The sequence below is a fragment of the Lutra lutra genome, chromosome 1 (genome assembly GCF_902655055.1).
Source record: "Lutra lutra chromosome 1, mLutLut1.2, whole genome shotgun sequence".
Lineage (NCBI taxonomy): Eukaryota > Metazoa > Chordata > Mammalia > Carnivora > Mustelidae > Lutra > Lutra lutra.
In genome coordinates this window covers 119,462,183-119,592,732 of record NC_062278.1, presented here as the reverse complement: position 1 = coordinate 119,592,732, position 130,550 = coordinate 119,462,183, and the positions used below count along the sequence as shown (strand labels likewise).

The window sequence follows — 130,550 nt, the reverse complement described above, 5'->3', positions numbered from 1 at the left end:
AAGGAAATGGCAACAGTTACCAATGGTATGACCTAGTGGAGTGAGTGCAGCTATTAAATCATGCTTATGAAAATCATAATGGAAATAAAATGACATTAAACACTGCTCATGACATTAAGAGAAGTGAAAAATCAGGGTACAAAATTGTGTATATGATTTTTTAAGACCCTGAAAATAAAAACACACTGGTAGAAAATATATCCAAATATTTACAATTGGTTATGTTTGAACAATCGAAATATGAATTTCCCCCACTTTCCAAATACAATTAAGAACATATTACAACAAAATCAAAACACTAAAATACAAGGCCTAAAACTGAATAGACTCAGTTGCCAAAATGCCAAATTATCTTTATTTTGTTGAGATATTGAACAATATAAAAAAGTTTATATTTCTTCATGGTCATATTTTTACCCAACTTTTCAAAGATTCAATAGTAGAAACAGCCGAATGCCGCTACAACACAGAATAAACTGTCCTAAAAAGCAAACAAAACAAAACACACAAATCCAGAACGTTAGTACTAATGAAGGGCTAAGGGGCAGCAAAGGCAATTGAAATGAACATCATCTCAGATCTTTGCCAGTTTTCAATCACAAAGGTTTTTCCTTCAATATACAAAGGGTTTCCAGAATATAGCTATAAAGTTGCTTGCTTCAGGGTAACTACAAAATTGCTTGCTCAAAGGGTAGGATGGGTAAAGAATTAGACTTTCTGAAGGTAGAAGTAAAATGCAAACTAATGAACCTCATGTAATTCATTTCCATAAAATGAGTAGTCCCATTTTTCCTAATTTATCACAGAAATAACAATATGAAATGTTTTGAGTTTCTTGGGAGTAAATGCATAATGATATTATATCATAGATAAAAATAACAGCATCTTGGGGTGGCTCAGTCAGTTAAGCACGGACTCTTGATTTTGGACTCCTGATTTTTGACTCGGGTCATCATCCCAAGACAATGATCAAGCCCCACCTTGGGCTCTGTGCTCAGGAGGGAGTCTGCTCAAGATTCTCTCTCTTCCTCTCCTTCTGCTCCTCCTCCTACGCGTTCTCATTCTCTCTCAAATAAATAAATCTTTAAAAAACGTAAGAGCACCTTGTCATAAATTCTGGGTCAGGGCAAATGGCATCTGGGTGTTTGTTCTTAATTGATAAAATCCATTTATCTTTTAACTCAATCACAATTAAACTTGTTAAAACACTTTTTAAATTATTATTAGAGGAGTTCCACCTACCTCAGTGACTCCTGAGACCAGCAACTCTCACCTCCAGCCTGGTACTACTGGGAGAAAACAATCTAAACTTAAGTACCTGATTACTAACCAAAGCAAAATTCTTTGGTTAAGCCCAGGTCCCTGTATCCTTGGGTGGGAGAACCATGAGCTGTGTTCTACAATCGTGCTATCTGTGGTGAGAAACCCGTTGTTTTTTTTTTTTTTTTAATTGTCCAGGCCTTATGGACCGATACTTTTGTAAAATACAATAAAAATTAGTAAATGGGAAAATGAAATGAAAAAAGAAACATACAAAATATAGCCTAAACTTTTTACTATTAAATTTATCAATATAAAATTACTTTGTCCAATTCCTGTAAGAGTTTTTAAACTCTTACACTCTATGTACTTCTCTTATGAAGGATCTGTGACCACACAGCGTAAGGACTGGCAATGGTCTATGGATTCCACTTTGGCTGTTCTACAGCACCTCCCAGAGTTCACCATGCCTGTCTTGTTCAAAATTTTATCCCTCGCACCCCCAGGGGAGGCTGGCACCTAATGGGAGCTCAGATTATTTGCTGAATGATTGAATTGTGTTGTATAAGGATTCAGTAACTCCAAAAAGCAGGAAAAACCATCACCTTAGCTTGACCCTTCCCCTAGAGAGCTGATAAATGGGATTTACACAGTACTTCCTATTATTCAGCCCTTGTTCCCTAAGGGAGTTGAACTTAAAATGAAACTTTGGTAGGACCATAGAATTTTAGAGCTAAAAGGTATCTTAAGATGACATCAACACAAACAACTTCCAAACCTGGCAGTAAGCATAATCATGTGGGTAACTTTTTTAAAAATTCAGATTCACTGATTTGACACCAGACTTATTTGATCAGAATCTACTTGAGTAGGGTCTTGGCATCTGTACTTTAAACAAGTCCCCCAAATTATTTTTAGGCAACCACAGCTGTTCTTTGGGAAAATCTAATACAGCTTCCTAATGTTACTTGATACAATCAGAGAAAAGTCCAATGACACCTGAAGTCATTCAATTAGAAAGTTACCGAGCTGGAAATGGAACCCCTCTCCTAATTCACTCAACCAAGTTTCTGTTCTATTCTACTATACTTTAACTCTGAGTCTACTAATTCACAACCTAGGGATCATTTCTGGAAGCAAGTATAACAACATATGATTAAAATATATAAAACATTCAGCCAATAATGTACCAGTGTTTATTTTTTTTTGTACCAGTGTTTAAATGAAATCTCTTTTTTAAAATTTCTCTTTTGCTTAGTTTTGAAAATAGCTTTAAGATAAAATAATTAATTTTATTACTGAATGAAAATCACCTTTGCTCATGAATCCCTGCCACCCCAATTTCTTTCTTTCTTTTTTTTTTTTTTTAAAGATTTGAGAGAGAGAGAGAAAGAGAGAGCACGAGTTGGTGGCAAAGGCAGAGGGAGAGGGAGAAGCAGACTCCCTGATGAGCAGGGAGCCTAATGCACGATTTGATCCCAGGACCCTGAGACGATGACCTGAGCCAAAGGCAGACGCTTAACCAAGTGAGCCACCCAAACACACCCCTGCCAACCCAATTTCTTTATAGTTAGCCAAGTACCACATGTCTGTTAGCACTAAATAAATGATATTCTCAAAATCAAACTTGTAAAGAGTTATATCATTTGTACACCTACAAGTCTCCCTTTGGGCAACACATTAGATTTCTTCTGCTTTAGTAACACAGTAAAGGAACAGTAAAGTCATTTCATCCAGGAGTCAAAGACAGACATCTAAAACTAAAGTGTCCTCATATCTTAATAATATTAATTTGACTTGGAATGTCCACATGTCCTTGGAAAGGAAAAAGAGGCTTTCAAATAGACTTACATTCATGAAAACATCGTAAGTGTAGTTGTCAGTGTCGGCATCCCAGAAACAGCGAGCAGCCATGCTGAAAAGTCAAAGAATGAAGAATTATAAATAATATAACAAGGATCTGAACTATATCTATTTGCCATGAGCAAAAGTTTTCTTGGATACATTTTTTAATTTATTTTTTTTTAAGATTTTATTTATTTATTTGACAGAGAGAAAGATCACAAGTAGGCAGAGAGCCAGGTAGAGAGAGAAGGGGAAGCAGGCTTTCTGGAACCTGATGCGGGGCTTGATCCCAAGACCCTGGGATCATGACCTGAGCCGAAGGCAGAGGCTTAACCCACTGAGCCACCCAGGTGCCCCACATTTTTTAATTTAAATTCAATTAGCCAACATATAATACATCATTAGTTTTTGATGCAGTGTTCAATGATTTATTAGTCGCATATAACACTCATCAGATCATGTGCCCTCCTTAATGCCCATCACCCAGTTACCCTTTCTCCCCCACCCCCCTCCCTTCCACAACCCTCAGTTTGTTTGTTTTTTAAGATTTTTATTTATTTTATTTATCATTATTGTTTTTTAATTTTATTTATTTGACAGACAGATCACAAGTAGGCAGAGAGGCAGAGGGGGAAGCAGGCTCCCTGCTGAGCAGAGAGCTCGATGCGGGGCTCTATCCCAGGACTCTGGGATCATGACCTGAGCCGAAGGCAGAGGCTTTAACCCACTGAGCCACCCGGGTGCCCCAAGATTTTTATTTATTTTAGAGACAGAGAGCACAAACTGGGAGGATAGAGAGAAGCAGGCTCTCCGCTGTGCTAAGAGCCTGATGTGGGGCTCGAACCCAGGATCCTGGGATCATGACCTGAGCCAAAGCCAGATGTTCAACCAACTGAGCCACCCAAGGGCCCCAACCCTCAGTTTGTTTCTCGGAGTCAAAAGTTTCTCATGGTTTGTCTCCCTCTCTGATTTCTTCTCTTTCAGTTTTCCCTCCCTTCCCCCACAGTCTTCTGTGCTATATCTTTGATACATTCTTATAGATGAGTGCTTCCAAACCTTTTCACAGGTTGCCACATAGAAAATCCTATTTGTACAGCAGAATATACTGGATAAACTAGAAGGGACTGAAATCATAGATGTAACTGGAGGCGACAGCCCAGGGACTCTTAACAACCCCAGACTCTGACCAGCTGCCTGACAGCCTAAGTGGTCAATACCTTGAGTCTTTGGTATTTTGGGTGGGAAGTTATTATAGATTACTTCAGCCAAGATATTTTTGTGTAAATTTTAGAGGAAATACTACCTAAGACTTATGACTGAAATCTTGCACAATAATATAAAAAAGTAGGTCTGGAAAAGACCTAATAGATTATTTTGTCCACTGTGATCATTTTGTAGAGTGCCAGAAAAGAAAGGGACAAACTCTGACCTAGAACTCAATCTAACTAGTTCTGAACCCAGTATTCTCTCTATAGAATTGCTACACTGCCTCCGAATTCTCAAATTAACCATTATCTCCCCAAATCTTGAGAAAGACAGAATGTTAGGCAAAATAAAAGTCAGTTAAAAAATGGAAACAATTTGGGGTGCCTGGGTGGCTCAGTGGGTTGAGTCTCTGCCTTCAGCTCAGGTCATGATCTCAGGGTCCTGGGTTCGGGCCCTGCATCAGGCTCTCTGTTCAGCGGCAAGCCTGCTTCCCCCCCCACCCCACCCCCGCCTACTTGTGATCTCTCTCTGTCAAATAAATAAATAAAATCTTTTTAAAAAAATGGAAACAATTTTATGGGGTGCCTGCCTGGCTCAGTTGGTGGAGTATATGACTCTTCATCTTGGGGTTGTGGGTTCAAGACCCATGTTGGGTACAGAGATTACTTAAAAATAAAAATTTTAAAATAAATAAATAAATAATGGAAATAACTGAAATGCACAGTAGTAAGTAGTAGAGGATATCATGGTATTTTATGGCAATGAAATTCTATGTAGCCATTAAAGAGATATTTTATCAAAACACAAAAACATTTACAAAATTTACAAAAAATGAAAATATGTTCACAATACAATGTTAAGTGAAAAAATTACAAATGCTTTTATATTTTTAATACATGTATGTATGTATGAGTCATCATTAAAATTTATTGAGCACTTAACTTTGTACCAGCCACTGGTCTAAGTGCTTTACATGTATTGACTCACTTAATCCTATGAAGTAGGTACTATTTTTTAAAAAGATTTCATTTATTTATTTTAGAGGGAGAGAGCAGGGAGAGGACCAGAAAGAGAGGGACAAGCAGACTCAGAGCTGAGTGCAGAGCACTACACAAGGGGTTGGACCCCAGGACCCTGAGATCACGACCTGAGCTGAAATCGAGAGTCAGCCACTTAACTGACTGAGCCACCCAGGAGCTCCTGCTATATTATTAAACCCATTTAATAAATATGGAAACTGATTTATCAGACAAAGTAAGTAAACTTGCCAAGGTCAAACAAATAGTGACAAAGCTGTCCTTGAACCTAAGCAGTTCAGCTTCAGGTTATAGAGAAAGAAACACATATATCATAATGATATTGTTTTTTGGTGTTTTTTTTTTTTTTAACTAGGCTTCATGACCATCATGAAGCCCAACATGGGGCTTGAACTCACAACCCTGTGATCAAGATGTAAACTATCAAGAGTTGGATATGCCTAACTGACTGAGCGACCCAGGTACCCCCAGTTCATTTTGGGAAGTGTTTTTTTTTTTAGTAGAAAGTTTTGCATAGACGAACTCTCCAATCCGAATATTTCACACTTTCTTAAGTCAAAAAAGTTCCACCTATTTCTAAACTGCAAATAAAATTAACCTTAATCTATCACCATAAGGATTTATTTAGCAACTACTATATGTCCAAAAAGAATAAAACCTGTCTCAATCCTCAATCCCTCAATTTAATTAGGTGAAAAAATTAACACATAAAAAGAATAAGTTAATGTATAGTTGATGCTAATTTATAGGTTCTCAGGATTCAAAAGAATTGTAAAGCCTGTCTAGTCCAAGTCCAGTCACATAACATTTGAACTAAATTTGTAGAAGTACTACAAAAGTTAGAGAATTTAGACAGAAGGAAAAAAAAAAACAGAAAACAATTCATGAAGGAAGTGGTAGTTAAGCTGAATGGCACCAAGTGAAGGCAGGAATATAAAAATTTACTTGACAAATATTTGTTGAGAGTCTGTTATATATGAAGGAAGTGCTAGGTGCAAATGATACAAAGATGCATAAAACACAATCTTGCCTTCAAAGTACAGTCTATATTTACACCCTTTGCCAATAAAAAGAACCAGGGCTCCTCAGGGAAATGATCAATTCTAAGTGTAGGGCTAGAAATGTGTAAGATAAACCTGAGACTTCTGGGTCACACCCAAAGTTTTGCATAGACGAACTCTCTTGTCTTCGACCCAAAGACGAACTTTGGGTCACACTCAAAGCCTGGGCTATACAGAAAGAAAAAAATGCTATATTTAAGTATATATATTTGTGTCAAAAAGACTCAGAGGTATGATGGAACACTGTGTAACAGGCCAGTGTTCCCACCAAGATTAATTAGCAAGGCTGGATAAAATGAATCAAAATGCAGCTGGAGTAAGACTAGGGGAGACAAAATTCCAGAAAGAGGTGAACTGCAAGGAGGTAAACTGATATCTTGCATCGGAATTCTCCCTGAGGCAATTGCCAAATCCAGGCACAGAATTAGAAGCTAAAAATCCAGGCTTTGCCCCTCTAGAACACCAGTTACTCAGGGAAAAAGAAACCAGCAAGACTTGCAGGGCTATGGAGATAAAATTGGACACTTGAAGGACCAAAAGGAGAAAGTGGAACTGAGCCTGTCACATGGTAGGTTTTCCCCTTAAGACATGTGCTGAATTCTGAAACTGAAAGCCAAGTGTGGCAGGCAAAATTATGCCCCTCTCAGCAAACATATCTATGTCCTAATCCCCAAAACCTGTGAATATGTTACCTTATATGGCAAAAAATAAAATAAAAAGAATTTTACAGATATATGATTAAGGATTCTGAGATAGGAAGAGTACCCTGGATTATCCAGGTGGGTTCAATGTCATCACAAGGGTCCTTATAAAAGAAAGGTGGTGAGAGAGTCAGAGAAATATTTGAAGATGCTATGCTGCTGGCTTTGAGGATGGAGGAAGGGTTTATAAACTAAAGAATGCAGGCAATCTCTAGAAGCTGGAGGAGGCAAAGGAGTGGATTCTCCTCTATAACCTCCAGAAGGAATGCAGTCCTTCTAATACCTTGATCTTAGCTGAGTGAAACGCATTTTGGATTTATGATCTCCAGAAATGTAAAATAATATTTTTATGCCACTGTGTTTGTGATAAACTTTTTAAGTTTATTTACTTACTTATTTATTTATTGGCATCTGTACACCCAGTGTGAGGCTCAAACTCAAACTGTGAGATCAAGAGTCGCACTCTCTTCCAACTGAACCAGCTAGATGCCCGTGATAACTTTTTGCAGCAGCAATAGGAAACCAATACACTAAGGAAAAAACGTTGAACTAAAGAGTAGTTTCATACTGAGGAGACAAATACAAAAGTCAGTACCTGATGGGGGTGGGGTCTCAATGAACATTTCAGGTTCTTAGTTGAAAGATCTGGAGGGCTACACTCAAGAAAGAAGGGTGAACTGAAGGTAGCGAGAGTCTCAAGTCAAAATTGCCACCTAATCTCAACTCTGCTTAGCCCCTGACTGGATTAAGGTAAGCGGTCCATAGTCTACCTGAATGGAAAAGGAAAGAGTAAACTCTTTCTGGAAGAAAATAATATTATCTGGAGGTTCTATAATTTTTTCACACAATGTCCAAAATTTAAACCAGGCATGCTGAGAGACAGAGTCACATAAAGGATTACCAAGGGAAAAAAAAAAGTCAGTGGAAACAGAATCACACATGATCCAGATAGGAGAATAACCAGACAATGACTTTAAAATAACTGCTATGGGGATGCCTGGGTGGCTCAGTTGGTTAAGCAGCTGCCTTCAGCTCAGGTCATGATCCCAGCGTCCTGGGATCGAGTCCCACATCGGGCTCCTTGCTCGTCAAGCCTGCTTCTCCCTCTGCCTCTGCCTGCCATTCTGTCTGCTTGTGCTTGCTCTCTCTCCCTCTCTCTCTCTGACAAATAAATAAATAAAATCTTAAAAAATAAAATAAAATAAAATAAAATAACTGCTATGACCAAAATGTAAAAAGGGAGGAGAGAGGAAAGATAAAGAACATAGATAAAAAATAATTTCACTGGCCTCACTGACTGCTCCTAGCGGGTCCAGGAGGTGAGGCAGCATGTGTGGTGCTAAGGTTGGTCAGAGCTGTGACCAGAGCATTTGTGAAATGCACAAAAGTGCAAAGACTGTAGAAGAGGAACATGAGGACACTCTGGATTAATCGAATTACAGCTGCCTCCCAGGAACACGGTTCAAAGTACCCAGTATTCACTGTCAATTTAATGATGTGCCAGGTGGAGCTCAACAGTAAAGTACTTGTGGGTCTAGACATCTGTGAACCAAAGACTCTTAAATCTGTGGCTGCTTTGACCAAAAGGAGATGACAGGTAGGATTTGCTGCTGCCTTGGGCCATAGGACGGAGCTGGAAAGCATATTCTCCAGAGTGGTGCAGTACCACCGAGGTACACTGCCTGCCCTTTCCAGTTGAGTGTCTTAAGGAAAGATTTTTTTCCCCCTGATGATCACAATAACTAAAATAGCGGCCAAAAACTACTTGTGAACAATATGTAAGTTTGGTCAGCAATTATCTTAATTTACATTTTAGTAACAGACATGAAAGAAAGGCCCCTTCTTCCTTCATTGGGACAGATTCAGAAATCTCTTACACAAATTCTTCAAATAAAGCTCATGTCTGTGTGTCTGGGTGCCTCAGTTGATTTCACTAATGAATTAGAATCTATAAAAAAGAATCAAATGGGTATTCTAGACCTGAAAAACACAATAACTGATATTAAGAATTCAGTCAGTGGACTGAATAACAGATTAGACACAACAGAAAAAAGAATTAGTCAACTAAAAGGTCAATAGAAAAATATCCAAAAGGAAGCACAGAGAGAAAAAACAAAAACCTAGAGAAGAGCATAAGAGACCTGTGGAATAGGGGCACCTGGGTGGCTCAGTGGTTAAGCCTCTGCCTTCGGCTCAGGTCATGATCTCGGGGTCTTGGGATCGAGCCCCGCATCGGGCTCTCTGTTTGGCAGGGAGCCTGCTTCCCCCTCTCTCTCTCTGCCTGCCTTTCTGACTACTTGTGATCTCTGTAAAATAAATAAAAATCTTTAAAAAAATTTATAAAAAAAAAAAGAGACCTGTGGAATATAGTAAAAAGAACATCTCAATCCAAGTATAGGTAATTGGAGTCCAAAAAGAACAACAGAGCAGAAGCAGTATTTAGAAAATTAATAGCCACACCTAGTGCCCAGATGTTAGTTTCTAATGCCATTCTCCAAGAAAATGAACCAGAGCTCCTTGAGAAAATGGCTAATTATAGGGCTGGCATTGGGAATGAATATGATGAAGCATCTTATAGTGCCAGTAAGTAAGGAAGTGCTCAAAAAACCCCACAATAGGGGCACCTAGGTGGCTTAGTTGGTTAAGTGCCTGACTCTTGATTTCGGCTCAGGTCATGATCTAGGGATTGTGAGATCAAGCTCTGCGTCATTCAGTGTAGAGTCTGCTTAAGGATTCTCTCTTTCTCCCTTTCCCTCGATCCACCCACCCACTCACACTCTCTTGCTCTCTTTGTCTCTCAAATAAATAAATCTTAAAAAAAAAAAACACCACAATAGTAGGGTATACCGAAGGGACACAAGAGGCAACTGAAAGAGTTGCCAATGGCAAAAGTTGGGACATTGAGCAATAAAATAAATAAGGTAGCACTAGATTATAATCTAAAGTACAAAACTCCTGTAAATAATAAATAAATAAATAATAAGAAAGATACAATTAGCAAATGCTAGACTGTAGGAAATTCTACAGGACAACCCCATTTCTTCAACAATTAAATGGCAAGGTAAAAAAGAGAGAAAGAGAAAGAAAGTAATAGATTAAAAGAAATTTAAGAGACGTATTGTTTAAAAGCAGTGGGTGGCCTTTATCTGGATCCTGCTCTGAACACACTGTAAAAAAGAATATAAACACATAATTATGTGCACACAAATACACACACATACACAGCTGATCTTTGAACAACTTGGGTTTGAACTGTACAGATCCACTTATGTGCAGATGTTTTTTCAATAAATAGAGTACTATAAATATATTTTCTCTTCCTTTTGATTTTTTAAATAACAGTAACATTTTCTTTTCACTAGCTTATTTTGTTGCAAGTGTATAATATCTTTATAAAATATGTGTTAATTGACTGTTTATGTTATCAGTAAGGTTTCCAGTCAACAGTGGGCTATTAATAGCTAATAGTTTTGGGGAGTCAAAGCTATATGCAGATATAAAAAGTTATTTTTGACTGTGCAGGGGTTGACAAGCCTAACCCTCGTACTGTGCACAAGAGTAAACTGTATTGTATAATATTAAGGATCGACAATATTTTAGATGTGATGATATATTATTATGTTAAAAAGGGATATTGTATATTAGAGATATTGTATACTGTTGTGTTTACAAATGAAATGGTACAATGACTGGAATTTGCTTCAAAATAATCTGGTGGGACAGGGAGAGTAGGTACAGGTATAAATAAAACAACATCCAGACGTGCTGACAAACTCTGAAGCTAAGTAATAGAAAAAAGGGAGTTCCTTAGTCCCTGTACGGAATTTTAGATGATAAAATTTTTAAAAAGGAGGAGAGTGACCTTGAATGCTACGCTTTAGAGTTTGGCCTTATCACGTTTTACAAAGTGAATCATAACCAGTTTAAGGAGTTTATATTTGACAGGGTTTAAAATAAACTCTGAAAAGTTTATGGCAAGAAAATGAGGCGTGCTTCTGAAAGACCGGTCTAGTATACAAAATGAATTGTAGAGGAAAGAGACCAGAGTCTGGCAATGCTGATAAAGGGCTGCTAAGGAAGCCTGGCCTCCAGATTACAGTGCATGTGGGGGGAGAGAGTAACGGCTCAACATGACAAAAGAGGATTTCAAGGTTTTAAGCCAGAGTTAATAAAAGCTTTGCAATACTGTGAAAGGCAGAGAAATTAAAATGGCAGGCTGACCGAAGGAGAAGAAGGGAGAAGAAATTTGCAACTGTATTTGAACATGTTGAATCTGAGCTGATAGAGTAGTGAGGTATTTCTTTATATCACTGAGGTGAGAAAATATCTGGAAGCCTTCTGAGCAAATGGCAGGGGGCACCATAGTGAGGATTACTGTGCCAGAAGTCAGAAGGCCAGGCTCTATTAGTTTATCTGACACCAGCCAGATACATAATTTGGAGTAAATCATACTGATCCTCGTAAGTGTCATCTGTAAATTAAGGGGAGTAGACACTAGAAAATATCCATAGTCCCTTCCAAATCTAACATTCTATAGTAAAAATTTTCAGGGATATTATCTACAAGGTATTTTAAAAATTCATTCAACAAATACTTTAATACTTTGTTATAAAATATACTCAGTACTGGGGTGCCTGGGTGGTTCAGTGGGTTAAAGCCTCTGCCTTCGGCTTGGGCCATGATCCCAGGGTCCTGGAATCGAGCCCCGCATCGGGCTCTCTGCTCAGCGGGGAGCCTGCTTCCTCCTCTCTCTCTGCCTGCCTCTCTGCCTGCTTGTGGTCTCTGTCTGTCGAGTGAATAAATAAACTCTTTTAAAAATAATAATAATAAAAATTTAAAAATAAAATAAAATATACTCAGTACTGTTTGCAAAGGAAAACAGGAGCTTAACACTCGGGCATAGGGAAAGACAAGAAATACACATTTTGAACTCACCAGTACATGAATGACAGTTTGAGGTCATGAGAATGAATGAGCTAATTGAAAAAGCAGTGGGAAGAGCAGAAGAACAAGAACTGAGCCTTAAAGAAAGCTCAGAGCTGGCGATGTAAGGGAGAAAGAGGAACCAGGAAAGGAAAGAGAAAAACGGAAGAGAAATAAGTTAGATAAGTGACATGAGGGCCAAAATAAACTGGAATGAATATTAAGAAATAGAAGGCCAGGAGGCCCCTGAGTGGCTCAGTTGGTTGAGCATCTGCTCTTGACTCAGGTCATGATTCCAGGGTTCTGGGACCAAGCCCCATATAAAGTCGGCTTCTCCCTCTGCCTCTCTTCCCACTCATCCTTGCGAGCACTCTCTCTCTCTCTGAAATAGGTAAATAAAATCTTTTTTAAAAAATTATTTAAGGGCGCCTGGGTGGCTCAGTGGGTTAAGCCGCTGACTTCGGCTCAGGTCATGATCTCAGGGTCCTGGGATCGAGTCCCGCATCGGGCTCTCTGCTCAGCAGGGAGCCTGCTTCCCTCTCTCTCTCTCTCTGCCTGCCTCTCTGTCTACTTGTGATCTCTCTCTGTCAAATAAATAAATAAAATCTTTAAAAAAAAATTATTTAAAAAAAGAAATAGGGGCGCCTGGGTGGCTCAGTGGGTTGAGGCCTCTGCCTTCGGCTCAGGTCGTGATCCCAGAGTCCTGGGATCGAGCCCCGCATCGGGCTCTCGCTCCCTGCTTCCTCCTCTCTCTCTGCCTGCTTTTCTGTGATCTCCGTCTGTCAAATAAATAAATAAAATCTTAAAAAAAAAATAAAGAAAGAAATAGAAGCCCAGGCCAAGAACAAGAGCTAAGAAAGGACTACTAGATATGCTAATAAGGAGGTCTCATACAATTTTAAAGAAATTAATTTGGAATGATAGGAACAAAAACCAGACAAGAAGGAATTTAAGGAAAAAAAAAAAAAGAAGGAACTGAGGAAGAAACATATGCATAGTGCCATACTGGACTTAGGAGGACATATACATGAACCCTAAAAGACCTACTGGCCTACAGATACTAGGAAAAGTGAGAAGTGAGTTACCTTGCAGAGCTCACCCACACTGTCAACCACACTGTTCTGTACCAGGATCTTTTTGGTTCACAGCTGCATTTTGTTATACTGTCCTTTCCTCTCACTCTTACACAGATACAATCTTACTGAATTGTCAGGATGAATACCTAAGAAGAAACACTTAAGAGTAAAAACAAGGGAAAACCAACTACTCACAATACTCCTTCACCTCTTTGTTCTCCAATCACTACTTGTACCACCATTTTGTATCGGTCAAATCCCATTTCTAGAAAAAAATAAGAGAGTTATCTATAAGTAAAAGTGGTAAAGTTATTTAATGAAGGTAAATTGGCCTAGAAAGGAATACAAGTATTCAGTTCACAAGCACTGGCTGAGTAGGATGGTAAGCTTGGGAGTCAGAAAGACGTGAGGACAAATCTTACTTTGGTAAGTCAGTCAGCCAGCTTGCCAGGTGTGTAACCTCAGACAAGCTGTTCACCTTTTTGGCGTAAGTCTTTCTCATCGGTTCAATAGGAATATTATTACCTACCTCCTGGGGGATGTTGCGAAGTGAGATAAGATATAATACATTGATCTTAAAAATAAGACTGTCAGGGGGCGCCTGGGTGGCTCAGTGGGTTAAGCCTCTGCCTTCGGCTCAGGTCATGATCCCAGGGTTCTGGGATCGAGCCCCGCATCGGGCTCCCTGCTCGGTGGGGAGCCTGCTTCCTCCTCTCTCTCTCTGCCTGCCTCTCTGCCTACTGTGATCTCTCTCTGTCTGTCAAATAAATAAATAAAATCTTTAAAAAAAAAAAAAAGAAAGAAAAAAGAAAAATAAGACTGTCAGTTCTTTAACCAGCAAAAAAATGGGTTTATTCAAGAAGGGCAGAGAATTGTAATTCAGGACAGGAAAGCTATAGTAAAACCACAGGCAAGTACAGAGAACAAAAAAGAAGCTGTTCTTTTAAAGAGGAAAGGAGGACGTTGGGAGGACTGTTATAAACAAAAAGTCCACTGAAGTAAACCAGGAGTTGGAAATGTAGTGGCTTTTCATTGCCGGAATCCTTGATAGTCTCTCATCAGCAGGGCTGTTGCTGGGCAAGGAGAAAATCTCTTCCTCCTGCTGGGATAGTAAAAGTATAGGCTCTTCCGGGCCGGTTGATAAGATGTGGAACGGTATTAGAGCTCCCCCTTCTGGCCTCCCAACTCCACTTTAGTGAATATTAATTTCTACCTTTTTCTTTACTAATTTTCAGAAATAATAAATAACAGCATCTAGAACAGTACTGATACACACTAGTTTCTCAATAGATTTCAGCTTCCTTCCTTTCTCTCCTACTCTAAGTCATGTAGTGTTAAGTCGACAAAACACAGAGATAAATAAGACAACATTCTTGGGACACCTGAGTGGCTCAGTTGGTTGAGCATCTGCCTCTGCTCAGGTCACAATCCTGGGCTCCTGGGATCAAGCCACACATCAGGTTCCTTGCTCGGCAGGGAGCCTGCTTCTCCCTCTGCCTGCTGCTCCCCCTGCTTATGCACACTCTCTCTCTCTCTTTCTGACAAATAAACAATATCTTAAGGGGAAAAAAGAGACTCTTCTTGCCTTAAAGAACATAGAGTAGTTGGGAAGGCAAACATGAAGAATAAAATGAAAAAGCAATATATTAATAATTCCAAGAGAGGCATGTGTAAGATACACAGGAACACAGAGCTGGAAGCTCCTTCCCTTGTCTAGATAGTGGGGAAGCGGTGACCAGAAGAGATGTCTTGGAGGATGTGATAAATGAAAGAAGTCTTGAAAGAAAAGTAGGAATTTACCAGACAATGTCTCCATTCTATGGAGAGGGAACAGCATGTGCAAAGGCATAGAGTATGGAGCATTTAGAAAACCATAAGCTGTTCAGTAAGGTAGAAAAGAAAACAACATACGATTCTGGAGTATAATTGTATAGCCCATCACAACTCTGCTGCTTCCCCAGAAAATATACTGTTAAAGCAGCAAAATCCTGAAAATTCTCACTAACACCAAATCTGAAGAGAAGAAAACTGAATGGGCATCTTTATCTTCCCCCTTTTCTAACCAAGGAACAGTGAAAACAGTTGAAGGGGGGGAAAGGGAAAGGAAATGGACAAAGTTGAAACATAGCCAACTCTGTTTGATCAAAGTAAAGGCTCCAGGACTACATAGTAAATTAGACAAATAATATGAAGACTACAGTTCCCCTTCCAGGTGAGACACTACCCTTAATTCAGGATACTTAACAAAATCTCAGGAGACAGAGCCCAAAACAATGCACACAGCTCCACAGAGCTTCCTCTTTTCTCTACCCATTTCTCTTCCTCCTTTTCTGATACCCAAGGAGCTAGAATATTAATACCTAGCCCTTCAATTGTAGTTCTGAGGGAAAAAATAAAATAATTTCAGATATGGTGGATGAGTACCAATCACCCACACTGTGTTGAGACAATTATGAAAAGAGCAAATGAAAAGACCTGAAAATCACACATCAGAGTAAAACAGAAAGAAGCTGACCGGCAATATGCAATAATGCAGCAAGAAAAAGAAAAGAATAACAAGAAACAAACAAAATACTGTTTAAAAGACAAAAATAAAAACAAAACAAAACAAAACCTCAACCTAGGAAATAATATAAACCAAGGAACAAAGAGAAATTCTTCACAACTGATTCACAGTATAGAACAACATAAGCTCATAAATTCAACAAAATAAGAACTCAATCAGATTATAAACAACAGAAAGATGAAGATCGCAGCCATAAGACAAAGTGAATACTCATACAGTATCAGTACAGACCTAATAAATTTAAAAAATTATAAGGGACAGAACAGACACAAATGAAAATTGAATTACTGGCTTAAGATAATTACAAGTAAACACTACAGGAAAGGGAAGAAAGTATGGCACAGAAAAGCTAATAGATATGGAAGATAAAGATGATTCAACATATCAGTATTTGTTGTCCTGTGACCTAACGAATGGAACAGGAAATGTTTTCAGGGATACAAGAAAATTTTCCTGATATGAAAAAAAATCCACAGATTAAAAGATATAAAATGCTCACTATCAAGCAATATTCTAAACAAGCTATTGAGCATCAAGGTTAAGGATGGGATTCTTTAGGCAGAGGACATCAAGTGGCCTTAGATTTCTCTACAGTAACATTCAATGCCAGAAGACAATGAAACAAAATCTACAAGATTCTCAAGAAAATAAGTTATTACCTCAAAATACTATATACATCCAAAATATATTCTGATTTAAAGGCAAAAGGCAGACATCCTCAAACATTAAAGAACACAGAGAATGTAGCATTTCTCAGCCCTTTCTGAAAAAACTTACAACAAAATCTCATCGGATAAGAAACTGAACCAAAATGGCATGATAAAAGGACTAAATAGTGAGCAATCATTCCATTTAAATATAAAATGAATACAAAAAAAAAATACACATATATGTGTATGTATACAGAATGAATGCTATATCACTATGCAAAATAGGTCCAAAGTATCTCATTGTTATTAAGGTATTTATCTGTATATAAACACGGAAAAGATGTCTGATATGATGTTCACCTAATATTAATGGTTATCATTAAATATTGATATTTAAATACTGATATTTAATGTGGTGACATTTGGGATGATTTTCTAATTTTATTTATTTTTCTACACTGTTTAAATTTATTTATAATGGACATGTATCTTTTTCACAGTAACAACAAATTGTCATTAAAAAGTAAAAATAGGGGGACGCCTGGGTGGCTCAGTTGGTTGAGCAGCTGCCTTCGGCTCGGGTCATGATCCCAGCATCCTGGATCGAGTCCCACATCGGGCTCCTTGCTCGTCAGGGAGCCTGCTTCTCCCTCTGCCTGTGCTCGCTCTCTCTCCCTCTCTTTCTCTGACAGATAAATAAATAAAATCTTTAAAAAAAAAAAAAAGTAAAAATAGGGGCACCTGGTGGTTCAGTTAGTTAAGTGCCTGCCTTCCGCTCAGGTCATGATCTCAGGGTCCTAAGATCAAGCCCCGAGTCAGGCTCACTGCTCAGTGGGGAGTCTGCTTTTCCCTCTCCCTCTGCGCCTCTCCCCACTCATCCTCTTTCTCTCAAATAAATAAAAAATCTTTTTTAAAAAGTGAAAATAAGGGCGCCTGGGTGGCTCAGTGGGTTAAGCCGCTGCCTTCGGCTCAGGTCATGATCTCAGGGTCCTGGGATCGAGTCCCACATCGGGCTCTCTGCTCAGCAAGAAGCCTGCTTTCCTCTCTCTCTCTCTCTGCCTGCCTCTCTGTCTACTTGTGATCTCTCTCTGTCAAATAAATAAATAAAGTCTTAAAAAAAAAAAAAGCTTTAAAAAAAAAAGTGAAAATTAAAATGTTGATATACAAACAGTGGTTAATTCTGGGTGAAATACATAGAATTGTTATTTTCTTCTTTGTACTCATATATTTTTTAGTTTCTAAAAATTAAAGCAAATTAAGAAAAAGAAAAAAGTACATCAAAATATTAAATAGTAACTATCTTTGGGTAATGGAATTTTATATAATTTTAAAAATTTAAATATGTACTTTTCTAAATGGTCTAGGTTAGTACAATGAAAATGTATTACTGTGACATGGACATTTTCTTCCCTCCAAAAAAATGTTCTAGTTTTAAAAAGGTAGAGAGAAAGGACTTTTCAGATGGTATAATATTATGAACAAAAGAGGGGCACCCGGGTGGTACAGTCAGTTAAGCATCTGACTCTTAGTTTCAGTTCAGGTCATGATTTCATGTTCATGAGATCGAGCCCCACCTCCAGCTCCACACTCAGCACTGAGTCAGCTTCAAGACTCTCTCCCTCTCCCTCTGCCCTGACCTCCTCCCCAGCACATGCACACACACACACTCTCTCTGTGTCTCTCAAATAAATAAATAAATCTTTTAAAAAGAGAGAGAAAAAGACAAAGAGAATGGGGAGAAAAAGCATGAGGTATGTTCTATAGATAGAGAGCTTAGCAAGAGTGGAGAGCTGAGTCTGGTGACTAGTTAAGGATTCAGGTGGAGAGATGGGCTGAGGTCAGACAGTGAGGGTATGAATGACAGGCTAAGGAACTGATATGTTGGTGAGAAAAACAACCAAGAATGATGGGAGAAAGGAGTCCTTGTAAATCCTGATCTTTCTCATACTGGAATGTCTCAGATACTGCATGCATACAATGTTTTATTTCATATCTTTAACTTCTCCACTATCTGGAAAGACCTACAAGAGTAAAAGTTACCAAATAATTGAGAGGACTAGACATTGAAGAAAAATTGTGTTTAAAAGAATCCACAGCTTATGCCCATTGTTTAAAGATAGGGAAGGAGACAAACGAGTAAAATTGAATGTCTATTTCCAAGTATCACCACAATTACCTTTTAATTTGTCTTTAATGGTTTCTGATAAACGTTTTGTGAGCTGCGGTATTTCTTCTGGGGAGTACTCAGCATTTGCTAGCTCCTCCTTAAGAACAGCATGGATACATTCTTTAACCACAGAAGGTCTGAACCTAAACGAAACAGTGTAAAACATCTAATTGGTAACTCCAAAATTTCAATTTACTTTCACAGCTCAACTGCCCACAGCTTTTTGTCACTACAACAATTTAATTCCTCTTTTTCATACTTTTTATTATCAAAGTGACATACACAACTTAAGAAAACAAGTCATATTCTTGATGTATATCTACAGACTGGACCTTTCCCCTGAACTTCAGACCACATATTCCAACACATATTCCATCTGGATGTCTAATGGACAACTCAAAAGTTCATACATCCAACAGTGAGCTTCTGACCATCTCCTCTCTTCAAAATTGTATCGGTCCATGGAACTTCCATCCTTCCAGTTGCTCAGGCCAAGAACCTTGAAGTCAGGCTTCTTGACTTTCTCTCTCATAGACCACATCCTGGTTCATAAGCAAATTTTATCAGTTTTACCTTCAGAATAATCTAAAATTCAATCACTCTCTCCACCGCACTGCCACCAGTTTGCTCCAAGCTACCTCCTGCCTGGGTTTACACCAGCTTCACACAAGTCTCTGTCTCTGCCTTTGCCCCCATATCCTGTGGAACATAGCAACTAGACTGGTCCTGTTAAAATATATGTTGGATAATGGCACTTCTCTGTTCAAAATATCCCAAATGTTTGGGGTGTCTGGGTGGCTCTGTCAGTTAAGCATCTGCCTTTAGCTCAGGTCATGATCTCAGGGTCCTGGGATCAAGCCCCCTGCTCAGCAGGGAATCTGCTTCTCCCTCTCCCTCTGCCCCTTCCCCCTGCTCATGCTTGTTGTCTCTCTCTCTCTCTCTTAAGTAAATAAAATCTTTAAAAAAAAAAATCCCAAATGCTTCTCACCTCACTCAGAGTAAAAGCAACATCCTAACTGTCACTTGCGCAGCCCCATATGACCTACCCTATCAAACTCTCTGATTTCATTTTCTACTACATTCCTGCCAGTTCTCTCCACTCTGGTCACACTGGTCTTCCCTATGTTCTTTGACCACACCAGGCATGACCACCTTAGCGCTTTTGCACCTGCTGTTAACCTCTGCCTGAAGTTCAAATCTCATTCTATAGGCATTGCTACCTCCCTCACTTCTTTCAAGTCTTTATTCAAAAGTCACTTTCCCTAGCCACCTTCTCTAAAACTTCAAATTGCCCTCCTACCACATCACTTTATATCTCACCTCCTGGTACTCATTACTATCTCTATGGGAGATATATACTACATGTATATATACATGTGTGTGTGTATACTATATAGTTATATATATACACTATATACTATATAGTTCACTTATGTATTTATCTTGTTTGTTGTCCTTCTACCCAGCTAGAACACAAGCTCTATGAGGGCAGGGATTTCTCACTGCTTTGTTCACTGTCATCTTTCCACTTCTTAGAAGAGCACCCAGCACATAGTAGACAATAAATACTTTTGGAAGGAATGGATTATTGAATAAATGAAGACAGAGGAAAAAAACCTCCCCTAATTTCACCACCCTGAAATATGTTCACATTTTAGTTGTATTTATCATATATTAAAACACTAGTTTTATTTTCTGGGCTATATATTCTATTAGCTGATTTGTCTATTATGTGCCAAGTGACCAGAATGTTTTAGGTTTTGAGCTTATAATGCAGTATAATATTTGGTAGCCCTAGTGGTCCCTTATTACTTTTTGGGGTGGGGTTCCTTTTTTTAATTTAAATTCTGAAGCAACCCTTATCACTTTTTAACAGTATTTTCTTTGCTCTCTTGCCTGGTTATTCTCACAGATGAACTTTAGAATCATCGACAGATTTCCAGGATTTGATCTGTTCTAAAAAGGGTTTTCCTATTACAAATATACTATATTTGGCTCCTCACCTTAAGCCTTTCTCATTTTCAGTGAAATGTCAAAAGTTTTCTTCAAACAAATCACAAATAATCTTAGAGGATTATTCCTACATAATATATGTTAATTTTGTTCTGCTTTTGTTCTGTTTTGCAACAGAAATGCAGGCAAATGGTGTTCTGTGCATTTAGAAACTTTTACCAAGATAACCGAACATACCTTTTTTGATGTCCACTCCACCCACCAGAAAACTGCATGAAATGTATCACATTATAACCAAAGTTCCTGGCTTCCAGTATTTGCCAAGCATTTGATTCAGCAATCTGGTTCCAAGCAACAGAGGGGCTTTTTCTTTTAATTATTTAATTTTTTTTTAAATCTTGTGAAAATGAAGTGAGTGATGGACCTTATAGCCCTAGCGGACTGTCCTCTGCACTAGACTGTGTAATTTTGGGACGGCATCTCGGTGGTGGGCCAAGAACATCCGGATGATACCCAGGTAAGACTTTGAATGCATACAGGTCCCACTCCCTGCAGAGGAATAAGCGTATTCTGGCACCCATAGCACACCTTAACCCTGGAAAATGGCTGAATGGAATTCGATGCAAGGCGTTTCTTTCCTGCTTATCTATTCCACCCCTCCTTTCCTCTGCCCACATCCCGGGTCTCCTATAGCCAACCATTCCCACTGCGCTAGCCTTAGGTGCTCCCGACGCCCTAACGCTGCAACTGTAGGTCTGGTCCACAGCTGCCCAGAGCACCTGGAGACTCAAGAAAGATAGCATCCCACCCTCTCGGCTAGCCCCTTCCTCTCTAGTCCCAGCCCGCCTCCTCCCCGGCTCGCCCCTAGGTTTCCAGACCACCCCACACTCCTTCCTCCCCTGCTGGACTCGATCCCAATACCTTCCTCTGTACCAAACCCACTCCGCCCCTCCCCAGTCCCTCCTCCGCCACCTCCATCCCCCTCCCCAGCCACCTCCTTCTCCCGTCCCGCCCTGCGTCCCCAGCCCGCCCCACCTCCAGCCCCGCTCCTCCTTCTCCAGTCCCGCCCCGCCCACACCGCGGATCCCCGTGCGCTTTCCCCACGCGCAGGCTGCCAGGCGGCCTCTGTCAACCTGACCCAGCAGCTCGTAGGACACCCCCAACCACAGCTCCTCCGTTACCCGCCTTTGCTGGAAAATGGGCCGCAGAATATAGGTATTCTCGGACTCCCCTGCGTTCTTCTCAGTCTCAGGCAACCCGTCGGCTGTGCCCGTAGTGAAGGACACAGGGGTGGACGAAGTCATGGCTAGGGTTTCTTGGCTTAGTGTATCGCGAAGAAGGCCTGGCGGATTGCGGTAGGGAGCTGGGAAACCGTCGTCAGGGCAACGGGGCCTCCATGAGCCCTGATGTGACGCGCCTGCGCGCTCCCAGCAGAGCGGCCCTCCACCACGCCTGCGCACTGGCTGCTGGGTGGAGAGCACCTAAGGCTAGGGAGAGCACTTAAGGCTGAAGCAGCCCTATGGGGAGTTGAAAGCGCTTTAATCCGCGTCAGGTTTTATTAACCGCGCAGCAATTTCAAGACATTGACGCGGAATCTCTGGCCCATAGAGGTCCAAGCATATGAGGCTATTAAGCGGCAGGGCCCTAACTCTAAAGGGTCTTCGCGCTGTAGCCTGTGGGCAAGTGCTGTCTTCATTTCTTTAGGCATGACTTTTGAACGGATATGTATATATTTTTAAAAGATTTTATTTATTTCTTTGACAGAGAGAGAGTGAGAGAGGGAACACAAACAGGGGGAGCAGGAAAGGGAGAAGCAGGCTTCCGGCTGATCAGGGAGCTCCACGCGGGATTGATCCCAGGACCCTAGGATCATGTCCTGAGCCGAAGGCAGATGCCCAACAACTGAGGCACCCAGATTTTTAACCGATCGAAAAAAATCAAGATTATTTCATGACACGTGAAACCTACACGTGAAATTAAAATTTCAGTATCCCCGAAGTTCTTTTGTAGCAAAACTATGCTCACTTGCCTGTTGTGTGGCCACTTTTGCGCTGTTACTGGTAGACTTCAGCAACTGCAACAGAAACCATATGGCCCTTAAGGTCTAAACTTTTATCCTACCCTTTACATTAAAATATTAGCAGTGCCCTGCCCTAGTCCAGAACTGCCAAGCACAGTTCCCCCAGCCTCACCTACACCCTTGGATCCAGAGCAAAATTCAGAAATGTGTAGATTTCACGTGTATTCCTCACTTATGAGCACCAGTGTCTGGTCCTGTTTTAGAAAACCATATTATCCTGGCCTCTGTCAGCTTCAAAAACTAGGGAAAGGAGTGGCTGGGTGGCCAAGTCAGTTAAGCCTGTGCCTTCAGTTCAGGTCATGATTCCAGGGTTATGGGATGGAGTCCCATACCAGGCTCCCTGCGCAGCAGGGAAGTCTGCTTCTCCTTCTCCCTCTTCCCCCGACTCCCCTCTCCTGCACTCTCTCTCCCTATCTTGCTCACTCACACACAGACTCTCTCAAATAAAAAAAATGGGATCTTAAAAAAAAAAAGAAAGAAAAGAAATTCCCCCAATATCTATCCAGGTTTCCTACTGGTTGGGTTAACAAATTGCAAAACTTCCTCCTCTAAGATGGAAAGGGAGTAGTTTCTATAAACATATACCTGTGCAAATTCCAGTAAAGACTCACTAATTTTACGGTTCCAGGTTTTGGCTTACAACATGTTTTCTTGGTGGTTTAGCCTATATTGGTCTTCCTGAGTCCCATAAACTCATAGGAACTTCACCTTCCCAGTCTGCCCTTCACAGTGTCCCCAGAATGGCTTTCCTTTGTGACTGCTCTGCTTGAAATCTTTCAATGGTTCCTTATGACCATCTCCCCAGCATTTACTGCAAATAAAACCTTTCATGATCTGGCTGGGTTGCTGAACCCTCCTCCTGGCTCTGGCCAGCAGAATGGGGTCTTTGCAAGGGCCATGGGGCTAAGTGTGCACCCACATCAGCTCAGTGCTGCTTCAGCCATGCCCTCTTTACCTTCCCCTTGGTTCAGCAGCACCAGCCCCATCTTTGGCTGCGATCATGTATCCACAAACTAGCCTGGCACAGAAATCCAATGTCTCCTAGGGGAAGATAGCATTTTACTCCTTGCTGTTTCACCAGCCTTAAGAAATCATACTCATAATATGCAGATTTTCTCTCCCCTTTCATGGTTTCTTCAGTTAGATTTCTCTCATTCTATCTACTACAGTCCAACTAAAACCACAGAAGATCAGATGTGTAATTTAATTCAGTAAAAATTTTATTATTCCATCCGTGCTAGGGGCTAGCAATACAAAAGTGAATAAAACCCAGGCCTTGCCCTAAAGAGTGAACAGATTTCTCTGGGGAGCAATGGGCTAAATAGAGTGCCAGCTGCTATAACAGAAAGCTGAAGGACAACCTATTCCCAAGATGGGCTTACTTTTCTTTTTTTAAAGATTGTATTTATTTGAGAGAAAGAGAACAAGAGAGAGCACGATGGGGGGACAGTCAGAGGGAGTGGGACTCATCCTGGGACTGGATCCTGGGACTTCAGGATCATAACCTGAGCCGAAAGCAGTTGCTAAACCAACTGAGCCACCCAGGCGCCCCAAGGGCATATTTTTCTCCAGCAGGAAATAAGCAAGGCAACGTCCTCCTCATTCCATGATGACATTCCAGAAGGCATATACAAGGTAACGGACAGACGACTTTTTTTCTTAACAAAATGTTAACAGTGTCCTGATGAACAGATTAACGTAAGCCCCTCTGCCCTAAACCTGGTTGGAAGCCAAGCCAAGACCTCAATGTGGCTTTCATTTGAAGAGAAAAAAAACCAGGGTGAAAGCCCCTTCTGACTGTGAGGTAGTCCTGGGATGAAGGCAAAAGGAAGGGGATGCAGGTGTCCTCTGGAATCCCACAGAGGGCAGTGAACAGGCAGGTGTGGAGGACTATGGAGCCCATAGTGGAATGAACACAGAACTCCCTCTGCATTCCCCTCCCCATCCCTGGTTTCCTCTCCTTTCCCCTTCCCTCCTCCCCCCGTAACAGAGGAATTCCTGTATTCTGGAGGCATCTGGTGCTTCAGCTCCTCCCTGACCTGGGGACCATGGAGGGGATACAACAGCAACTGGGCCCACGCTTTCCCTTCCTGGCTTTGTCTCCTCTGTGGCTCCAGAGCCCATGGTTCCCTAACTCATTCCCTGGACCTGTCTACTACCTCTTCTCTTGCCAGTGCCCATCTCCCTATTTCTTCCCAGGTTGCCTGCTTCATCCTGTTCCCTGCCCATCAGAATTTCCCAGCGGATCTCCTTCACCCCACTCCTGACTCTACTCACCATTCAGCACTAGCTCCTGACCAAGATCTTGAAGTGCAACAAAGAGAGGTGCTCTGTTCTCCACGTCCCATATGAGAAACCACTGTGGCACCACAGTTCTCCATCCCATGTGTCCCCTCCATGCCTCGGAGTGTGCTGTTTTCTCTGCTGGGGAATCCCTTCCTCCCCTCTTCGCTGGGCGGTTTCAAGAACAAGCTCAGACGCAAGGGGTGCCTTCCTTGATCTCTCACAGACCCTCTTCTTGGAGTTTTGCTCTTCCTTTGAACTCTCTCTGTGTCCTGTTGACCTCTAACATGGCCCTTACCATAGGATATTTAAATTGTTTATAGATGTGTTTGTTCCTCTACCCTGATCATGAGCTCTTCAAGGACAAGGCAGGGTCCTAGGTCAAGGACTATGCCTCAGTCATCTTTAGATCCACTGGGCACACAACAGTATACAGTGGAAACTCCAGTGTACAGCACTTACTGAACCGCACCGAACACTGAAGAAGAAAATATTGGTGAATTAATCAGCTCAGGCTGCCATAACAAAATAGTACTGACTGAATGGGCTGAGACCACATGCATTTATTTTTCTAATAAATCAGACTTGAAGTCCCAACATGAAGATACCAATAAGGCTGGCTTCTATTGAGGGCCCTCTCCTTGGCTTGCAGGTGGCCACCTTCTGGCTAGTCCTCACAGGGCCTCTTTTCCTGTGCTTGTGTGTAAAGAGAGATCTGGTATCTCATCCTCTTCTTGTAAGGATTAGGGTCCTACCTTTATGACCTCGTTTAACCTTAGTTACCTTCTTAAAGGTTCTATCTACAAATATAGTCACATTGGGGCTTAGGGCTTCCACCTATGAGATTTGAGGACACACAATTCCATTCATAACAACTGGTGAACTTGAATTTAAAAGATAAGAGCTCAGGTGCTGACTTTACCTGAACCCAGGTGAGTGCTTTTAGGCAGCAAGTCCCTTATGCTCTAGGAGCCTCAACTTCCATATCTGTGACATGTGGCCAGTTTTATGGAGTTGTTAAGAGGCTGAAATGAGACCACAGCTGGAGGACATTTGATGAACTGTAAGTTCCTGCACAATAATAATGACCTAATTATTCCTTCTACTGATATATCATCTTGCAGTTTACAATGTGATTTAAAATGCATATATCACTCAACATGCGTGCAAGGAATCATTGCCGTTATTATCACTACAGGAATACCTAAAAGGAAAGTTTGTTTATAATCCATTCTGCAGAAGAGATTCAAGGTCTGTTCTGAGGAAAACTCTCATGCGTGAAAGGACATTCCCTATCACTTGTCACAGAGGCTGCAGAAAAGACCCAGGAAGCTGTTGAAAAAATGAATGACCACCAAGAGAATCTGGAGGAGGCTGATGCATAGAAGCATGGAGAAGAAGGACACGTGCCAAATGACAGCTTTAGAAGGCTCCAGGCACACAGAGTTCCAGAGGGAGTCGTCATACAAATAATTCCTATCCAAAAAAAAAAAAAAAAGGAGACCAGGGGTTGAGGAATAAGTAAGAAAAGCCAAGTAAGCAACTCAATAGAAACCTGGCCCCTCTTCCCCCCGGCCACGGTCCTAGGCATAGATTTCTGAGGGTGACATTTGCTGTGTTGGCAAAATGCTGAGCATCAGAGATGGGAGATGCTAGAATGTGTGGCTACGAGGAGTTTGTAGTCCATCTGTGTGTCTCTCTGAAAAGATTGAAAACCCAAGTCTCCGTCCACTTACCTGTTATGCAAGTCTTGGAATGGGTAACCATATTTCCAATCTTGTGTCTGATTGAAGGATGAGGCATCAAACATGCAAAATGGACCATCTTTCAGGGCTACTCCAGAAGTGATAAAGCAAATCAAGGCTCCAAGAATAGCCAGGCTACCGGACAGCAAAGCAGTGAACATCTGTAGATGGAGGGAAGAAGCCATGAGGTGAGATGGGGTCATGACCAGGTGATAGGGTGATCTGGACAAACCTAACTTCTCCAGCACTTAGGCTTTCCCTGTCATATCATGTGGGGATAATGCTTCCCCTGGCAGCTCCTTTAAAGGACACCCAAGGCAGGGCGGCTGATGAGGGGTCTGTGGGCAGAGCCACGAAGTGGTGGGAAAGAAAGCACTGAGAAGGCGGGAAGCAGTGGCACTTGGACCTGAGTCTCCCTGACCCAGGGAAGCTCCCTCCAGAGCTTCTCAACAGGTTGGCTTCAAAAACTTTTACACTCAGGGACCACTGGGTGGCTCAGTTGGTTACTGACTCTTGATTTCAGCTCAGGTAATGGTCTCAGTGTCGTGAGATGGAGCCCCATGTCAGGCTCCACACTGGGCATGGAGTCTGCTTAATATTCTCCCTCTCCCTCCACCCTTACCCCCACCAACGCATGCTCTCTTTCTCTCTCTCTCTCAAATAAATAAACTTTAAAAAAAAATTTTACATAGCCTCTGGGTAGAAGGGTTGGATGGTCATTGCATGCCCATTTCTTTTTTACTATTTAAAAAAATATTTTTTAAGATTTTATTTATTTGAGAGAGCACAAGCAGGGAGAGCACCAGGCACAGGGGGAGGGAGAAGTAGGCTCCTCGCTGAGCAAGAAGCAGGATTCGGGAGTCGATCCCAGGAACCTGGGATCATGACCTGAGCAGAAGGCAGACGCTTAACTGACTGAGCCACCCAGGTGCCCTGCATGCCTATTTCTGACTCTTTTAAGGGAAAGCTGTATTCTTAACAGTTCCCAGCAACTAATGCCGATTCCACTCTTTCTTAAATCAAGCATGAAGGAAACAAGGGAAGAAAGAGGGAAGGAGGTAGGAAAGAAGGGAGGGAGGGTGACAGGGACAGAGAGGAACTTCAGTCAGCTTGGAACAGACCCCTGTTCTCTCATTGCACTTAGTCTGTGCACTTCCCTCCCCGAAGATAACAATGAGTTCACTTCCTAGGCAGGAGTCTAGCTTGGTTTTAAATTGGCTTCTTTCTCAGACTACTAGGTTGTTTTCTCCCTTCAAAAGAATGCGTATTTTAAAAATTTAAATAAAACATATGCACAGTTTTTATATAGAATCATGGAGGCCTCTTCCCACAATGTCAAGCTGGTTTAGAGCTTGGGAGGGCCAACGAAATGCTCAAGATGGGGTCCTGGCCCCGGCAGCATCACATCACCTGAAAACTTGCTAGAAATGTACAACTTCCCACTTCACCCCACCTTCTGAACCAGAAAAGTTGGGCTGGAGCACCTGGGCGGCTCAATCAGTTAAGCATCCAACTCTCACTTTCAGCTCAGGTCATCATCTCAGGGCTGTGAGATCCAGCCCTGCATGAGGCTCTGCACTGGGTGTGGAGCCTGCTTGGGAGTCTCTCTCTCCCTGTCTTTCTGCTACTTCCCCACCTCTATAAATAAATAAATAAATAAATAAATAAATAAATAAATAAAGTCAACTCTCCTGTCTCTCCAACCTTCTCCTTTCCTCAGACAATATAGCTTTAAAAAGAAAGAAAGAGATAGAGAGAGAGGGAAGGAAGGGAGGGAGGAAGGGAGGAAAGAAGGAAGGAAGGAAAATAAATAAATCTGGGGGGTGGGGCGAACAATCTGTTTTAACAAACCCTACAGGGATTCTGATACACACACAAGTCTGAGAACCACTCATTCACTGAGGGGAAAACCAGAGGAGACTGAGAGAAGATACTGAATGAAGTGCATGGGTATTTGTATTTAATTCTTTAATATATAATTCTGAATCAGTGGGGTTCCCAATATGTGGGATGCAGATACCAAAGTAGGCGGTAGAGTTACTGTAAGGAGGCCACAAATTCATATGTCTGAGACTGAATAAGTAACATATCTTATACTTACATGTACTGAAATTTTTCAAGTATATATAAATGTTGCTGTAACTGATAAGTGCAAATTTACTCTGGGCCCAAGTTTAATTTTCTGTAAAATGGAGGGCTTAGGCTAGAATCTAGTCATTAGATGATTTCTGGAAACCTTCTAATTCTTTTTTTTTTTTTTAAAGATTTTATTTATTTATTTGACAGAGAGAGATCACAAGTAGACAGAGAGGCAGGCAGAGAGAGAGAGAGGGAAGCAGGCTCCCTGCCGAGCAGAGAGCCCGATGCGGGCCTCGATCCCAGGACCCTGAGATCATGACCTGAGCCGAAGGCAGCGGCTTAACCCACTGAGCCACCCAGGCGCCCAGGAAACCTTCTAATTCTAAGAAAAATTAAACAAAATAACCAGGAAATTTCCTTCCTTCCTTCCTTCCTTCCCTCCTTCCTTCCCTCCTTCCTTCCTTCCTTCCTTCCTTCCTTCCTTCCTTCCTTCCTTCCTTTCTTTCTTTTCTATCTTTCTCCTTTTTTTCTTTCTTCTTTCTCTCTCTCTCTCTCTTTTTGTCTTTCTAGTAGACTCCACACCCAACATGGGGCTTGAACTCACGACCCAGAGATTGAGTGCATGCTCTACCCACTGAGCCAGCCAGGTGCCCCAGGAAATTTTTTATCAGTGACACATGACTATAGCACACTTAATTCATGTCCATTTTGTTCAATAGGCTAAAAATCATAGTTAATAGACATGTTTGGCTCAATAAACACTCCCTTAACTTGAGACTGTTCATGCCCATTTTATAGATGAAGATCCGAGGCTCAGAAAGATTAAGGAACTTGCAAATGGCTTAGGTTTACTAAGGAGTACAGTCAGGACCTGACTTCAAGCCCCAAACTGAAGTTGCCTCTTTACTACTCTGCCTGTAGAGTAATGGAGTGTGGGAACATTCTAAGTATTAGAAGAGTAGAACCTGGTGCTTACACTTCGGCAGGGCCCACTCTTACTGAAGCAGCCATAACTCCAGCCCATGAAGGAGATGAGGGTAGCTGCAGTGAGTACCTAGGAGAGGAGAAAAGAATGGTAAGAAGAGATTGGGTTGATTACTATTGAAATAGATCATTTGGGCACCTCACATGGTTTTGATAATCCTATCTTTCCCAGGGGGTTTGGCTTTGACTGTCAGGACCCAGTTGGATTACTAGCCTGATCTGACTCTCTGGATGGCAATATTTATACCCAGCCTTCTAGTCCCAAGCCAAAGTTCAGCAACAAGTCTTCCTAGAGTCTCCTATTCCTTGGAATTGCTATAGACCCAAGACAAGCTTGCTAGATCAAGCATTTTTTTTTTAAGATTTTATCTTTAAGGGGCACCTGGGAGGCTCAGTTGGTTAAGCAGCTACCTTGGGCTCAGGTCATGATTCCAGGGTCCTGGGATTGAGTCCCACATCAGGCTCCCTGTTCAGCAGGGAATCTGCTTCTCCCTCTCCCTCTGCCTACTGCTCTGCTTACTTGTGCTCTCTCTCTATCTCTGTCAAATAAATAGATAAGATCTTTTTTAAAAGATTTTATCTTTAAGTAATCTCTATGCCCAATGTGGGGTTCAAACTCACAACCCTGAGATCAAGAGTCACATGCTCTACCCACTGAGTCAGGCAGGCACCCTCAAGACCAAGCATTCTTGCAAACAAAACAAAACAAAACAAAACAAAACAAAACAAAACAAAACACTGCTGTCCTGCCACCTCCCTGCTCCACCCTGAGGGGTATTTGGGGAGTTCACACCCAAGAAACTCCAAACACTTACCATGAGTCCTCCTCCCCAGAGCCCAGAGCCCAGCATGGCATGCCTGCCAATAAGGCCCCTCAACAGGTAGGTCACATCCCAGTTAGGGAAGAGGAGCACCAAGTTGGCTCCAGCAGCAAACAGGGCAGTAGTCCCGAGGCTCAGCCCCAGGATGCGGGAGCAGGTCCGTGAGCATGCCATCGCATGAGGAGAGGACAGCATCCTGGAACCAATGGATGGAGAATCATGGTAGCTCTGTTGCTGGAAGCATCAGGAAGGGGAACACAGATAGCAAGGGTAGGGTAGGGGGAACAGACCACAGATACTGTCACCTCCCTGGGTCAGATCAAGAAAAGCCAAAGAACTTGCTTAAAAATTTTGCCTTTTATAAACAGTCTCCAATGGATAGAATTCAATTGCCCCATTTTCTGCCAACCCCCATTCATCCCATCATATTTTGCTTGTACCTCTATACAGCCAGTGATTATTTCTATCTGGGACAGGAAAAAATGTTTAAAGGTGTCATCCTCTCTCTTTAAAAGATGTCATTTTTGGGGGCACCTGGGTGGCTCAGTGGGTTAAAGCCTCTGCCTTCAGCTCAGGTCAAGATCTCAGGGTTCTGGGATTGAGTCCCACATCGGGCTCTCTGCTCTGCAGGGAGCCTGCTTCCTCCTCTCTCTCTCTGCTTGCCTCTCTGTCCACTTGTGATCTCTCTCTGTCAAATAAATAAAATCTTTAAAAAAAATGTCATTTTTGAGATGTCCACTGTCACCACTTCCATTCAACAGTATAGGAAATCCTATCCAGTGCAATAAGAAAATAAAAAGGGGCACCTGGGTGGCTCTGTGGGTTAAGCCTCTGCCTTCGGCTCAGGTCATGATATCAGGGTCCTGGGATCGGGCCCCACATCAGGCTCTCTGCTCGGCAGGGAGCCTGCTTCCCCCTCTCCGCCTGACTCTCTGCCTACTTGTGATCTCTCTCCCTCTCAAATAAATAAAGCCTTTAAAAAAAATAAGAAAAAAAAAGAAAAAAAGAAAAAAGAAAGAAACAAAAGCCATACAAAGAGGAAAGAAAGAAGTAAGGTAACATGATTATGTATGTAGAAAATCCAAAGGAATATATCAAAAAGTTACTAGAAGTAGTAAGTGAGTTTAGCAAGTTACAGAATAAAAAATCTATATACAAAGATTCTATTGTATTTCTATTTTATAAGCAATGATAAATTGCAAAATTAAAAAAAAAACACAATATTTAGGGCCACCGGGGTGCTAGTTGGTTAAGCATCTGCCTTTGGCTTTGGTCATGATCCTGGAGTCCTGGGATTGGGCCCAGCATTGAGCTCCCTGCTCAGTGGGGAGTCTGCTTCTCCCTCTGCCCCCACCCCTCTTGTGCTCTCTTTCTCTTGCTCTCAAATAAATGAATTAAATCTTTAAAAAATAAAAATTAGAAAACAATGAATAGCATAAGAATAGAAAATACTCATGGATAGGGACATCTGGGTGGCTCAATTGTGAAGCATCTGCCTTCAGCTCAGGTCATGATCCCAGGGTCCTGGGATCAAGCCCCTCATCGGGGTCCCTGCTCAGTGGGGAGCCTGCTCCTCCCTCTCCAGCTCCCACATGCTTGTATTCCCTCTCTTGCTCTCTCTCTCTGTCATAAATAAATAAAATCTTTAAAAAAATTTATGGGTAAATTTAACAAAATATGTGCAAAACTTGTACAGTAAAAATAACAAAATATTGTTGAGAAGAATTAAAGACCTAAATAAATGGAGAGATATACCACATTCATGGATCAAAAGATTTACTATCATTAACATGTCAGTTCTCTCTAAATTGTTGTGTGGGTTCAATACAATCTCAGTCAAAATCCTAGCAGTGTTTTGTTGTAGAAATTAACAAACTGGATCTAAATTTATATGGAAATGCAAAAGTCCTAGATTAGCCAAAATACTTTGGAAAAAGAACAAAGTTGGAAGATTTACACCATGTGATTTCAAGAAAATTATAAAATTACAGTAAAGTTATAAAAAGTAAAGTGCTAGCATATAAAAACATACAGACCACTAGAACAGCCTAGAGAATTCAGAAATAGACATACACATATGAGCAAATGATTTTTGAAAAAAATATTTTTTTTTTTTATTTATTTATTTGTCATAGAGAGAGAAGCGAGAGTGAGCACAGGCAGACAGAGTGGCAGGCAGAGGCAGAGGGAGAAGCAGGCTCGCTGCCAAGCAAGGAGCCCGATGTGGGACTCGATCCCAGGACGCTGGGATCATGACCTGAACCGAAGGTAGCTGCTTAACCAACTGAGCCACCCAGGCGTCCCAATTTTTGAAAAAAATATTATTTCGATGAGAAAAGGATAGTCTCAAACAGTGCCAGAACAATCTATATGCAAAACAAAAAAATACATACCGTGACTATTACTGCAAACCATATTCAATAATTAGTTAGAAATGAACCATAGGTCTAAACCTACTAAATTTCTAGAAGAAAGCAAAGGAAAAATCATTGAGATCTTTTAATTATTTTAAGATTTTATTTTTAAGTAATCCCTACATCTAACATGGGGCTCAAGCCCACAACCCTGAGATCAAGAGTCAGATGTTCCACAGACTGAGCTAACCAGGTGCCCCTGGGATCTTGAGTTAGGTTATTTATTAGATAAAAGACAAAAGGTACAACCCATAAAAAGATAAACTATTTCAAAATTAATTTGCTCTCAAAAGACACCATGGCTCAGTCAGTTAAGCGTCCAACTCTTGATTTTGGCTCAGGTCACCATCTCAGGGTTGCAGGATCAAGCCCTACATCTGGCTCCAAGCGGGGCATGGAGCCTGCTTAAGATTCTCTCTCTGTCTCCCTCTCAAAAACAAACAAAACAAAACAAAAGAACACCATGAAGGAAACCACAGACTGAGAAAATACAACATAAATTTTGCAAATAGGTATGTGAATGTGAATGCATACACATCTGATAACAGACTTGTAACTGGACTATGTGAAGAACTCTTAAAACTCTTTTAGACAAAGAGCTTTATTTTAAAAATGGGGAAAGAGGGCGCCTGGGTGGCTCAGTTGGTTAGGCGACTGCCTTCAGCTCAGGTCATGATCCTGGAGTCCCGGGATCGAGTCCCACATCGGGCTCCCAGCTCCACGGGGAGTCTGCTTCTCCCTCTGACCTTCTCCTCGCTCATGCTCTCTCTCACTGTCTCTCTCTTCTCTCAAATAAATAAATAAAATGTTTTAAAAAAATGGGGAAAGAGATTTAAACAGATACCTCATTGCATCTCACAAAAGATATATGAATGATAACTAAGAATATGAAAAGATCGGTACCTGGGTGGCTCAGTGGGTTAAAACCTCTGCCTTCGGCTCAGGTCATGATCCCAGGGTCCTGGGGACAAGTCCTGAGTCAGGCTCTCTGCTCAGCAGGGAGCCTCCTTTCTCCTCTCTCTCTGCCTGCCTCCCTGCCTACTTGTAATTTCTCTCTGTGTGTGAAATAAATAAAATCTTTAAAAAAAAATGATAAGATGCTCAACATCATTAACATAAGGAACCGCAGATTAAAACTAAAATAAGATCCTACTACACATCCACCAGAATTGTTTCAATTCAAAAGTTGGCCTCTAATGAGCGTTGGTGAAGATGTGCTGTAACCCAAACGCTCACAGGTAGCTAGTGAGAATACAAATGGTACAAGCCATCTTTGTAAATTAGCTTAGCAGTTTCTTATGAAGTTAAACATTTACTTACCAAATGATCAGGTATTTCCACTTCTAAATATTTATCCAAAAGAAATGAAAGCACATGTCCACACAAAGATTAGGACTTGAATGCCCATAGCAGCTTTATTCGTAATAACTACAAATAAGAAATATGGAAACAATCTAAGTGTCCACCAGAAGATAAACGGATAAACAAAATATGGCATATACACACAATGGAATATTATTCAGCCATAAAAAGGAAAGAAGTTCTGAAACACGCCACAACATGCATGAACCCTGAGAGCATATGCTGAATAATATAAGTCAGACACTGAAGGACAAATACTGTGTGATTTCACTTCTGTGAAATATCCAGAGTAGGTGCCTTCACAGAGACAGAAAGTAGATTAGTAGCCGCCAGGGTCCATGGATAGGGATATGGGGAGTTACTGTTTAATGGTTACAGAGTTTCTGTTTGGGATGATGAAAGAATTTTGGGAATAGATAGTGGTGATGGTTACACAGCATTTTGAGTGCGTTTAATGCTACTACATTGGACACTTTAAAATGGTTAAAATGGGCGCCTGGGTGGCTCAGTGGGTTGGGCCGCTGCCTTCGGCTCAGGTCATGATCTCAGGGTCCTGGGATCGAGTCCCGCATCGGGCTCTCTGCTCGGCAGGGAGCCTGCTTCCCTCTCTCTCTCTGCCTGTCTCTCTGTCTACTTGTGATCTCTGTCAAATAAATAAATAAAATCTTTAAAAAAAATAAATAAAAATAAAATGGTTAAAATAACGAATTTGATGATGTACACATTTTACCATGACAGAAAAATGAATTTAAAAAATAAGAAATAACTCAAACGTTCATCAATAAGTGAATAGATAAATTGTGGTCTATTCATGCGAATGAGTACCTCCAGGGGGCGCTCAAACAGACTAAGCTACTGGTTAGACGAAACCACATGCATGAATCTGAAAAGCCTATGCTAAGTAAGCTACGGAAGCCAGAGAAAAACCACTACAGAAACAATCATACAGACTACTCACTGTACATTCTGTTTGTGTAAAGTTCTAGAAAAGGCAAGACTAGTGACAGGAAGCAGATCAGTGGCTGCCAGGGGCAGGGAATGGGAGAGGGGATTCATATAAGGGCATTAGGAAACTTGCGGAGGTGATGGAAATGTGTTGTGTATCTAGATTCTGGTAGTGAATACACTACTGTGTGACAAAGCTCACCAAGCTGGGCTCTGAAAGTTGGTCAGTTGTGTTTCAATTATATATCGATGAAATGGGTTGAAAAATGAAATGTCTCCTTTAGGTGAGTTGTAAAATGGCTCTGCCACACCTTTATCTATAGCCATTTCTCCTTTTTACATTTTTACTGATATATGAACTTCTTGTCGTTTTACTTTTCTTTTTCTTTTTAAAAAAAATTATTGCGGCGCCTGGGTGGCTCAGTGGGTTAAAGCCTCTGCCCTTGGCTCAGGTCATGATCTCAGGGTCCTGGAATCGAGCCCCACCACATCAGGCTCTCTGCTCAGCAGGGAGCCTGCTTCCCCCATTTCCCACCCCTCCGCCCCGCCTGCCTCTGCCTACTTGTGATCTCTCTCTCTCTGTCAAATAAATTTAAAAATATATATTTATTTATCTATTTATTTGTTTTCTTGTCGTTTTTCTAAATGTGAATTACAATAGGACTGGTGATACTTCGGTAGACTTGTGTCAATGCGGATCTGAAAAAAATCAGTGCCTTGACATCCCTGAGAAGTTGACTGTCGCTGCTTTTCAAGTCAGGTAAGTCTGTCTGACCTAAGACTCTTGACACTCCCCTCCCAACACATTACTTCATCCATAATCAGAAAATATGTGTGAACCAGACCCCCCATCTCTCTTTTACACATACATGTGTAATACAATATTTCAGAGTTTAAAGAATTAAACACAGTGTATATATTTGTACTTAGAAGCTGTATGGGAAAATTAACTCCCACGTAAATGCAACCAGCTTACAAAATAGGTCATTACCGCTAATATTACTGAAGCCCTACATGTGCCTATCAATCCTACTATTTTCCTGGATTCTTTCTGAAAATGACTATCCTTCATTTTTATTTTTATCATACCTCTTTAAAAACAGTTTTACAACTTAAGAACTCAATTAAAAAAATATTTTATTTATTTATTTGACAGACAGAGATCACAAGCAGGCAGAGAGGCAGGAGGGGTGGGGGGAGCGGGCTCCCCGCCCACCAGAGAGCCCAAAGCGGGGCTCGATCCCAAGACCCCAAGACCATGACCAGAGCCAAAGGCAGAGGCTTTAACCCACTGAGCCACCCAAGCGCCCCAAGAACTCAGTTTTTAGAAACCAAAATTTGATTAGTCTAGTGTCCATTTGTCTCGTTGTAAAGAGACTGGTGCCAGACACAGCATTGACGGGGCATTTGGGGTGGTGGCGCGCTCCCACACCCTGTCCCATCCCCATCCTCCACAGCCTTTGGTGATCTTTGCTTCCTCCACGCTCACCTCCTGCAACTCCTCCCAACGGAGAACTTCCTGCTGCAGTTGCTAATATTTTACTGTGGAGAGGTCCTTCACTGGGTGCCCTCTCCATAGGTTATTTGCTCTCTAAGCCATTTTTCTCACAGTGAATAAAAGAACTTGCCCCCGATGAAAGTAAGTTCAGGCCTCCAGGACAGGGGGGCATGCACTGGGGGAGTAGGGGAAGGAAATGAATTAATAGTGACCCTTACCCCAGGGATACAAGGAGGCTAGAGGGAATGGTGGGGACCAGGAATCAGGAGGGATGCTGTGTTTCTCCCCAGAGTCCTCTCCCAGCTGGCCCACTACAGGAGGCCTCTTTTCCTGAAGTATTGGCTGCTTGGTCCTGGTTCTCTGGCCTTCAGGGGGATGAATAGGTCCTGCTGTCATGAGACAGAGCACCTGTAGGAAAACAATCCTCCCCACAGTCTGCCCACTAACCTTTGCGATATAAGTGCATGTCTGGGCAGCCTCCCTTCCCAGACTGTCCCATCATCGAGTGCAGGGCTCTCGATGTGTCTCTGTGTTGGAGCAAATCAACCAATCAAGAATGTTAGCAAGTAAACGACTTTAACCTTTTTATCAGTCCCAAATGACTGATATTTTCTCAGGGGCCCAAGTAAGGACCTGTGCGCAGTTGGGCTTTCAAAGAAGGGCTGTAGACAGGCTGGGGGAGTTTTGTTCAGGAGTGCCTTTGGCCACCTTCAAGTCATCCCACCTCTGAGCAAGGCCTATCTAGAAGTAGATAATCAGGGTGCCTGGGTGGCTCAGTGGGTTAAGCCGCTGCCTTCGGCTCAGGTCATGATCTCAGAGTCCTGGGATCGAGCCCTGCATCGGGCTCTCTGCTCGGCAGGGAGCCTGCTTCCTCCTCTCTCTCTGCCTGCCTCTCTGCCTGCTTGTGATCTCTGTCAAATAAATAAAAAATAAAATAAAAATAAAATCTTTAGAAGTAGATAATCAAAACAAACCCCCCCACACTCCAACAATCTCTTCTATGGAAATTTTTCCATCAGGAAAGAGTTTTATAAGGGAAACTAAAAAATATAATCACACAGAGGGAAAATTAAGAAGTTGAGCATGGGGGTGCCTGGGTGGCTCAGTTGGTTAAACGCCTGTCTTCGGCTCATGTCATGATCCCAGGGTCCTGGGATCGAGCCCCATATGGGGCTCCCTGCTCAGTGGGGAGCTTCCCGCTTGTGTTCCCTCTCTCACTGTGCCTCTCTGTCATGAATAAATAAAATCTTTAAAAGAAGAAGAAAGAGGAGGAGGAAGAGGGGAAGAAGTTGTTGAGCATGGCCTTTGGGATGAGTGGAACTCAGAGAATCCTGACTGTTCCCTGATCTCCTGCTAAAGCACTTTGCCACGTGCTGCTCCCACTGATTCAAACTGGTTTGCATTTCACTTCCTCTCCTGCCTTTGTTCCGCAAGAAATCACAACATTCTGAGAAACGCTTCCACAAATGTAGCCAGGAGATAGCCTAGAGGTTGGCTAATTTGATCTCTGAAGTGATAAGTAGGTTAGTAAGGTAAAACCTTAAGATTGGGCTTCAGGGGAGGCCCTGTTCTGACCGGAGATCCTGGCTGGGTGCCCAAGTCCTCGGCCAGATGACTAGGCAACAATAGGAGTGATCAGCTAAGTCATGTGGAGGAAGAGACTGCAAATTCTTTGTGCGTCCCTCTATACCTCACCCATCACCTAGACAGCCTTTTCTTTCTTCCCTTCGTCAGTCAATATCAATTACGTATAAGTGTCGGCTTTCTGCCAGTCCCCATGCCAGGAGCTGGAGACAACATTGGTGAATCAGAGACAGTGTCTTTTCTTGAGGAGCTGAAAGCCTAATGGGGCCACTGACAAGGCACCCAAGCGCTGAGCAGTGGTGTCCCACTGAAGGGGTCACGGAAGCATACCAATCCAGCGGAAGACTTGCTGACCAAGCTCAAACTTTACTGACAACAAGGCATAAATTACACAGGCAAAGCTGGGGAGGGAAAGTATTCTAAGCAAGTGAAGAAGCCCAAAGGTGACCAACAGAGGCAAAGCGAAGGTACAGAATTTGCCTAAAGCCACGCAACTGGTTGGAGGCAGAGACTGGCCTCATATGAGTTGGAAGTCGGCACTCTCAGCTGTTAGGCCCTGCTGTGCCCTTGGCCCTCTGCTCACTGGCCCTCTGGTCTCTGCTTACCTGCATCCAAGGGCAGGACTCAGGATGGGGGAGGAGGAAGCTGGAGAAGGGCCCAGTCTTCGGAGTAGGCCTGTGTTCCTGCGGCCCCACCGGGACTCCCGCAGGGCCAGTTTCAGGAACTCTCCAAGAGGGCAGGGAGACTCGGGGTATATGTAGAGGGCAGCTGGGGGAGTGAGCATGTGAGGCTGTGTGCGCCCCCACACCACTGCCCACAGGCCTCCACTGAGGGAGTTTTTCTCTTCTTGGAGAGCCCTCTCCTGATGACCCAACCTTTGCTCATTTTCATGTGACCCTAAGGAAGGAACCAGGAGACATGGCCTCGTGAGCTAAAATGTCTCAGTGAGTCAGACAAGCACCCGTGAGAAATACCTTATCTGCCCTTCTTTCCTGAAGCAGCAACACTTTTTCACACACAAGCGGCCCTTATCTGTTCTGCGCATTGCAGAATTGGGGCTCTCTGGAAAACCAGCCCTGAGCAGACCAGCCACCATTTTTTCCTTATCGCCCTTCGTACTTTGCTCTTAGCTGACTGGGTGTATGGCCTGGTTTCCTCTGCTAGCCTTCTAACTTTTTTGTTCAAGGCCCAGGCCACCATCATCTTGTGCCAGTCACACCAGAGTGCTGAGCATTTTGTGGTGTCCTCTGTATGGGAGATCTCTGACCCCCTTCTAACAAGTTCTTATTTAAGATCCAGTTCAATCATCCATGGGGAAGTCTTCCCTGATTTCTTCACTCACAGTTAAGCACTACTTACTCTAGATTCTCACTGCACTTTATTAGTATTTTTTCTAAATGTAGGTATTATGGGGCGCCTGGGTGGCTCAGTCGTTAAGCATCTGCCTTCAGCTCCAGTCATGATCCCAGGGTCCTGGGATAGAGCACCTTGTCGGCTCCCTGCCCAGCGGGAAACCTGCTTTTCCCTCTCCCACTCCCCCTGCTTGTGTTTCCTCTTTCGCTTGTCTCTCTCTGTCAGATTAATAAATAAAAATCTTTTTAAAAAATTAAATACATAAATGAATGAATGAATGTAGGTATTATATACATTCAGTAAAATACATAAATCTTAATTATTATTATTTTATTTTATTTTTAAATTTTTAAAGATTATTTATTTATTTATTTGACAGACAGAGATCACAAGTAGGCAGAAAGGCAGAGAGAGAGGGGGAAGCAGGCTCCCTGCCGCACAGAGAGCCCGATACGGGGCTCGATCCCAGGAGCCTGGGATCACGACCTGAGCCGAAGGCAGAGGCTTTAACCCACTGAGCCACCCAGGCGCCCCTTAATTATTTTTTAGAGATCTTTTTTATTTTTAAGTAATCTCTACACCCAATGAGGGTGTTCAAGCTTACAACCCTGATATCAAGAGTCACATGCTCCACCAACTGAACCACACAAATCTTAACTATAAAACCTAGTGATGGGGCGCTTGGGTGGCTCAGTCAGTTAATCATCTGCCTCCGCCTCAGGTCATGATCTCAGGGTCCTGGGATCGAGCCTGGCATTGGGTTCCCTGTTCTTTTGGAGTCTGCTTCTCCTTCTTCCTACTGCTCCTTCTGCTGTGCTCTCTCTCTCTCTCAAGTGTGCTCTGTCTCAAATAAAAAAAAAAAAGCTAGGGGCGCCTGGGTGGCTCAGTGGGTTAAGCCTCTGCCTTCGGCCCAGATCCTGATCTCAGGGTCCTGGGATGGAGCCCCGCATGGGGCTCTTTACTCAGCAGGGAGCCTGCTTCCCCACCCGCCGCCTGCCTCTCTGCCTACTTGTGATCTCTGTCAAATAAATAAATAAAATCTTTTTTAAAAAAGTTAAAAAAAAAAAACTAATGAATTTGTATATGTGCACCCAAGGTAACCGTCATTGTAGATCAAGATACAGGACATCTCCAAATCCCCAGAAGTTTCCCTCGTCATGATCCCTATTTCCAAGTGTATCTATTTTGGCTTTTATCATTAACTAGCTTTTGGCTATCTTCGAATTTCATATAAATGGAATCATATAGTATATAAAATTTTGTAGCTTTCTTCACTCAAGATTATATCTGTAAAATTCATCTATCATACAATTCATTCTGGTTTATTATTTCATTATATGACTATATTACAATTTATTCTACTGTTGATGGACATTTAGATTATTTTCATTTTTTGCCTATTATATATAATGCCCCTGCAAATGTTCTCATACATGTCTTTTGGAAAATATACGCACTAATTTTTCTAGGGAATATACCTAGGAGTGGGATTGCTGAGTCATAGGGTAGGTGGATATTTAATTCCAGTAAGTGATTTTGTCAGTAACCCAAAGTGGTCCTACCAATTTCCACTCCCAGGAGCAGTGTATGAGAGTTCTAGTTGCTTTCCATTTCTACTAACATTCTTAATTTTTGATAATCCAGTGGTTTAGTAGTATCTCATTGTGGTTTTTATTTTCTTTCTTTCTTTTGTTTTTTTTAAAGATTTTATTTATTTATTTGACAGAGATCAAAAGTAGACAGAGAGGTAGGCAGAGAGAGAGAGAGAGAGAGAGAAGGATGCAGGCTCCCTGCTGAGCAGAAAGCCCGATGTGGGGCTCGATCCAGGACCCTGGGATCATGACCTGAGCCGAAGGCAGAGGCTTTAACCCACTGAGCTACCCGGATGCCCCTGTTTTCATTTTCTTAACGAGTAAGCACTTTACCTGGCTATTTGGAGAACCTTTTTTGAGAAGTGCCTGCTCAAATCATTTGCCCTGTTTTGATTGGTTCTTTGTCCTTTTCTTACTGGTTTGTGGGAGTTCTTTATAATTTCAGACATGAGACTTTCATCAGATATATGTATTTTGAATGTTTTCTCCTATCTATGGTTTGGTTTTCCACTTTCTTTTTTTTTTTTAATTTAATTTTTTTTTATAAACATATAATGTATTTTTATCCCCAGGGGTACAGGTCTGTGAATCGCCAGGTTTACACACTTAACAGCACTCACCATAGCACATACCCTCCCCAGTGTCCATAACCCCACCCCCCTCTCCCAAACCCCCTCCCCCCAGCAACCCTCAGTTTGTTTTGTGAGATTAAGAGTCACTTATGGTTTGTCTCCCTCCCAATCCCATCTTGTTTCATTTATTCTTCTCCTACCCCCTTAACCCCCCCATGATGCATCTCTACTTCCTCATATCAGGGAGATCATATGATAGTTGTCTTTCTCCGATTGACTTATTTCGCTAAGCATGATACCCTCTAGTTCCATCCACATCGTCGCAAATGGCAAGATTTCATTTCTTTTGATGGCTGCATAGTATTTCATTGTGTATATATACCATGTCTTCTTTATCCATTCATCTGTTGATGGACATCTAGGTTCTTTCCATAGTTTGGCTATTGTAGACATTGCTGCTATAAACATTCGGGTGCACATGCCCCTTCGGATCACTACGTTTGTATCTTTAGGGTAAATACCCAGTAGTGCAATTGCTGGGTCATAGGGTAGTTCTATTTTCAACATTTTGAGGAACCTCCATGCTGTTTTCCAGAGTGGTTGCACCAGCTTGCATTCCCACCAACAGTGTAGGAGGGTTCCCCTTTCTCTCCATTCTCGCCAGCATCTGTCATTTCCTGACTTGTTAATTTTAGCCATTCTGACTGGTGTGAGGTGATATCTCATTGTGGTTTTGATTTGTATTTCCCTGATGCTGAGTGATGTGGAGCACTTTTTCATGTGTCTGTTGGCCTTCTGGATGTCTTCTTTGCAGAAATGTCTGTTCATGTCTTCTGCCCATTTCTTGATTGGATTATTTGTTCTTTGGGGGTTGAGTTTGCTAAGTTCTTTATAGATTTTGGACACTAGCCCTTTATCTGATATGTCGTTTGCAAATATCTTCTCCCATTCTGTCAGTTGTCTTTTGGTTTTGTTAACTGTTTCCTTTGCTGTGCAAAAGCTTTTGATCTTGATGAAATCCCAATAGTTCATTTTTGCCCTTGCTTCCCTTGCCTTTGGCGATGTTCCTAGGAAGAAGTTGCTGCGGCTGAGGTCGAAGAGGTTGCTGCCTGTGTTCTCCTCAAGGATTTTGATGGATTCCTTTCTCACATTGAGATCCTTCATCCATTTTGAGTCTATTTTTGTGTGTGGTGTAAAGAAATGGTCCAATTTCATTTTTCTGCATGTGGCTGTCCAATTTTCCCAACACCATTTATTGAAGAGGCTGTCTTTTTTCCATTGGACATTCTTTCCTGCTTTGTTGAACATTAGTTGACCATAGAGTTGAGGGTCTATTTCTGGGCTCTCTATTCTGTTCCTTTGATCTATGTGTCTGTTTTTGTGCCCGTACCATGCTGTCTTGATGATGACAGCTTTGTAATAGAGCTTGAAGTCTGGAATTGTGATGCTACCAACTTTGGCTTTCTTTTTCAATATTCCTTTGGCTATTCGAGGTCTTTCCTGGTTCCATATAAATTTTAGGATTATTTGTTCCATTTCTTTGAAAAAAATGGATGGTATTTTGATAGGAATTGCATTAAATGTGTAGATTGCTTTAGGTAGCATAGACATTTTCACAATATTTGTTCTTCCAATCCAGGAGCGTGGAACATTCTTCCATTTCTTTGTGTCTTCCTCAATTTCTTTCATGAGTACTTTATAGTTTTCTGAGTATAGATTCTTAGCCTCTTTCGTTAGGTTTATTCCTAGGTATCTTATAGTTTTGGGTGCGTCTAACAAACACTTCACTGTCCTTCTTACTTGACCCCAAGACAGAATTAGACATAGCTGGCCACTAGATCCTTTTTGAAATTCTTGCTCTTGGCTCCCTTGACTCCCCTCGCCCACCACTCTGGTGTTTCTCCTCCCTCAATGACTGCACCTCCTTGACTGGACCTCTTTCTGTTGCAGATCTCCAGACCTAGGTCCTGGACTCTCTTCTTTAACTTTCTCCTTCTCTAGGTGACTTCATTCTTTCTCAGGGGACTAAACTCCATCTGTGATGGTGATGATTTTTCAAATCTCTAATTCCAGTCTACCTCTCCTCCAAGCTTCATACTTACATGTCCACCTTCCTATACTACTCCTACCCTTTGGAAGTTTCACAATGAACACATCCAAAATTATTTCTTCTCCAAACCTGCCTGATCACATCTTCCTGCTTCAGTAACGACACCGCAACCTCCCATGGCTGGAAACGAGTCATTCTCGATTGTGCTTTCCTTCATTCCCCCACATTTAAGTCTTTCCATTTCTACCTTCATAATGCATCTCTACTCTATACCCTCCTTCTCAGTTGCTCTGCCACTCTCTGGCCCAGGTGACCTGTTTTAGTTTGATCATTGCAACCGTCTCTACTCTTGCTCTCCTCCAGTTCACTGTCCACATAATAATGGCTTCTCATTACACTTGGAACACAAGCTAAGCTCCTTATCAAGGCCTAATAAGGCCTTGTATGATCTGGCTTTTCCTCACTTTATGCCACTCCCTTTGCTCACTACGTGCTAGACCCACATGCCTTCTCTAAATACCTCTAATACATCAGAAACTGTGCTGCTCCCCAGCCTCTGTAGTTGTTCTGTTTGGAAGTTTTCCTCCTACTCTTAGTATGGCCACCTTCTTGGCATCCTTCAGGTCTCAGGCTAAATATTAACTCCCCAGTATCTTATTAGCAGAATTCTTGGGGCAAATGGGTGGCACAGTTACTTAAGGGTCCAGCTCTTGGTTTTGGCTCAGGTCGTGATCTCAGGGTGATGAGATGAAGCCCCATCTTGGGCTCCATGTTCAGCAGTCTGCTTAAGACTCTCTCTCCCTGGGGTGCCTGGGTGGCTCAGTGGGTTAAGCCTTTGCCTCTGGCTCAGGTCATGATCTCAGGGTCCTGGGATAGAGCCCTGCATCGGGCTTTCAGCTCAGCGGTGAGCCTGCTTCCTCCTCTCTCTGCCTGCCTCTCTGCCTACTTGTGATCTCTCTCTGTCAAATAAATAAATAAAATCTTTAAAAAAAAAAAAAGACTCTCTCTCCTTCTCCTCCTTCCCCCCACTCTTTTATAAAGAAATAAATCTTTAAAAAATAAAGAATTCTCTGCTTTTGTTTTTTTTTCAGTCTTTGAATCAGTATTTTTTCAATATTTTTCATTTTTATTATCTGTATTCACTGAAAATAAGTTCCCTGAGCACCGGGCTGCGTATGTTTTGCTCATTGCCATATTTCTATTATTTGGCACATAGTGAGGCTAGTTAAGGTTAAGTATTCTGTGGCTGGAGAAATGGGAAAGATACTCTCTCAGCCCAATTTAGTACTTATGCCCATCCCTTGGCCCATCCACGCGGCCAGGGAGACAAGGTCTTGGAAGAAGATGGCAAGTCCCATCAGGGTATGTTGCTAAAACATGGGGATGAGGAATAGTTCCACAAGAGGAAGAGGCACAGTTCCACAAACTGGTTCCTGGGATTCCTGTGAGCTAGGCAGTGATCTCAAGTTCTACAGAACAATAGAATCATATCTCCTGGCTTTTCTCCCATTAACTTAAAAATCCCTTTTTTCCTTAACTTGTTAAAGTTGGGTCCTTAGTCATTATTCCTGGTCTGAAAGACTTCATGCTGGAATTGCCCAAATAGAAGTTATAGAATCCTACTTTCCTAAAAAGCTAACTCACCTAATGATTTCATGACGTGACCAACATTTATAGAGCAATTACCACCAATGTTCAACATATTACTAGTAGCAAACATTATTCTTGATAATGCGACTATAAATTAACCTATGTCAATATTTGTGTTCTAAACATGAGAATATGAGGGCAAGCTCTTGAAACCTGAATTATATTAATTAAATAATATCTAGGGAGTCTTATCTCACAAAAACACCACCAAGAAAAACTAATACTGAAAAGCTTTTGATTTTATTTCCAAGATCAAATATTACAACAGGACATTTACATGTATTTATAAAAAAATGCAGCAGTTGAATTTATAGATCAGAGGTTTCCTTGAGTTTGGTCCCTCTCTCAGCACAGTGAGCTGATGTCTTCCAAAGACTTATCCCATTCCCCTCCCTCCCCCATCCCAAATGCCCCACCCCACCCCCCATTCAAGTTGCAGTACCAATATAAAGCAACTGGGTACAACACAGCAAGAATATTCACAATTTGGTACAGCCAAAACCAGAGGATCATCAACTGAAAGACCCTCTTTTTTTTTTTTTGAAATATTTACCTATAGAGTATGTGTACCTATAGATATACCACACCCAGTTATCTAAGATTTCCCTGGTTTTAGAGCAAGTGGAAGTTCCATTGAGTCTTAGTCAGCAGTTACAGCTCTGCTTTATCTAACGGCATGTTCTTCTCCTCTCCAAGTTTAGATTTTCTACTGCCTCCATTTGTCTTCAAATTTAAGGCTTTCCCTAGCACCTTAATTATCACTTACTAGATATACAGGAGGGTCTCTAGTGCGTTATGAACAAAAGAATTTAGCGGATGATCCAGTTGCCCCTTGCTCACTGGTCCCAAACCCTTCTTCCCACTTTTGAGAAGAGCTGCAGAAACAATTATCTCCCTAGCACCATGGGATTAAAATCCCAGAAAACTGAGAACTATATGTGCATTTTAGGGAGAACTTGCTAGAAACACTACAATAGGAGCACTGTCTCTGTCCATTATCTTCTTGGATTCAATAACAAAATTACACTACAGATTAGATCTCGAGCCTGTCCTGCATTAAAAATGCAAATCTCACTAAGACCACCACTTTGTCCAGAATAAGGATTCCCAGGGAATCTCTAAATACTGTTAGGAACTGCTTGTGAAACACTTTAAAGCAAACACCCCAAGCTGACTTCACTCAAGTCCCCAACCCACCCCCATCCCTATTCCCCAAACAAATTTCATTCCTTGATTAACCTCTCTGAATAAGATGGCAAGTGAGGTTTGGAAAATGACATGAAAAATGTTTAAAAAACACAATTAGTGAGGACATGCCAGAATCGGGACATCCCACGTGATTCAAAATGCATTATTCAAACTGAACTCGTACAAAGCATGCACAGAGCCTACAAACACTCCTGAGAGTATCCATGGAACAATCAATACCTACTCGAAAAAGGACTTTTCTTAAAGGGTTAAAAAAAAAAAAAAGACACCAGATGCTTAGAAGTTGTTAACAATCGAAAGGAAAACTGTTCTAGAAAAGAGTTTTTAAAGGAGTGAAAAAATTGTATCTAACAGATTCATGCCAAAGTTTGGATGAGAGCCCCTCAAAGTCTAAGTATCACGTTAGCATCAGCTGGTACTCACTTCTCTATATCTAAGACTAGAGGATTATATCATAGCTTTACTGTCTGTTTCCCAGCAAGAGTTTTAAATAGCCTTTCCAAAACTGAAGGGACAAACATGAGAAAAGTAACAAGGCCCAAGTACCAAAATGTGTAAGATAAACAGTCCTCAGTACAAGCTTGCTACACTCATTAACTAGAAAGTGGAGGTCACATGCTACTTTCATTCTAATAGCAGGTAAAAGGGGATTTTCTGGTGACAATGATTAACTTTATGTGAAGTTTAACTTACAGGGCAATAAATCATCAAAAAGTTATTGTTGAGAAAATATATGATTAGGGTAAAAAACTAATTTAATATTTTAAATCACACCATTTAATTTATTGATATTTTCCATTATTAAGAACACAGAAATCTGAAAAACATACTATCAATCCATTTTGTTGAAAACATTAAGATACCCAACTGAGCATCAGCATTCCAATGTCACTAATTTTTTTTTTCCAATGTCACTAATTTGAAAAAGACCCTAGTGACCTGTACTCTTCTAAAGCCAGCAAGTTTGACAAAAGGGAAAAAAAGCAGAATGGCAGGAAATAGCTCCAGATCAAGAATCTCTCCCTTTTCAGTTAAGATGCTCATACTGAGTCCATGCAAATAGCAAATAAAAAAGATTTTAAGAAAAGGAAAATAATTCCAGGTCTGAATTATCCAGTGATTTGAAATGCTTCCCATTTTATTTACCACATCTTATAAATGAATGATTCATGGTAGCCCAGACTTTTAATGTTTTAATGTTAAATTTTAATGTTCAGTCTCATGTAGCTTGACTATTCTTCCTATTTGAAAACTTAAGTGACCCTGTAAGGGATATAAAATCTCAGGGCATTTTGAGCTCTACACAGGAAATACCAATAAGCAAACAACAAAAATTTGCTGTTTGTAGCCAGCAAGTTAAGTACAAGGCAACCTCTTGTATTTAGAGATTAATGTGGGATTGTTCTTAGGCAAAATACTACCATTGGTATTTGTATCTCTAATCCAAGTAAATCTGGCCATCTCTTGAAAACTTTTCAGAAATGTTAAATCATTTTATTGAAGTAATTCATATTGGATTGGCCAACTCTACTTGGAGACCATATGGCAAAGAAAGGCTTGAACCAAAAATTATGTTTATGAGAATGACTGAGATTCTAGATAGTTCAACAGCATTCTGAAGGCCAAAGAAAGGGAAGGGGTATCACGGTGCTAGCAATTCTATATTCGGAGTAAGAGAATTTTTAGGTAGAGAGAGCAAATGAGCTGTAAAAACATTGCTTCAAATTGTTCTCTTATATATTAATGAAAAAATTTTTAAATGTTACATATTCAAACTTAGCAATGGAATTTCTTAAACATAGCTAATTTCATTAAAAATCATGACTAATATTCAGTGAATGAATGTCCAAAAGAATCAAGAATAAAGAGTGACAAAGTAAAAGAGAAAGTAGGATGGAAAGATTTTCTAATTAATGGTCTCATCATCACATCCAATAATTTAATCACAAGTTCATTTTACGGGAAAACTATCAAGGGGTATCATAATCTCTATAAAAAATATTCTTGATTCTAAGCTGTCTCTCTAGCAGTGTTGGCACACAGTTGAATCAAAGACCAAAATAACCATCACTGAACTACTGAACTTCTATAGAACAGGAGAAATCAAGATAGTGCTGTGGTGTTCTGTTGGTTATTTTCTGTACGAAAGAATATTCTCACCGCTACTCTAAACTGTGTACAATGCAATACCAAGTTCCAAGTCAAGGCAAGGCAAATCAATGAAGTTGAATATTCATAGGACACAGCTGTCTTTAAGTAGCCTTTTCATCAAGGCTTGTAATATTGGAAAACTGCCATGTTCATCAGAAGGGTTGGTTCTTCCTACCCTCATTTAGTTTTACACAAGGCATCACTTATTCATCAACCTGTATCCTACGATTTACTATTGAGTAGTTAAGTGAAAGAGGACCATAGAGAGAGAGAGAGAATATGAATGACATAATGGAGATACACTCTGAGAAAGAAGAAGTATTTTTCAAAGTCAGCCTAACTGAATCTTGAAAAAGTTGTTTCTGCCAAAACCAAGTGTGAATTCTACAACTTATATAAATCAATTTCCTAACAACTACTCAGCCAATAAAGTGCTTTGCTTAAGCACACAGGTAAAAATAAAATTTAACTCTGGTGTCAATGAAATATTTGGTTCTCATTGATTACATTTTAGTCATACTTAACATCGATTAGAAACACAGCATGGTCTACGGCCATACCAACCTTAACGCGCCCAATCTCATCTGATCTCGGAAGCTAAGCAGGGTTGGGCCTGGTTAGTACTTGGATGGGAGAAACACAGCATGAAGTTTTTAAAATTAATGAACTGTATTTAAAAGATCATTACTAGATCTAGAACTATTATACTCTCCTTTTTGGAGATTTTAGTTATCACAGTGAGCTTAGATTAAGTTACTGGGCAAATAAAACCTGGACACAGATTAAAAAGCACAGGAACTGATTAACAAGAAAACTTTTAATTAGCCTAGGGATAATATAAAGAGGAGAAACTAGAAGCATAAAATTTTAGAGTGGAAAGTACTTCAAAGATAATCTAATTCTGTGGTCTACAATCTGTGGGTTCCTAGAGTTTTTGCAAAGGGTCTGCAATTCCATACGCACATCTACATTTTCTTCATCTATGGACTTAATGTTATTAATACTTAACCTCACAACTCCTTACTCTTGCCAAATTTTAATATTTTAAGCCCTTTTACTTGAAAAGACTGAGGACTATTGATCTAGCCCAATTCTCTATTACTAGCAGAGCTGTTATCCAAGTGCACTTATGCCTACATATAGTGCCCCTTTATACATCTGATTTGTACCTGGGGAGAGAAATTAAATCTTTCCTTCACTTTCCAATTGCTAGTAGCTTCCTCTGGTATTTTCCTAAGTGTCCAAGTGACATCCTTGCTAGCTAAAATCTTAGTCCTAGGGTCAATACTCCTTCCTTACTTGGGTGCTGGGTGTAACCTTACTGATAAATGTCATGCCCCAAGTCTAGTAGTTACAAAAGGTGGAACTGAAGAATGAATACAGGTGAGTCAAAAACTTCAAGCTACAGTGTTCACCACTTTTCAGTTTTATTTATATAATGGACTTTCCTAATGAAAGCCTACACAAGTCTTTCCCCTTTCTAAACTTTTATTGTAATTATAGTTCAGCACCAGAAAGGTAAGCATTTACATGTTCTTCGATTATCTCATGTGTAGTCTATCTTTCCAACTGGATAAAACAGAAGAAATCAGGTATTAGACTTCAAGATATTTCCAACCTTGATTAAGGGACTCAATATATACTTGTCAACTTTCTGGAGTCGAGGAAGTAAAATGTTATAGGAGATCTAAAAACATACACACAGAGAGTTCAATAATCTGGTATGGGTGGGACAAAGAAAAGATAACTATCTTTTTCCCAAAAATGGTTAAAAAAAAGATAAAATTATTTTTTATCCTTTCCATTTATTCTTGGCAAATAATGCCACATATTTCTCTTTCACATTTTCATCAGTGCATTATTTTTAAAAAAAGCAATAATCAGTCCCTCAAAACAGTGGTGTAAATAAGAATTTATAGATATAGTGCAAATCCCACAAGCCTTAAGAAAACGAAAACAAATGATAATTTACAGAGCCAAATAACAGCAAGATAACCTTTTGGGTAAACTTATCCCCTTGTTGTAGGAAACAACAGCAAGGGAGTGAAAAAAGCATGGACTCTGGATCCCAATTTTGATTTTGCCAGTTACTAGCTGTGACATCCTGAACAGGTTCCCTAAACTTTAATTTTGTCCTACCTACAAAATGGGGAGAATACAGAATTTACATTTTGTAGAGTTCTTTGGAAGATTAAAGGAGAAAATGTACAGGAAATACCTAGCACATGCTAGTTACTCAAAATTAGTTCCCCATCCTTTCCCCATTTGGCTATTCTCTCTCTTCTCTGGTTCCTTTCTAAATCAAATTCAAAAGGTGTTTTCTGTCACTTTTTTCCCCTACTAGTTTTCATTCCATCTCCCTGTATTTGTTTCTTGTCACTCTCACAGTCTATCTTGTCCTTTTCCTCCCTACCTTTTCTTTCCAGCTGTTTGCAATAACTACAAGGAACAACTATTTTTAACCAATCTTACTAGCTCATTTAAAATCTCTCCTCCACAGAGCAAAGGAATTTGCAGAGAAAATAAGAAAAACTGGAGGAAGCTTACTTCTTTAGTGAATTAAGTTCATGAGTGAAGCAATTCTCCGTATTTACTCTCCCCGTGTACAATCCATAATCCCTCCCCCACAGGCCTCGATAGCAAGCCCAGGATAATTACACTTCTGCCTCAAAATAAAATAAAATCCTCTACATCTTGTACTCTAAACACACCAGCTGTATCTAAGTTGGATCAGTATGTCATGCCCTAAGTCTTTGATATGCTTACTTAAATCATTTTATATATACTCGGTCATCTCACAGTAATCCAAGTTGAAAAAGTCACTTTGGTTTCTCAGAAATGGATATGCCACGGCTGACATCAAAAAGGTAGAACTACATCCTATCATTAATGAACATGTCTCAGGTTCTTGAGATATGTTTTATAAAGAGAAGTTAGTAAGTGAAAGAATGAAAGAGTCCCACAGGGAAAATTCTTGACTTCACATTTTTGACAGATTTGGGCTTTAGCTGTGACTCTGCTGAGAGTGGAGATAGGTGCCATCAGAGCACCAAAGCTGGGCATACCCTCAGTTCTTACCCTGTGCCTCCCTGAATTTTTAGATTTCTGACCTTGTCTACTACCAACAGTTTTTTAACCCTCTACTGCACCTCTGCTAGTTTATAAGCTCTATTCCTCAGATAGCAAGTATATTATCCAAGTTCAGAGATACAATTGAGGAATTAACGTGAAAACCATGTTTCCTCAATAAATCAGAAGCTGCTAGTGACTCGAGAGCCTATGAAAAAACACCAAAATGGTATTATTCAGTCACCAATCTAAAGAGAGAACTTTGACTCAAGGTATAAATGAAATTGTAATTATATAAATATATTTATAAATATTTATACAATTATATACTTATACATAAGCACTTACACAGACTTAGAAAAAAATGTAAGAACATTAATTCAAAAGGACTCACTGAAGAATAAACAGAATTTTCCATGATTTCCTTGAGGAGATACATAACTCATTCTTTAGGAAGGGTCCCTCTAAATCCAACCATTAGAAACCATATTCTCTAATTGTGTACTAGAACACATAACCGTCTTTTTTTTTAAATCCCCTAGTTGCCAAAAGAATGATCTTAAAGTAGATGGGAACATAAAGGTCTCTGAGCAATAGCAATTTATGTTCCTCAAGTAGAAGAATCAACTGATCCAAATCCCCGATTGACAAAATAGGCCCATTCTATATCACAAGGTTAAAGCTCTGATTTTTGCCACCAGGATCATTACTACCCCTTCAGAGGACTCTATTTAAAGCTCGAAACAAGAATTGGGCATACAGTGAAGGTGAGAAGTCAAACAGTATTATATAGATTCAGGATGGCCTCTTCTAAATAACACTGAAAAAAGCTTTCACCAACTACATTTTGTTTGTGGCTTTGTTGGCAGAAAAAGCCCATATCATCTGAAGATTGCTGATGATCTTTTCTACCTCCCTTACTAAATGTTGTCTTATAAACTGAATTTACAGGTCTTCCCCTTACAGAGGCTTTCAGTTTTGACATCTTTTGCAAGAAAAGAGTAGAGGAATTAAGTTTATTCACTCACCAGAGCCTTTTAGAAACTATTCCAACCAGGGGTAAAAAAATGAATCATTCTTTTTAACCATAGGAACATGGTTAGCAACTCTCAGCTGCATCTTTTCCCCCTAGGACATACATAAGTATGCCTTAAAATAACATAGGACAATCAGTAACCACAGTGGTTACAACTACAAGCCATTGTACTGCATGATTATTGAACAACTGCCTTCCCATAGATCACCTGTGGACCCAAACAATGGAAGGGCCAAAGGAACTAATATGCTGTACTGGCAAAAACAGCAAGTACCTTCCTATCCCAATCACCACAATAGCCTCACTAAATGTCCATTTCAGGACTAGCAGGATCAATAGAGTTTATAAAGTAATAATGAAGAAAGCTGTTTCAGGCTAGGATACTGAAAGCCACCCCACACTACTCACTCTACACTTAACACTCATTCTGCCAATAACACATACCATGGAAATAATTCTAGCTGGGAACATGTGAATCCATTGAAAAAAATTTTAAGTACAATGAGCAATAATTATAAGGGATGCTTTTTCCATGTAAACAGACCTAGATATTTTTGTCACGTGATATTTCTTACATGAACAACAAAACAAAACATGTGCTATAGAATTTCTTTTCCCTACCAAAAATGGGGCTTACAAAAAAGGGAGGTTGTTCTTATTCTGAATCTAGCCATTCCTTTACCAAAGGAGTCTGAGAAGTAACATCATCATTTGATCCCAAAAAAGTGCTGTGCAAGAGACCACTTATTGGAACACACATTTCCTGCTGCCAGTACTAGAAGGTCTAATCCTTACACTTCCATTTGGTCACCAGATTAGGTAAGAAAGAAAGAACAGTAGGAAAAAGAAGAAAACAGAAGAGGACTGAAAAGGTGGGGGAAGGAGGGAAAAGAGACTGAACACAGGAGAGAGCAAGAAATAAAAGAGAAGGCAGGTGACTTGCTTGCCCAACTTTGGCTCTATGGTCCTATGAGCCAAAATGCATACTTAGTGACACCGTATCTCACAGGAAAGGGAAAAAAGGGGTAAGCTGAGAGAGGTCAGGCCATGATGTTAATTTCTTTCCTGTACAAAGACAGTCTCTTGAGGACAAAGGCCTGCCTCCTGTAATGTAATGTCATAGTCCAGATGAGAGAGTTTCCTTCGAGGGAAGTTGGTGAGAAGTTCAAAACGTTCATTTGGGTATCCTTTGGACTGGACATGCTTCACCAAAGCCTATGAAAAATAAAAGAAAGACGAAGCTGTTAGATGGAAATAAAAAGAAAGAATATATTAAAGCAAAAAAAAAAAAAAAAAAGAATATTTTAAAGCATAAGTATTTTATATTCATTTCTATTATATAAGATATGAAGTTTTTTTTTTTTTTTAAGATTTTATTTACTTATTTGAGAGAGAATGAGCAAGAGAGACAGCACAAGCTAGGGGAGGGGCAGTGAGGGAGGGAGAAGCGACTCCCTGCTGAGTAGGGAGCCTGATGTGGGGCTCAATCCCAGAACTCTGGGGATCATGACCTGAGCTGAAGGCAGATGCTTAACTGACTGAGCCACCCAGATACCCCAAGTTTAAGTTATGCTTTCACATAACCAAACCTTACTCTTAGAAGAGCCAATATAACTCTGGATGGGTAGATAATAAAACTGTATCTAATAATTTAGGGCCATTAAGTGATACTGAAATACACAGGACTGTGTTTGTCTCCCAAATAAACTCAATTTCTTTTTTTCTTTTTTTTAAAGATTTTATTTATTTATTCGACAGACAGATATCACATGTAGGCAGAGAGGCAGGCAGAGAGAGAGAGAGAGAGGAGGAACCAGGCTCTCCACTGAGCAGAGAGCCCGACGCGGGGCTCGATCCCAGGACCCTGAGATCATGACCTGAGCCGAAGGCAGAGGCTTTAACCCACTGAGCCACCCAGGTGCCCCAATAAACCCAATTTCTATTTGTAAAATTACTGTCCTCTTTTTAAACCTTTTAACAATTTTTTTCTTTTTTATCAAAGATATGTCCTTCAGTGTACCTACAAACATTCATGCCACCTGTATACTGAATCCCTTCTTGCCTTCTCAGAAACTGTGCCACTACGATATCCCCTTTTATAGGTCCTTCAATATCTCACTCAATAGATGCTTCCCATCAGACTTATCTATCATGCTCAGTCTCTCCAATTATTTTTTTCCCCTCTGATTATTGTCCATTCTCCCCCTCTAGCTTCACAACCAAACTTCTCAAAGAAGTAATCTAGACTTGTTCTATCCACAATCTCATCTCCCATTCCCACCCAAATACTAGACCAGGAAGACAGTTCTGGGTATCAGCACCAGTGACCAGAACCTTCTTGTACTTTAGTCATACAGTCTTGAATAATCAGATTAATTCTCTCCAGCCACAGCAAGTAGCTAGGTATGGACACCTGACCCAAGGGTGATTCACTCATAGGCTTAGGCAAGCTAGTCAGACCCATTCTCTTTTCTAGGAGTCAGAAACAGAGGAAAGCCCATTAGCTGTGGACTTTAGATGAAAAGGCCCTCAGCATCACTACAATGAACCATGTCCAAGTTGAGAGTTAAACAAAAACCCCAGTATATAGAGAGAAGAATGGTTGAAGCAGAATATCATAAAAGGGAAACAAAACAGGCCCCCATGAGAGAAACACACAGAAAAACAATTTTGATTCTTAACTACTTTGCAGGTTCAGCTACTAGGACACCCAGGAACCCCACTGTACTCTTCAAGTAACCCTGTTCCCCCTTTCCAGGTATAATTTCGTTGGGTTTCTATCCCATGCAGCCATGAAATAGAAAATCTTGACTGAACAAACCCTATGTGACCTGCCTAAGATAATTTAAGAAGGAAATAAAGTAATCCGAAGATTCACCACAGTTAAAGTTTCCAGTTAGAGGCCAGACTGAATACCATCTATTTCAAAGAATCATAAAGCCAATTATGCCAATTAATTACTTTCTCTGCTTTGAGTAAACACCTCCAACTGGATATACTTACCAACAGTTTAGCTTGCTCTGGAAGAGTGATCTGTTCCCTTTTCCCATCTGGATACCGCAACATCAGCTGTGCTTTTGGTCCTAAAGGAAGGGTTAAAAAAAAGAAAAAGATAGTAAGAACTTAAGACAGAAGACTAACTTAAATAAATAAACCCCTTCAGTAACATCCAAGTTTTAAGTAAAGCAGGTCTAGAATATAACTCACCATTTACATCTATGCCCTCCACTATTCCATCTGGTTTTTCAGGTGACATTTCCAGTATTTCTGAATCCACAGCTGGCAATCCTTGGTGGTTTGTGGCTGCTCCAGGCTCAGTTCTGGCTGGGGGTTCAGTCAGTGGCCTTCTATTCTCCTCTTTTCTATGCCCCAAATCTTTGTGGGGAGATTTTCTGGACTTGGCAAGATTCTCTATCTCCTCTTCTTCATCAGAGCCACAAACGGATATGAACTCCTCACTGCCAGAAAAAAGTTCAGATTCAGATTCTTCATCTGAGCGGCTATCCTGTTTTGTCTGTGTTGAATCAAAGTGTGTTTCTTGCAAGGAGGCTCTGATGGCTGCTTCTAGCTGGCTGTCTTCACTTGCATCTATAAGGCTCTCCTGAGAGATACAGTCATAAAACATGGGTGGAAAGAAAAAAAAAACAGTTAAACCAAAAAAATAGATAAAGTCAAACAGGTCATAAGAAATTTAACAGTTAAGGCGCCTGGGTGGCTCAGTTGGTTAAGCGTCTGCCTTTGGCTCAGGTCATGACCCGCATTCGGCTCCCTGCTCAGCAGGGAGCCTGCTTCTCCCTCTCTCTGCTCCTTCTCTCTCTCTCAAATAAATAAAATCTTAAGAAAAAAATCTTAACAAAAAAAATAAATATGAGTCAGCTAGACAATATTACTCTCTGCTGAATGTATCTCTTTACTAAAATTTAAGCTATTTGAGTGCAACAACTTTACCTTACACAGCCAAGTTGTAATGTATTATTTTAAAAACAAAAATAAAAATCATCCTACCACATGGCATAATGTGTATTGTAAGCGCAGGTTTCCTTTATATCAAAATGAATAGAATCAAGAAAACAGTTTATTCCCGATTTAAGGTTTTAAAGATTTTATTTATTTGACAGAGAGAAAGAGATCACAAGCAGGCAGAGAAGCAGGCAGAGAGAGGGGGAAGCAGGCTCCCTGCTGAGTAGAGAGCCAGATGTGGGGCTTGATCTCAGGGATCATGATCCCGGGATCATGACCTGAGCCAAAGGCAGAGGCTTTAACCCATTGAGCCACCCAGGCACCCCTCAATAAGGTTTTAGATATAAAGCCAAAACACTAGTTTTTAAAATGACTCAACATAGAAAAGGATGTCTACCTTTCTCATTACTATTCTTCAACTAGCACTGCTTTGACACAAAGAAAGATACCAATAAAACAGTAATCATCATTTTGCAAAAAATCTAACAGATCTCTAACATTCAAACCAAAACAAAACGGCATATAATGAATGGGAAAAACCAACAACCATGTTTTCCTAAGCTTAATTACAATGAAGGGTTTCACTGTGATCACAAGAATTGCAAATTTCAACAGTTTTCCCCCAGGTAAATTTGTCACAAATATCAGTAAACTGACTGAGTCACAAAATATGGGTTGTCTGAGTGGAACTTATTTCAATCCCAACTCAAATTATTTTAAGAAAACTTTGTAAGGTAATCGAAAGTTGAACACCAGACATCTCATGATAGTAAGGAACTGCTGTTAATTTTTTAAGTGTGTGTTACTGATACCATGACTGTGCTTTAAAAAAATAGTCTATTTTTGTTTGTTTGTTTTTTTAAAGATTTTATTCATTTATTCCATAGAGAGAGGGAAAGAGCACAAGCAGGGGGAGTGGCAGACAGAGGGAAAGGGAGAAAGAGACTCTCCAGACAGCAGGGAGCCTGACGCAGGGCTCGATCCCAGGACCCCGAGACCATGACCTGAGCTGAAAGAAGACAGACACTTAACTGACTGAACCACCCAGGTGCCCCAAGAGTCTCTACCTTTTAAAGATTTAATGAATAAAAAAATGAATTCTGAGATTTGTTTCAAAATAACGTGACTAGGATGAGATATAAATCAAGACTGGCCACGTGCAATGATTACTGGAATTAGTTAATGGATACATAGAGGCTCAATAAATTCCTTCTACTTTTGAATATGGTGAAAATTTTCCACAATAAAAAGGTAAAAAAAAAAAAATGTATGGGTCGCTAACAAAAAACTAAAGGAACCTCAATTCGAACTTTACTATCTGCTAATCATAAAGCAAAAAGTTTAAGAAAAAAATGTTAAATAAACTTAAGGCTGGGGCGCCTGGATGGCTCAGTGGGTTAAAGCCTCTGCCTTCGGCTCAGGTCATGATCCCAGGGCCTAATTGTGATCTCTGTCTGTCAAATAAATCAACAAAATCTTTGGGGCACATGGCTGGGTTAAACCTCTGCCTTCTGCTCAGGTCATGATCCCAGGGTCCTGGGATCAAGGCCCACATCGGGCTCTCTGCTCAGCAGGGAGACTGCTTCCCCACCTCTCTCTGTCTACTTGCAATCTCTGTCTGTCAAATAAATAAATAAAATCTTAAAAAAAAAAAAAACCAACAAAAAACTTAAGGCTAATCTACCACCAAAATAGGGGCAAGTAAAATGCCCACATGACCTGCAATGGGTTTTAGGCAGATTGTAGGTTTACAATAATGACACTGCACAGCATGTAGCTTGATTTTAAAGACTGTATTCATGGCAGACACTACTACCTTCCTAACCAATATCCATTCTCCCCTGATTTCTTACTTACAGAATTCTAATCGTGTCTATAAAAGAAAACATGTCTAGCCAAAAAATTCCATTTATCAGTTTCCCTTGCAGCTAGGAAAAAAAATGTGTTATGGAGCTGAGAAAGCACTTACAGAGAAATTATAAAATTCAACACATGTAATAAAAAAGTCTGAAATTAATGACTAAGTTTCCCATCTTAAGTAAAAAAAAGTACTCACACAGAAAAAGAAAATTAAATTAAACCCAAACTACACAGAAGGAAAAAGAGAAAGCAAGAAATCAATGACCTAGAAAACAGAAGAAAAATCATTAAAACCAAAATCTGGTTGTTTAAAATATGTAAACCTGATAAGCCTCTAGCCAAACTGTCAGGAAAAAAAGAAACTACCAATTACCAATAACAGGATTAATAGGACTATTAAGGATTAATAACAATCACTACAAATACTATAGTCATTGAAGGAATAACAAGGAAATATAATGAACAACCTTATGTCAATACAGTCAACCTCTACAGTAAAAGGGATAAACCCACAGAAAGACAAAACCTACTAAAGCTCATTAAAGAATAAATGAGATTGCTTGGGTGGTACAGTGGGCTGTGTGTCTGACTCTTACTCATTTCAACTTGGGTCATGATCCCAGGGTCATGCGATTAAAGCCCCTCATGAGGTTCTGCCCTCAGCGCAGTCTGCTTGAAACTCCCTCTTCCTCTCCCTCATCACCTCCCATGCCCCCACATTCTCGGGCTCTCTCCCAAATAAATAAATCTTAAAAAAAAAAAAAAAGGATAATTTAATCTTAAATGGTTCAGAACTGCTTTGTACCATAATTGCATCCTTCTGTAATTCTGAAACTGTTTTAAAATTTTAAACAATACTTTCATCTGCTAAAGACCTTCAATGTCACAAGAACATCAAAACTAGTGACCATTCTGAAGAAAATGAAATAAGACAATACATATTATCACTGTTATAAAAATTTATTTCCATGAAATAAAGATGTGGTAAATATCTTATAGCAAATTATTGTATCCTACCAACTCTGTGTGTAGTAATCAAACTATTATTTGAAAAAAAAAGAAAGCGATATTGAGTAGTTCTTTATCCATTAATTAAATTGAGTCTGTAGGGCGCCTGGGGGGGGTTCAGTGGGTTAAGCCTTTGCCTTCAGCTCAGGTCATGATTTTCAGGGTCCTGGGATCGAGCCCCACATGGGGCTCTCTGCTCAGCAGGGAGCCTGCTTCCCCCCTTCTCTCTATGCCTGCCTCTCTGCTTACTTGTGATCTGTCTGTCAAATAAATAAAATCTTAAAAAAAAATAAATTGAATCTGTAGTTTATTTTTTTTTTTAAAGATTTTATTTATTTGACACAGAGAGAGCATATGCAGGGGGAGCAGCAGGCAAAGAAGAGGGAGAAGCAGACTCCCCACTGAGCAGGGAGCCCTATGTGGAACTTGATCCCAAGACTGGACCTAGAGCTTTCTTTTTGGGGAGTTTTAAACTATAGTTTTAAACTATAGTTATAGTTTATAACTATAAACTTATAGTTTAAAACTATAGTTTAAAACTATAAGGGCGCCTGGGTGGCTTAGTCAGTTAAGCCTCTGCCATTGGCTCAGATCAAGATCTCGAGGGTCCTGAGATGAAGTCCCACACTGGGCTTCCTGCTCACGAGGGAGTCTAGTTCTCCCTCTTCCCTTTCCCCCTGCTTATGACCTCTCTCTCTCTCAAATAAAATCTTAAAAATAATAATAATAATAATATATCAATTTTATACAAACTCTTCCTGAAAACAGACGTGAAAGAAACACTTCCCAATTCATCGTGAGGCGAGCATTAACCTTATACCAAAACCAGTCAAAGATATGATGAGGAAGACAAAACAAAAGACAAAGAAACTACAAACCAATATCCCTCATGAACACAGACCCAAGAATTCTTGACGAAATTTTAGCAAATGAAACCCAACAACACATAAGGAAGTAATGCACTGATAACCAAATGGGTTTTAGCCCAGGAATGCAAGTTTGGTTTAACATTAAAAAGTCAACCAACAGAATTCAATAAGAAAGAAAACCAATGTAGTACATCTGAACAGATGTAAAAAAATCTTCTGACAAAATTCCCTCATGATAAAAACTCAGTAAACTAGAAAGAGAAGGAAACTTCCCTCAACCTGATAAACAGCTAACATCAAAGTTAATGGTGAGAGAGTGAATATTTTCACCCCACTACCGGATGCAAATCAAGGATGTCTAATCTCACTACCTCTATTTAACTTTGTACTAGAGGTCCTACCTAAGAAAAAGGTATAGAGAATGGAAAGGAAGAAATAAATGAAGTCTTCATATGCTGACAACACGACCATCTACACAGAAAATCCTAAGGGATCTACAAAAAAGCTACTAGAACTTGTAAGTAAATTTAGCAAGGCTGCAAGCTACAATGGCAATATACAAAAACTGTAGAACAGTGCTGAGAGAAATTTAAGGCAAATAGAGAGATCATGGATTTGAATACTCAGTATTGTTAGGATGTCAATTTTCTCCAAAATGATCCATAATGCCAATGTAAATCCAGTCAAAATCCCAGCAGCTTTCCTTGTGAAAAGTGACAAACTGATTCTAAAACTTATGTGGTTCTTGGGGTGCTTTGTCAGAAAAGCATGTCACTCTTGATCTCAGGGTTGTGAGTCTGAGCCCCACAGTGAGTGCAGAGATTACTAAGATAAATAAATCAACTTAAAAACAAGTAAATAAATAAATAAAGCTTATAGATCCTTCCCATGTTAAAAATTTTAAAAAAATTTTAATTAAAAAAAAAACAAACTTGTATGGAAACATAAAGGACCTGAAATAAACAACTGTAAAGAACAAAGTTGAAAAATTTATACCATGCAATTTCAAGACTTATAAAGCTACAGTAATCATTAAGACAGAAAATATTTGTGTAAAGAAAGGTATATCAATTGAAAAGAGTCCACACAATTATCACATGATCTCTCTGATATGGAGAATTGGAAAGGCAGGGCGGGGGGTCGTGGGGGATGGGGGGAAATGAAACAAGATGGGATCGGGAGGGAGACAAACCATAAGAGACTCAATCTCATGAAACAAACTGAGGGTTGCTGGGGGTTGGAGAGGTAGGGAGAGGGTGGCTGGGTTATGGACAGTGGGGAGGGTATGTGCTATGGTGAGTGCTTGTGAAATTTATAAGCCTGATGATTCATAGATTTGTATACCTGAAACAAATAATATATTGTATGTTAATAAAAATAATTAATAAAAAAAGATTTCTTAGATAAGAGACAAAAAGCATGAAATATAAAAGTTTATAAACTGGATTTCATGAAAATTTGAAAATTTATTCTTCAAAAGACTATTATGAAATGAGTAAGTAACAGACTAGGAGAAAATATATGCAGACCATATACCCAACAAAGGCTTATTACCTAAGGAACTCTTAAAACCCAGTAAAAGATAAACAACTCAATAAAAAAATAAGCCAGAGATCTGAGTAAACACTTTACCAAAAGAGAGATAGCATAAAAGCACATAAAAAGGACCTCATATCAAAAATCAAAACTTGTCAATTTTAAACACGCTATTTATTGCACATTAACTGTATTTCATAAAGCTGTAATTTTTTTTAAAAGATGTTATTTTATTTTAGAGAGAGAAAGAGAGAGCACATGAGCAAAAGCACGGGAGGAGCAGAGGGGGAGGGAAAAATGGAGGAAGAAAGAATCCTAGGCAGACTGTGCTGAACACAAAGCCAGACGTGGGGCTTGATCTCATGATCCCAAGATCATGACCTGAGCTGAAACCAAGAGTCAATGCTTAACCAACTGAGCCACCCAGGTGCCCCTATAACTTTTTTTTTTTTTCAAGATTTTATTTATTTATTTGTCAGAGACAGAGGGAGAGAGAGTGAGCGAGCACAGGCAGAGGCAGAGGGAGAAGCAGGCTCCCCGCCGAGCAAGGAGCCCGATGCGGGACTCGATCCCAGGACGCCGGGATCATGACCTGAGCCGAAGGCAGCTGCCCAACCAACTGAGCCACCCAGGTGTCCCCCCTATAACTTTTTTTTTAAATAAAATAAACTTAAGGGGCGCCTGGGTGGCTCAGTCGTTAAGCATCTGCCTTCAGCTCAGGTCGTGATCCCGGGGTCCTGGGATTGAGCCCTGTGTCGGGCTCCCTGCTCAGTGGGAAGCCTGCTTCTCCCTCTCCCATTCCCCCTGTTAGTGTTCCTGCTCTTGCTGTCTCTCTATCAAATAAATAAATAAAATCTTAAAAATAAATAAAAATAGGGGCGCCTGGGTGGCTCAGTGGGTTAAGCCTCTGCCTTTAGCTCAGGTCATGATCCCAGAGTCCTGGGATCGAGCCCCACATCGGGCTCTCTGCTCAGCAGGGTGCCTGTTTCCCTCTCTCTCTCTGCCTGCCTCTGCCTACTTGTGATCTCTCTGTCAAATAAATAAACTCTTAAAAAAAAAAATTTAAAATAAATAAATAAATAAATAAAAATAAAAATAAACAAGGCTAACTTATCACACACACAAAAGCAAACAGATGTGCCCATATGACATGCAATGGCTTAGATGGACTACAGATAATAACACTGAGTACCATTGTAGGTTGATTTTAAAGAATGACACTATGATGGACAGTACTAGTTTCCTTTCTCACATTCAGTCTTCTTTGCCTCAACAGAGCCTCAATTGTGTTTGTGCAAGGACATGTGTCCAGCTAAAGTAAGCAGAATTCTTATCTGTAGCTGTTTACTTTTGTATAGAGGCACTACTCCCTTCTTCCTTGCCCATGCTTAGATATAATGCCTGGGAGCACAGCATTTATACTGTGAACATGAAAACAAAAAGCCAATACTAAGAATAAAGGAGGGGATGGGGGCAGGAGGGGGAACCCGGTTCCCTGATGACATCCACAGGAGTCATGTCCTAGACTGCCTATGTCAACTTCTTGTTAAGAAAACAAATGTCTTCCTTGTTTAAGACATTATTTGCTGGTGTTTCTCTTGCACACAGTTGATCATTCAATTTAGTTTCAGATGTGGAGACTGAGGTACTAGTTACCTGAATCACCCCTATGTATTTGTCCAATGTTATGGTTCCACTCTCCCACTAAAAGGCTTACTTTTTAAAGAGATTTGGTGAAGTAAACTCAATTTACATTGTTGTAATTCAGCAATTCACAAGCCCAGGGTCTGGTTTTTCAAAGTGTCAGCCTTACGACTACAAAGGATAAGAAACTCTCTTAAGGCAATTATAAAAACTCTGGAGTTTTTTATGCTTTAAAAAAGAATTTTATTTAAGGGGTGCCTGGGTGGCTCAGTTGTTAAGTGTCTGCCTTCCGCTCAGGTCATGATCCCAGGGTCATAGGATCGAACCCTGCATCGTGCTCCCTGCTCTGTGGGGAGTCTGCTTCTCCCCCTCCCACTCCCTCTGCTTGTAATTCCCTCTCTGGCTCTCTCTCTCTCTCTCTCAAATAAATAAATAAAATATATATTAAAAAAAGAATTTTACTTAAGTTAAACTTCTCTGAGTAATGAGAAAAAGCAACCCCCCCAAAAAACCCAAAACACAAAACAAAAAAAAACCCCAAATACTGCATTTATAGATAAAGATGAAACAAGGTTTTAGTTCCGCAATACTATGTCTACCCAAATAAAACTTCTGTAAGGGGGGAAAAAAGAACTCTACAGCACTCCGTGGCAAGCACCCATAGCATTCATAGCATTTTGTGCCTGTGGGTACTTTACTCTAGGTGGTAACTTAAGGAACAGTACAACTGCATGATATGGACGGCTAAAGTGATATCCTCTGAAACTAATTTTATTCTCACTGCCATCAAACCCAAATAGCTCCTATAACCAATGTGAGAGTCCCCTATCTTTGAAGCTCTTTTACATGCCAGTAATCCTGATTCCAATTATCAAACAGGTCTGTTTCATAATAGCATATTATAGAAATTAAATATAGAAATAATCTCTAGGTGGGCTGGAGAGCCAGGTCCCAAAGCCATATAACCAATAATAATGTCCAGCTATTTCACCATGAGTGCTCTCTAGGAAAAATACCATTTCCACTGCTGCTGAGACTTGGATACCAAAAGTCCTGGCAGTGCTGCCCCGAAGAACTGGACTCCTCTGTCACTGGGCTTGCCACAGGAGTTGTCCTGCCCGCTGCTACACGCATTGTTTACTTCTATATCCGGGTCTCAGGTCACATGCCTGAACCCTAACTACAAGGGAGACTGGGAATATGAATCTTATAATTTCACTTTAAAGACTGAACTCTTATGTGGGAAATTATCCAAATATAAGGAGGGTGTCTAAGATGCCGTACAGCGACAAACTGTCCAAAACTTATATTACATTTACTCAAAACATTTTACACAACACATTTATACATAATTACACTTAACTGCCCATCACCACTTCTCAGTCATACTTACTGAACGGGCACATTTTTTGGGGGGACTGCTAGAAAGTCCATCCAGTTGCCCATGTTCACCCAGAAATCCTGTCACTTGATCCAAGAAAGAAGACACATCTAACTGGTGCCACTCTACTAGCTTCTGACCTAAAAATTGAAAACCAGGATATATAATAAAATCAACACTCTTTCTGAACATTCTCATTAAATATTTCTTTGGCACATGTATAATTAAAATTTGTATGGGAACATACACTCTACCTTTCACCAGCATAAGTTACATTGTGTCTTCATAAACTAGAGGATACATTAATTATAACCAACCTAAGAGACTCCCAACCATCACGGCAGGGGAGCTACATTATCTGCTGATAGCACTAATTGCCATTTAAGAAGAGATTCAGACAAAGCACTATCTATATGAAATTCACTTAAAATAATAAAACTAGCTCTACCCTCTGCTTCTCTGGTGGGATTACAACCAGTAATTGAACAATCTTAATATTTTAAGGATAGAAAACCTAAGGGGATCCCTTATAAAAGGACAAGAAAGATAAAAAGCTATTCTTTAAAAGGACAGAACTGTACAAAAATATAAAATACTACCATCTCCCAAAGTTAACAGAAACAGACTCTTAAACACATACTTCACAGTTATTTAAACATTTCTCAAGGGCATGAACAAAACCCCTTTATCTAAATTATTACAAATAACTGAAATTGGATCCAAGTCAAATATTAAAGATCAATTATTGAGAAAAAGAAAGATAAATGAGAGGCTAAAGACTATAAGCAGACATAAATCTTACCTGTCCGTGGATCCAGGATGGAAACATAGGGGAAATCCCCCAGCTTATAAAACTGTATGTATCTCTGACCTTCCTCACTGTCATGATAAACCTGTTAAATCATTGATATTAAAAAAAGGTCAGTTTCTAAAAATTAAGTGTCAACTACATCCTTGTTATATACCAACAGCAATTAATTATCCAAATATACCTTTGGTATGTGTTAGAATCTTACTACATTAAATAGAAAATGAAAGTGATCTGGTGTCAATCCCTCAACTTCCTGCCCTCAATCCCTCTGGAAACTTACAGAAACATTAATCTGTTCTTCCTCCCTTCCCAGTTTATTGCTCTTCCTGTTTCTCTGTCCACCTATGTAATTCCTCTCAATTGTATGCATCTTAATAAATCACAATATACTGGGGCGCCTGGGTGGCCCAATGGGTTAAAGCCTCTGCCTTTGGCTCAGGTCATGATCTCAGGGTCCTGGGATTGAGCCCCACATCGGGCTCTCTGCTCAGCAGGGAGCCTGCTTCCACCCCCCACCTCCACCTGTCTCTCTATGTACTTGTGATCTCTGTCTGTCAAATAAATAAATTAAATTAAATCTTTAAAAAAGAAATCATAATATATTAAGATTATATGCTTGAGTTCCTAGCATAGCGCTAGACAAAGAGATAACCAATCAACAGATGCTGAATAAAAGGTTACCATTCAGAAAAATCATACTGAATTTAGGGGCCTGCAACACATGAAAAGGCAAATTAACAACAAAAGCATAACTTGCATTGGTTAAAGAATTAAGTTCATTCAGAAGTCTTTTATTTTCAGTTAACTTTTCATAAAATAAAAAATCAGGGCAAGGTCATCTAACTTTAGCCTGATGATTCATATAAAAAGCAAATATAACCAGCAAGACCCTAAGTGACAAGTCTAAGGACATTCAGATGGGAGTATTGAACTCAAGCTAAAATCCAGACCTTAGTCAATGTTTTTCCATTATTCCAAGAACTTCTCCATCTGCACTGTCAAGTACAGTAGCCACTAGAACATGCAGTACTGAAGTACCTGAAATGTGGCTAGTTTGATACTGCTAAGTTTAAAAATACATAACAAATCTTAAAGACTTAAACACCAACAAACAAAAACCCTCAATATTTTAATATTAATTTTGTATGACAAATAGTGAATCTTAAAAATATATTAAAAGTAATTCCACTTATTTCTTTTGACCTTTTTAAATGTGGCTACTAGAAAACTTTAAACTACTTATGTGGCTGTTATATTTCTCCTGAACAGTATAGTTGTACATTTGTTCAAAACACATAAACTCAGGGAGCGTGGGTGGTTCAGTAGGTTAAAGCCTCTGCCTTCGGCTCAGGTCATGATCCCAGGGTCCTCGGATCAGGCCCCGCATCGGGCTCTCTGTTCAGCAGGGAGCCTGCTTCCCCTTCTCTCTCTCTGCCTGCCTCTCTGCCTACTTGTGATCTGTCAAATAAATAAATAAAATCTTTAAAAATATATATACATATATAAACTCTTCTGAGATATGAGTATTATATGGTTTACATGGCATGGTTCTTTTTTTCCTCCTTCCCTTAGGAGTTCTTCATTGCTGCCCTTATTTTCACTTGCCCTTACTATTTCAGCCATTATAGGTGGTTTTAATTTTTCATATGTCACAATTTAACTGTTATTAATTTTTTCCCCATTTTATAACCTAATGCTTCTTCCCCAACATCCATACTATAGAAGTAAAATACCACAAAAGTTTTGATTAACTCTCCTCACCTGCCAGAAAATGAAATGTTCCCGGATAATATTCTTCACAGCTTCATTGCTCCATACATCACGATTGAGGCACTGGCATGCAAAGTCTTGTACATTTTGAATGTTTATCATTAGCCACTTATTTTGCATCTGGCCACACTCTTTGGCCTGTAATAATAAAGTAACATAACACTTGTTAGGAACACTTTCTACTTGGTAACTGATATGTTTCAGAATTCAGAAGTTGTCTTCATAAATATTTTTTTCCTCAGTACAACATCTAGAGTTTTCAGTATCTACACAGTATTTACATTAATTTGCATATATGTATATAATTATACTCTCTCCATTTTCAAGCGTTCTTCAAATTTAAATTAACGCTTTTCATTTCTACACTGTTACTTATTTAATGACTAGATTTCTACTGTACATTTAAACATCTTTACCTAAAAAAGATTCCACAAACAAGGTAGACAAGTCACCTAATTATATTGTATTATCTCTTCTGATCCCAATCCACAAATATCTCTCCTTTTAAACAGATGTAAGCAGTAGGTATTACTTTATTGTTTTCTTTTCAATACTTCCATACATGTGTATACGTAACTTCAAAATGTGTTTCCCATACACAGTTTCAAATACCATTTTCATCCCAACTATCAGGCATGTGCTATCTTACAGAATCACCCTAAACACATCATTAGAGCTGCTGAGGGTGTCTTCTCCTAAGGTTGTTATTCCTAAAGATGGATTTCAAAACATGAGATCACAGCATCACAGAATATTTCAGTATGATCTCCAAGGCTCCCTACTGTATGGTACAAATATCAATCATGAATGTGTACTTTTTGCTTCACAGTTTCTCATTACCACAAAGACCTATAAAATATTGCCAAATAGGAAAAGAATAGCAGGAAGGCAAATAGGCAAATGTTACCTCAAACCTCTGCATAAAATCCAAAATGAAAGGTACAGTTTTGAGTAATTCTGTCCTAGAATAATATTATTTTCCTACCAGTTTGATATGAGAAAATCTTAAGGATCAATTCACTCAGATTAATAACAACTGAAGAACATAAACATTTCTGAAATATTGTAAGATGTAAAGCCAAGAATATCTTCTAAGGCTTACACAATCTTACAAATACTGTTAATTTGTTTTTTTGTATGAATCCCCCCAAAACAATTTTCTAATATTCACTGATCCCATGAGTGAAAACCCAAGTTCTAAAAAGAAGTATCCATGTGGGGCGCCTGGGTGGCTCAGTGGGTTAAGCCGCTGCCTTCGGCTCAGGTCATGATCTCAGAGTCCTGGGTTCGAGCCCTGCATCGGGCTCCTGCTCAGCAGGGAGCCTGCTTCCTCCTCTCTCTGCCTGCCTCTCTGCCTGTTTGTGATCTCTCTGTCAAATAAATAAATAAAATCTTTAAAAAAAAAAAAAAAAAAGAAGTATCCATGTATTGAGCCAGGAAGCTGTATTTAACTGGTTGAAGCCTTATTTTAAATTATAGTACAATAAGAATTTTATTATACAAATATAATAACTCCTTGTTCCTAGAAGTAATAATGCTCCACTTACTTCCATACCTATAGCATTCACATAGATTTAATAAATGGGTGGTAAGTAAGTATACTGTCTAACTGAAGAAATGTATTTGAGGAATGTGTGGGTGGTTCAGTGGGTTAAGCATCCAACTCTTAATTTTTGCCTCAGGTCATGATCTCAGGGCTATGAGACTGAGCCCTGAACTGAGCTCCACGCTGAGTGTGGAGCCTGCTTAAGATTCTCTCTCCCTCTAACCCTCTCTCTCTCTCTAAAAAGAAAAGGAAAGAAAAGAAGAAAAGCATCTGAGAATAAAGGAAAAAATTAATGCATTCTAGAGAGACAGACTGGAGAGTACATACCCCTATAACAAGATAAATTTACATCTGCTTCAAATACAACACTGACAAGGAAAAAAAAATGTAAAACCAAAAATAATAAAAGTTCAGAGTTTAGGGGCACCTGAGGTCACTCAGTTGGCTAAGTGGCTCTTTTTTTTTTTTTTTTTGCGGCTGACTCTTGATTTTGGCTCAGGTTCGTGATTTCAGGGTCATGAGGTGGAGCTCCCCCCGCCGGAGGGGGGGTGCCCTTCCATGCTCAGCAGGGAGTCTGCTTCTCTCCCTCCCTCCACTTTGCCCCTCCCTACTCTCTAAAATAAATAAATATTTAAAAAAATAAAGCCCAGAGTTCAAAAATGATAAAATCACTTGTTTTCTGTGTTTAAAAAATTCATTTACTTGCATTCATGCTTTCATTCATTCAGATTCATTCATTCAACAGTTACTTACTGAGAACCTGCCATGTTTCAGGTACAGTTATAGATGCTGGCTTACAGCAATTACCAAAACACAAAAATCCCTGCCTTCATGAAGCTCACATTGGGGGGCAAAACCTCTTAACAGCAAAAACACCTGAAGATCTGGGAAACCTGGGTGACTCAGTTAACTGTCTGCCTTCGGCTCAGTTCACGATCCCAGGATTCTGGGATCAAGTTCCACATTGCGGGGCGGGGTGGGGGGGGGGGGGGTCCTTGCTCAGTGGGGAGCCTGCTTCTCCCTCTGCCTGCACTCTCTTGCTTTCTCACTCCCTCTCTTTCTGACAAATAAATAAATAAAATCTTTAAAAAAAAACCAAAAGAACCCAGAAACAAAAAAACCTATTAAGATCTATTAAGAAGGAAGGAGCCAAAGAAGATACAAATGTCATGCATAGCAACAATGTCTGGACAAAAGGTAAAAATCTTGACACAATCTCACTAAGTAGACAAATTGTATGAGTCAAGTACTGGAGGTGAGAGTGAACCATGGGACAATGATGAATCTTCCCTCTTGGAATCTATTAGGCTGTTCTGAGTCAATAGTCAAAAGCCATTACAGGAAGACCCAAGGGCAAGTGTGGCTATATCAAACAGAGAGTTATGTGATGGGATTTATCATGACAAGGGGGAACAGTAAAGACTAACCTCTCAGTTCCAGACAGATCAGGAAAGTATGAAAAATAAGGATACAGAAGAAAAAATAATTTGTTCCAATAATAAATATATATCTACAAAACTAAAAAGGAAATATTAAAATATGCCAGTACTTTCTTATGGAAATGTTAATTACTTTTACCCACATTTATAGCAAGTACTTTTGAGATTAATAAATAAAGTACTCTTAGTGATTATGACTAGGTGCATGTGTAACTGAATGACAATTTTAACAAATAAATACACATTTCCTATTAAAATAAAGAATATCAAGGAAATTGTTCTGATTCTTTCTGTACAATATACTCCAGATTATGCTGTTCAATAATTTAACAAAGATTTAACAAGGGCCAATTATGTGCCAGAAACTCGTACAGGCACTATGGAACAGTAAATAAAACAAAGTCCCTGTGTTCACAGAACTTAAGGGCTAAGTAGAAAAATAAGAAAACCCAAGGGGCACCTGGGTGGCTCAGTCGTTCATCATCCAACTCTTGATCACAGGCTTGTGCGTTCAAGCCCCGCAATGGACTCCATGCTGGGTTTGGAGCTTATTTGAGGGGGGGAGAAAAAAAGGAAAAAAGAAAAAGAAAACCCAAGAAATGTTCCATTGCTCAGGTCAGATCATTCATCTGAAGTGCTTTGCTCACTCACCTCTAGCTACATTGGTTTTCTTGGCTGTATCCAAACTAGGCCTAGGTCTTTCCAGTACCAGTTCCTTTACACTTAACTCTTTTGTCTACTCTTCCCCTGGACCTTCCTATAATTCACACTCCCTCGCTCCATTCAGGTTTCTATCAAATCTCATCCTTTCATAATCTTCCCTCATTTTCCTATCTAAAATAGTTCTGGGGGCACCTGGGTGTCTCAGTTGGTTAAGCAACTGCCTTCGGCTCAGGTCATGATACTGAGTCCCAGGTTGGAGACCTGCATCAGGCTCCCTGCTGGGTGGAGAGTTGCTTCTCCCTCTGACTCTCCCCACCTTGTGTGTGTGCGCTTTCAAATAAATAAAAATCTTTAAAATAAAATAGTTCTGTCCCCTCAGAGTTATAAACTTATATGAAATTAATGAAATCAACTTTGCTTTCAATTTACCAGTAAAAACACTTATACTTAATGGCCCTAAACAAAAAATAGCCCTCTCTCTCCTTCCCCATTCTATTTTATTCTTTCTCCCAGCAACTACTGTAACCTGAAATTCCTCCTCCTCTCTTTCTCTCTCCCCCCTCACTCTCTCTCTCTGTATATACATATCAAAAATAGTTATGAGTAAACAAGTGAATTAATCAGTCTCTCATTTCGTTACCTCTAATTACACTAAGAAAGTCCAGTTTCTAAACCTGTAAAACTGGCTCAAATACATCTAAGATAGTGCCCAAACCTATGGACACTGCCTGAGCAGCCAGTGTTCCTCTGATTTTTAACATTCACCTTCCTAATCTTCAGTGACTTAATTTTGCATATTACCTCCCCAATTTTTATAAAACTAATATTCATCATTAGTCATAATTAAATGCCTACCTTTTGTGGGACTGTTTACTTACAGATTTATAAACAATAAAGGTTAGTATTATCAGCGAATAAATGGACTGCTGTGAATAATACAGGTCATGAAATACAAAGAAAAAAGGTGATACAACTTAACAAAGTGAATCAAATGTCAGATAATATCAAAAAAGATTCACATTTCCCCTCAAAGAACAAGCAGCAGAGTAACTGCTTTTATGAATCCAAAGTGATCAAATTAAACCAAGTTCATAGTTATTTCATTAAGCCCTAGAGCATCTCAGAAGCTACTAAAAAATGGAAAACATGGCAAAACAAACTCAGATCCTTTTTGTCTTTCATATTGCTGCTATTCTCTCTTAAGGCTGAACACCAGAACAGAAGAAAGGATAGGCAGCTGCCAAGAAGAAAACATCTTTGAGTTGACTAATGAATCATCAAAGACTCTCAACTCTGGTCTTACTTACATGACAAAAAGAAACGCTTGGGGCTTCGGGGTAGCTCAGTCGGTTAAGTGTCTGCCTTTGGCTTAGGTCATGGCCTGGGGTTCTAGGGTTGAGCCCCAGATCGCGCTCCAAGCTCAGTGAAGGGCCTGCTTCTCCCTCTCTGTGCCTGCCCCTCCCAATGCTTGTGCTCTGTCTCTCCCCTCAAATAGGTGAATAAAACCTGGAAGGAAGGCAGGCAGGCAGGCAGGCAGGCTTAGACAAATCACTATCATTTGGATCTTCTGTTACAAGCAGCCAAACACTTTCAGGTTTTACAATTCAGAAAATTAAAACTGAAGTACAGGCTTGGTTAAATTTTTAATCCTCAGTATTTCATTTAGGCTACTCTAAGAGTATGTCAAAGTAAAAAATATTTTAAAAAACAATCATGACTGGGGCGCCTGGGTGGCTCAGTGGGTTAAAGCCTCTGCCTTCAGCTCAGGTCATGATCCCAGCGTCCTGGGATTGAGCCCTGCATCCGGCTCTCTGCTCCACGGGGAGCCTGCTTCCTCCTCTCTCTCTGCCTGCCTCTCTGCCTACTTGTGATCTCCGTCAAATAAATAAATAACATCTTAAAAAAAAAAATCGTAATTCACTTCCAAATATGCAGCTACAAGCATCATTTTTGTCAGTGTTATTTGGCCTACTTTATGCTAACAGAAAAATCCTACCTGAAATGTAAGTGATTTACATCTACAGAAACGCTATTCTGACTCAAAAGAGTATTAACATGCTAGTTAACACACAAAAGCAACTGTCTAAACACAGCAACAGAATATTGAAAATTCTAAGCAAACTCATTCATTTAACAGATACTATGTTTCTATAAAATACCAGAAACTGGAGGCACCTGTGTTGATCAGTCAGTTAAGCATCTACCGTTGGCTGGGGGTGGGAGGATGTCCCTGGCTCAGCAGGGAATCTGCTTTTCCCTCTCCCTCTGCTCGTCCCCCCAACTCCTGCTTTCTTCCTCTCACTTTAAAAAATAAATAAAATCTAAAAACAACAACAACAACAAAAGCCAGAAATTGGGTCCCAAGGATTACCAAAATAAAAAGAAACATATTACCCCTGCCCTCATTAAGCTTATAATTTAGCAATCACATAAACCTGCTCTGTAAAGTTTTTCTTGGGCTTTAGCCAAATTAAAACCAGAAAACTGAAGGAGAATATCTTTTGCTACTACACAGATATTCTTTTAAAATACAATAGGATCCCTTGGGGCGCCTGGGTGGTTTGATGAGTTAAGCCTCTGCCTTCGGCTCAGGTCATGATCTCAGGGTCCTGGGCTCTCTGCTCAGCGGGGAGCCTGCTTCCCCCACTCTCTCTGCCTGCCCCTCTACCTACTTGTGATCTCTGTCTGTCAAATAAATAGATAAAATCTTTGGGGCGCCTGGGTGGCTCAGTGGGTTAAAGCCTCTGAGGCCTTCGGCTCAGGTCATGATCTCAGGGTCCCAGGATCGAGTCCCGAGTTGGGCTCTCTGCTCCATGGAAAGCCTGCTTCCTCCTCTCTCTCTCTGCCTGCCTCTCTGCCTACTTGTGATCTCTGTCTGTCAAATAAATAAATAAAATCTTAAAATAAATAAATAAATAGATAGATAAGATATTTTAAAAATATATATATATAATAGGATCCCCATAGAAATATTGGCAAAGCCAATAAACACAGGCACACTATTCTCAGTAGTGATCAAAGAAACACAAACTAAAAAAAGTAAGATTAAAAAAAAAAAAAAACTACCAAATGGCAAAAACTCTTAAGTGATACCACACAAGCATAATAAACGGATTTTCAATCTCAAATACTGCTGGTAGAAATATAAATCAGTGCAATCTTTTAGGTATTTCATATTTGTGTCATACTTATTAAGATGCCAATTCTCCGTATTCTGAAAAATTTTTTGTTCCTAGAAAGGAAAAAATGGCACTGAAAATGCAAAAGGATTCATAGCTAAGGCTTACAATTTCCAAAAACTTACTGTTTCAAAGCTGCCTTTATGCATCAAGTCAATGGGTGGCCGGAAGAGATCTGCAAGGGTAGTTAGTTTCTTATCAATTGCTCCTCCGTTTCTTAATTCCTGTTCTTGCCGAACTGCAACACAAGAGGATAGAAAAGTTTGTTAGCTAGAAAATAAAAGCATGAATCTCAAAATATAAAAACATGCATCAACTGCAAGAACTACTGAACAACATGCCTGACCTCATGCAAATGTAAATAGCTAATGCTGATTCTGAAACACAGACAAAGCAAGGTGGGGAGACTCTTAAGACTTAGTGCTGCTCAAATTCAAATGTAAGGACAAAAGCTTTACAGTAGAGTCACCTAATCAAAATATTTCCTTCTCATATTCCAAGCAAACTTGAGCACAGGAGAAAATTTTCATCTCCAGTTATCCAGTTCTGAAAGTGAGCCTAATGTATCTGTTGTTTCTAGCTACATTCCCAAAGATTCTGGTAGTGAGAGAGAAAGACCACCTCTTGTCACCTTCTCCTGGAAGGGTACAGACTTCCCTGGATAACATCAATCAGTCTGGGTTCCCCTTCAACTCTCTTCAAAGTTTTAAGACCTATCTGTGCAGCAATGAGTTCATTATAAATCAACTACAAAACCAAGCATGGTCCAATGGTTTTTCATATTCTCTAAACAAATCTCCTTTTCTTTAAGATTCCATGGCTAAATCACCACTGAATCCTCTAAAAGTGTGCGGCCAAGAATCTCATTCTAACTTACTTCACAGAAAGTTATAAACCTATTCCAAACAACTGTATCCAAAATGTTAAAGAGTGGTTGCTTTGGGTAGTGTGGCTTTTTCCTTTTCTGTTTTTCAATCCCCTATAATAAGCATTTTCATTGTGGTCATTCCTTTAACTGACAGATTTCAGGATTTCCTTTTTTCTACCAATTAGTCATTTATTGTTCTACAATACAGTTGACATACAATATTCTTTTAGTTTCAGGTATAAAACATGGCGATTCGATAATTATATACATTACAAAATGCTCACCACTGTTAAACATAGTTACCCTTTATCACCATATAAGTTATTACAGTATTAACTGACTATATTCCCAATGTTGTAGCTTTCATCACTGTGACTTATCTTATAATGGGAAGTTTATACCTCTTAATCCTCTTCATCTATTCTGCTTATCCTCCCACTCCTCTCTGGCAACAACCAATTTATTCTCTGTACCTAGGAGTCTCTTTTTCACTTGTTTGTTTTGTTTTGTTCTTTAGATACCACACACATGTGTAATCATATGGTATTTTTCTTTGTCTGACTTATATCATTTAGCATAATACCCTCAAGGTCCACAATGTTGCTATGAATGGTGAGGTTTCATTCTTTTTTGTGACTTAGTAATATTCCACCATGTAAATACCACATCTTTTCTATGCATTCATCTATTGATGGGACACTTACACTGCTTCCATAACCTGGCTACTGAAAATGTTGCAATAAACAAAGGGATGCATATTCGTTTCCTTAGGATAAATACCCAGAATTATAATTACTAGGTCATATGGTATTGCTAGTTTTAATTTTGGTGGGAACCTCCGTATTGTTTTCCATAGTGGCTGCACCAATTTGTAATCCCATCAACAGTTCACAAGAGATCCCCATTCTCTATATCTTTGCCAATACTTATTTCTTGTCTATTTCATACTAGCCATTCTGACTCATGTGAGGTAAGATGTCAAGATCTTGAGGGAAACCATCTTTTTCTTTTATTATAGTCAGCATTTAAGTGTTCATTCAAAAGTTAATTTACTTTGTAAATTACCAGATTTCTTACATTTCTGCATCATTCTTATTATTTTTCTATCACCAGTTAGGTTAGCATTTGGAACAATTTAGCTCAAGGAAAAGTTAGTAACAATCACAGACTGAATTCATAATTTCCTTTTAAAATAAGGTGACTGGGGTGCTTGGGTGGCTCAGTGTGTTAGGGCTTCTGCCTTTGGCTCGGGTCATGGTCCCGGGGTCCTGGGATCGAGCCCTGAATCGGGCTCTCTGCTCGGTGGGGAGTATGTTTCCCCCTCTCTCTCCGCCTCCTCTCTGCCTACTTGTGATCTCTGTCAAATGGATGAATAAAATCTTTAAAAATAAATAAATAAATAAAATAAGGTGACTCCTCAAAGTAATTACACCTGATATTAATCATCTTTTTCTTTTTAGGAAAAACTATATAAAACAAACCATGATCCTGACCTGTAGGAGAGTATATGGGTGCTTTTCCATCTTGTGGTTTTCTATGTGGGAGAAAAAGCGGGGAGAAGCAAGAAAATAGAGAGATAATAAACTGGTAAAAGATACCTACTAGTTTCAGTTTGAAAATCTCGGAAACCATCAAATATTGAACGTGCAGGCCGTCGTCTTTTAGGAGCTTTAGGAGGAAAAAAAAACAGAAATGATACAAAAATTTATACCTCAATTTGGAACATTTCTAAAATCTTCCTTATCTATACGTATTTGTTTGAAAACACTCATAGATTATAAAGGAGTCCTCCTTCATAAAATATTTGAAAACTTTCAAGTCATTCATGTAAAATTAACTCAATCATCTTCAGCCCAACCATTCTGTTTTACAAATAAGAAAATTAAGACCCAGTTAAGAGACTTAACCAAACCTGTGTAAAAGACAGAACAAGAAAGATTTTGAGAATGACTCCCCATGGCGACAAAGCTAAATACATGCTGCAAACATCTAATTCACGTTAGCCTACGGGGCTTCTGACTATCCTTTGGTGTAACACTTGAGTGAGTTCCTATCTTCTAAACCATACTTAAGAACAACTTATTAGTTAATAGATACATATGTAGAATTATAAACACCAAAAACATTTTTAATTTTGGAAGAAAAATTTCTTTCCACAATTACACAACGGGTTAGTTGAAAGAAAAAATAAACAGAACCAAGATCTTCTGATATCCGATACAGTATCTATTACCCAATCCTTAAGTATTTTATAAAGTCTAAAAAAAATAATAAAAACGTTATCTTCCTATATGTATATGTTCAGATCATTTATATACATTATAATAAACAAGGACCTTTAACAACTCCTTCAATATGGGTAAAAGTTATTAAATTGGCTTATGGCGGGGCACCTGGGTGGCTCAGTGGGTTGAGCCTCTGCCTTTGGCTCAGGTCGTGGTCTTGGAGTCCTGGGATCAAGCCCCACGGCGGGCTCTTTGCACAGCGGGGAGGCTGCTTCCCTCTCTCTCTCTGCCTGCCTCTCTGCCTACTTGTGATCTCTGTCTGTCAAATAAATAAATCAGCTCTTTTAATAAATAAATAAATAAATAAATAGGCTAATGGCATGCCTGGCCAGCATGTAAACAGAACAATGCTTCATGTTAATAAATGATGAATAGTGGTAAGAGTAAATAGAGTATAAAGACCCCCACCCCATGTCAAAGCATCTTTCCCAAAAGTCTGTGCATGCCATTATATAATTTTATATCCAAGAATTAAGTAAAAAACAAAACAAAATGCAGAACTAAACATTAAAAAAATCTTTTTTTTTTTAATTTTTTTTTTCAGCGTAACAGTATTCCTTGTTTTTGCACCACACCCAGTGCTCCATGCAATCTGTGCCCTCTCCAATACCCACCACCTGGTTCCCCCAACCTCCCACCCCCCACTGCTTCAAATCCCTCAGATTGTTTTTCAGAGTCCATAGTCTCTCATGGTTCACCTCCCCTTCCAATTTCCCCCAACTCCCTTCTCCTAACTCCCCTTGTCCTCCATGCTATTTGTTATGCTCCACAAATAAGTGAAACCACATGATAATTGACTCTCTCTGCTTGGCTTATTTCACTCAGTATAATCTCTTCCAGTCCTGTCCATGTTGATACAAAAGTTGGGTATTCATCCTTTCTGATGGAGGCATAATACTCCATAGTGTATATGGACCACATCTTCCTTATCCATTCATCCGTTGAAGGGCATCTTGGTTCTTTCCACAGTTTGGCGACCGTGGCCATTGCTGCTATAAACATTGGGGTACAGATGGCCCTTCTTTTCACTACATCTGTATCTTTGGGGTAAATACCCAGTAGTGCAATTGCAGAGTCATAGGGAAGCTCTATTTTTAATTTCTTGAGGAATCTCCACACTGTTCTCCAAAGTGACTACACCAACTTGCATTCCCAACAACAGTGTAAGAGGGTTCCCCTTTCTCCACATCCCCTCCAACACACGTTGTTTCCTGTCTTGCTAATTTTGGCCATTCTAACTGGTGTAAGGTGGTATCTCAATGTGGTTTTAATTTGAATCTCCCTGATGGCTAGTGATGATGAACATTTTTTCATGTGTCTGATAGCCATTTGTATGTCTTCATTGGAGAAGTGCCTATTCATATCTTCTGCCCATTTTTTGATATGATTGTCTGTTTTGTGTGTGTTGAGTTTGAGGAGTTCTTTATAGATCCTGGATATCAACCTTTTGATCTGTACTCGAGGAACTACAGAACACTCATGAAAGAAATTGAAGAAGACACAAAAAGATGGAAGACCACTCCATGCTCTTGGATCGGAAGAATAAACATTGTTAAAATGTCTATACTGCCTAGAGCCATCTATACTTTTAATGCCATTCCAATCAAAATTCCACCGGTATTTTTCAAAGAGCTGGAGCAAATAATCCAGAAATTTGTATGGAACCAGAGGAGACCCTGAATCGCTAAGGAAATGTTGAAAAACAAAAATAAAACTGGGGGCATCACGTTACCTGATTTCAAGCTTTACTACAAAGCTGTGATCACCAAGACAGCATGGTACTGGCATAAAAACAGACACATAGACCAGCGGAACAGAGTAGAGAGCCCAGATACGGACCCTCAACTCTATGGTCAAATAATCTTCGACAAAACAGGAAAAAATATACAGTGGAAAAAAGACAGTCTCTTCAATAAATGGTGCTGGGAAAACTGGACAGCTATATATAGAAGAATGAAACTCGACCATTCTCTTACACCGTACACAAAAATAAACTCAAAATGGATAAAAGACCTCGATGTGAGACAAGAATCCATCAGAATCCTAGAGGAGAACATAGGCAGTAACCTCTTCGATATCAGCCACAGCAACTTCTTTCAAGATATGTCTCCAAAGGCAAAGGAAACAAAAGCGAAAATAAACTTTTGGGACTTCATGAAAATCAAATGCTTCTGCACAGCAAAAGAAACAGTCAGCAAAACAAAGAGGCAACCCTCGGAATGGGAGAAGATATTTGCAAAAAATCTCATTTTTAAAAAAATATTTTACTTACTTGAGAGATCGCACGCATGCGCGCAAGCGTGAGCAGAGATCGCACGCATGCGCGCAAGCGTGAGCAGGGGGAGGGGCAGAGGGAGAGGGAGAAGTAGGCTCTCAGCTGAGCAGGGAGCCTGATGTGAGTGAGGCTTGATCCCAGAACCTAGAACCCTGGGATCATGCTTAATTGACTGAGCCACCCAGGTGCCCCTAAAAAATGTCATTTTTGAAATATTACCTATATACACTTTATGTACACTTCTGTATTTTTTAAAAGATTTTATTTATTTGACAGAGAGGGAGAGCACAAGCAGGGGGAGTATCAGGCAGAGACAGACAGAAGCAGGCTCCCCGCTAAGCAAGGAGCCCAAAGCAAGGCTTGATCCCAGGGCCCCACACATTTGTGAATTTATATTAAAGAACCACAAAATTATCTCAAGGAAAAGAGATCTGATTTAAAAAAGGAAAGGGGTGTCTGGGTAACTCAGGCAATAAGCATCTGCCTTGGGCTGAGGTCGTGATTCCATGGTCCTGGGACTAAGGCCCGCATTGAGCCTACTTCTCCCTTTCCCACTCCGCCTGCTTCTCCCTCTCCTGCTCCTCCTGCTTCTGTTCCCTCTCTTGCTGTCTCTCTCTTTCTGTCAAATAAATAAATAAAATCTGGCATGCCTGGGTGGCTCAGTGGGTTAAGCTTCTGCCTTTGGCTGAGGCCATGATCTGAGGGTCCTCGGACTGAGCCCCATGTTGGGCTCTCTGCTCAGCGGGGAGCCTGCTTCTCCCTCTCTGCCTGTCTCTCTGCCTACTTGTGATTTCTCTCTCTCTCTGTGTCAAATAAATGAATAAATAAATCTTTTTTAAAAAATAAAATCTAAAAAAAAAAGGAAAAAGAAACTTCCATGTTTTAGTTCTGTATTGAATTTTATTTATGTTGAAATTATTAAACTGAAAATTTTTAAATTTAAATATTGCATTACTTTCTCCTCCCTCTTTCCCTCCTTTCCTTTATAAAGCAGCAGCAAGGAATGTTATTCTTTCCAATCTTCTAAATTTTAATCAGGAGTTCCTACTTCAAATGTGTATGTTTCTAGCAGGAATAACATGGCCTCTCAAAGAATACCTTCTTAACTCTTTAGCAAATACTTTTTAACCATAACAATTAGGAAAGTAAGGATACCTGAGAATAGGGTATAGAATGGGTGCCTAAACAGAGCATATGATTATTGTGGAGGTAGTACATACAAGATAATTTTCTTCTATTTTGAAACTGCCAAAGTCAGGCCACTCAATATTTCACACCTACCCACCTTTTTCCCACTTTAGCCCTTCTATATCAGGCATCTAATCTCCTGGGTGAGTCTCCTACTTCCTCTTTTGCGAACCTTGGACTCAACCCCTTTTATTTCTTGGGCTCATAACCTCCTCCCATTTGTTTCCTCCTAGTTTATGCTAAGTCTATCCAAGAACCTATCCTCAGGCCATACACAACGCCTCTAGTCCTAGGACCATTATTATAGGCATACCTCAGAGATAATGTAGGTTTGGTTCCAGGCTACCCCAACAAAGCAAATATCGCATTAAGACGAGTCAAATGAATTTCTGAGTTTCCCAGTGCATATAAAAGTTACGTTTACACTAAAGTTGACCACTGAATAATATAGATTTGAACTGCACAAGTCTATTGATATGTGGGTATTTTCGATAAATACAGTATAGTACTATAAATGTGTTTTCCTTATGATGTTTTAATAACTTTTTCCAACTTACATTATTGTTAATACAGTATATAATACATATAATTAGAAAATATGTGTTCATCAACTGTTTACATTATTGGTTAAGACTTCCAGTCAACTGCAGACTATTAGTTAAGTTCTGGAGTGGGCAAAGGGAGGTGAGGGGGGAGTCAAAAGTTATATGAAGACCAACTATCTGGGGCTCAGCTCCCTTAACCCCTGAGTTGTTCAAGGAACAACTGTATACTGTAGTCCATTATATGTGCAATATTGCTAAAAAATGCTAACCATCATTAGAGCTTTCAGCAAGTTGCAATCTTTTTGCTGGTGCAGGGCCTTGCCTCTATGTTGATGGCTGCTAGACTGATCATGGTGGTAGTTGCTGATGCCACAGTGGCTGTGGCAACTTCCTAAGATAATGAAGTTTGTTGCACTAACAGACTCTTCTTTTCACAAATGATTTCTCTGCAGTATACGATGTCATTTGATAGCATTTTACCCACAGTAGAACTTTCAAAATTGGAGCCAACCAAGCAGCACCTGGGCTTGCTCAGTCGGTGAAGCATGTGACTCTCGATCTTGGGGTCGTGAGCCTCACACTGGGTGCAGAGATTATTTAATAAATAAATATATATATACATATATACTTTTTAATTGGAGTCAATCCTCTCAAACCTTGCTGGTGCTTTACCAACTAAGTTCATGTAATATTGTAAATCCTTTGTTGTCATTTCAACAATCTTCACAGCACCTTCACCAGTAGATTCCATCTCAAGAAACTATTTTCTTTGCTCATCCATTGTACGCAACTCCTTCACTAAAATTTTATCTAGAGATTGCAACAATTCGGTGACATCTTCAGGCTCTACATCTAATTCTAGTTCTCTTGTTATTTCTATCCATATCTGTACTCACTTCCTCCAATGAAGTCTTGAACCCTCAAAGTCATACATGAGGGCTGGAATCAACTTCTTCCAAACTCCTGCTAATGATGTTATTTTGACCCCTTCCCATGAATCGTGAATTGTTCTTAATGGCATCTAGAATGGTGAACCCTTTCTATGAGGTTTTCAATTTACACTGCCCAGATCCAACAAAAGAATCACTATATATGGCAGTTACTGCTTTATAAGATGTATTTCTTTAATAATAAGACTTGAAAATAAAAATTTCTCCTTAATCTATGGGCTGCAGAATTGGATGTTGTGTTAGCAAACATGAAAACAACATTAATCTTTTTGGACAATTACCATCAGAGCTCTCAGATGACCAGGGGTGTTGTCACTGAACAGTCATATTTTGAAAAGAATCTTTTTTTCTAAGCAGTAGGTTTCAACAGTGGGTTTAAAATACTCAGTAAAACATGCTGTACAAAGATGTGTTGTCATCCAGGTTTTGTTGCTCCATTGCAGGGCTCAGGCAGGGAAGATTTAGCATAAAGCTTAAGGGCTCTAGGATTTTCAGAATGGTAAATGAGGGCCAGCTTGAACTTCAAGTCATCAGTTGCATTAGCCCCTAACAAGAGAGCCAGCCTGTCCTTGAAGATTTGAAGCATAGACTTCTCCTCTCTAGCTATGGAAGTCCTAGCCAGCATCTTCTTCCAACAGAAGGCTATTTTGTCTACACTGAAAAATCTGTTGCTTAGTGTAGCCACCTTCATGGATTATCTAAGCTAGATCTTCTGGAGAACTTGCTGCAGCTTCAATATCAGCACTTGCTACTTCACTCTGCGCTTCTATGTCATGGAGACGGCATCTTCCCTTAAACCTCATGAACCAACCTCTGCTAACTTCAAAATTTTTCTTCTACAGCTTCCTCACCTCTCTCAGCCTTCCAAGAATTGAAGAGTGTCTTGCTCTGGATTAGACTTTGGCTTAAGGGAATGTTGTGGCTGGTGTAATCTTCCATCCTGACACTAAAACTTTCTCCTTATCAGCAAGCAACAGGTAGTTTCACTTTCTCATCAAGTGTGTGTTCAAAAGAGTAGCACTTCTCATTTCTTTCAGAAATTCTTCCTTTGCATTCACAACTTGGCTAACTGGCACAAAAAGCTTAGCTTTTGGCCTATCTCAGCTTTCAATATGTCTTCATAACTAAGCTTTATCATTTCTAGCTTTTGATTTAAAGTGAGAGACATGCAACTCTTCCTTTCACTTGGATACTTAAAGGACGTTATAGGGTTATTGACCAGCCTAATTTCAATATTGCTGTGTTTCAGGGAACAGAGAGAGTCCCAAAGAGAGATAGGGAATGGCTGGCTGGTGAATCACTCATATCAAATAAGTCTACCACCTTATATGGGTGTGGTTTATGGTGCCCCAAAACAATTATAATAGTACAATCAAAGATCATGGATTACAGATCATCGTAACAAATATAGTAATAATGAAAACATTTGAAATATTTCAAGAATTACCCATATGTAACAAAGAGACACGAAGTGAGCAAATGCTGTTGGTAAAATGGCGCTGACAGACTTGTTCAACACAGGGTAGCCACAAACCATATATCTGTAAAAAGCACAATATTTGCGAAGCACAATAAAACAAGGAATGCCTATACTCCCACCTGCCTGTTCAGTATGTGTTTCCTGACTCTTCCAAGCCATCTTCTATATAGCAAACATTAGTCCTCTGTATTCTCACTCTATTGCCCACGTAACAGGAATGCTGGTTGCTGAGGTCAATGAGGCTAAGCTACAAAATGCTAATAAAGATTCAAAAGGAGATCCATAGAATAGGCAAGTGGGACAGGTGGAGAATAAAAATTTAGTCAGAAGAGTGGCACTGCAGGGCGCCTGGGTGGCTCAGTGGGTTGAGCCGCTGCCTTTGGCTCAGGTCATGATCTCAGGGTCCTGGGATCGAGTCCCGCATCGGGCTCTCTGCTCAGCAGGGAGCCTGCTTCCCTCCCTCTCTCTCTCTCTCTGCCTGCCTCTCCGTCTACTTGTGATCTCTCTCTCTGAAAAATCTTTAAAAAAAAAAAAAAAGAAGAGTGGCACTGCATCACATTTTCATAACACTCTGTTAATAACTGGCTTAGGAGAAGACATCTGGATTTTCAGATCCGCTCCTGCATTCAATTTGTTGTTATTCCTACAGCTCAAGTAAATGAAGGAAATTAAAAGTCAACCTGACACAGATACATAGTTGTAAAGGGGAGAAGTATTTTAATAGTATTTTGAGATCATTGTGAATATTCTCCTTTGATACTGCACCAAAACTCAACCAGTAGTAGTTTCTTAAAAGTTAACTGCAGCATGGAATCTAAAATCTTACCAATGAACTTTTCATTATTTGCTCCACTAAAACCCATTGGTCTATGCAGTAGGTAGTCTCTAGGATGGCCTTCAATTATCCCAATTTCCCAATATTCATAACCTGAGTGAGAATATCTTGAATATGGGCAGGATCAAATGGAATGTGGCAGAAGTGATGTGATGTGTTGTCACTTCTAAGAAAGATGGTGGCTTCTAAAATGTACTGTCTTCTCTTGCTCTCTCATTTCCTCTATGGTAAGGAACTGATGTCTCCAGCCAACCAACAGCCACAGTAAGCTTAGGAAATCCTTCTCTACTCAAGCTTTGAGATGATTATAGCTCCGGCTGACACCTTGATTATATCCTTGTGAGAGACCCTAACCAAAGATACCCAGTTAAGCCGCACCTGGATTCCTGAACCACAGAAACTGTGAGATAACAAATGTTTGTTATTTCAGGAAGCTAAATTTTAGAAAAATCTGTTACACAGCAATAGATAACTAATCTATCTCTTCAATTTATCTTATTGTCTGTTCTTTTAGCTATGCACAATTTTGTAATCTGGCACACTGGTCATTTGAAAATACGAGTTCAGGGGCCCCTGGGTAGATCTGTCAGTTAAGCATCCAACTCTTGATTTCTTTCGGCTCAGGTCACAACCTCAGGATTGTGAGTTCAGCCCCCATTGGGCTCTGCTCTGGGCATGGAGCCTGCTTAAGATTCTCTCTCTCTCTCTCTCTGTCCTTCCCCCACCCCCCACCAAAAAAAGAAAGAAAGAAAGAGAAAATATTTGTTCACTGAGTTATGCAAACATTCCAAACACCAACTTCATTATACAATAATAACAAAAAAAATCAACATCTGTTATTGCTACCACTAATCTCATCAGAAAGCCTTTAAGTAATGGGAAGCTATCAAAGTTCCTAATTGTGGATATAAACTCTAAAATCCTAATTCTTCCCTGAAAGCTCTTTTTTTAATAACTGGTAACAAACAACATCAGTTGCTTGTCTTAAAGCTGCAACAGATTTTTGTTCAGATTCAAGAAAATGTCTGCCAAATGCCTGAAGGCTAAAGCATAGTTTGTCAGGAATCTTTCAAGTAAATATAATGTTCCACAAAAAAAGCAGCTAGTTTAGCTCACAACTCAAAGAACCGTACACGTGCTTTTCCTTAAAGTAACCACACTACGTCAGTATGCAGAAGTGCTTTATGTACACACCCTATTTTGTAAAACAGAATAGTTTAAAAATGTGTACTCAGGAGTCAAGACTTAATGAAATTAATTTTTTACTGTTTCACCAAGAACATTAAGTAAAATAGGTTTATTTTTTAAAAAATTGTGAGTGTATGGCAGTGAAGAATTTACAGTTTGGTGCCACTGCCCTGACTCAATTAAGATGCAGCAGTTTGATCCATCATTGCCTCTGAACCATCAGTCCAAATGCCAAAGATGTAAAAAAGGCAGATAATGTTTTATAAAAATTATTATAAAAATAGTTTTCAGCTTAGACTCTCAGACCACACTTCTAGAATCATACTTTAAATCAATTCTGTCCTAAGAAGAAAATAGTTCTCCAAAGACCTTTATCAGGTTATAGTAAGATCTAATAATAGAAGTCAGGACTGACTTCCTAACTCTACATTCATTCCCATCCCCCTCTTCAATGTTTATTACACCAGAGGTAAAAGGAGGAAAAGGGTTTCAAATGAGAACTCTTTTGCCTCTTTACAACAGTTAAATAGCAGAGAATTTATTTCCCATAATCTACCCCACTCAGAAATCCTGCCTTATTCCTTGCAATAAAGAAAAGATAAAGCTTCCAAGGGCATCACCCCTCAATTCCAAAATCCATTCATAACATTTGTATGAAAAAAAAAAAAATGATGAACAATGCTTCATTACTTCTGGTATATTAACAGCACAATGACTGGCGGAATCAAAGTCCAGAAAGCCCATATTATACTTCAATCTTCAGTTCTTACAGTTTTCTTCCTCCCATCTTTATTTCTGAATCTAGACAACATATTCTGTTATTTCTCACTAAACTCCAAACTACCAAGTCAAAGACTGATCTTTTAAAATAAAACCTCTAAATTACGGTGTCTTTTCAAATTAAAACATAGCATTTATATTATTTTCTTCATCCTTTTTTTATGATTTATTTCTTCTCCTTTATTCAAGTTTACCTACAGAACTTTTTATTTCTCTGCATTACTGGTCTCAGTATGTACAATATACATTTCTATGGCTTTGCCCACCCAGGTTATAACTTTATTTTCTATTTTTTTAACATACGAATTACTAAAGGTAAATAAGTGCTTATTAAACTAAAACTATAAATTTTCTTTTAATGTAATTAAATGTTACATTTTCTACTGTCTCTCTATGCACCCAGACTGATACCACAACTTTTTGCATGGATTAGGTATTACTTTCTCCTTTGTTCAAAACAGAAATGGCACTTCTGTAAATTTAGAAAGAGAAAAGACAAGGCGTATCAAGACAGTATGGATGTGGCAGTCAAGTAAGTGCCCCTCAAAATAAGAAGTAATCGGAGTCTTTTATCTAATGATAGGTTTGTTTCCATTATAAAGCAGTTATTTCTCTTTGCTAATGTTCCTTCTTTTGGCCTTCTACAACAAATATTTTAGTCTGGTTCTCTCCTCAGAAAGCAGCAACTGTGCAATTTTCCTGAAGGGAGTACAGAATTAAAAGATAAGAACTGACTCTACACTTAAAGTTAATAATCTCTGAGCAAGCCTTCACATCTTATGATAACTTCATTAAAACCTTAAAGATAACAACAGAGTCCAAGAAAACTAAGGAAAAAAGATGAACTTACCACCAAACAAAGGTTCTGGTTCCACCAATATTTCCTGTTTTTGAGGAATTGGGGCACGAACTTCTTCTCTATTAAAAGAAGTAGGAAAATATCAAAAGGAAAACTTCTTTGCTACATGTTCTCTCCATAACTACTGTGAATGCATCCAAATTAACAAGTTATATGAACACCAAATTTAGTGACTCTTAGGAACTATGGTGTTAAATAATAGTTAGATGGTTTCCATACAGAGGTCAATTGGAGTGAAAGTATCTGGCATAGATGGCTCAAATGATTTATACTCAAATGATTTATAAAGAGAACAAACAGAAAAAGAAAAAATATTTCCCCTTTCCTCTTAAGTTCCCTACCCTAGATTCTTTACAGGAAAAGAAAGTGGGGGGAGCTTAAAAAAAAAAAATCAGACAAAAAATGAAAAAATACAGGCGTAATAAAAGTAGTACTATATTGCTACTACATCAAGCAATAGAGCATTAAATCACATATACTAAAATAAGTTTATATTAAACAAGCAGTAAATTTTATGCTAGTTTTGAAGACAGTTAACATAGGTATTACCTTAGATTATTTATTAAATAAACTCCAATATATGCAGAACAGAAAAAGTCATTACTCATCTTTTAAGTCTATAAACTTCAAAATTTACCTCCAGAGGATCTATTAATAACCCATTTCCTCCAGCAGAAAATACTCATTTAGAAATATTGTAAAAATGGTATATGTTTCTTTAAATATCAGTTTATTTTGTAGTTTTAACTCAAGTATTAATCTCTGCTGATTAATGTTCATAGCAAGGAAGATTATGTTCCAAATTTATTACTGTCTTGCTCACAACGTTGATTTAAGTCAGACCTAATGTTTTCCATTCAGGTGTTTCTAATAATAATAACTGAGCTTAAGGACCTATTTTTGATATTATAGGTGGAACTCCAAAACATACTTTACAAAATACTCATTTGTCAAAAAAATTCCTATAATCAAAGAACAACTAGATCGACTAAGAAATCTACAATTAGGCAAAGATGAAGGATAAAAGGTAGTTTAAAATTAAGTATGTCTGTCACTGCTCACACACAAAATTTCAATAATCTGAAAGAAACAATGGATCTATAAGAAGAAGCTCTATTAATCCTCTTTCATCAAAGAGAATTAGTCCATTTTCTTAATAAAACTAAGAATTTAAAAGACATCTTTTACCTAAATAAATCTTTCCATGCTATACCTGATTTCATAGAATATTTAATTACCTATATCTGTAACAATTTAATTACTCAAAAACAAACTTTAATCTGATGAAATACATCAATTAGCGTATGGATTAAGTAGTAGTCCCTATACAGAAAAAATTGATTACTGTATGTTTGAGGGTATCCGTTCCAAGATTGCTAGCTACCCAACAAAATGAAAGAATGAATCAGAAAAAAGAACCGTAAAGAGTGAAAATTAGGGGCGCCTGGGTGGCTCAGCGGGTTAGGCCGCTGCCTTCGGCTCAGGTCATGATCTCAGGGTCCTGGGATCGAGCCCCGCATCGGGCTCTCTGCTCAGAAGCCTGCTTCTTCCTCTCTCTCTGCCTGCCTCTTCCTCTCTCTCTGCCTGCCTCTTCCTCTCTCTCTGCCTGCCTCTCTGCCTACTTGTGATCTCTCTCTGTCAAATGAATAAATAAAATCTTTAAAAAAAAAAAAAAAAAGAGTGAAAATTATAGTTTAGGAATTAGGAGCCATTATCAAATGTTAATCAATTAGCAATACAAGTAATCTAAATCAAGTTATAATGTAATTCAGAAGGAAAAGACATTCACCTATCAAAATTATTATTATTTTTTTAAAGTAGGCTCCACATCCAATGTGGGGCTTGAATTCACGACCCTGAGATCAAGAGTTGCATGCTCTACTGACTGAGCCAGCCAGGCACCCCATATCAAAACTATCTTTAAACACAATTAAAAAAACATGTTTTATACAGTAAGAACAGTTATATTCCCCCAAATCAGCCATGAATACCTGTTATTTCTGTAAGCTAAATCATTTCATATTGATTTCCATGAAAAATTTGAGCTATACTGGGGGGAATGGAACACCAACATCTGAAATAGTAGCCAACACTTATAGGAAAAAACTTTATGAAGTATTAATAATGATCTCTAAAGTTCACTCTTCATGTGGAAACAATTAGTACTCTAGAATCTGGAACTACATCAATGAAAGAGGCAACTATGTCTTGAATGTCATTTGGCTTTTTAAATCTCTCTCTACCTTAAAAATAATATCTATGTCTTTAGTCTATTCCCTTAAACAGGGAGTTTCTTTTGTTTAGTATCTCATGTTGTAAACACTCAGAGTTATAAAGGGCTGTAAGCTTTAAAGTCTTATTTAAGGATCTGTTTAATTTCGCTTCAAAAGTCAATGGTTTTCCTTTAAGTAGCATTCATCTCTAGTATTTTCCAAAGACTCAGAATTTTACCCATAAGGTGTTCATTTCAAATTCTCATTGGTTATCAAATGTAAAAGGCAAAAAACCCCAAACTTGTTCACCATTTACTATCATTACCTGCAGAGTACGGTTCCATATGTTAAAGTGCTTCCAATGATTAACCACATGTTAACTATCATTAAGGTATAAAGGACCAGAATTATTTTTCAAATAATTTTTGTGGCAACTCAAAACTCTCCTGAGACAATGTAAGAAAATTGAGAATTGGGAAATCTGAGCTTTAATTGGCTTTATTGCCATATCTGCTACGTACTTACTGTGTAGCCCGGGAAAATGGCTATGCTTTTGCTTCCTCATCTGTAAAATGTAGATAATAATGTCATCCTGCAAGGTTCTTTTGAAGATTAAATAACAGACATGACAGTGCTCTACAGAATTTAAGGTACGTAAGCATAAAAATGTACACGTGACACTTTTTCAGAGGCTTCCAACTTTCAAGTTTTTCAAAACCAGAGAATTAACCTAAATGACAAAAATGCAACTGCTCAATTTAGGCAAGGAGTAGCTCCTAATAATGAATAATAAATTCATACTCTGTGTGTGGTCTCACTGTGGAGACACTTGCTGAACTGGTACTGGGCTCTTCAGCAATTCCTCCACCATCCAAAAACATAGTGACTGCCATCTCCAGATTATTGTTGCAGGCTTCGAGCATATGTTTCCCTACACTTTCGCTTGCACCTGAAACAGCAAAAAGACAGGGAAAAAGTTAAAAAAAAAAAAAAAAGAAAGAAAAAAAAAGACAACTTCTTACTAAAGGTTCACATTAAAATACAGAATTCCCAAGCAAATTAATAGTACCTTTTCCCTTTTAGGATGAATGACTTCTTTTTAAAAACCTGTTTGTTTACTTTTACAATGTTAGCTGATTAGTAAATACACAAAGCTAGAAAAGAAACTATCAGCATTAAAACAGTGGTCCTCCTTCATAATAAAACCGAACTAAATAAAGCATGTCTTTAAATGAACCAACTATATATTGTTTAAAAATTGAAAAAACTATAAGGAAAAATGAAAGACTACATTCTAGAAAGTTAGAAATATAGAATGCATTTCAGTTAGCATTTGCTTCCATTAAAAAGAAAGCATTTTTTTAATAACAAAGGGAGAGAAATGAGACAGGACATACTGTCAAAACTATAACCAAGTCAAAATCTGGTAAGAAATGTCAACCTTCAGGGCCACCTGGGTGGCTCAGTCAGTTGTGTCTGACTCGGATTTTGGCTCAGGTCATCATCTCAGGGTCATGAGATGAGGCCTTCATCCAGCTCAGCGCTGGGCGTGGTGCCTGTTTAAGATTATCTCTCTTGGGCGCCTGGGTGGCTCAGTGGTGAAAGCCTCTGCCTTTGGCTCAGGTCATGGTCCCAGGGTCCTGGGATCAAGCTTCACGTCGGGCTCTCTGCTCATCAGGGAGCCTGCCTCCTCCTCTCTCTCTCTCTCTGCCTGCCTCTCTGCCTGCTTGTGATCTGTCTGTCAAATAAATAAAAATCTTAAAAAAAAAAAAAAAAAAAAAAAAGATTATCTCTCTTAAGCTCCCTCTGCTCCCCTACCCCAACTCTCGCTTTCTCTTAAAAAAAAAAAAAAAAAAAGTCAATCTTCATCGTTCAGAACTGACCCTACACACATTTATTCATTTGTAAAGCCAATACAGTCATCAGATGCAATGTAAATTGGTAAAGCCCTTTACAATAGCAATTTTATAACATTTATCAAAAAGCACGCCTTCTTTTGACCTAGTAATTTGGGTTCCTAGTCAAAAAAAGACTTTTTTTTTTTTAAAGATTTTTTTGAACAAGTGCATATGCGCAAGTGTGGGAGTAGGGCAAGGGGCAGAGGGAGAGGATCTTCAAACAGAACTCCATGCTGAATGCAGAACCCCAAGGAGGGCTTGGTACCATGACCCATGAGATCATGACCTGAGCTGAAATCAAGAGTCAGATACCTAACCAACCCAAGCACCCCAAAAGACTTATTCTTTTATCTATTCCATATCAAATACAAGCATAAATATGTCCATGTACATGTCCAGTATAGTTTCAGTTAACACTGAAAAGCTGGAAACATAAATGTCCAACAGTACTGGAATCTAAGCTGTAGAATCTGTTTGATGGAACATTTGTGATCATTAAAAGGCATCGCAGGTTTTCCATCTGAAATGACTTTCCTTCTACCAAAATCATGTACCTTATAATTTCCTTCTAAAAGGTGTGTGTGTGGGGGGGGGGTCTGAAAATGTCTTATTTTGTTGTCATTCCTGAAAGACAGTTTTACTGGACATTCTATTTTCAGGCTGACAGCTATTTCTCTCAGTACAGTAAAGACAGCATTCCAGTGTCCCCTGGCTTCTGTTGCTGCTGCTGGGAAATCAGCTGCTGTACCAGAGAAAATATTTTTATAGCAATCTGTTGTTTCTCTCTAGTTGCTTTTAAGATTTTCTCTGTCTTTGGTCTTCTGCAGTTTCATGCTAATTTGTCGTGGCTGATTTAACTATCTCCTTGGGTTTCACGGCACTTCCATCATGTAAGAATTGCTATCTTTTATTAATTCCAAAAAATTCTCAGATATTTCTATTTAACAATTACCATACTCCTCCATTCACACTCATTTTTTCTGGAACTCCAATTAGATAAATGTTAGAACCCTTCACTCTATCCTGCGCCCGTCTGTTCTTTTTGTAGTTGTTGCTGTTTTTTAATTTCTTCACTGGGTTTTTCATTTCAGTTCATTTTTTATAATCAGAAGTTCTGTTCTTGTTTTTTTCCTAATATGCCTAGCCATGTTTCAGAGACCCTTCCTTTATACTCATATACTTTTCATTTCTTCAAACATATTGATCAAATTTATTGGAATTACTAAGACAAAACAAACTGCTGTCTGTGGGCGGTCATCCTCTCTTGTTTCTGTTGGCTCTTGTTCATGTGCCATGGTTTTTGTGCATTTCGTGATTTTTTTCCCCTGTGATCTTATGCGCCTTGGATTTTTAATTCTGTCGATTTTTGAAGTGAGGATTTGACCGATAAATTCTGCAAGCACCTGTGGGTACTACCAAACAAAGACCATTTTATTTTTTTTTAAGATTTCATTTATTTATTTGAAAGAGAGAGAACGAGCAGTGGGGAGAGACAGAGGGAGAGAGAGAAGCAGACTCCCTGCTAAGCAGGAAGCCTGATGCAGGGCGCAATCCCAGGACCCAGAGATCAGGACCTGAGCTGAAAGGCAGATGCTTAACCAACTGAGCCACCCAGGAGCCCTAACAAAGATTTTAAATACATTTTTAATACATTCCTGACTTAGGTAATGTAAGACCTCATAGAAAGTGTGGTCCTATAAAGACCCTTGTTATAAATTCTCAGTGACTATCTCCTGCCACTCTCCAACTGCCAAGGTTGTAACAGTCTGTTTCATGAAAGGGAAGGGTCTCCTATCAGACTCTTTTCCTTAGGAAGACCACAAACATTGTTTCCTGTTTCCTGGGCCCTATAAGGCTATCAAAGAAGAAGCTTAAAGCCATTTAATTTGTTTAGATTCCACCAGAGTAAAGACTTCCTTTAAATCTAGCTAACATCTGCATTCCCAATTTCATTTCATTTTTAGCCTCAGAGTATTCCTTACTTTCTCACCAGCCCAATGATGTATTTTGAAAAAAAAATTTTAAATACACATTTCACTTAGGATTTTTCTCAGCAAGAGGGCTATTCATGATCTCTCTTATTTACCCCCACTGTCAGAAATGGAAGTACTGATACTCCTCTTAATATCTTTCATTTGTCTTCTCTTTTCTATTAGTTCTTTTTTTTTCCCAGGCTTTATTTTTTTGTCAGAGAGAGAGAGAGCATGCATGTGCACAAGCAGGGATAGCAACAGGCTCCCTGCTGAGCAAGGAGCCCAATGTAAGGCTCGATCCCAGGATCCTGGGATCATGACCTGAGTCAAAGGCAGACAGTTAACCAACTAAGCCACCCAGGTGTCCCTCTGCTATTAGTTTTTGTTGTTGTTGTTGTTGTTTTAAAGATTTTATTTATTTGACAGACACAGAGCGAGAGAAGGAACACAAGTAGGGGGAGTGGGATAGGGTGCAGGCTTCTCACAGAGCAGGGAGGCCGATGTGGGGCTCGATCTCAGGACCCCGGGATCATGACCTGAGGCAAAGACAGACACCTAATGACTGAGCCTCCCAGGCGTTCCTCTACTATTAGTTCTAAGGCCTTAAATGAAGCCCACAATACTTTTTACTTAGATTACTACAAAAGACTCCTAATTGATCATCATTCTATCTTTGATGTTGTTGCTGCAGCTATGCTCCAAAATACAAGTCTGATTCTCAGTCTCTCTCTCACACACACACATCCACCTAAAAGTTTTTAACAGCTTTAAAAAAAAAAAAAAAGCCTTTTTTAATGGCTCTCTGACACCACAGTATACAGTATAAATTCCAAAATCCTTATGATCTGGGAAGTCCTTCGTGATCAGGCCTCAGCTCATCTCTCTGGTTTTCCCTCTCCTCTTACCCATCCTACACAATTCAGTATAGTCATACTGAATTACATGCTTGGAATGTCCTTATCCTCCTCATCTCCCCTTTATCTAGTTCATGCATGCTCTAGAACCACCCTGTTACTTTGTCAATCTGTGTGCTAAGCATTCTCCTCACTCCCATCCCTATGATACTCTTCTATTATATACGTGAATATACTACCAAGTAGTAAATGGTTTACTTTCTGGCTCCAAGGAAAAAGCAGAAGCTTCTTGAACACAGGGATTGGCTTTTTTGTCTTGGTATCCCCAGCACGCAGCACTGTGTCTGCTTGCATATGACCAATGTCTAATAAACTGATTTAGAGCTATCTCATAGTACTTCAGTTCACCAATTGATCTACCATGGAAAGGAAGATTGGGCTTCAGCCAAAACAACACTTTCATATCCTTTGAATTTAATACTGTGTGCATATGTTTAATCTTTAACTTTCATTTATAAAGCAATATGGTTATGCTGTGGAAATTACAAACAACAAATGGGTACTTAAGATCTATCCATGTTCTTAAGATTGAATTTCCAGAGAGAGCATCACATATAAATTTTAAAAGTGCTCTAACTCAAATAATGTAAAGTGAAAATCACATGCTCAAAAAAAAACTGTCAGATGATGGAGCAGATACTGCTTTGTCTGATAGCTGACAAAGACATATATCTAAGATGCCAGTGGAAAACACTGAACAAAATTATTTCATGAGGGGTGCTTGGCTGGCTCAGTAGGTAGAGCACGTGACTCTTCACCTCAGGTCGTGAGTTCAAGCCCTACATTGTGGGTAGAGTTTACTTAAAAAAATTTTTTTTGAAAAAAAATTATGTCATGAAACACAAGTGGAAAAACCATGAATACATAATATTAGGATTTAATGTTAAGTCAATTTTTAAAAAATTACAAAAAAGCATCTGATCATTTGACCTAAGTCCCTAGAAATTCGCATATTTATGTTAGTGAGAAATCTTTCTGGGAATTGGACAGAGAGTTACCTTTCACGTAGGATTTGCCATACATCTAGGTATACATATGGTCATTTTAGTTATACAGGCCCAGAGAGGCTTTTTCCTTTAAAAAGGCTTCATATTGGGGCACCTGGGTGGCTCAGTGGGTTAAAGCCTCTGCCTTCGGCTCAGGTCATGATCCCAGGGTCCTGGGATCGAGCCCCACATCAGGCTCTCTGCTTAGCAGGGAGCCTGCTTCCTCCTCTCTCTCTCTCTCTGCCTGCCTCTCTGTCTTCTTGTGATCTCTGTCTGCCAAATAAATAAATAAAATCTTTAAAAAAAAAAAAATAAAAAGACTTCATATAGGGCGCCTGGGTGGCTCAGTTGGTTAGGCAACTGCCTTCAGGTCAGGTCATGATCCCAGAGTCCCGGGATGGAGTCTCACATCGGGCTCCCAACTCCATGGGGAGTCTGCTTCTCCCTCTGACCTTCTCCCCTCTCATGCTCTCTCTCTCTCAAATAAATAAATAAAAATCTTAAAAAAAAAAAAAAAAGGCTTCATATATTACTCAAATTTAAGAAATTTCCAACCCTTCTCTCTCCTTCCACTGCAAACATCCCATTAGTCAACCAAGAATTCCTACAGTTTCCATGTAGTTGAAACCACTTTGACCCATCGTTTTTGCTCTATGTCCATTGCTACAGTCTTCGTTCAAGCTTAGGTCATGATCTCAGGGTCATGAAACTGAGCCCCAGGTCGCGTTAGGCTCCACACTCAGCAGGGAGCCTGCTTGAGATTCTCTCTCCCTCTCCTCTGCCCCTCCCCCTGCACACACTCACTCTTCTTTAATACATAAATCTTAAAAAAAAAAAATAAATTCAAGGGTGCCTGGGTGGCTCAGTCAGTTAAGCATCTGCCTTCAGCTCAGGTCATGATCCCAGGGTCCTGGGATTGAGTCCTGCATCAGGGTCCTGCTCAGCAGGGAGCCTGTTTTTCCCTCTACCTCTCCCTCTGTCAGCTGCTCCCCCTGCCTGTTCTATCTCTCTGTGTCAAATAAATAAATAAAATCTTAAAAAAAAAAAAAGAAATTTCAAATCACAGACAAATGCAACTTTTTGAGGGGAAGGAGGAGTTCAAATATCCCAATAGCCAACCTTAGGTAATCTTGGGCCAAAACCAGCACAAATTTGATGAACAATTTTGGGACTTACGTGCTTCCATATTATCTGTCATAAAACCTGAGGCTTTGTTTTAGTGCCTTCCTAATACCTTTACACTATATTTCTTAAATGCTAGTCTGAAAGTCCAATATCTATTATACTCCACTTTAATGTACTTATCTACACAGCAATTCTCAAAGTTAAAATGTTCCTATAGGTAGACCACTCTGGCTGCTTGTTCTAGCAGAGAGATGCATGAACTGTTACATTTGCCTCATAATGAACCCTAAAACCAGCTTCACAAGGCATCCACTAATCTTTTCAGAGAACTACATTACTGAGTTCATATCATTTTTGGCTATCTTTCCAGGTGCTCAACACTGCACAAAAGCACCATAAAAAGCACAAAAAATATGTTGGTAGGAGAGTGAAACTCCCTCTGCCATAATGGCAACCAATGCTGGCTGCTTTCACTCCTTCTGAAGTGTGTTCACAAGGAAATTAAACTTAAAAATGACCACTGCATACAAATAGGTGTTGTCATCCTCTCTACCAACTTCCAACTATCAGAACTCCAACACAACTGACTGGGAACCCTTCAGAGAATTTGTGGGCTCTGAAGTAAAATTTAAAAAGGTATGAAAATCAGGAACTTATAAAGCCAATCCTCAGCCAAGCTCATCTGTCAACAATATGGTCTGCCTAAAAGTCCTTTTCTAACTGCCTAAATTTTTTTTTTCACTTTATTATGTTGCCTAAAATGCAACCACTGAAGAGATTTATTTAGGTTAACAAACATGCTTATTTTTATTTTTATTTTTTTAGAGGTGCAGGGCAAAGGGAGAGGGGGAGAGAGTCTTAAGCAAACTCCGCACTGAGTGCAGAGCCAGAGGCAGGGCTTGATCTCACAATCCTGAACCACGACCTGAGCCAAAATCAGGAGTCAAGACGCCTAACCAACTAAGCCACATAGGTGCCCCACCTTTTATTAATTTCCTCATTAGATGTTGAGCTACTCCCTAAAATCCCGTAAATTGAGGACAAAAATAAGAGATTAAGGGAGTTCGGTCAGGAAGAGAGAGATATGAGTAGCTTTAGCACCCAGGTGCCTTTTGGAGGAGAGCTAAGGAAGGCCTACAAGAAGTGCTGCACTGGGGGGGGGGGGTACTTTAGAGCATGAAAAAGATACTGGGTACCTGAGGATAGAGACACCAAACAGCTGGAATGAAGATATCAAATTTTTCCTCTGGCCAGTCCTATACACTGTAAGGAAGAAAAAACATTCTTCACGTTCCCTTCAGTTCCCAAGCTAGGGAGTATAGTGTAGATATTAAAAGCACGGATACTACACAAATAAACCTGAGTTTGACTCCTAGTCAAGTTGTGTGACTTTGATCTAATTACTGATTTCTCTAACTCTCAGTTTCTTCAATTATAAAATGGGGATATTACCAACTTCATGAAGTACTTGTGTAGATTAAGAAAATTCACATTAAAGAACTTGGAAAATAGGCAGACAAATTGCCAGAGTAAGACATCTCAGTTTTCTTTCCTTCACTCATCTGATACTATGAACATGTCCTTCACTCATGTTAAACACTCATTTTGGTTTATTTTTGTAAAGCAGGAATATAACAAAAAATATCACTCCAGAAAAAAAGAATGCTATAAAGAATAAAACAATATCAACAGATATCTGCTTTAAAGAAATGTGTAACTGGGGCGCCTGGGTGGCTCAGTGGGTTAAAGCCTCTGCCTTCGGCTCAGGTCATGATCTCAGGGTCCTGGGATCGAGCCCCACATCGGGCTCTCTGCTCAGCAGGGAGCCTGCTTCCTCCTCTCTCTCTGCCTGCCTCTCTGCCTACTTGTGATCTCTGTCTGTCAAATAAATAAAATCTTAAAAAAAAAAAAAGAAATGTGTAACTAAGCAGCATTCCAATATGACTGAAAAGCATCAGAAGGTGTTGTAGTGGCAGTAGAAAATTTAATAAAAGTATAAGTAAGTATTCCAAAATTTCCTAGGTCTACAGGTTTATTGAACTACAAATTAAAACAGAATTTATTAAAAGGGATTCTACAGGGAGTGACTTTAAGACACAAAAATAAAGCTATTAATAAAGGAAATAATAACTGTGATATTTTGGGGGTAGATGGTGTCAATACTCGAGGCCCAGAATTGCCATCCTATTTATAATCCTTATTTAGCTATTTAATGCTAGACTCTAAGCTGTAGGCAGCCTATCCCAGACACAGCCCCATCATACCTCTGTTGACAATATGACAGGATAACTTGCATCACTGGCACTTGCCAGGTGAGTGACCTGTAAGAGTGTTCAAAAAGAAAGAGCAGGGTGCCTAGGTGGCTCAGTGGGTCAAACCTCTGCCTTCGACTCAGGTCATGATCTCAGTGTCCTGTGATCAAGCCCCACATCGGGCTCTCTGATCAGCAGAGAGCCTACTTCCCCCTCTCTCTCTGCCTGCCTTTCTGCCTACTTGTGCTGTGTCAAATAAATAAATAAAATCTTTAAAAAAAAAAAAAAGAAAGAAAAAGGGGTCTATACCTATGAATATTTTTTTAAAAGGAAGCACATGCTAAATCCTGGCAAGACTCAAGAAGGTAGTATGTGAGAGCGGCCCAAGAAACAAAGTACACCATTCACTTTCTTAAATAAAGCCTAATTATCTGAGTCATCTTGCTTGTATAATCATTCTTAATGTATCGGTTGTATCACTTAGTGCATCATTTTAGAAACATAAGACAATGGAGAGATAATTAAAGGTTCCAGTGGTTCTTGATGTCCGGAAGTAGTAGAGCATTTAGTAATGTGAGAGACCATTTTTGGTGTTTCATGACTGGGGACTGGGGAAGCATGGCTGGCGTTTAGTGGAGAGAAGCCAGGGATGCCATAAGACTTTGAAAAATGCCTCCTCCTCCCCAAAGACTGCTCACACCTTCATTCCAGACTTATGACCTCCAGAACTGTGAGAGAATAAATGTGTGTAAATCCATGCAGTTTGTGGTAATTTGTTACAGTAGCCAAAGGAAATATATACAAGTGCTAAATCTTCTGAAATGGATAGAACAGTCCTACACAACAAAAAAACTGTCCAAGTCAAAATGCCAATTACACTCCCACTGAACTAAATAGGAGTATGAAGAAGTGAAGGTTAACTGAGAAGGCAGAGAAAAAGTGTGGAGAGCTAAATGATATAGGGGAAAGGAACAGTGATCAACAAGTTTAATCAAGTTGCAAGTTTTATCTATATATTCAGGGGTAATAACTATTTCTGACAGGTCAGCTATAGAAAATTTGAACTTCCACCTTATTATACTCAGAATAAAAAACGTTATCTTTTTTAATGGGGGAGGGACTAATAACAAGTTTGCAGATTTAAACTATCTGTGCACTTGTTTAAATAGGCTTATTTTGAGGTCTCAATATTATAGGCAACAACAGGATAGCTTAATCTAACCCTGCATCTTACTGTGTTCAGGTTGGTCTAACAAAAATACCTTTGACTGGGTGGCTTAAACAACAAATATTTCTTTCTCACAGCTCTGGAGGCTGGGAAGTCCAAGATCAAGGCTCCAGCAGACTTGGTATGTGGTACAGGCCTGCTTCCTGGTTCAAAGACAGCTGTCTTGGGGTGCCTTGCTGGCTCAGTCAGTAGAGCATGCAACTCTTGATCTCGGGGTTGGGTGTTTGAGCCCTACGCTGGATGTAAAGATGACTTAAGAAAATAAAAAATTTTGAGGTGCCTGCATGACTCAGTTGGTTAAACGACTGCCTTCAGTTCAGGTCATGAGCCTGGAATCCCAGGATCTAGTCCCACATCAGACTCCCTGCTGAGCAGGGAGTCTGCTTCTCCCTCCGACCCTCCCCCTTCTCATGCTCTCTTTCTCTCTCTCTCAAATAAAGAAAATATTAAAAAAAAAAGGAAAAAATTCTTTTTCAAGTATAAAAAAAAAAGGACAGTTGTCTTCTTACTGTGTCCTCACAGAAGGGGGATGAGAAGTCCCTGGGTTCTGTTTTTTAAGGATACTAGTCCCATTCTTATGACCTAATCATCTCCCAAAGGCACCCACCTCCTGATACCACCACACTGATGGTTTAGGATCTCAACATATAAAATTGGAGTAGGGAAGCACACAAAAATTCAATCTATAGTCTACGGCAGGAGCTCCACTTTACTATTTCTCACTACATGAACCCTATTTACCCCTTATATTTTTCTTCTTCCATCTGTTTTAAGTCTGCTAATGGCACTAAAGTGCATTATTTAACCCAGCCTGTGGTATACAATTTACCAGTAGCCATTTCATTGCTGCTGCCTCTTAGTTCACACTCTCTCCATTAATGACTTGATAAAGGAAATAGCCCAAAACCTGTAATGCAGCCCACATCTCCACCACAGCTGGAAGAAAGAAATCAAGAGACTTTCCAAACTATAGTAGTTCCTTATGCCTATTCTTTATATCACTTTCAACTGCCAAAAAAATCAGTCTCTCCACTACTTTCAAGGAACCAAAGTAGAGAAGTCAGAGAGAGAGAGAGAGAGAGAGAAAGAAAAGAAGAAAAAGAGAAGAATCCCTCTACAGAGCCTTTATTATCCCAGAAGGATAGAAAATAGAAAAAATTAGTCTCTCCACTACTTTCAAGGAACCAAAGTAGAGAAGTCAGAGAGAGAGAGAGAAAAGAATCCCTCTATAGAGTCCTTATTATTCCAGAAGGATAGAGAACAGAAATGATAAAGACACAAAAGAGACTGCTTTTTAGTTCTACCTTTCCCCCAGAAATGGTAACAAAGTAAGCCAGACTGTCCACCTAGAAAACAGGAGTGAGTGATAGTTGCAAGAAGTAGGGTAAAACTTAACCTCATCAGTCTCCCATCCTTATGAAGTTTTTAAGCATTCAGGAATTAAAAACATTAAAAAAAAAATCTTATACCAAGAAAACTAAATTTAGGAAGTATAAGAGAAATGAAATGACTGAGTTAGGGGACAGATCAACAAAGCTAATTTTTGTTGGATCAACAAAAGGAAACTATACTGAGGGTAGTAGTAATATGGTGAAAAATGCATAGGCCTAGGAGTAGACACCAGAAATCTAGTCCCTGTTCGGCCATTACCTAAGACTGTGCTACCCAAAGTGTGATCCTCAAACCAGCTATCTCTAGTCCATGACAAGATTAAACAGAAATTCCAGTGTAAGCATTTAGATACTTTTATAACGATAGAGTAATTTTATGTCTGTGGAATCTAATAATTAAAAGTTCAGGCTTGAAAGATTTATGGATGGCAAATTATCATATGAAAAAATGCCCAATATCACTAGTCACTAGGGAAATGCAAATTAAAACTACAATACTATACCATTACACACCTATTAAAATGACTACAAAAAATTAAAAATACCAAATGAAGAAAAAATACAATAAAAATAAAACAATAATAAAAAAATAAAAATACCAAATGGGCAACTGAACTCTCATACATTGCTGATGGCAATGGTAACTGTGACCCTGGAAAACAGTTTGGCAATTTCTTAAAGTTATATACCTAGCATATAATCCAATTATATCACTCTAGGTATTTATCCAAGGGAAATGAAAACTTACATTCACACAATCGTATGCTAATGTTTTTAGCAGCTTTATTTATAATCTCCCAAACTGAAAACAGCACAATTATCCATTCACTTAATAAATGGATAAACAAATTGTAGCATATCCATTCAATGGTATACTATTCACCAATAAAAAGGAAGGAACTAGTCATACCACACCGGTATGAATGAATCTCAAATGCAGTATGCTAAGTGAAAGAAGCCAGACTCTAAAGGCTACATACTGTGATTCCATTTATATGACATTCTGGAAAAGAAAAACAATAGACAAAAAGATTAGGCTACAGATGGGGGGAGGGACTGACTACAAAGGGGCAGGAGGAATTTTCTGAGGATGAGAGAACTATTTTGCAACCTCACTGTGGTTACAGAATTGTACACATTTATCAACACTCAATACACAATAAGAAGGGCAGATTTTACTGTATGCAAATTATACCTTAATTTTAAAAAGTATTTGGGTTTATCTTTGTTATTTTTTTTTCATTTTTCAAGCAATTAATTTTTATTGTATTTTATCCAAGTACTGGTCCATGAAGACTGAAAATTAAAAAAAAAAAAAAAAAAGGTGGACCTTTACTCCAAAAAAGTTTGATGAGCACGGTCCTGGACATATAACCCTAAGTCATTTTACTTCTCATTTTATTAACTTAGAAATTGGTCAAGATGGTTTTTAAGATATCTTCCACCAGGGTGCGTCTGGGCCACTCAGTCAGTTGAGAGTGATCTCAGGGTTGTGAGATCCAGCTCGACATCTGGCTCTACGCTAGTCATGGAGCCTGCTTAAGATTCTCTCTCTCTCCCTCTTCCACTGCCCCTCCCACCCTCTTAAAAAATCTATAAATATTCAATGATTTCTGGTTTCAGGTGCCTGCATAATATCTGACTTACTGCCAGACTCCTGATGTTGGAAGTACCATTACATTCTCCTAGTTTTCCTCTGAGATGTTTGGTTTCTTTATACTTTCTTCTTTGCACTGTGTCAGATGTTAGTGTTCCTTCAGCTTTGTGTCCTGGAGCCTACTGTTTTCTCACAGTACACTCTCTCCTACAAGATGCTATTCACATTTACAGCTTAAGAGCCATCACTATAACTCCTCAGATATCACTCTTTCTAGACCCAGTCATCTGCTTATTGAACAGTCCACTTGAAGTCTCAGAGGCAGCAACTTATCTGAAACTGAACTAACCATCTTCTTCCCAAACCTGTTCTACTATTCCACAACCTTCACAAATAGCACCATTATATGCCCAGATGTCCAAAACAAAATCTGAGGCTTCATGACTCCTCTGACTTCTTCCCGTAGCTTTGTTCCCTTATCTTCCACTTTTCTGCCACAAACTTAATTCAGTAAGGACACCAGTGTCTTTCTTGGATTAAAACAACAGCCTTCCTGGGCGCCTGGGTGGCTCAGTGGGTTAAGCCGCTGCCTTTGGCTCTGGTCATGATCTCCGGGTCCTAGGATCGAGTCCCGCGTCGGGCTCTCTGCTCGGTGGGGAGCCTGCTTCCCTCTCTCTCTCTCTCTGCCTGCCTCTCTGTCTACTTGTGATCTCTCTCTCTGTCAAATAAATAAATAAATAAAAACTTTAAAAAAAAACAAAAACAAAAAAAACAGCCTTCGGGACGCCTGGGTGGCTCAGTTGGTTAAGTGGCTGCCTTTGGCTCAGATCATGATCCCAGCGTCCTGGGATCGAGTCCCACATCAGGCTCCTTGCTTGGCAGGGAGCCTGCTTCTCCCTCTGCCTCTGCCTGCCTGTGTTCACACACACACTCTCTCTCTCTCTCTGACAAATAAATAAATAAAATCTTTAAAAAAAAGAAAAGATCAGTAGATCTTTTTTTTTTAAAGATTTTATTTATTTATTTGACAGATCACAAGTGGGCAGAGAGGCAGGCAGAGACAGAGAAAGGGGGAAGCAGGCTCCCCGCCGAGCAGAGAGCCCGATACAGGGCTCAATCCCAGGACGCTGGGATCATGACCCGAGCTGAAGGCAGAGGCTTTAACCCACTGAGCCACCCAGGTGCCCCACCTTCTACTGATCTTGATACCTACCTGTTTTCCACTATAGCTAAGCAGCTCTTTCTAAAAAATCTAAATCTGGTTATGTTACTCCCCCAGTTAAATTTTTCATTGACTCCACACTACACTCAGAATAAAGCCAAGATTTAACATGGGTTACAAAGCCCTTCCTAATCTGGCACCCACCCACTTATATCTTCAGCTTAATTTACTGCGTCTCCCATTAGCTATGCCCTATTCATTCGGAATGATCATCGACTCCCCAAATCTACTGTCTCTTCTTTCTTTTCTCTGTATGTGTGTATATCTGTCCCTCTCTACTCCAGACCTTTGTACATGTTCCTTCTGTCAGAAACACCTCTCCTCTTTTTTTTTCTTTCTTTCTTTTATTTAAGTTCATTAGCCATCTCCTTTAAGTTTTAGCTAAGAAATTATTTCTTTTGGGAAACCTTTCTTTACCTCCATCTTCTGTGCTCCCATAATAGCTACCTACCATTCTCCCATTGTATTATAATACCTATTTATGTGTCTGTATTCCCATTAACCTTTATGCTTTTTGGTTAAAGCACCTTGTCTTAACAGACACCTTGTCTTGCCCATAGTAGTATTCCCAGGACCTGAACCATACCAGGTACACAATAGTCTATCAATGCTGAATTTACTGGTACTCCACATCAGGCTCAGTGGGGAGCCTGCTTCTCCCTTTGCCTGCTCTGCCTGTTGCTCCCCTGCTTGTGTGCACTCTCTCTCTCTGACAAATAAATAAATAAAATCTTAAAAAAAAAAATCTGATAGGGCTTTTGAAAGCAGTCAACAGTCATTCAAACCCAAGTATGATGAATATCAAGGGAGATCAAACTGAGTAATACCATAAAATATAGTAGACTATAAAGTAACAGGACTGGTTTTCTATACAACTTCAAATGACTCTAATATCAATCGTAAAAGTATACAGTTTCTCAATCTGAATATTACAAAGACTAACTTCTCTTGGCTACTTGCTTATCAGAGTTTGATCACAGAAAAAATATTTATGATGTAATATTAACTGAAAATCTTTGAATTCTAAATTATGTATACTATGATCCACAATGTAAAAATAAGAAAAAATAATAATAAAAATAAAAGTAAGTATGGACGTCTCAGTGGTTCAATGGGTTAAGCATCTGCCTTCGGCTCAGGTCACAATCCCAGGGTCCAGGATTGAGTCCCACACCAGGCTCCTTACTCAGCAAGAAGCCTGCTTCTCCCTCTGCCTGCTACTCCCCCGGCTTGTGTTTAATCTCTCTCTGACAAATAAATAAAATCTTTAAAAAATAAAAATAAAAGTATGCAAACAAGAATTGGAAGATAATATGTAAAATAAATAATATTGCTGTTGTGAGGGGCACCTGGGTGGTTCAGTTAGGTGGGCTTCTGCCTTCAGCTCAGATCATGATCCGGGGTCCTGGGATGGAGCCGGCATCAGGCTCCCTGCTTGGCAGGGAGTCTGCTTCTCCCTCTCCTTCTGCCTGTCACTCCCCCTGCTTATGCTCTCTCTGTCAAATAAATAAAATCTTAAAAAAAAATATATTGCTGTTATGAAAGATTAGTTTTTACTTTTTTCAAAATCATTTCATGTTATGATTTTTGTGCGTGTGTGATTTAAGTTTTTTTTTAATCAGAGTCAGGGTGCCTGGCTGGCTCAGTCAGTAGAGCATATGACTTTTAATCTCAGGGTTGCAAGTTCAAGCCCCACACTGGGCATGGAGCCTACTTAAAAATAAATAAATAATAATAGGGGCGCCTGGGTGGCTCAGTCCATTAAGTGTCTGCTTTGGCTCCACTCATATCTCAGGGTCCTGGGATGGAGCCCCCGGGGAGTCTGATTCTCCCTCTCCCTCTGACCCTCCTCCCTGCTCGTGTTTGTACACGTATGCTCTCTCTCAAAAAATAAAAATCTTTATATAAATAAAAATAAAATTTAAAAAAATCAGTCATTACACCTAAAGCTAATACAATATTGTGTTAACTATACTCAAGTAAAAATAAGAAAAAAAATCCATCATTACTTAATACTCACACATCATATAGAGAGATCTGTTCTATTTAATGAGAAATAAGACTTAAAATTCTTTCAGTTTTCTGTTCTATTTTTAAATGCCACAGAAAAGGTAAGGCTCACATTTTTTAAAATGCATTGCTTTCACCATAATGTTGAGCTTCCAGATAAGTAAAATCTTTTTGAAATCACAGCAAAAGCTCTTAAGGTCAATTTAATTCATTCAACAATGAATAAATATCAAATGCCCTTTTATCATAAAAACTACAATTTAAAACATGTGGACAGAACCCCAAACTTTCTTTTTTAAAATATGTGAAAAAGACTAAAGGAGTTAGTCATGTGTTTCTAACAATCACTATCTTGTTAAAAAAAAAAAAATCTCCGAATTTATTATTTTTGTAAAGTTTTTTTTTATTTAAGTAATCTCTACACCCAATATGGGACTTGAACTCATGACCCTGAGCTCAAGGGTCGCATGCTCTTCTGACTGAGCCTGCCAGGAACCCCAGAATCCCCAGAATTATTAGTAGAAATTCATAATACATTAAGAACTATCTAAGGTATTTTCCCTTTTACAGACTTCCAGATGCCATTGTCTACTAAGGGTCTCCAACCTGATTCAGGAACAGAAAGGCCTGTGGCCAGGAAACAAGCCATGTAAGTTAGCAGACAGAAACAGAATTTAAAGCAAGTGAGACGTTTTATCTCACACTTTGGGTTTTGTCCATATCTAACAAAAACGCTGAGTTAGAAAAAATAATGTGAGGTTCTGAGTTCCTGAAGGGGTGGTCGTTAACATAAAAACGGTCTGAGATCCTGAAGTGGAGGTAATTAACATAAAAAACTGAAATTAAATAGGTGACATCTTAAACCAACTCTAGAAAAATCTAAAGATTAATAATAATTCCTTCTATATCTGATTCACTACAAAGATTTTTCTATAAAAAGGTAATGCTGCCAATATTAACTTATATACACAATAATTTTCTAATTTTCCCAATAACATCAATCTGCTTAGACACTGGGTGCATTACATCCTTAACAGTCCAATCACAAAAATTTTAATATATTAAGAAAAGTTGATCATTCCATTCCTCATCCCAATTTTACTGCAATTTTACTTTGCCAATTTTGACGTGATGTTTCATGCCCAGCAGCTAGATAAGGCATCAAACATCTAGTTGTCATTGCAGAGCAAAAGATAAAACTAGCTTTAAATTATAAAACAACGCGCATACAACTGTCTGGTTAGAACAATATAAAATTTTACTTAATCAGATCTTACATGTCAAATTCTAGGTACATTAACAGTAGAAACATTCTCTGCACCTAAAAAATAACGAGATTAAGTATAGATCTACTCAGAAAGGGAACTAACATTCTAACCTCCTTCCAAAATGACAAACTAGAACGGCAAAATTACACTCAGGCACATGGAGTACTTTTCTCTCAAATCACTCCACAGAGAACTTCATCATTTGCTCCGCCCTCTAATAACTCATGCAAAAAAAGTTCAGCACATCAGAGAGAAACAAGGCATAGAGAATTCATAGAATGGCTTAGGGCCTTTCCTCCAGGCGGTAAGAGGTTCTCCGTGTGCCCTTTTCAGGGGTCCAAAGGGAAAGAATAACCGAGGATTTGGGGGATGCTGACACCCAAAAACTGACTTTCTCTCAAAGAAGTTTCTGCCGCCATCCCTATTTAATCAGCAGGAGGCTCCGGCGCCATCGTCCCAGTCTTTATGATTTTATTATGGGGAGGTGGGAAACGCCACCCAGGATTCCTCCAGGCCTTCCCTATTAAGGTTGGGGGGGTCCCCCTCATTCTTCTCTTAAAACCTCTGTCTTAAAGGTACTCCTCAGCAACCCCCCTTCTAGCGGCCTATCCCCCAGGATCGGTAAAGGCACTGCCGAACCCACCAGTCTCGCCGTTAAGGCGGGAGGGCCCGAGCACGCCAGGGCCACGGCGATGGCTCTGAGGGGCCCAGAAAGGGGAGGGCAGGCCAGGGACTGGGGGAGAATGACCTGGCCGAGGAAGAATGGAAAAAGGAGGTGAGAGATGCACTGCACCCCAGAGCTGCACAGAGAAGAGAAGGTGATGAAGGAGGAGGAGGGCGGTGGCCCGGGTGCGGCCCCCCACCTCTCCCGCCCCCAGGTCCCCGGGCCGGCGGGGGCGGATGAGATCGGCCCATTCCCCGGGTCTCGACTGACAAGGGGGGCGTTGGAGGTAGTGGGGATGTCTCCCTCCACACTGTGAGGAGGCCGAGAACGAGGTATGGGGTGCGCGGGGGGGCTGTCTCCCGCCTGAACCCGGAGACCCGACGCCGTCGTCGCCTCTTCCTCAGAAGGGAGGACGGGAGCTGTGGGTAAAGCCCGAGGGAGAAATGCATGAAGATAAGGGAAAGCTCGGGGCGGAACGGCCGTCCGCTCCAGACCCCACTCTCCACCTTCCGGTAACCGCGTCTCTTACCGGTGATGGCGGTGAACTGCTGAATTAACCCCTTCAGCGCCGAGGACGCCGCGGAGCCCCCGTGGGCAGCCATCTTACCGCCGCCGCCGCTGCCGCCGAACAACAACACAGACACACACGGATCGCCCTCCCCCACCTCGCCGCACGGTTTGCGCATGCTCATTGACCGCCCCAAGCTCCGCCCCTCCCGCCCCGCCCCCCTCGAGGCGATCGGCGCAGGCGCACTTCTAGACCGGTCCGGGAGCGCGCTCTGCTTTCCCGGTTGGTTGGCTGCCCGGTTGCTGCCTCCCGGCAGCATCCTTTACAACCTCTGGTTCCTTCCTATTCAAGCTCCAAGGCCAGTCTCACAGGCGCGGTATCTGTTCCTGGTTTCCGCAATAAACTTCGGGCTCGGCAGGTAGTAGGTTCTTTGCGTTTCAACTTCACAAGTTTTATTGACAGACCCAACTGCCGATGACAGTTTTTCCTTCTTTTTTTTTGCAGCTCCATGGTCCTCTGCTAGGTTTTCTGCAGCTCCTATCAAAATACAAATCCTACACTCATCGCACTGAAGCGTCTTTCGCACCTGCTCCCCAACCCCTAAACTAATTGCCTAGCTAACCTAGTGCGACGACCCACCCAACAAAGTAAAATACCAGAACACTTCGTGCCAATAAAGCACTGGGTGCAGAGTCTGACATATAGCAGATTTAAATAAATGATTGTTCAGTCCACTTTCCTTCAATAAATTTGTCAACCCATGTCTCCCTCCAAGGTCTCACTTCGTTTCCTCACCTATAAAACGAGGAGGTGTCATTTAGGTAAAAATAAAAAGTGTTTTTGTATATACAGTGTGTATATATATATATACATATAGAAAGAGAGAGAGAGCGGGCACTGGAAAGTTGTACTCAAAAGGATACTGATGACCCCTAGAAAGGGGATGGGAAAGGGGGACTTTGAGTGTTTTTTATCCTTTATTTTTAAAAAGATTTTATTTATTTATTTTAGAGAGACCGTTTGCAGGTGAGTTGGGGGAGGGCAGAAGGAGAGGGGCAGGCAAACTCGCTGAGAGCTGAGAGAGTGTGGCTGGATCTCATGACCCTGAGGTCTTGACCTGAGAGCAGAAATCAAGAATGGGAGGCTCAACCCACAGAGCCATCCAGTTGCCCCATCTTTTATTTGTAAACAAAGATAATATTAGTACATTAGTTACATTTTTTTTAAAGATTTTATTTATTTGACAGAGAGAGATCACAAGTAGGCAGAAAGGCAGGCAGAGAGAGAGATAGAGGAGGAAGCAGGCTCTCTGCTGAGCAGAGAGCCTGATGCGGGACTCGATTCCAGGACCCTGAGATCATGACCTGAGCGGAAGGCAGAGGCTTAACCCACTGAACCACCCAGGCGCCCCCATTACTTATATTTTTAAAACAATTATAGGGGTGCACTCAAAATTGATGATCCCTCCCTTTATTTATGAGAATAAAATTAAGGAGACTTAATTTAGGTTCTAACCTCCCAACCACATATATTTTGCATCTACATAAGAAAATGGCCCAGTAAAACATGAGAGGAGTCATCTGGAGAACTAACCCATCCTCAGAGTGTGTAAATGTGCAGCTGGGGTGAATTAAGAAATAACCAAGTCAAGTCAAGATAACTATAAGATAATAGCTTCAGAAAGATATGACTGATATCTTATGATTGAAGATATGATTGATATGATATCAGAAAACGGACTCCTGATCAAGAGTATTGTCAACTAAATGACAAAGATTGGTCCTAGCACCTCCAGGTTGCTGCAATTCTCTGGGTGTGTTGGGGACTCCTAAGGACTAGTCATAGATTTGGGAAGCTGTTTGGCTCACACTGACACAGAAGTACAAAAAAGCAGAGGAAAACAAGGGCAAGAAACAGTGTGACCTCTTCATTACTTTTTAATTTTTTTTTTTTGAGAGTGAGTAAAGTGATAAGAGTTTTATTAAGTGAGGGTACAGGAAAAGCTCTCAGGAGTGAGAGGCGTCCTGCCAGGGTTGCCCTTACTTACTGTTTTATTAAAGTTGTTTTTTTTTTTTTTTTTTAAGTAATCTCTATACCCAATGTGGGACTTGAACTCACAACTCTGGGATCAAGAGTGGCACACTCCATGGGGTGCCTGGGTGGCTGTGAGTCAGTTAAGCATCTGACTCTTGATTTCAGCTCAGGTCATGATCTCAGGCTCCGGAGATGGAGCCGGTAAGCCATGCTTACCATGGAGCCAGCTTCAGACTCTTTCTGTCTCCTTTGGACACCTGGATGGCTCAGTCAGCTGGGTGTCTGCCTTTGGCTCAGGGCATAATCCCAGGGTCCTGGGATTGAGTCCTGCATGGGGCTCCCTGCTCGGAGGGGAGCCTGCCTCTCTGCCTGCTCTGCCTGCTCCTCCTCTGCTTGTGCTCTCTCTCTGACAAATAAATAAATAAAATCTTAAAAAAAAAAAAAAGACTCTCTGTCTCCCACTGCCCCTCCTCCCTGCACTTTCTTCCCCCCACCCAAATAAATAAACCTTCATTTTTTTCTTTAAATTTTTTCTTTTTTAAAAAAAGATTTTATTTATTTATTTGAGAGAGTGAGAGAGAGAATGACCCGGGGTGGGGGGGGGGGGTGGAGGCAGATGGAGGGGAAAAGCTGAGCAGGGAGTCCGACAGGGGTCTCAATCCCAGGACCCTGGGATCATGACCTGAACCGAAGGCAGACACTTAATGACTGAGCCACCCAGGTGCCCCAAGAAAGTATATTTAAATACATTCTTCAAATCATAGAAAATACTTTTAATGGGCTATCCTCAGAAAAGAAACTGCAAAAATATTATATTTTGAATAATGAAAAACTTAAAAAATTTTAAGAATATTTATTTGAGAGAAAGAAACAGAGATAGTGAGAGAGAGCACAAGCAGGGAGGAGAGGGAGAAACGGGCTCCCTGCTGAGCAGGGAGCCTGAGGTGGAGCTCAATCCCAGGACCCCAGGACCATGACCCAAGGCAGATGCTCAACTAAGTCACCCAGGCACTCTGAAAAATTAAAAATTTTTAATAATAAAGGGTAAACATCCCAAAGTTAAACATCAGTTACTATTTGAATTATCTCACCAAATTACACTAGGATTTGTTTTTAATTTTAGGTCTAGTTTTAAAACAATCTGTAACATGTTACTCTACTTTAATGGAATGACAGTAAATGAGCTAGAAGAGATAGTCAACATAATCTGATTCAACATTAGCATTTTATCATAACTCTTCTGAGATTCAGAATTTGAGAGAGTTGTTTAAGGTTACAAAGCAATAGGGTAGAGTCTAGAATCCCAATTCCTTGAATCCTAGACAAATGTACTATACTATGATTGTAAATGGCAATATTTCTTTTGTTTAAAAAACAGATAACTATATTAGACAGCTTTTAAAAATTCAACTGTTGACACAAGACATAACAAAAATGTAAGGATAAAGATTGAAGGAGAAATTAAAAACGATATACAGAGGTAGTATTAAGAAAATGAAAGCTGGAGTAGCTGTATTAATTTCAGACAAGATAAATTTTAAAGCAAAATATATCATCAGAGACAAAGAGAGTCACTATATAATGGCAAAAAGAACAAATAACCAGAAACATAAAATAATTCCAAACCTGTATGTACCCAATAATATTGTCTCAAGGGTGTATAAAAAAAATAATGTTTAAAGAAGAAATTTGACATATGCAATTGTATAACCCTCTTCTCTCAGGCAAAAGTAGTAAAGATACAGAAAATACTTATTCTATTCAAGTATATATGGAATAAAATAAAAATTGACCACAAGTCTCAACAAATGTCAAATAACCATTATAATATAGAACATGTTTTCTGAATACATATGGGTTAAATTAGAAATTATTTTAAAACAATAACTTAAAAAGAAACTCATATACCTGGAAAGTTAAAAACAAACTTCTAAATAACTCTTGGACCAAAGACAAAATAAAAATGGTGTCTCCTCCAGAGTACCGACAGATAACAGATGTCATTCAAATGATTTATAAAAGAACACATTTTAAAGGTATAGGGTAGGTGGGATATGTGGGAATCAAGGGTCAGTGGAGGATCTGGGACCTGCAACAGCAGAATAGTCACAACCTGTAGGTCCAAAGGGATAAGAGAGGTCTTACCAGAATCCGAAAGGACAGCGAATCATATTTGTAGAGCAGGCCACCTTTTCCCAAGCATGACCTCTCAAGGGATGTAATCAAGCTGAGGCAATCTCAAAGAAGAGACCAGGGAAAGAAATATTCTGACCTTGCTCTCCTCTTATTTTATCTCCTGCCAGGAATCCCCACTGGGGCCAGAGGGCACAGCAGCCCACTGATGTCCATATAGGCAGCCTGTGGGCCAGAGAACAGGGTAGAGAAGGAAGGAAGAGAGTAGGTTTGGAGGGGCAAAGGGAAGTTGCTAGGCACTAAGGGAAAGTGGAAAGTATTTAAAACTGAATGATTATGGCAACATATATCAAAATTTGTGGCATAGAGTTTTCACAGTACCTAAAGGAAAAGTATGTAAACTTAAATGTTTATATTAGAGAAGATTAGAAAATGAGTATCTCAACATCTAATGAAGTAGTTAGCTGGGTAGCACAGTTGGTTAGGCATCCAACTCTTGATTCCAGCTCGACTCATGAACTCAGGGTTGTGGGATTGAGCCCCACCTCAGGCTCTGCACTCAGGGCAGAGTCTGCTTGTCCTTCCTCTGCGCCTCTCCACACTCACATTTTCTCTATCTCTCTCAGATAAATAAATGAAGTCTTTTTTTAAAAAGTAACTAATGGAGCAACAGGGTAAACCTAGGGAAATTTGAAGGGGAAAATGCAGGAATTAATAAAGAGAAGGAAAAAAAGAGGATCCACACACCAAACTCTAAATCTGTGAAATTAATAAGTAAAATTTAAATCCTTTGGCAAGTTATATTAAGAAAAAAAAGAAAAAGACAAATAATATTGAAATATTGGAAAAAATGGAACATAGCAGATACAGCAGCAATTTTAAAAATAAAGGAATATTATGAACAATTTCAAGCCAATCGATTAGGAAATGAATAAATGGCAGCTTCCTGGAAAAATAAAATTTGCCAAAACTGATTCAACTATGAGTAGACTTATGACAATTAATGAAGCTACCACTCAAATAAACAGCCAGACCCAGATGATTTTACAGGTGATTTCTATAAAAAAAAAAGACAGATAATCCTAATATGCAATTATTATGCGTAAATAATACACAAATTATTCCAGAGAGAGAAACAAAGGGGACAAACAGCTCCTTCTATGAGGTTAAGAGAACCTTATTATCAAAACCAAACAAAGCAGCAGATGAAAGCTCAGTCTCACTTAAGGTTACAAAAACAAAAATATTAAACAAAAATTTAGAAAGCCAGTTACACACACATGCACATGCATACACGTATATATTTTTTTAATGGGTCTATCTCGGGAATACAAGCTTAATTTTACAGTAAAAAGATCTTTCAATATAATTCATAATGGTGGAACGAATAAGAGAAGCCATTTGATTGATTTGATCAGATAGAGAAAAACCAATGATATAAATCAATATCCCTTCACAAAACAACAAAAAATACTTAATCTAGGTAGAGGAAGAAACTTCTTCAACCTAATAAAATAAATTTACCAAAAGCACAGAGTAAACAGCATTATACTTAATAATAAAACATGTAAAGTACACACTCTATCCCTATTTCTAGTCAACCAGTACACTGGAAATTCTAGCCTTAGCAGTAAGACAAGAAAGAACATGGGGTGTGTGGGTGGCCCAATCGGTTAAGTGTCTGCCTTCGGCTCAGGCCATTTTTTTTTAAGATTTCTTAAATTTATTTGTCAGAGAGATAGAGAGAGCACAAGCAGAGGGAGTGGCAGGCAGAGGGAGAAGCAGGCTCCCCACTGAGCAAGGAGCCTGATCCAGGCTCTATCCCCAAACCCTGGGATCATGACCTGGATTGAAGGCAGACGCTTAACGGACTGAGCCACCCAGGCATCCCTCAGCTCAGGTCATGATCCCAGGTCGTCCGTTGTCCAGCTCCCTGCTCAGTGGGGAGTCCGCTTCTCCCTCTTTTTCTACCCCTCCTCCTTGCTCATGCTCTCTCTCTTGCATACTATCTCTCAAATAAATAAATAAAATCTTTTAAAAAGAGAAAAAGACGGGGGCCTGGGTTGCTCAGTTGGTTGAGCGACTGCCTTCAGGTCAGGTCATGGTCCTGGATCCCACATTGGCTTCCCTGCTGAGCAGGGGGTCTGCTTCTCCCTCTGACCTTCCCCCTCTCATGCTCACGCTCTCTCACTCTCTCTCTCTCAAATAAATAAATAAAGAGAGAGAAAAATACTATGTAAAAGAATCTTAAAAGAAATTTAAAAGTATTATTATAGATTATATGGTTACACAGAAAATCTAAGAGAACCAACAGACAAGTTTTAGAATCCATAAAAGAGTTCAGGTATATTTCTGGATATAAAACCAATATACATGTTTTATTTTATTTTATTTTATTTTAGTTGGCTTCATGCTCAACATGAGGCTTGAATTTACAACCCAAGATCAAGAGTCACATGCTCCACTGACTGAGCCAGCCAGGTGCCCCCCCCAGTATACATATTCTAAAACTGTATTCCTAAACATGAGGAGCAAATAGTTTGAAGCTGCAAGTAAAAAAAAAATCCATAATACCAACTAAGAATGCTTACATAAAGTATGTACCTAAGCATAGATTTAACAAAAATGTACAAAGTTTCATGAGGAAAATTATAAAATTTTATTGATAAAGTTTTTTTGATAAGCATTAATTAAAGAAATCTATATTCATGTATGGAAAGACTCAATATTATAAAGATGTCAATTTTGTATATACTAATCAATAAATTCAATGTTATTCCAGTCAAAATACCACAGTTTCTCAAATATTTTAATAAGGTGATTTTAAAAGTCAAGAACAAAGCATCAACAATAGTCAAGACACTTTTGAAGTAGAAGAACAAGGGGGAGTTTTACCCCACTAGGTCCGAAGAATTATTGTAAAAGTATAGTAACTGAGTGTGTGAGGAAATGGTGGGAGATAGACAAATAGAGTACAGAGAGTCTGGACAGAGACACAAACATCTGTGACAGAAGTGACCACAAACCAGTAAATGAAAGGATAGACTAACACATCCATGACCCCGGTACAAATAAAATTGGTTCTCAACTCCACATAAAATACAAAAATAAATTACAGATTTATTAAAGATTTAATTAAGAAGAGCGAAACTTGACAACCTATGGAAGAGAATATAGGGGCCTATGGGAAAGACTTGAAGTAGAACTGTTCCGCTAATTTAAGGAGGTGATGCCATGCACATTTGGTGCTCCAGGGGGCGCCATTCCTGTGGAACACAAAGTGATCTCAGGAAAGCCTTCCAGTGGATCACAAAAGTCCTGATTAAGGAAGGGAAAGATTTCTTCGAGAAGATATAAAATTACAAGTCATAAAAGGAAAAAGTGATAATTTGACGACATCAAATTATAAATGTCTGTAATGTAAGCGGTGAGGCTGGAACTTAAACCCAAACAAAAATGAGCTCACAAAACTGCTGGGAAGTGGTGTGTTCATAACTGTAAAAAGAAAATCCAAAGAATGAAAATATTTCAGTTATTTTTTTCGGTGTCTTTCAGGTGGACCTAGTATTATCAAAAAAGTGTATTATCGTGAGACAGGCATTAAGTCATTTAGGGTACTATGTAGTAAATCAGGAAATCCCAACCTGGCTGGCTTAAATAATAAGAAAAGTTAGGGCAGGGTCTCTGTCCCAGTACCACAGGGCTCCAGCTCTGCTTGTCTTGACTTCCCATCTGGCTGAGCTTTGTCCTATGCTGAAAGCAAGATAGCAACAGCAGTTCCAAGCATCACATGCAGGTATTATAACAACCAAGGAAAGGGGCACCCTGGATGGCTCAGTGGGTTAAAGCCTCTGCCTTCAGCTCATGATCCCAGGGTCCTGGGATCGAGCCCCACATCAGGCTCTCCACTCAGCAGGGAGCCTGCTTCCCCCTCTGCCTCTCTGCCTACCTGTGATCTCTGTCAAATAAATAAAGAAAATCTTAAAAAAAAAAAATCCAGGGAAGGAAATACTTTTTAATCTCTTCTAACAGGTCTTTTTTTTTTTTTTTTAATTGAGAAACATTTTCTAGAAGTCCCTTGGAAGGCTTTCCTTCAAAATTTATCAGTCTGAATTGAGTCACAATTTTGTTCCTAAAGCCGTCCCTGCCAAGGGATGTGAGATAAACATAACTGGTTTAGTAAAGCATATGGTGTTGTGGAGGAAGGTGGATGCCTCCTTAAAGTCTGGTGCTTTTAGGAAGAAAAAAGGAAGGGGATGGATGTTAATTAGGCAATCAGAATCTGCTCCATTCATAAAGCTTCGCTCTAACACGATGAAATATTCCTCCACTACCTCTACCTAGAACCGTCTGAGTGATAATTAACCTGTCTCCAGGCTTCTTGTTACCAGAAAAGCGGTGAAGAGTATGTTGATCACTGGAAACTTCGATCTTCTCATACAAGACTTAAAAATTGGTGTAGTGGGGCACCTGGGTGGCTCAGTGGGTTAAAGCCTCTGCCTTCGGCTCAGGTCATGATATCAGGGTCCTGGGATCGAGCCCCACATCAGGATCTCTGCTCGGCGGGGAGCCTGCTTCCCCCCCTCTCTCTCTCTGCCAGCCTCTCTGCCTACTTGTGATCTCTGTCTGTCAAATAAATAAATAAAATCTTTTTAAAAAATTGGTGTAGGGTTGGAGTTTTCTATTCCTATGGCTTTAACTATTTCCAGAATGTTCTATAAATGAAATTACACAGGTTATACCCTTTTGAGCCCAGCTTCTTGCACTTAGAGTAATGGATTTCTGAGTCATGCATGTTGCTCCTGTGTCAGTATTTCATTCCTTTTTATTGCTGACTAAAATTTCATAGTAAGGTTGTGCCACGGTCTGTTTATCCAGTTATCAGTTGAAGGTCTTTTGTGTTGTTTCCAGTTAGGGGGAATTATGAATAAAGTGGATACAAACCCATGTATATGTTGTTGTGTAAATTTAAGTTTTCACTTCTCTTGGGAAAATACCTAGGTATAGAATTGTTGGGTTGTATGGTGAATGTATGACTTTATAACAATCTGATAAACTGTCCAGGGATTATTTTTTTAAGATTTTATTTATTTGACAGAGAGAGAGAAACAGCAAGAGAGGGAACACAAGCAGGGGGAGTGGGAGAGGGAGAAGCAGGCTTCCCACTGAGCAGGGAGCCCGATGTGACCCTCAATCCCAGAACTCTGGGGATCATGACTTGAGCCAAAGGTAGACGCTTAATGCTGAGCCACCCAGTGCCTAATTGCTATGAAAAAATGCTAACAATTGTTGGATCTAAGTAGTAATGTATTGGTGTTCATTATACTCTTCTTTCAACTTTTCTGTATTTTGAAACTTGTTTATCCATTCATCAGTTGAGATAGCTGAGAAAAGAAATTTTAATTTTTTTAATTGATTTTTTTTTTAGTAATCTCTACACCATATGTGGGGTTCAAACTTGTGACCCTGAGATCAAGAGTCATGTGCTCTACCAATTGAGCCAGCCAGTCACCTGAAATAGCTGAGAAAATTTAATTACTGTATTTTAAAAAAATATTTTATTTATTTATTTGACAGAGAGCACAAGTTGGCAGAGAGGCAGGCAGAGAGAGAAGAGGAAGCAGGCTCCCCGCTGAGCAGAGAGCCTGATGTGGGGCTCAATCCCAGGATCCTGGGATCATGACCTGAGCTGAAGGCAGAGGCTTTAACCCACTCAGCCACCCAGGTGTCCCTAATTACTGTATTTTTTTTTTCATTTCTATAAGTTCTATTTATATTTCAAATCTGGTTAGTCATTTTTTTTTTATTTTTAAAGATTTTATTTATTTATTTGACAGAGAGAAATCACAAGCAGGCAGAGAGGCCGGCAGAGAGAGAGGAGGAAGCAGGCTCCCTGCTGAGCAGAAAGCCCGATGCGGGGCTTGAACCCAGGACTTGGGATCATGACCTGAGCTGAAGGCAGCGGCTTAACCCACTGAGCCACCCAGGCGCCCCTGGTTAGTCATTTTTAAAAAACAATTTCTTGTTTCTTGAAGATGCTTTCAAGCTAACATCTTATTTCTTTAAACATGATAATCATAACTATTTTTTAAAGGGTTTTATTTATTTATTTGACAGAGAGAGAGAGCTCACAGGTAGGCAGAGAGGCAGGCGGCTGGGGTGGGGGAGCAGGCTCCTGCTGAGCAGAGAGCCCAATGTGGGGCTTGATCCCAGGACCCCGAGATCATGACCAGAGCTGAAGGCAGAGGCTTAACCCACTGAGCCACCCAGGCGTCCCACATAACTAATTTTTAATCCATGTCTGATAATTCCAGTATCTATTCATATTCTACCTGATTTATACTGCTTTTTATACATGGTGCCTAGGTTTCTGTGTGTGTGTTTAGGTTTTTTTGTTTGGTTTGGTTTTTTACTGTGAGATGCTTAGTTTTTTCCAAAAGTATTTATGGGAATTCTTTGAAGTCTAAGGGGAAGGCATGTTTCTCTCAAGGAGACTTACCTTTGTTCCTGCCAACCATTTAGGTGCACTACCATATGGGGACCAATTTAAGTCAAAAGTAATTTCGAGGCTTTTTTTTTTTTCTTTTTTAAAAAGATTTTATTTATTTATTTATTTGAGAGACAGAGAGAGAGCAAGAGTGGGGTGAGGGGCAGAGAGAGAAGGAGAAGCAGACTCCTCACTGAGCAAGGAGCCCAATGTGGGGCTTGATCCCAGAACCCTGGGATCATGACCTAGCTGAAGGTGGACACTTAACCTACTTAGCGACCCAGGCGCCCCAATATTGAGGCTTTCCGAATCACACAAGAGATACGAATTTGGGCCACAAATCAGCATGTGAGAGCTGGTCTCCACTACATGTTCTCACAGACTGCCCCCACTCTCCATTACCCATCTCCAAAGCAAGTTTCCATGCAGCCCCATAGTGACGGGGGGCAGAAAGGGTGTTTATTTCTGGTTCTCTCTTTCTTACCAGAGAGGGCCTAGTGTTATGGGGAATGTTTCATATTATACTCCTTTTATGAGCCAAATTGTGTCCACCTCCTTGCCCAGTTCATATGTTGAAGTTCTGACCCTTCATGCCTCAGAATGTGACTGCATTTGGAGATAGGGTCTTTAAAGAGGCAATTAAATTAAATGAGACAGAGTTGGTCATAATCTAGCCTGACTGGTTTTCTATATAAAGAGGAAATGTGGACACACAAGGAGACACAAGGGATGCCCATGCACAGAGGAAAGACCATGGGAGGGCACCGGGAAAAGGCAGCCCCATCTGCAAGCCAGGAAGAGATGCCTCAGAATTAAACCAAACCTGCCAACCTCTTGACCTTTGACTTCCAGTCTCCAGGACTGTGAGACAATAAATTTCTGTTGTTTCAGCTCCCCATTCTGCAATACTTTGTTATGGTAGTCCTAGCCAATGAATGCAACTCCCCACTTTGCATGGTCCTGGCCTTTGACTTCTTTATTCCACACCCCGAGGGACTGTGAAAATTGTAGCTCACATGGGCCAGATCTGGCATATGCCCTCAAAGAAAGGAGACTTCACTGTTCCTTTTCCTTTCTGAGATTCTACATTCCTTCTCTCTGACTTTGGTCCAACGATTCCATACTATCTTTTTTGTCAGCTCTTCAGTGGTTTTACGAAGTTTTGATTTAAAATAGTATCCAGGATTTTTAGTTGTTTTTTTGTAAGACAGTATATCCAAATACCTCTCTCCACAGACCAGCTTTGCCAGAGCTGCAACACCATCGTGGTGAGGAGTTAATGTAAAGACGTCCACAGTCCCAGTACTGGAAGACTTCAAGAAAGAGAGAGGAGAGGAAGGGAAGGAAGTGGTGGAGAAGAGAGGAGGCAAGAGAGGGAGGCAGGTGGAGAAAGAAGGAGGATAGAGAGTGGGAAAGAGGGAGAGGGAGAAAAAGGGAGAGAGAGTTGAGAGAGGGTGGAGAGAAAAGAAAAGTCAGGAAATAGCAGATCAGACTTAAGAGATGCACGGCAAACCTCAAATCCTCAAGCTTAGGAGAAGAAAGAATGATGGTTTCCATCAAGAAGTTTAGAAGAAAAGTGAATTTTCAGAGAAAATGACCACAAGTACCGTTTAGAGTGATAGTAAGACAACAAAGGGTAAGACAGGAATAACATTTTAGTTAAATGAAAGCTACCATGTGGTAAGTATAAATCTTAGTGCACAAGCTTATAGAACAAAACATATAATTTTATTTTTCCATAACTCCATTTAATTTTTATTATTTCCAGGGGACTCCAGGGGATCTTCCTTTAGTCCAGAGGTAGAGTAGCCTGGTAACTAATCATCAATTTATCTCCCAGAGCTATAGTCCATGCCCTAGGGTTTTCTTTCTTTTTTTTTTTTTAAAGATTTTATTTATTTTTTAGAGAGGGGGCGGAGAGTGAATGCGTGAGAGAACACAAGCAGGGGGAGCACCAGAGAGAGGGGAGAAGCAGACTCCATGCTGAGCAGGGAGCCTGATGATGTAGGGCTCTGTCTCAGGACACTGAGATCATGACCTGAGCTGAAGGCAGCCACTTAGCCGACTGAGCCACCCAGGTGCCCCCTTATTTTTGTTTTTATTTATCACCTTGAGACCTAGGTTTTGAAATTCAGAAGCCAAGAATTGACTCCTTTCCTTTTCCTGCTTCCGACTTTGTCTCGGCATTAATTAAGGATGGTTTTGGCTGTCAACAGCAGAAAACCTGAATACCAGTGGCTTGAGTAACAAGCAGTTATTTTTCTTATAAAGATGTCCAGAAGCAGGCAGGCTGGTACTGGTTTGGTGGAGACAGGCGTGATAACCCTTGGCCTTTTTCTCATATTTGCAAGATAGCTTTTGTAGCTCTAGACATCAAAATCAATGTTTGAGGCAGGAGGAAAGGGAAGGGCAAAGCAAAAACTTTCCCAGAAACCCCAAACAGTTGTTGGTGTTTTTCTCATTGGCCATGATTGTGTTATAGGGCATAATCTCAGAAATGACTTCTCAGCCAAAAGTCCCTGACCTTCATGATGATGGGACCTGGGTATTTGTCCCAAAGTAGATTCTACAACATAAGAACTCTCTCTTATAGGGACGCCTGGGGGGCTCATTCGGTTAAGCGCCTACTTCAGCTCAGGTCATGATCTAAGGGTATTGGGATAGAGCCCAAAATCAGACTCCCTGCTCAGTGGGGATTCTGCTTCTCCCTCTCCCTCTGCCCTTTCCCCTGCTCGTGCTTTCTCTCTCTCTCTCAAATAAATAAATAAAATCTTTTTTAAAAATGTCTGGGTTTTCAGGAGAATAAATAGGAGATAAGTTTTAGTAATGCTTGTCTATAACGTTATGAGTGGTCTTTCTGTCTCTTTCAGGGTCGTAAAATTTCTCTGGAGAAGGAATTTGGGATAGGTTTTGTTCCTGTTTTCCCTTCTGGGAGTAAATCTTCCCTGAAGAGGTTTTCACGGCGGCCTTATTTCCTAGATGTTGTTGCTTTTAGTCACATAAGAAAACTCTGAGAAGGCTATTTTTCTGCAATTGTTGAATCTCAAATGTCTTCAGCTTAAAATCATCTTTATACTAAGTGACATATTTTTGGGTGGCATATTCTGAGCTCCCTTACTCAGCAATAGGTATTCTTACAAATCTATTGTTCTTGTGTTGAGTTCTCTCTCAGGACTAGGTTTTGAGACTCAAATCCTACAACTAACTTATTTTCCTCTATTTTTTCCTGGCTGAACTCTTCCCAGAGAAATGAATGTCCAATAGCTTCAATGAGTAAATGTGACCAAATAATGCTTCATATCTCATATCTCATATCTCATAATGGTTCATATCTCAAAAACGGATCCCGTCATACATAGGCGACATCACTGAACCTCCTCAGTGATTCTGTGAGGAAGGGTTTATTGTCTGTTTCACAGCTGAGGAAACACTCAGAGAAGTCAGGACTTCGGTTACAAGGTAAATTTGAATCCACATCTATCTGATTCTAGAACTCTCTTCTTGTCACTTCACCATATATTATGCATCAGCCTTCGGAAGTGTAACCTGAAGGCTCCAGGCCTTATCAGTGCCTAGGGGTGCAAATGGGGTCACATTAGCACTCACCAAGTCACCCTTCACTTGTTCACACAGGATCTCAGCCCCTTCACAATGTCTCCCAAAGAGATTCTCACAGAAGTTCAAGAACAAGTTTACTGAGTATTGCTGCTGTCTGGGCTCTTCTCCCTGGCGAGGAGACCTGACCCAAAACTGGTGCTCATGCTGCCTGCTGTACCATGAGTAATGAGTCCTTTTTCTCTGACCCAGCAGTCTCGGGACTTCTGCCGGACATCTGTGAGACAGTAATTGGCTCACTTTTGAGCTTGTAGGGAGGGTCAGATCCCATCACAGACCCAACACCCAGCACAGGCTGATGGCCAGGTTTGACGTGGTGGCAGCCACATGGAGCAGTCCAGAGCCCAGGCTGAAGTGGCTGCAGTAAGTGCAGGTAAAGCCAAGGGCATCCAAAGAGAGGATGCCATGTCCCTACTAAGTTTCTCTCTCCCCAAATCTTGGGCAGCTCCCTTCCCTGCTCACTTTCAATGGAGAACCTGAAAACTGGAGCCATCAGAACTCCATTGACCTGGAGTCACAACACCCACAGTTATGTCTGTGTCATTTCACTCATCCCATCCCTTCGCACGACAGAAAAGCCATCTCTCCTCCCGTTCAAGATCTATCCCTTCTTTTGCCTTCGTGTGTGTAGATGGCGACGTTCCTTCTCAACAAGAGCCTCTCCACTGGCATTTCAGTGTGCCCAGGTGCCTCCTCTTCCCACCCGGCTCCCCACCTCCTTTCACAGTGGAACTTCCCTACATTGTTGTCCATACAACCACCTCCGTTTTTCTCCTCTCCTACTCACTTCAGAACCACTGAATGCGGAACTCCACTCACACAGCACCCAGTCCGCTGTTACTGGGGTCACCTAAGACTTCTAAGTTGTTAATTCCTATAGATGTTTATCGGTTTTTATCTCAGCTGAATTTTCGGGTGGAATTCGGCATTTGCTTATTCCTCCTTCTTAGGACAAGCTTGCTCTTAGCCTCCGAGGTACCGTATCTGCTCATCTTTCCTCCCATCTCTCTGGCCCTCCTGACCTCTCTCTCCTCTGCAGCTGTTCTTCCCTGGGGGTCATTCACTGTGTCCTCAGGGCTTGCCCAGGCCTTCTTTTCCTTTGTGGGGCAGGAAATCCTACCATAGCCTCAGCTTTAAGCGCCAGAAATAAATGTAACTTACACATTTCATGTGTTATATAAATACATTAAATCCTTATGTTTATTTCATATAATTTATATTTAGCAAGGCAGCACATTTTGGGGCTTCTGGGTGGTTCGGGTGGCTCAGTCTGTTGAGTATCTGACTTTTGATCTCAGCTCAGGTCTTGATCTCAAGGTCGTGAGTTCAAGCCCCACATTGTGCTCCGTGCTGAGCGTGGAGACTTCTTAAAACCCATGTGTGTGCATGCGCGCACGTGCGCACACACACACACAAAACAAGGCAGTACATTTTACTTGAAAGAACTGGGCTTTAGACTCTGATCTGGATATAAATTCTGACGTTTTCCACTTACCGTCAGAATCCCCTTGGGATGTGTCGATGGCCCAGGTCTCAAGTTCTTCCTCTAGAGAATGGGGCATCCCATACCCTTACTTGGTGTCTAGAACTGCACATAATCCCTTCCTTTTTTCCTTCTAAATTGGATCTTCACTTCTTCCCTTTCTGAACAGAATAGAGTCAGAGTCCCATCTCTGGAGTCAAGTCCTCGGTTCAAATCCTTACTCATCCTCATTATTTCTCTCTGACCTTGGGCAAATTACTCAATCTCTTTAAGTTTCAGGTTCCTTCATCTGTAAAATGGCATAAAATGGTATCTGCCTCACAGAATTGTTGAAAGGATTAGATGAGATGTTAAGCACATAGCATAGTACCTCGCCATAGTTAGTTTTCAAGAAATGTTAACTCTTAGAAATATTATCTGATACATTTAGGCAGTCATATTTCAGTTTTGATTACTTGAAACTCTAGAATTGTCCCCAAATAAGACGCAGTTTAGAGGTGATGAATGAAATTGAATAGCTCGAGGAGGCTGGCACACGTTTTACTAAGGTTAATAATAGAGTAAGTTAGACCCCTGAGTGTGACTCATAGGAGTATCATAATCTGAAACTCATACATCTGATGCCTGTAATTGGGACTTTTTTTAAACATATAATGATAATTTAATTTTTTAATTTTATTTATTTATTTTAAGGAAGTTCTATATCCAGTATGAGACTCGAACCCATGGCCCCTAGATCAAGAGTCAAGTGCTCTACCATCTGAGCCAGCAAACCACCCCAATAAGCTAAATTTTTTATAATGAGGATGGAGGAAGCCAATACCTTCTGAATTTAACATTTTTGCCTTTATAATCCAAAGTATGTGCTATTAGTAGTGCTATCCTTGACTGATGTCCATTATAATAAAGACCAATACATCCAAAGATCACATGATGTCTTTCTTCCTTGATAAAAACTGCTCCTGCATCCCTCCTCACCGAGAGCCCCAGGATCAGAAGGGGCATAAATGGGAAAGGTGTTTTGAAAAGCCAAGACAATTCTGGAAAGAGTGACCTGAGGGGGAGAATGAATGCTGGGATTATCCCAGGCAAGGTGTCTCTTCAACAGCATTTCCAGAAAAACTCTGAACTATTTATTTTTTTTTTTTTTTTAGTAAGCTCCATGCCCAACATTGAGGCCAACACGGGGCTTGAACTCACGACTCTGAGATCAATACCTGAGTTGAGAGCAAGAGTTGTACGCTTAAACGACTGAGCCACCCAGGTGCCTCTGCTCTTAATTTTAACTTGTCTTTAAATACCTGAAAATTTGTCACTGAAATGAATAAAAAGTATTTTGGACACTGTAAGTAGTCACATAATTATATACGTGAATAGGGGTTCCTGGGTGGCTCAGTCGGTTAAGCATCTGACTTATATTGGCTCAGGTCCTAATCTCAGGGTCATGAGATGGGCTCCTTGAAGGGCTTGGAGCTCAGCCTCTGCAGGGAATCTGCCCGAGATTCTCTCCCTTTGCCCCTCCTCCCACCCACACTCTTACATGCTCTCTCTCCCTCTCTAAAATAAATAAATCTTTTAAAAAATATATTTAATTTATTTATTAGAGGGAGCGTGCATGAGCAGAGGGAGAAGCAGGCTCCCCGTGAGCAGGGAGCCAGATTCGGGACTCGATCCTAGGACCCTGAGATCATGGCCTGAGCCAAAGGCAGAGGCTTAACTGACTGAGAGACCCAGGCTCCCTAAGCTAAATAAATAAATCTTAAAAAAAAATAGTCCCTGTGAATAGGTGTCATCTCCTCCTCACCACTGCTTAAAGATAGCTAAAATAAGGAATGGCAGAGAGAGTAGAAGAATAGATGACTATCTCCAAATGCAGAGTGAAACTGTCATTTATATAGATCTGCAGACAGGGCAGAGAAACAGGCAAGGTTCAACTCTCTTATTACTTTAAAATTACAAGCTTTAAAAAAAATGTACCTTTATTAAGGACAAATATGTGGAACTAGTATAATAACCCGAGGAAGCCATAAAGATTTTTTCCCCCTCCCTGTTAACTGTTTTCCTCTGTGGTCCAGGGGCTCTCTTGAGACACAGGGGAGCATGTAGGCAGGGGTGTCTTGTGATATGGGAACTATGCAAAGGGTCATCGAGTGACCCATAGTAACCAAAGGGCATGGGTTACAGATTTCATGGATTATTATTTTTTTAAAGATTTTATTTATTTGAGAGAGAGAGAGAAACAGAGAGTGCATAATCTGAGGGAGAGGCAGAAGCAGACTCCCCACTGAGCAGGGAGCCCAATGCGGGGCGTGATCCCAGGACCCTGGGATCATGACCTCAGCCGAAGGTAGGTGCTTAAGTGACTGAGCCACCCAGGTGCCCCTTTATGGACTATTTTTTTTTAAATTGAGATATTAATTAGTTAAACTTGAGATAAAATTTACATGCAATAAAATACATACATTTTAAGTGCACTGTTCAATGAGTTTTCAAGATATGGAACATTTCCATGATTTTCAGTAGCTGGTATGCTTCCTAGTCTAGTTAAGAGTACCACTCAGGGGCCTGGCAAGAGATAGATGGCTCAGTTAAAATGAGATAATTTGAGAAGGATTATTTATAAAGGCGTGGGCATGGTGTGGGGAAAGCACAAGATGGTTCCTTGTAGCAATGCCAGAGAGCTGTTACCACTCCTAGATCAGAAGGGTGGAGAGGAGGAAGCAGTTACCAGACCCAGGAAAGAGAGGCTGTGTGGTGAGCACTTCCTTACAGGGCTATGACTCAGTTGAGACATGCAGCCAGCCAGCCAAACCAGGGCGATCCTGGAGCGGGGTGGGGGAGATAAGCACCCCAATCATACCCTCCTCTCCCTCTTATTTCCTGCTAAATATAATTCAACTAGAAGTCAGAGGGTTAGCAAGGCCCCTTACAGGTTATCTTCTTGGGGCATTCCAAGGACAAGAGTGAAAAGTGGAATCTGAAGGGGCAATCAGAAAATGGGTTATACTGGTAAGTGAGTTTAAGGAAGATGGAGCAAGACCTCTGGTGGGAAGGTTTTCTTGGGGGTGAGTGGCAAGTGGGGAGGAAAGGCCGTTGCAAACTCAGCAGTTTCTCAAGGCCATATGATCTATATGGTTTAACTACTGATGCATAACAATGTAACCACAGGGGTGCCTGGGTGGCTCAGTGGGTTAAGCCTCTGCCTTCGGCTCAGGTCATGATCTCAGGGTCCTGGAATCAAGCCCCGCATCGGGCTCTCTGCTCGGTGATGAGCCTGCTTCCCCCTCTCTCTGCCTGCCTCTCTGCCTACTTGTGATCTCTCTCTCTCTCTCTCTGTGTCAAATAAATTAAAACAAAACAAAACAATGTAACCACAGTGTCTTGAAACAACAGCATGTAGATTACTACCCAGTCAGAAGCTGAGCACCTCTTAGCTACATCTTCTACCTGGGGTCTTGCAAGCCGGGATCGAGGTGTTGGTGGGGGCTGGGTTCTCATTTGAAGGCTCCACTGGGGGCAGGATCTACTTCCCTGCTCATGTGCTTGTTGGCAGCATACTTCTCTGTAATATAGAGAACTTCAGTTTTTGCTGGCTCTTGCTTTGAGGCTGTCCTCAGCTGCTAGAGGCCACTCACGATTCCTTGCTGTGTGAGGTTCCCCAGTATGGCTTCAAACACTCATCGCTGGAACAGCCAGCCTGGGGAGGTTAAAAGGTGCAGTGGATCAGGAGCATGCCATTGGGCAAGAAGGGGAAATGCCAAGGGGTCCTAGAGGTGGCAGATCTCAGAAAAACATCAGCAAGCATTCATTTTCAGAAGGTGAGGGCCCCTGTGGGCTGAGGAACTCCTGTGTGCAGGTTCCTGGAACAAATAGGGCCAGGCATAAGCATTGCAGGGGAAAGCAGGGAAAGGCTGGGGGATGCAGGGGGTGGGCAGGAGAGGCAGGTAGAGAGGAAAGTTGACTAATGGTGGTGAATTTGAGAGGGAATCCCTTTAGAAAGCAGAGACAGTATCCCTTGGTAGCAGCTACCGTGATCGAAGAAAAGGAAGCAGTAAGAGGCAAGAGACTGCCAGAAACAGAATGGGATTTTAGTTTTTACGGAAAAATAACAAGAGGGGCACCTGGGTGGCTGAGTCATTAAGCATCTGCCTTCGGTTCAGGTCAGGATCCCAGGGTCCTGGGTTCAATCCCGACATCCGGCTCCCTACTCAGTGGGAAGCCTGGTTCGCCTTCTCCCATTCCCTCTGCTTGTGTTCCCTCTCTTGCTGTGTTTCTGTCAAATAAATAAAATCTTAAAAGAAAAATAACAAGAATAGCCAGGTTATTGTGAGGAATAAAAAAAAGAGCAATTCGGGCAACTTGCTGTATTATAAAACTTCAGTAGTTAAAACTGTGTTATTGACACACGGATGGATAGCATGGCAATGAAACAGAACAGGAAATCCAGATATAGACCATAATATGTTTAGTATATAGTAAGGAGGCCTTCTCAGATCAGCGGTGATAATGGGCTTTAAAAAAAAAAAAATGATGATTACTTAAAAATTAAAGAATAAATAAATTACTCTTGATATTGGGGTTGTGAGTTCAAGCCTCACACTGGATGTAGAGATTACTTAAAAAATTAAAGAATAAATTAAAGAAAACGTGATGGGGGTGCCTGGCTGGCTCAGTCAGAACATGCAACTCTTGATCTCAGGGTCATGTGTTTGAGCCCCACAGCAGGTGTAGAGACTACTAAACAAATAAACAAACGAACTTAAAAAAATTGTGATAGGAAAACTGGATAAACAATGGGGGCAAAAAGTTGGACCATAATTACTCCCTACAGTAGGTTAAACATCAAATGAGTCACACACACTGAAATGTAACACACACACACACACACACACATTTCTGGGGTGGGGGGCCGGGATGGAAAGGTAATGCCTCTATAGCTGTGGAGAAAATCCTTTTAACAAAAAATATCAGTATTTGTTTTTTAAATGATTAAAAATTAAATTATGTAAAGACACACTTCGGGGCTCCTGGGTGGCTCAGGGGGTTAAGCCTCTCTGCCTTTGGCTCAGGTCATGATCCCAGGGTCCTCGGATGGAGCCCCACATCAGGCTCTCTGCTCAGCGGGGAGCCTGCTTCCCCCTCTCTCTCTGCCTGCCTCTCTGCCTCCTTGTGATCTCTATCTGTCTCTAAATAAATCTTAAAAAAAAAAAAAAAAGACATACTTCAACACGGCCAAAAAAAAAAAAAAAAAAAAGCCTACTCAAGCCAAATGACAAATTGGTGTCAAAATATAAGATTTTTTTTTTAAAGATTTTATTTATTTGACAGAGAGAGATCACAAGTAGACGGAGAGGCAGGCAGAGAGAGAGAGAGAGGGAAGCAGAGAGCCCGACGTGGGACTCGATCCCAGGACCCCGAGATCATGACCCGAGCCGAAGGCAGCGGCTTAACCCACTGAGCCACCCAGGCACCCTGGTGTCAAAATATAAGATTAACACTCAATAACTAAGACCTCAAATCTGTTTATTACCTAAGAAATGGACAGGTATGTTGGTGTCTGTTGATCAGCATTTCACAAAGCAAAGGTCAATCGTATATAGGGAAGCGTGATAGTATTGATGGTATGGGAAAATGTTCCCTGACAATAGACCACTGATGATTAACTGACTTCTAAAGGCTGTCACTGATTGGTTGGTTTTCAGAGGTGT

General features: G+C 40.1%; 3 protein-coding genes and 1 pseudogene across 3 annotated transcripts; 1 reads left to right on the top strand and 3 right to left on the bottom strand.

Annotated features, from left to right (window-relative positions):
• Positions 1-332: 332 nt before the first annotated feature.
• On the bottom strand, positions 333-21,883 carry DYNLT2B (dynein light chain Tctex-type 2B). Its single transcript, XM_047734211.1, has 5 exons — positions 21,631-21,883; positions 18,502-18,635; positions 13,305-13,374; positions 3,112-3,175; positions 333-481 (listed from the first exon to the last, which is right to left on the bottom strand). The coding sequence occupies exons 1-5, from the start codon at positions 21,747-21,749 to the stop codon at positions 434-436; spliced, it is 435 nt and encodes a 144-aa protein (XP_047590167.1). The 5' UTR covers positions 21,750-21,883; the 3' UTR covers positions 333-433.
• A 4,095-nt stretch (positions 21,884-25,978) lies between these two features.
• Positions 25,979-38,895, bottom strand: TM4SF19 (transmembrane 4 L six family member 19). The gene is made up of 5 exons (XM_047699887.1): positions 38,846-38,895; positions 30,432-30,633; positions 29,609-29,686; positions 26,545-26,714; positions 25,979-26,284 (listed from the first exon to the last, which is right to left on the bottom strand). Exons 2-5 carry the CDS (start codon positions 30,630-30,632, stop codon positions 26,104-26,106), a joined length of 630 nt encoding a protein of 209 aa, XP_047555843.1. The 5' UTR covers position 30,633; positions 38,846-38,895; the 3' UTR covers positions 25,979-26,103.
• A 6,783-nt stretch (positions 38,896-45,678) lies between these two features.
• Positions 45,679-109,240, bottom strand: UBXN7 (UBX domain protein 7). The gene is made up of 11 exons (XM_047734173.1): positions 109,112-109,240; positions 90,856-91,003; positions 87,833-87,900; positions 77,059-77,124; positions 74,714-74,826; positions 67,753-67,899; positions 65,983-66,073; positions 65,193-65,320; positions 56,130-56,523; positions 55,926-56,005; positions 45,679-54,137 (listed from the first exon to the last, which is right to left on the bottom strand). The coding sequence occupies exons 1-11, from the start codon at positions 109,182-109,184 to the stop codon at positions 53,976-53,978; spliced, it is 1,470 nt and encodes a 489-aa protein (XP_047590129.1). The 5' UTR covers positions 109,185-109,240; the 3' UTR covers positions 45,679-53,975.
• On the top strand, positions 108,174-109,859 carry LOC125102720 (uncharacterized; annotated as a pseudogene).
• Positions 109,860-130,550: the final 20,691 nt, after the last annotated feature.

Bases quoted from the DNA above. Each gene is read 5' to 3' on its own strand.
- DYNLT2B (XM_047734211.1), bottom strand. From the start codon at position 21,749: ATGACTTCGTCCACCCCTGTGTCCTTCACTACGGGCACAGCCGACGGG. The intron at 18,636-21,630 runs GCGGGTAACGGA...TGTTTCGTTTAG, and splicing joins CGGCCCATTTTCCAGCAAAG to GTTCAGACCTTCTGTGGTTA. The intron at 3,176-13,304 runs GTGAGTAGTTGG...TTGACTTTTCAG, and splicing joins CAAAGAGGTGAAGGAGTATT to CATGGCTGCTCGCTGTTTCT.
- TM4SF19 (XM_047699887.1), bottom strand. From the start codon at position 30,632: ATGCTGTCCTCTCCTCATGCGATGGCATGCTCACGGACCTGCTCCCGC. The intron at 26,715-29,608 runs GTAAGCACCAGG...CTCCATCTACAG, and splicing joins AGAGTGGGCCCTGCCGAAGT to ATGTTCACTGCTTTGCTGTC. The intron at 26,285-26,544 runs GTAAGTGGACGG...TTTTTTGGATAG, and splicing joins TTCCAAGACTTGCATAACAG to GAATTATTTGTATGACGACT.
- UBXN7 (XM_047734173.1), bottom strand. From the start codon at position 109,184: ATGGCTGCCCACGGGGGCTCCGCGGCGTCCTCGGCGCTGAAGGGGTTA. The intron at 87,901-90,855 runs GTATGAATTTAT...TTCTTTTAATAG, and splicing joins ACAGTGAGACCACACACAGA to AGAAGAAGTTCGTGCCCCAA. The intron at 67,900-74,713 runs GTAAGTTTTTGG...TTATTATTACAG, and splicing joins ATAAAGGCAGCTTTGAAACA to GCCAAAGAGTGTGGCCAGAT.